Raw genomic sequence first — 121,896 nt, 5'->3', positions numbered from 1 at the left:
TTGTTATTGTGTTCTTTGTATTAGTCTGGCAGCCCTGCCAGATATTGCATATGGCTACAGTATAACAAATACAAATTGATATATAAAAGACACAAACCAGTTAAACTATTTAATTGTAAGTAGGTCCAGATTTATAGAAACGGCCTATAACTGCAATAGTGCAATAGCCAGGCCCATGTTTCATCATCTTTTTAAGATTACTGGTAGAAGGCAATAATTTCTTATTCTTATTTATTTAATACAGTTGATATAAGGAGATCATGGATGTTATTGGAAAACAGAAGAAGGATTAGTGGATGGTAAAAAAATATAGTTTAAGCATTAATTGTAAGAAGTGCATACTACCTGTCTGCAGCTTTTACTATCCATGCATACAGCAAAACAACATACGTTAACTATTTGCAATGTATTAAATTTCTTTCATACATGTCTGTAAAAGTTTAAAAAATTAATATGCCTGAAATAACTGTATGCTATGCAGGTACTTGTCTCATACCTGTTTGTTAAATTAACCATATAAAACTTGACACATACAAATACAGTGGTTGGATGTTTGGCATGAACGTAGTTCACAAACAAATTTGCATTGTAAAAAACACAGGTATACTTGTGAACTAGTTGTGATGCAGCCATGCAGTGAGTGTTTTACATGCTTCCAAATTTGTGTGGCCAGTTTGGTAGCCAGTATGTATATACGCCTTCAACTGAATTAAAGCACTTTGGGCCTGATTCATTAAGGAACTTAAATTAAGAACTTTCTTATTTAAGTCTCCTGGACAAATCCATGTTACAATGCAAGGGGGTGAAAATTAGTTTTCTGTTTTGCACATAAGTTAAATACTGACTGTTTTTTCATGTAGCACACAAATATCAACTTTAAATTTCAGTGTACAAATAAGCTATCAAGTTTTGGTGTGCTACATGAAAAACAGTCAGTATTTAACTTATGTGCAAAACAGAAAACTAATTTTCACCCCTTGCATTGTAACATGGTTTTGTCCAGGAGACTTAAATAAGAAACTTCTTCATTTAAGTTCCTTAATGAATCAGGCCCTTTGTGTGTTTTATGTTAAGTTTTATATGGCTTACCCAGCAATCCTAATTGTAAATAGAATATCTGACTCATATACTGGATTATAAAGTAAAGTGTTGAAATAATTATATAATTGTGATGATATAATTCTAAAATAACTCCATTTTGAACTTACCAGTTTCATCTATATCACTTTCTTTTATTCTGCCAGTTTATAGATGAACTAAACAATGCAGAGGGGTTGTGGAATTATGGAGGAGTACTTGAGTGGCAGATTGCCAAGAGCCAATAAAAAACTAAGGGATTATCGAATTTTGTAAATGCCCAAAAATGTAGCTTTCCACAAATTAAAAAATAAATCCAAAATGTATTTAGATAATGTATTAAAGTATTCTGTAAGCAAAAAACAAAATCAATTATGTAGATATCTACAATACATAGTTGCCAACATTTCAAAATAGTTTCCAGGGACACCTTGCTGCTGAGTTGGTTCACCTAAGCATACCACAATTAATACTGACTTGGTGGATCTTGGAGCAGTACAATCTCTTCGTGTTATGTTATGAGGGAGCATGGTGGCTAAGTGGTTAGCACTTCTGCCTTACAGCACTGGGGTCATGATTTCAATTCCCGACCATGGCCTAATGTGTGAGGAGTTTGTATGTTCTCCCGTGTTTGCGTGGATTTCCTCCGGGTGCTCCGGTTTCCTCCCACACTCCAAAAACATACTGGTAGGTTAATTGGCTGCTAACAAATTGACCTTAGTCTGTGTGTGTGTGTGTGTGTGTTAGGGAATTTAGACTGTAAACCCCAATGGGGCAGGGACTGACGTGAGTGAGTTCTCTGTACAGTGCTGCGGAATTAGTGGAGCTACATAAATAAATGATGATGATGATGATGATGATGATGTTTCCTTTATTTGAGTTTAGCATTACTTGTTGCATTCTTCAATAAATATTAACTTGTAAAGCATAGAAAATAGGAAAAGATGATAAACATTGCATCTAATAGGCAGACAACGAAGATATGTTTGTGCAGCCAGTCAATACTGGTGTATAATCTGGAAGGCGCAGAATAAGAAAAATTATTCTACAAGGAGGGTCTCACTTGCTGCGTAATACAAAACGGTACCTGGAAATGTGGGACACTTGGAATAAAAATTTGATGGACAAAAATGATTATGCGATAATGTATTTCAGAAAATAGCATGACACTGTTGAGATTTGTTTTTTGGGTATATGCAAATTTGTGGATCTTATTTATTTTGTAGGTACAAGTCTGTTATACGTTATGAAATTATTTTTATGTTAAAAACAATATAATTTCTATAATTTGTGGCTGCAGAACTGATTTTATGATACAACTTATTTATGGCAGTCTAGAAAACGAGTTACGTTACATTTACCAATGCGTTTGACAAACAGCACCTCCTAATGGGGTACAATAGCGTTTTATGGTTTAATTTACTAACACGAAAATATTTTGAAATTGGGCAGCTGATTATAAATATGTGTACATTACTTTTGTGTATGAACCAAAAATTCTGTCTTAATGTAAATATTATTTAATTGTTTCAGACATGAATCACTAACCTATTCAATGTGCATTTACATTATTTGTATTCATAGTAGGCATATAATAGATAGAAATAATAGAAAGCTTCACATTGATTTTCTCATTCCTAAAGAATATCATTGTCTATTTAACGTATAAGAGCATAGTATATGCAGACAGAAAATGAAAAAATCATATTGAACCAATGTGAATTGATAGCAGCTGCACCATTTTCATCTTCGAGTTGTTCAAGGTAGGTTTCATTCATATAATTAAACAATGACAACATGGAGGTCAAAGTTTCTTCACAAGTAGGTTGAATTTGATTAGGTGGTAGTTCAAATCCATATGAACCCTCATCTCTTAGCTCATAGGTGTAACTGAATTTAATATCAATATCAGCTGCCCAATCTGCTGAAGATCCAGAATTATAATCTGAAAGAAATGAAAAAAAAAAAAAAGCATATGTTATATCCAGCATCTGCTTTTGTCTCTGTTTGCAACATTGGAGCGGTCCTGCATCCGGGTAAATTAATCATAAAAGAAGAAGAAAGTTCTTATGTGCATGCTAACAACAGACAAATGAATCAAGGGAATAGCAATTGCGTTACTAAAACAAGCAAAACAAATAACAAATAAAAAAATCAAGAATCAACTATCTAAAGGTTGGTAATAGGGTACCCAAGGGACGTTAAGAGGATGGTTGAGGAATTTAATTAGCTAGCCTGCAGAGGTGGGTTTTCAGCGAACGCTTAAAGGTCAAAAGACTAGAGGAAAGTCTTAATGTGTGAGGGAGGGAATTCCACAAAGGGGGTGCAGTCCGAAAAAAATTCTGTGACTGTCAATGGGAGCAGGTAATGTGTGTGGATGAAAGACGCAAGTCTTGTGCAGAACAAAGATGCCGAGTTGGGAGATATTTTGAGACTAACGAAGAGATGTATTTTGGTGCAGTTTTGATGATGGCCCTGTATGTTAGTAGAAGTATTTTATATTGGATTAAGTGAAAAACAGGCAACTAATGTAGAGACTGACAGAGTGCATTAGCAGTGAATGAATGATTTGCAAGGAAAATCAATCTAGCTGCTGCGTGCAAAATAGATTGTAGGGGGGCAGAGTCTAATTTGAGGAAGACCAGTAAGGATGAAATTGCAATAGTCAAGAGATGATGACTGCGTGGTTAAAGTTTTCGCAGTGTCATATGTGAGATATGCACGTATTCTGGAAATGATGTTTAGATGTATGTAACATGATTTAGATATATGGCCTGATTTTTTAAGGAAAGTAAAGCAAAAATAATGAGTAACTTGGCAAAACCATGTTGCCATTAGAGGGGGAAGTAAATTTAAAATGTGATGGCAGATTTATAGTTGGGATAATGCATGTCCTAGATCAACTTTAAATTTCAGTGTAAGCATGCAGCTATTAAATATTTGTGTGCTACATGAAAAAAATAGTCAGTATTTAACTTATGTGCAAAATAATAAACTAATTTGCACCCCTTGCATTTTAACATGGTTTGTCCAGGAGAAAACGTACTGCTTTTTTTGCCTTACTTTCCATAATGAATCAGGCCCATAGCGTCGATGTGAGGAACAATAGAAATAGAAAAATCAGGTAGGCAACTTCTGTTGGCATGTGAATATAATATAAACTAACTGAAAGATTGAGTTTCAGTTGAGGAGAGGAGATCCAAGATCAAATGGCTGAAAGACAGTCAGTATTGTGGGACAGAGCAGATGGTGAGAGATCAGTTGAGGATAGTTAAATTTGTGTATCATCCGCATAAAGATACTGAAATCCAAAGGAGATTATTAGTTTTCCAAGAGAAGTGGTATAGATAGAGAAGCAGAAGACCTAGTACTGAACCTTGTAGTGCTCCAACTGATAAAGGAAGTGGTGTAGAGGTGTATCCAGAGAAACGAACACTGAAAAATCGATTAGATAGGTAGGATGACAACCTGGATAGGACAGTATATTGAAGGCCTAGGGATTGTAGCAATTATATGAGATGAGAGAGGTCAACAGTGTCAAATGCAGCAGAGAGATCCAGGAGAATTAGAAAAGAGTAATGACCTTTAGATTTAGCAGTAATCAAATAATTGACAACACAGTCTCTGTGGAGTGTTGGGAATGAAAGCCTGATGGAAGAGGATCCAATAGGTTATGTGAGGAAAGAAAGCATGTGAGGCGAGTGTAGGCAATTCTCTCGAGAAGCTTTGAGGGGCATGGGAACTTAGAAATGGGACGGTAATTTGAGAGAGAGTTTTTGGTGAGAATTTCAGTTCAGTTTAGTTAGGGGCGATATGAGCACAGGAGACAGTGATCTAATGATTTGTGAGGGTATAGGTTCAAGAGGATAGGTGGTAGAGTAGGAAGATAAGAAGAGAGTAGATACTTCATCTTTATATGTGAGTTCAAATGAAGAGAGGGTATCAGAGGCTGCTGGGAAGGAGTTGAGCTGGTTGTTTGTCGAGGATACCATTTCAGGTCGTATCTTATCAATCTTGTCCCTGAAGTAGGAAGCAAGATCTTGGGCATAGATAGTAGTTGGAGAGTTTGGGGTGGGAGGGCTGAGAAGAGATTAAAATGTGCTAAAAGGGTATTTGAAGTTTGAGGAATGAGCAGAGATGAGAGATTGGAAGTATGCTTGTTTAGCAGTGTTTAGTGCATTTCCATAGGTGTGGTAGATTGCAGTATATATGAGGCGATCATTAGAGGTCCGAGATTTCACCAGTGATGTTCTGCTTCACGACAAAGTCTTTCAAGATGTCATGTTACTTTAATGTGTCATGGCTGAAATAAAAGTTGGCATTGATCAAGGGCTGTTGTGTGAGCAAATGAGTATCTGGGTGGGTGATGAAATGGATGGGGAGGTTCATAAACTGTCTGGTGAGCGTTGAAAAAATGGCTGAGGGGGAGGTGAATTAGCTGGCGGTGGAGGTGATGAAGTAGCCTGTGGGGGGTATCATCTCTGTATTGTGTGTCGCTGACATGGATGCTCTCTGTGGTCTCAATGAACACTAGAATGCAAAATACAGACAGACGGACTGCTAGATGTTAGTAAATGATTATAAATCATTTTTTATATATTTTATTGTCTATATATGTCTATATATGTCTATATATGCCTGTACTAGAGGGTTGTTTTATTTGGTCATGATGGATTGTTGTGTTTGTATCATTCAGGGTTTTGTTAACATTTTGCACTATAATACAATTTTTGCACATTTTCAATACAGGACTTAAAGTTTCCAGATGCCAGCCAACTGACAACAATGCTCCAAGAACAAGCAATAGAGAACATCAGGCAGTCTACGCTCAAAGATCAGATAAGCGAGAACTGCACCATTTGTCTAACTTTGGATGCAGAATTATACTGTAATGACATTTTAATATATTTGCAGAATGAAGTGTGTTTTTTATATTAATATTTTACAAGTTTGTGTATATATTCAGTATATATATATATATATATATATATATATATATATATATACACATATATAGTACTGTTTCTTCTAGTGGTTCTTTGATAAGCATGCAAAGTGTCTCTGAACTGCAGCAGTGAAGGATTTGTGTTTATTTATATATATATATATATATATATATATATATATATAGTCACATTGCACATAGCTATATATCTAGAAAGATTGAGAAAATATAAACGCATGGCACGTATTTAAAAATCTGTAAAGAGACTTATGCCCAATCCGATATTACTGGGGCCCTCACGGTACGTATTACAATGTCTTAATCCGGTCCTGATCATTGGAGATATTGAAATCAACCATAATAATGGTGGGGAGGCTGTAGATAAGAAGTGAGGGAGCCATGCAGAGAAATGTTCAAGAAATTGCTGGTGTGGTCTAGGGGGGTGATCGATCACAGCAACAAGCATAGAGAATGGGTTAAAAATCCAAAAAGCCTGTACTTCAAAAGATGTGAACACAGGCACTGGCTGGCAAATTTCAGCCCAGGGGGCGCACAGGCAGCCGCATCACATGACACGCATTGTGGCCACGTCATTGATGATGCGGCCGCATCGCGTGTCATGTGATGCGGCCACCTGTGCGCTGATGCGGCCGCCGGTAATATTCAGGAAAATTGCATCCCGGCCCAGCCCGCCCCTGTGTGAACATGAGTGATGGAATATGTGTAAAAACTGTGAATGTGTAATGTGGGGAAAGAAGTAGTTTGCCTCCAGGCCTGGAGATGTGGGTGAAATGGAGCCACCATGTGAAGGTGAGGTGTCTCATTGTGTAAGACATGTTTCTGTTATTGCTAAAAGGCTGAGGTTGTTTGAGAGGTAAAGGTCATGTATGTACAAACAAAGCGTGCATTCCAAAGGGCAAATTTAAAGGATTTTGGAATAGATGGGAGACAGGTTTGCTGGATTTCAGTAGCGTTCTGATATACGTGTATAGGGGGTGCGTGTGGGACATTTAACTGATGCTCAATTGTTATTAAGGAGCCTAATGTGTGCCGTGAAAAATTCCCCCACACCATTACACCACCTCCAGCCTGTATTATTGACACGAGGTAGAATGTATCCATGGATTCATGTTGTTTATGCCAAATTCTGACCGTTCCATCTACATGTCTAAGCAGTAATTAAGATTCATCAGAGCAAGCAATGTTTTCCGATCTTCAGTTGTCTAATTTTGGTGAGCCTGAGCCAATGTAATCTCAGTTTCCTGTTCTTAGCTGACAGAAATGAAACATGGTGTGGTCTTTCTGCTGTTGTAGCCTATCAAGGTTCAATAAGTAGTGCATTCAGAGATGCTGTTTTCCATACCACTGTTGTAATACAAGCTTTTTTGAGATACTGTAGCTGTCATACGCCGGGTCCTCGGTATCTCTAGACTGAGACCCGGCTCACTCACCTGCCTGCCGTCCATGTCCGTGCCCCGCTGATGGCCGCCATCTTGGATTTCTCTATGAAGACTTCCCTACCTCTCTATTGGCTGCTGGCTTTCCCTCTCCTATTTAAAGCAGCCTCCTCCTCCCCTCTGAGCCTGTTCTTAGGTTCATTCTGTGAAGCCTATTCGTTGACGTCTCTCTTTACTACCTGTATTCACCTGCTATCCGCAGACCATCGCAGCTCCTCGCTGTTCACCTGCTATCTGCAGACCATTGCAGCTCCACGCTGTCCACCTGCTCTCCGCAGACCATCGCAGCTCCACGCTGTTCACCTGCTAACCGCAAATCTTCCACTCCGCTATCCCAGCGGTAATTCCTGCAGTCCGCAAACCTCCAATTCGCTGAACTCCGTGGGACTTGCCCCACCCCCAGAGGGCTGCGACCTGCGTAGTGGCAGCTGTGAAGTCCATATTACCTTGCGGGGGTTCTTGGTGAAGACCAGCCACCGCGTTAGTCTCCGCTCCTCCGGTGAGTGTTAGTATTAGCAGGCCAGGGGTCTTGTATCCTAGTTTACCGTGACAGTAGCCTTCCTGTAGCTTGAACCAGTCTGGCCATTCTCCACTAACCTCTATCATTAACAAGGTGTTTTTGCGCACAAAACTCCTGCTCACTGAATGATTTTTGTTTCACGCACAAATTCTCTGTAAGCTTTAGAGACTCTTGTGTGTGAAAGTTCTAGGATATCATCAGTTTCTGGACTACTTATTCACACCATCTGGCACCCGCAAATATGCCACAGACAAAGAAACTTAGACTATATTTCTTCACTATTCTGGTGTTTGGTTTGAACTACAACTGAACCTCTTGACCATGTGTAATGCTTTTATGCATTGAGTTGCTGCCGTTTGTTTGGCTAGATATTAGATATTTGCATTAATGAGTAGTTGTGTAAGTGTACCTTATAAGTGGTCACTCAATATATTTATGTATTATGGTATGGTATAGTATACTGTAGTATACAGTATATATATGAGAATATGAACATATTCAACCACTTCTGTGGAAAACTGTTATTGTTAGGTCACATTTTACTTACATAACACGACAGATGAAGATCCCACTGTGTATTCAATATCATGCTTCTCTTTCATTATGGCGGCAGCCTTCTCTGCAACTTTTGTCTATAAAATAAAAATGTACTCTTAAGTGAAATTGAACAGAATAAGAATATTGCTCAGAAAGTTTATACATGTTTAGTTTTTGGGGAAGATTAATTCTAGCCACTTCCAGGGGTGCAGAGAGGGGGGTGGGATGGGTACAAATACTGGGATCCAGGCCTGTCTATCATGGGCGGGCCCAGTCCATGGACTTAATCATTTGCATTGGTTGTAATCTTGAACTGTGCGCTGCCTTTTTCCATGGAGTTGCAGCACATGGCCATTTAGTTAACACATACACAGTGTTTTGATGTGCAAATGTGTAAGTACCACCTCCACCTCTTCTTTCTTCTATTGGCCACAGGGTAAGCACATGAGAGCTTCTTCTCCACCTCCTCCTCTTCCTCCTACTTCCTCTATTGACTGGCCTATTACTGTACAACGCAAAGTCCAAGTTGAAGTAATTGCATGTGGTTTCTCCTGCATTGCAATGGGACCACGTGGTATACAGTAATAGGCCTGGTCTAGCAGGAAGTGTTTAGAGGCCCCCTTCTCTATGGGTCGCTGATGTGCAAGATACAGTTCACCCCTGACACCTTCCTCCCCTCAAAGTTTGTAGGGCTTACACTCTGTTTGGGTCTATACCTCTGCACTTTGTTTCCTTAACTAGGTTGTGAGATGCTCTGTACCAACAGTAAATAAAGAATATTATTTATAAGTAAATGGTCAAATCAAATGTTCCATTGTCATCTAAAATATAAATACAGTATGCTGGACATTAATATATCAGTAAAAATTCTTTGTTTTTTAAACAGTGCAAATAGCTGCAATAGTATACTTTTTCACAAAAAAATAAATATGGCTATACATCTGATAAATATTAATATGTAAAGGACACTACAAATTCACCCATTCACTTTGAAATCTGCTACATTTTTATTTGCCTAGCTGCTTAAAATCTGCAAATCCCTGCAGTCAAATCCATGTTTATCTATCTTACCTTGTTTGTGTCTATTTCTTCCTATATGCGTGCCACTGCCCCCTTTCCCCCTTGTGTGTATGCATCTCTGCCTCCTTTGTATGTTTGTCTGTCACTCTGTCTCCAATTTTGTATGTGTACGGATGTCCCTCTGTCTGTCTCACTATGTGTGTTTCTCTCTCCATATTTGGCATGAACAGTAGTTAAACTTGAAAAAAACCCTTTATTAAGTATATACTTTTTTAGTTTATCAGCCCTTTTTTTGACCTGTGCTGACACCTTACTTCATCTAATGTCACCTAGTTACTTTCTGGTGATGACATGACATGACTTAGTCATAAAAAATAAAAACAGTCTGATATGAAGTTTTTATTGGACTACTGCATACCTAACAACTGTGCCAAATTAAGTGGGAGAGATTTTGTATGAAATATACACATATTTGCTCTTTGTGCTGGATGTTAGCAATGGATCAAAGATTAATCATCTCTGTAATGCCACCCCGACCGTGCTTGCTTTGCCCCTGTCAGGACTGTTGGAAGATATGCTGGGGTTTGGAGAGGTGTGTGCTGTGTGCAACAAACAATGTGGTCACACCTCATTGGCAGTATGATTGAGCTGTGTGGAGGTGCACAAACAAAATCTTCAGAGGGGACCACAAGAAGTTGCTGTACCGGTGCCCAAAATTCTTCTTGGTGGTCTTGGTACCTTCTCCCATTCTGGATAGCCACTTTTGCTCCAATAATTTAGGGGAGTGATTTATAGAGTGATTTAGGGTTCTCAACTCTTCAAGCACCCTGAAAAGTCATGAATTGGGGATGCACTGGGTGAAATAATTTATTGACTCTTCTGACAGAGGTACATCTTCCAAACATAACCTGTTGGGGACTCTTGTGGACTGGTGTTGAGAAATTCCTTGCTTTGTGGAAGGTTGCATGGCCATTTTCACAAAATACTTGAATTTTACAAGTTCAGAGCTGGCGGAGATGGGGGTCTTGTCTTATCCTTTTAATGCCCAAACAGTGGTCAAAGTAGTCAGGTATACATTGTTATGCCACTTCTCCTACTGCCTAAAATAGGTAAGATTAGCCTTATACACAATATGCCCTTCAGATTTGTATGCTCCCTGGAATTAAGGTCCTACATGATAACAGTCATTGCAGCAAAAGAAAGACTGCATATGTACTACTTACACAGCTGAATAAAACTGCACCATGGCAGTATCTTTGATAAAGAGCAAGGTGAACACCTATTAAGGGCCCCTGTATAAGAGACATGCTAATTTTATTGTTTGGTGCAAAATAAATGTGAAACATGAGATTTTCTTTAACATAGCAGTCTATAATTAAGTATACATCTCTACTTTAGGAATTAAATTAGTAATCCAATGGTACTTGCCATTTCATAATGGTTTACAGATGGATGATATTTGTATCCATATGGAAGAAGAATCAGTTGTCCATATGAATGAATGGTAAGGTACATAAGGATATTGGATTTCATTGTTTCCACAATACTGGCCACCCCTTGTGTTTCAAACTCAGAAGCAGGTGTTGGTCCACAGAAGAGTAGACTTTCACAGTCTGGAGAAGCACCTACACCTAAACAATAAATGAAGGTTAAATCATTAGGCAGAAGTAACACTTTATTAATATTGTAGATCAATTAAACAGGTGAATACTAGTGCATTTGATCTGAAGCTAGTCATGTCTACAATGTACTCACTTTTGAACTGCATATGTGCAGGGACTGTGATCTATCTTGAACAAAATTCTATTAAAGTCAGTGATGTCCTGGACAAATTTTCCTTTAAAATGCCAGACAGTTGATCACTGTGACATAAATCATCTGTTTCCTACTACAGTCATTGTATTATTTTTTCTTTAACGCAAATGTGTTTATTGAATAGATTTTACATGTTGAGAACACAAACAAACATACAACGTAAAACATATGCACAAAACAAAAACAAGAGCAATCTAAAAAAAACTGCAGTCAATGTATAGCTATGACAGTGACTTACAGGCTGGAGGCAATTAAATTGTACCTTACAAATTAATAATAATAATTATTATTATTATTAATAATAATAACTAGAAAGCTGCTCATGTGCATGCTAACATTTGTAGTGCCACAAGTCTGTACTTTTAATGGTTTCCCTATCATGAAATTTGAAATGTTGACATATCATAAAAATATACATATTGGCCCAATGCTGATGAAATAGCAAACCACAGTTATAAAAACAAAACAAATAAAAAACACTTACATTGATTCTATAATTACATTTCATAAATAAATTGTCCCCAGCAAGAAAATTCATAATCATTTTTGTCCCTCTACAACAAAAAAAGATGGTTTATTTAAACTTCCATTATGCCTCCTGTTATATTAACATTGCCCCGCAATGTAACAGTGGTGTATTCTCCAATCTCGCCTATAGAAAGCAGCGTGTTGTAACTGGCGATCTTGAATTCAAACTCGTGCGAGCTTGATTTTAATCTCCCGGGAGTTTGACTTTATCATGGGAGACATAGGGGTTTTAAAATCGACACAAATAGCCAGAGATTGGATTTAGGAAAGTCAAAATTGCTGTTTAACACATATGACGATTTTGAACTTCAAATCGATGGTTATCTCCTGCGATTTGCGGCAATTTTATATTGCCAAAAAAATTGCAGCTTGATACATTTACCCGCTAGACTCTGTGGTACCAGTGGTAGCTAGGAAAACAAAAGGGAAATGGGGAAAAGGTCCGAAAGATCAATTGTCCATTATATCCACATCAGTCTCAATACTGAAAAGTGCAGGGTGCCTTTTAAGGCACCAACGTGTGAAGGTGGCTAAGGAAAGGCCCAACAAAAGATGGAAAGAGGTACTACCTTTTGTATAATGTTCTATACTATTTTACCCTGTGTGGTCTAATGTCTGTTTTTTGTACGGCACTGTTGTGGAGCCCCATAAATAGAGGCTAATAATAATAATACTTCTCAAAAATCTCTGTGCAACAGTTTTGGGGTCCATATAACCTATTACCTATTAGCCAGCATACCCTGGGTTAGCCAACCTCAGCTGGCTACCATGCTTTTTGGAAACCCACAACATGGGGTGCTCCAAAACACAGCTAGCATCCACAAGGCTATTCAGAATTGACTGATTGTTTATAGTAGATGGGGGCCAAACAAAAAAGGGGTGTCCCTCAACTAGATACAACCACCCCTGCAGTTATCCTAACCACACTTGGCCTGTAATGGCTAGGGTATAATTTGGAAACCTCCAAAAGGGAACACTATGTCACCTCTCTAGAGTCCCTATGTCACTGACACATGGTCAAGAGAAACCCATGCCCATTACACAGCAACCCTTGCACAACCGGAGCTGGTTGAATAAAGTATTTTTATTGAGATTTTTTAGTTACAACATACAAATAACATATTTAACTTCTAATCTAACATCTATCTCTGCCTATTTCGCTATGAACATTATACAGTGATATCTAGTGAACTTTTAGGGTGATGATATCATCATAGCATTTTCACTACATTCCAGGTCAGATCAATTGAAGCTGCACAGGGCTGAGAGTTAACCATCCACCTGGCGACTCTCCAAACTCACCATATCATCCTAATGAGGGTGGATAACATAACTTGATTCATACCAGTGGTGCCATATCTTATGGTATTTATGTATGGCCTTTCTACATTCATACATGAACCTCTCATGCCTCCATACTTCAGTAACTAGATTAATCCAGTGAGGTACACTAGGTGGTTCAGTCACCATCCATCCCCTAGCTATAATAGCCTTAGCCAGGGAGGTTAAGATAAATATATATTTGAAGTGTGGTTTACTTAAATTTTCTTCTAATGTAGAGCCAAATAGACAGATCTTAGGGCATAACAAAAGGGTCACAGGTAGTGTGGAGGAGATGCAGTCCCATATTTGCCCCAGAAGGACTGCACAGCTCGACATGACCATAAAAGATGCCAAAAAGTGCCCTCTGTGATACCGTACCTGGGGCACTCCAAAGAGACGCGGAGTCCCATCGCGTGCATCTTGGTTGGTGTTAAGTATATTCTGTGTACAATGTAAAAATGTAGCTGCTGAAACCTAAGACAAGATGTGGCATGTCTAGAACTTACCACCAGCATATTCCATTCCTCATCAGAAAGAACCCCTAGATCTGTTTCCCATTTTATTCTAGCAGATCTAATAATGGTAACAATCAGAGCTGGTTAACATGATTTGGGAGAAGTCCACAACATGGTTTCCCTATTCTAAACAAAGTGGGCAGTGCTCGGGTTACTCAATGTAGGGTTGCTTACTTTTAGCAGAAAGGTGTCTGAGCATAGGTATGCATCCCCCTTTCTAATTAAAGTGCCCGTAAAAGGTATTCTCTTCCTTGGACTTTTTCACATTTTGCTGTGTTACAACATGGAATTGTGGTGGATTTATTTACTATATCCATACTATAATTCATCTGAATAACCCACTTTCATTACGAGTCACATTACTAGTTTATTAGATTCCATCTGTATGGAGTTAATGTGTGTCAAATGATTACAGCATAATGTACCTGTCTATGTGACCTCCATGAGGCAGTTAGTGCATTTCAAAGCAAATGCTATAAATTGAAGAAAAAAGAATATTCCAAGTAGAAATGAGACAAGGTCATTGAGAAGTACCAAACAGGAAAAGGGTAAAAAGAATATTTCCAAGGCACTGAATATACCTCGAAGCCTAGTTAAGATCATCATACAAAAATAGAGAAGATATCAAACAACTGTGAATCTGCCTAGAGCAGGCGATCCTCCAAGAGGCCAATGTCAACTCTAAAGGAGCTAAACTCTTTCATGACAGAGATGGTAATAAATGTGCATGGGACAACAATAGTATGCACAATTCATAAATCTGGGTTTTATGTGAGGGAGGCAAGAAAAAATCCCTTGGTGAAACATACTGATATGAAAGTCCAGCTACAGTTTGCCCAAAGACATGTAGAAAACAACCATGTGGAGGAAGATTCTATGGTCTTTAGAGACCAAAATTGAACTTTTCAACCTCAATGCTAAGGGCTATACTTGGAGTCAACCTAACACTGCACATCACATTGAAAACACTATCCCTATAGGGAAGCATGGTGGTGGCAGCATAGTGTTATGGGGTTGTTTCTTTGCAGCAGGGACTGGAAAGCTCATAAAAATACAGGGAGAAAATGGTCAGAGCAAAGTACAGAGAAATCCTGGCGGAATACCTAAAAGAATGTTTGGGCTTGCAAGTAGATTTATCTTCCAACAAGACAATGACCCAAAGCATACAGTAAGAGCCACAGTGGAGTGGCTTACCACCAAAAGTTTAATGTCCCGAAGTGGCCTAGTCAAAGATCAGATCTCAATTTACCTGTGCACCTATGGCACCATTTAAAAATTGCTGTTTGGGGGGCATGGCTTGGCAATTGAGCCGAATGGATGCAGCAAGATAGACCTCCTGCTCCTTCACATGCAATCAGGATACATTGCTGAACATTGAACCCCTCTTCTTGGGCACAGCCTCACCCTTCAGATCCCCACAACATTGTGGATCCCCTGGATGTGAAATTTGGGGATCTCAGAAAAGCACGCACTCTACAAAATGCACTGCTCACTTACCCCTATTTGTGACTGCCACAAATGGGGGTCCTCCAAATGTTCAAAACCCTATCGATTAAACAGGAATTGCCATCAACAAAGGACTTTGAGACACTAGAGGCAAAACTTCAGGAAGTGGTGAGACAAGAAGTTGGCACTCTAGAAACAGATTTTGCACACCTGGGCCAAGAACCACGCTGCAGAAGTAACCTATGTATAAGAGGAATCCCATAGTATATTCCAACCCAAGGCCTCATAGAAGTATTGACAATGCTGTTTAACAAAATCTTAGAGGTAGATTCCAATAATCTTGCTACTTTTGCCAAGGCACATTGAGCCATCCACCCTAGACGAGTGCCTTTGGAGCGTCCCAGAGATATTATCTGCAGATTACACTACTTCACGCAGAAAGAGGAGATCCTGCAGAAAATGGGATTCCTCAAAGGTCTTGAATTTGACGGCCATTAGATCCAACTTTGCCAAGATCTTTCTTGGCACACTCTTCTATAGAACCTTAGATAAAGACCCCACTATTTCTTATATAAAAGAATTTGAGATTCTGTTGAGTCAAGGATTATCGGAAGGTGTTATTACTAAGGATGTTCATAACTTTCTTTTTATGCATCACCCCATTACACCGGTGTTTTATTATTTACCCAAGATTCACAAATCCCTCACTACACCCCCCGGGCGTCCCATTATCTCTGGTATTGGTTCCCTCGCATCGAATTTGTCTTATTACGTGGATCACTATCTTCAGGATTGCGTTGTCTCGCAGAGATCTTACCTACGAGATACCATGCACTTTTTGAATTTGATTCAGAATATAATCTGGCGTCCAGGTTGGGGGTTCCTGACACTGGACGTTCAATCATTGTATACACACATTCCCCATCAGAGTGGGGCACAGACAGTTAAGGAAGCTTTGACTAAGAAAGGTGAGATCTCTGGGAGACATCTTGATTTCATTATTGATGCGATTTTATTCATTCTTACGCACAATTATTTTTTGTTTGAATCGGTGTATTACTTACAAATACTTGGGACGGCCATGGGCACCAGGTTTGCCCCTAGCTTCGCCAACATTTATATGGGGGCGTTGGAGGACGACCTCATTTGGGGTGGCCCTTATGGGGCGAACCTGGTGCTCTATGGCCGTTACATAGACGATTTATTTATTATTTGGGATGGAGGTGCTCAATTGGCCTCAGAATTTGTTTCTTTTCTTAACACTAACACTTATAATTTATTTTTCACTCATCAGTTTAGTTGTTCCACTGCAAACTTCCTGGATATTACCCTTACGATAGAGGAAACTAGTAATAGAATTATTTCCAATAATTATAATAAGCCTGTGGATTCTAATACGTATCTACATTTCAAAAGCGGCCATTATAAACCGTGGATCAGAAATATCCCCAAGGGACAATTATGTAGGATTAAAAGGAATTGTACTCTTGAGAATGACTATGAAACACAGGCCAATAAAATGCAATTGGAATTTTCTGAAAGAGGATATCCGTCAGATCTGTTAGAAGAAGCCAAAGAGCATGCTTCTAAATTAAAACGAAGTGATTTATTAGTTTCAAAGAATAAAACTCAATCTGATAACTCTACTAAATCAAAAGGTTTTGATAATTCTCTCATTTACATTTCAAAATATAACAATAAATCTCATCTGATCAAACGGATTATAACTAACAACTATAAAATCCTGCATCAGGATAATATTTTGAGCAATGTTCTGGATGAAACTCCAATAGTAGTGTACAAGAAAAATAATAACCTAAAAAACTTACTAGCACCAAGTGTTTTGAGATCTAATAGAAATAATAAAAATGATCAAATAGAAAATGGAAAGAAGAACGCCCAATCCTGGTTACCATCTAAAAAACCAGGATGTTATGGTTGTAATAAGAATGTTTGTTTAACATGTGACTTTATTCAGAAAGCAGTCACTAATATTAGGTCTACAGTGAATAAATTGGTTTTTCCTATCTCACAATACATTAACTGTGAGACAACTTTTGTCATCTACGTGCTGGAGTGCCCTTGTGGACTCCAGTACGTGGGCCGCACCACTCGCTCTCTGAAAAGTCGTTTCAGAGAGCATAGGCAAAATGTTATGAAGGGCTACATGAAACACAGTGTTTCTAGGCATTTCTCGGAAGCTCATGGTAATAATCCGAAGGGTTTGAAGATAACTGGAATAGAAAGATTTTGTCCTACAGATAGGGGGGGGGGGGATCGTTATAGGAAATTGTGTAAAAGCGAGGTATCATGGATTTTTAAATTATAAACACTACACCCAGAAGGTTTGAATGAAACCTTGGAATTTAACGATTGGGATATTTAGATTTTAATTTATGTATTTATTTTTATATATTTTTTAATTTAATTTAGTTTACCTATTATATTCTTTTTGGTGTTATTATTATGATTTATATTTTGTTCGTTTTTGATTATCCTTATGTATGGATTCATATATATGTACTAAAGATCAGATAGTGTTATGCACTTTCTAAGTGCATTAATGGACATTTGTACCTTTAAGACCTAAAGATCTGAACAGATGAATGTAATTAAATGAAGGAATACTCCCTTTAAAAAGGGCAACTATCCAGATGGAATAATACTGCTTGAAAAAGTCTGTTCATCAGACGAAACGCGTCGCCTTGTTTTATGTTGCCTACCACTATCTGAGTGCCTGAGTAATTTGATTGCTATTACCAAGCCTGAAACGCTATTATTATTGGGACCTATCATCCACACGTCATTTGTGTGTCTGGATCCGGATTTGGTGCGCACCGAAGGAACTGCTGTATGTTTTTTATCCTGACCCGCTTTCTGGTAAGGTGGTCAATCTTTGCCATAGCTGACAGACACTCATCATCAGCCGATTTGGATCCCCAGAGGTATGTGGTCTTTTGATTATATAGAGCCACTGAAGCGGAAAGAAGCTGCACCTCTGTTGGACGCTTAACATACATAGTATGGTTCGATATACGGAATTGTTATTGAATTTCAGTCGCGGTTGCGACAGATCTTACTTTACTGATGATTTATAATATTCAAATTCTCTTCATCTGTCTATTTACCGGATATTATTCATATTAGATCCACAATAACGGAACTGTTTTTATTCTTGGAGACATGTGGTATTTGATTGCCAATAGCCGCTGAAGCACTAATAAGCGGTGCCTCTATTTGATGTTTCACACACAAAGTGTGGTTCTCTCTATATATAGGATCATATTTGTTTTATAACAGTGACTGTGACAAGAGATTCCACTTTCTGGATAATTAACAGCATTTTCATTATTCCCTTGCACTGTTTGATGACTGGATAACATCTATATTTGATCCTTATAAGGACAGTTTTCTGAAGATCTAAACTCCATTAAGAAACATCATTTGCATGTACATGTAATAGTTCAATTTCAACTGTATTTATATATTTGAAGAGCTAAAAGGGAAAAACAATTTCTCTGCCTTCCTTATATCCTGCAGGATCCAATTAAATCTGGATATCCCAATTATATTTACCAGCTGGTGATAAATAGGTGTATTGGGTTGCATCTCAATATATGCATGTATATACATGATTATGAGGTCATGTGATCTGTTTTTTATTGAGATCTATTTTTATCTTTACATTTTTATTCTATTTGTTTCTTAGAAAAGCTAGTGTATACATAGTATACGTTCCACCGTAACTTTGTGGTTGTCAGTATGTGATACATGTATTTTACACAGCTGTTTGATATTTTTTTTTTTTTTAATTAAAAACCTATTAGGTACTTCTGCGCAACTCTCCTTTTTCCCTTTTGTACACTCTTCAATTGAGGAGAATGTTGAAGCCCCTCACAGATGAGTTACATAAGAGCATCATTAAAAATAGTTGGGGATTTCCCTTCCAATCACAGGTATCTCACAATGGTAATGTCACTCACCGGACTGTGAGTGCTATTTCTCGTGTATTCAGGAACCGTGGCCGTCCACCATCCTGAGGGTCTGCGCATGTGCAGCCCTTTCAAGCCTTCAGTATCTGTTCCTTTTAGTTAATTGGCTGATCAAGCAACACTCCCTATTTAAAGCACCTGTGGTCAATACCTCGTTGCCTGATCTTGGAGTCTCATTCCCCATGAGCCTCTGAAGGTGTTCCTGTGTTTCCTCGTGTATTCAGCTCCTGCTGATTTCTGTTATTCATTTGTGGTTTCCAGACCACTTCATCCCTCCCGTGTTCATCGTGTCTGCAGCAGCTGATTCCTATCCGCTGCCTCCGTGCTTCTACAGAGTTCCTGCTCACTTCAACTCTCCCGTGTTCATCGTGTCTGCAGCAGCTGATTCCTATCCGCTGCCTCCGTGCTTCTACAGAGTTCCTGCTCACTTCAACTCTCCTGTGTTCATCGTCTCTGCAGCCAGCTGATTCCTATCCGCTGCCTCCGTGCTTCTACAGAGTCCTGCTCACTTCAACTCTCCTGGGTTCATCGTGTCTGCAGCCAGCTGATTCCTATCCGCTGTCTCTGTGCTTCTACAGAGTTCCTGCTCACTTCAACTCTCCTGTGTTCATCGGGTCAGCGCTCCGCTGCTTTCATCTCTGCTACTGGATATCAGACCGTCTCAACTCTCCCGTGTTCTTCACGTTCCAGTTCTTCTTACTACTGCTTCCAGAGTATTGCCTCGTTCATGCTGGTTTACCTGCCGTGCGCTGCACCAACCTGATTACCGCTTCCACCCTCCAGTGGTCTCTCCTCCTGCCGGCCTTCAGCCGTTCAGGTATCTCTGCACGTCTCTCTGACAGCCTGCTCTCCTGAACCGCGGTATGCATACTTCTCATTGACTTTGCTTGTGTATTGCATATCTAGCTGGACTGAGTTGTGTTCTCCTCCGGAGTCTCCTATCCACTGAGACTATCGCTACCATTGACTTTGTTCACTATTGTCTGGATAGTTATTGTGACTTTGTATATGTAGCAGTGCTGCTCAGTTATCATTGTATTGTGGATATCATCGTGGGATCAAGCTCTGTGTGCCCGTGTATACTCTGCATTGCATTCATCTCCTCGTGCCCCTCCTCACATATATATTGCAGTGGTACAACTTGCTATATGCAGACCACTGACTTCTGTTCCCTGTGACACCAGTTTCAAGTATCCTCTCACATAAGCAGTGGTACAACTTGCTAACGCAGACCACTGACTTCCCTGTTACCTAACTTCATCTGGATTCCATTCCTTCACCTAGACAGCGGTACAACTTGCTATACGCAGACCGCTGACTCTCACCACCTCCTCGCTACTCCTGGACATTCCTCCTCACTATAGCAGTGTTACAACTTGCTATACGCAGACCACTGACTACCCTCACGTTTCATTGTCCATCCAGCTCCTCGTGTACAGTTATCTACCCATTACCAGTGCTGCTAGTCATAGACTTTCCTCGAGCATTCTCTCACCATCTGCTGTTCCTCCTGTTCCATTGTCACCCTGCTACCAGAGTACCATACTACCAACTATACTACTCTGGTAAGTCCATCATCTGGTGATATCTGGGTAAAGACTCCTAGTGCCCGTGACAGTAAGATCAGGCCATGACAGACCCAGATGCGGAACCTACAGCTAAAGAGATGCTGCAGCATCTGGTTACCCGTATGGAGCAACAGGATGCTCGCCAACAACTGTTGCTGCAATGTTACCAGGCGTAAGCCTCCCAAGGAACGTCTGTGCAAAATAGCACAGCTACTGTTGATGCTCCTGTGCTTTCCTCCGTTTCCCCAGTGCCATCCCAGGTGTCTACGGCTTCCACGCTTCACCTGCCTACTCCGTCAAAGTACGATGGAGACCCCAAAACATGCAGGGGTTTTCTAAATCAATGCTCAGTTCATTTTGAGCTCCAACCTCAAAATTTCTCTACTCATCGTTCCAGAGTGGCCTATCTCATTTCCTTGTTTTCCGGACAAGCTCTCGCATGGGCTTCCACTCTGTGGGAAAGAAATTATCCATTATTACAGGATAGTGCCAAATTTATTTCCACGTTCCGAAGTGTATTTGATGAACCAGGTCGTGTTATTTCCGCTGCATCCAGCATCCTCCGTCTACGTCAGGGTTCTCGTACAGTAGGCCAGTACGTCATTCAATTTAGGATATTAGCCTCTGAACTTCAGTGGAACACTGAAGCGTTAATTGCCGCCTTCTGGCAGGGGCTTTCTGATAAAATTAAAGATGCACTGACTACTCAAGAATTACCTACTTCTTTAGAAGATTTGATTTCTCTTTGCCACCGTGTAGACATGAGATTTCGTGAAAGAGAGTCTGAAAAAACAACTTCAGTTAAAGCACCTCTTCGCTCAAGTCCTCAACCTCGCCCAGCTTCATCTCCGGTGATACCCATGGAGATAGGTCGCTCCAAATTAACTTCAAAGGAGAGGGACCGAAGAGTAAAGAATAGACTTTGTATCTATTGTGCTGACTCCACGCATATGCTCATTTCATGCCCTAAAAAATCGGGAAATGCCAGGCCCTAACCAGTTCTGGAGAGGTGAAGTTAGGGTCCCTGGAGTCCTCTCCATGTTCTACGAAATTAAAAGTCTGTGCTTTTGATGTTACAGTTTCCTTTGCTACCAAATCCTTTAAGTCCCAAGCACTTATTGACTCTGGAGCTGCGGGAAACTTTATTTCTAAATCACTCGTGAATCAATGGTCCCTACCAGTGATTACTTTGAAGACACCTATTACTGGGACTGCTATCGATGGATCACGCATTATCAATGGTCTCATCACCCAGAGTACGTCTCCAGTAACCCTTCAAATTGGTGTATTACACCAAGAAGAAATTTCATTTTTAATTCTTCCTGTTACTACAAGTCCGATTGTATTAGGCCTTCCATGGCTTCAACGTCACTCTCCCCAGATTGACTGGCGCACTCCTTAAGTTACGTCTTGGGGAACTGAATGTCATCATCGTTGTCTCTCTCAAGCCGTTCCTCTTAAAATACAGCAATCCTCCATTTCACCTTCCTCACCGGGACTTCCTCCTCAGTATGCTTCGTTTGCCGATGTATTTGATAAAACTCAGTCTGAACGTCTTCCTCCTCATCGTTCATGGGACTGTCCGATTGATCTTCTACCTGGCAAGACTCCTCCCAGGGGTCGTGTGTATCCACTTTCGTTACCTGAAACTCAAGCTACATCTGAATACATCCAAGAGAATCTCCAGCAAGGATTTATTCGACCTTCTATCTCTCCCGCTGGAGCCGGGTTTTTCTTTGTAAAAAAGAAGGATGGATCATTACGCCCCTGCATAGATTTCCGTGGACTTAATGCCATAACTATCAAAAATCGGTATCCCATTCCACTTATTACTGAGTTATTTGATCGTATTAAGGGAGCTCGGATCTTTACCAAGTTGGATCTTCGTGGTGCCTACAATTTAATTAGAATCAGGTCCGGTGACGAATGGAAGACAGCTTTCAACACCAGGGATGGGCATTATGAATACTTAGTAATGCCCTTCGGGTTATGTAATGCCCCCGCTGTTTTCCAGGGTTTCATTAATGAGATCTTCCGGGACTTGTTATATGTTTGTGTCGTCGTCTATCTGGACGACATATTGATCTTTTCACAGGACCTGCCTTCTCATCATCAACATGTGGCAGAAGTCCTTTCCAGACTCCGGAAAATTTCATTATTCTGCAAGTTAGAAAAATGTTCATTCGAGTTGCCCCAGATTCCATTTCTGGGATATATTGTCTCCGGAGTTGGTCTTCAGATGGATCCAGAAAAGGTGAATGCTGTGTTACATTGGCCTCAGCCAACTACTCTTCGTGCAATTCAGCGTTTTTTAGGTTTTGCCAATTACTATAGACGCTTCATTCAAGACTTCTCCTCGATTGCATCTCCTATTGTGGCCCTAACTCGTAAAGGGGCCAATACTAAGCAATGGTCCTCTGAGGCTCTTCAAGTCCTCCAGTTTCTTAAAGAGTCCTTCTCCTCTGCTCCTATTCTTCGACAGCCTGATGTGACGCTTCCCTTCTTCCTAGAAGTATATGCCTCTAATGTTGGTTTAGGAGCCATTCTCTCCCAAAGTTCGGAGCAACAAAAATTCCATCCTTGTGCCTTTTACTCTCGGGGTCTTCTGCCTGCGGAGAAGAATTACACCATTGGGGACAAGGAGTTGCTGGCTATTAAAGTAGCATTAGAGGAGTGGAGATACTTGTTGGAGGGAGCTCGTCATCCTGTGACAATTTTTACTGATCATAAGAATTTGTCATATCTACAGTCTGCTCAATGTTTGAATCCTCGTCAAGCAAGATGGTCTCTTTTCTTTTCTCGTTTTGAATTAATCATAACCTTCAAACCAGCTGCAAAGAATAAAAAAGCAGACGCTCTATCTCGAGCCTTTGTGACGTCCTCAGACGTTGAAGATGGCCCCAACCACTCTATATTAGACCCCAAATGTGTTTCTCTGGCTGCTTCTTCCACTAAGGTGCTACCATTTGGGAAAACCCTTGTGCCTCCTGCTCTTAGGAAGAAAATCCTTTCGTGGTTTCACTCTTCTCGTTTTTCTGGACACACTGGTGAACGCAAGACCTTTGAAATTCTTTCTCGAAGTTACTGGTGGCCTTCTATGAGGAGAGATGTCAAAGATTTTGTGTCTGCATGTGAATTGTGTTCCCAGTTCAAGACTCCCCACAGAAATCCAGCGGGTTTGCTTCAACCACTACCCATTCCGTCCAAACCATGGACCCATATTAGTATGGACTTTGTTACTGATCTTCCTCCTAGTAAAAACTGCAATACTATTTTGGTAGTGGTGGACAGATTTTCGAAGATGGCGCATTTCGTTCCCTTGACTGGTTTGCCTTCTTCTTCTACTCTGGCTGAGTATTTCGTCAAAGAGATCTTCCGTATTCATGGATGTCCGTCCGAGATTGTTTCAGATAGAGGTGTGCAATTCGTTTCCAGATTCTGGCGGGCCCTCTGTAAGACCTTGGGCATACGATTATCACTCTCATCCTCCTACCATCCTCAATCAAACGGACAAACTGAAAGGGTCAATCAAGATCTTGAGACTTTTATAAGGATGTTCTCTTCAGCCAACCAAGACAACTGGGTAGAATTGCTTCCATGGGCTGAATTCGCTCATAACAACATGTACCATGAGTCATCTTCTAAAACTCCATTCTTTGTGGTTTACGGTCACCATCCGTCTTTTCCGGAATTTCCTGCCCTCCCTCTCACCCAAGTTCCTGCTGTAGAGACTGTTTGCCAAACCTTCAAAAATATTTGGTCTCAGGTCAAAACCTGTTTAAAGAAGACATCTGCCAGATATAAGTATTTTGCAGATAAAAAGAGACGGGCTATTCCACCACTGAAAATCGGAGATCGTGTTTGGTTATCAACCAAAAATATTCGTCTGAAGGTCCCATCTATGAAGTTCGCTCCTCGTTTTATTGGTCCGTATAGGATCATTCAAGTTATAAATCCAGTTTGTTTCAAACTTCTACTTCCTAAGAACCTTCGTATTTCCAATGCCTTCCATGTGTCTTTGCTCAAACCTCTTATCATCAACCGTTTCTCGGTCCCTCCTTCAGCACTTCGGCCAGTTCAAATTCATCAAGAGGAGGACTTTGAGATTACTCACATATTGGATGCAAAAATTTCGCGAGGAGTTCTTCGTTTCCTCGTTCATTGGAAGGGCTTTGGTCCTGAGGAGCGTTCATGGATCAAAGCAGAAGATCTCAACGCTCCAGCTCTTCTTAAGAAGTTTTATTCCAAGTTTCCGGACAAACCCGGTTCCAGGTGTTCTGTGCCCATCTTTAAAAGGGGGGGGTACTGTCACTCACCGGACTGTGAGTGCTACTTCTCGTGTATTCAGGAACCGTGGCCGTCCACCATCCTGAGGGTCTGCGCATGTGCAGCCCTTTCAAGCCTTCAGTATCTGTTCCTTTTAGTTAATTGGCTGATCAGGCAACACTTCCTATTTAAAGCACCTGTGGTCAATACCTCGTTGCCTGATCTTGGAGTCTCATTCCCCATGAGCCTCTGAAGGTGTTCCTGTGTTTCCTCGTGTATTCAGCTCCTGCTGATTCCTGTTATTCATTTGTGGTTTCCAGACCACTTCAACTCTCCCGTGTTCATCGTGTCTGCAGCAGCTGATTCCTATCTGCTGCCTCCGTGCTTCTACAGAGTCCTGCTCACTTCAACTCTCCTGGGTTCATCGTGTCTGCAGCCGCTGGTTCCTATCCGCTGCCTCCGTGCTTCTACAGAGTTCCTGCTCACTTCAACTCTCCCGTGTTCATCGTGTCTGCAGCCAGCTGATTCCTATCCGCTGCCTCCGTGCTTCTACAGAGTCCTGCTCACTTCAACTCTCCTGTGTTCATCTTCTCTGCAGCCAGCTGATTCCTATCCGCTGCCTCCGTGCTTCTACAGAGTCCTGCTCACTTCAACTCTCCTGGGTTCATCGTGTCTGCAGCCAGCTGATTCCTATCCGCTGTCTCCGTGCTTCTACAGAGTTCCTGCTCACTTCAACTCTCCTGTGTTCATCGGGTCAGCGCTCCGCTGCTTTCATCTCTGCTACTGGATATCAGACCGTCTCAACTCTCCCGTGTTCTTCACGTTCCAGTTCTTCTTACTACTGCTTCCAGAGTATTGCCTCGTTCATGCTGGTTTACCTGCCGTGCGCTGCACCAACCTGATTACCGCTTCCACCCTCCAGTGGTCTCTCCTCCTGCCGGCCTTCAGCCGTTCAGGTATCTCTGCACGTCTCTCTGACAGCCTGCTCTCCTGAACCACGGTATGCATACTTCTCATTGACTTTGCTTGTGTATTGCATATCTAGCTGGACTGAGTTGTGTTCTCCTCCGGAGTCTCCTATCCACTTAGACTATTGCTACCATTGACTTTGTTCACTATTGTCTGGATAGTTATTGTGACTTTGTATATGTAGCAGTGCTGCTCAGTTATCATTGTATTGTGGATATCATCGTGGGATCAAGTTCTGTGTGCCCGTGTATACTCTGCATTGCATTCATCTCCTCGTGCCCCTCCTCACACATATATTGCAGTGGTACAATTTGCTATATGCAGACCACTGACTTCTGTTCCCTGTGACACCAGTTTCAAGTATCCTCTCACATAAGCAGTGGTACAACTTGCTAACGCAGACCACTGACTTCCCTGTTACCTAACTTCATCTGGATTCCATTCCTTCACCTAGACAGCGGTACAACTTGCTATACGCAGACCGCTGACTCTCACCACCTCCTCGCTACTCCTGGACATTCCTCCTCACTATAGCAGTGTTACAACTTGCTATACGCAGACCACTGACTACCCTCACGTTTCATTGTCCATCCAGCTCCTCGTGTACAGTTATCTACCCATTACCAGTGCTGCTAGTCATAGACTTTCCTCGAGCATTCTCTCACCATCTGCTGTTCCTCCTGTTCCATTGTCACCCTGCTACCAGAGTACCATACTACCAACTATACTACTCTGGTAAGTCCATCATCTGGTGATATCTGGGTAAAGACTCCTAGTGCCCGTGACAGGTAAATCTTTCGTTCTCTGTGACCCATCGGACCTTTCAGTCTTTTACTCAACCTTAGAGATTCAAAAGACACAACTACCGGATTGGCAAGAGTCTTACTCACATCTCTTTCCGCTAGCCGCTCCCCCTGGATAAAAAAGACACCAGCAGTCTGGAAGGCCTCAGAGAAACCCAAAAAAGAGACAAAATACTGCCCACACTTAGGACAATTGAAGAAACCGATTCTGTCATTTTCCGTTTCTTTACTAAATGACGGACCTTTTCAATAGTTTTATGTATTTTTTCAATCATTTACAGTTGTTGTGCTCATTATTACGCAATTGTCAGTTTTTCTGTATTTCCCTTTTCCTTTTAGGCACATATGTTCTGTAGCCTGAAGCTCGCTCTCCTCGCCTTTACAAGCCATCGCCGCTTTAAATTTTAGCTGCAAAGTCGCTGATTTCCGGCGACTTGCAGAAATTGGACTTTCATACATTTACCCCCTGATGTGTTTGTTCAATGCCTTGCAAGGTGAGTCATGTATTTGTCCTAGCACAATTAATTTCATACGTCTACATTTTGTTGTTTTAGAAGAAAGCATGAGTTGAAATTCTGTGACTCACCCTCTAGTTGTCACCTGACTTCCGTTCCATAGCCTATTTGAGGCTCACTGCACTATTCTTTTGTACACTCCCATCTATGCAATAATTCAATTATAGTTATTCATGATCGTTCACATTCTGTGGTTGTTTCTGTCACCAACCTCCAGTGACCCCCAAACCACACAGGTTAACGCCTAACCATGATCAAGTTACTACTTGAAATGAACCACAGGAGCGGTTCACATTTAGTGTATGGAGTTTTTTGTTATTTGAATCCATTTCTGGTATTGCCTGTTTGTTTTTGCTCCCTTTACATCATTCCTTCCCTGTCATCCTTTAATCCTGCCACACCTCTTAAATCAAATCTGGGTCATTACAGACTTATCCTAAATGTTATCATGGGCAACCTGTCACCCTCATCCCTTTAGGGATACACTCAAGATTGTCACACTTAACACTAAGGGATTGAACATTCCAGAAAAGACATACAGGCTGCTGAGGAACTTCCTAACAGATAAGATAGGCATTGCTTTCTTGCAAGAAATGCATTTTAAACAAGGTTCAGCTTTACCCCTATGAAGTTGTGATTATTCCTATACATACTTTAGCAATGACAGAGATGGCAAAAAGGTGGGTGTAGCTATAATTTTCTCCAAAAATTTACCACTACAAGACATTGTCAAGTATAGACTCAGAGGGTAGGGGCCTGCTATTAAAATGTAAAATATTTGGCCAATCATGTACTTTTGTAAATGTTTATGCACTTAATAAAGGTCAACCTATTTTCCTAGAGAATCTCCTAGATCAAGTAGACTCCTTGAGAGAAGGGATCCTGGTAGTTGGAGGTGACACTTCATGCCGACATCGATGCATCTTCTGTGGCAGCTAAATACTCAGGGAGGATTTATTGCAATGTGAGGTGTATCCTGCATGAACACCAGCTGCATAACACATGGAGACTAAAACACCCCATAGAACGTGACTTTACCTTTTTTTCCCACCCACATGGGATGTACTCCAGACTCGCCTACCTACTCATATCACACAGACATTTACAAATGATTAGTGATGTCACTATAGGCCAGGCCACTTGGTCAGAACGTGCCCCAGAATTTATGTCTCTTAAACTAGCCCCGACATGTCTCAAACCCTTTACTTAGAGACTTAATGATCTTCTCCTCCAAGATTCTTACTGTAAAATTCAGTTGGAAGCAGCATTGGATTAATACATATCATTCAAAGATGTTCCTACTATCTCCAAGGTCTGTGAGGCACATTAGTGTGTTTAAAGTAGAGATGGGTGGGCTCGAGAACCGAACCCGCCCGAACTTCAGGTATCAGAGTACCGAGCTGAGTCGGCTCGGTACTCTCCCGGCGATTCGGAATTCAAATTGAGGCAAAATGTCATGGTGACGTCGTCGGATCTCGGAGCTCGGTTCTTGCGATGTTTCAAATGCATAGATAGCCACCTCCACAGCCATCCAGCGCCATTTGTGAGAGGGAGAGAGAAGGGTTAGGTCGCAGGATTAGAGCAGGGAGAGAGCAGTTATTAGAGCAGTTATTAGAGCAGTTATTAGAGTAGGAAGAGAGCAGTAATTAGAGCAGGAAGAGAGGAGGATAGAGGAGGCATTTTTCCAAACATTACAAACTGTTTGGGGTGTCAAATTCTCTCCTAAAGAAACTATTTTCTGCCTGCAGAAATTGTAATATACCAGCACAATTTCTTTCTGAATTTGCACTACAAGTGTTGGGTGTCACATATTCCCGTATAGTAAAAAGCTATGTTCTGCCTGCAGAAATTGTAATATACCAGCACAATTTATTTCTGAATTTACACTTCAAGTGTTTGGTGTCACATATTCCCGTGTAGTAAAAAGCTATTTTCTGGTGCTGAAATTGTATTATACCAGCACTAGATATTTCTGAATTTGCACTGCAAGTGTTTGTGGTGTCAGATATTCCCCTGTTCTAAAAAAGCTATTTTCTGGTGTTGAAATAATTATATACCAGCACTATATATTTCTGAATTTGCACTACAAGTGCTTGGGGTGTGACATATTCCCCTTTTCCAAAAAAATCTATTTTCTGGTGTTAAATAATTATATACCAGCACTATATCCTTCTAAATTTGCACTACAAGTTTTGGGGCGTGACATATTCCCCTGTTCAAAAAAATCTTTTTTTCTGGTGTTGAAATTATTATATACCAGCACCATATATTTCTGAATTTGCACTACAAGTGTTTTGGGTCTCATTAAAATGGATTCACAGCAGTCCACATATGAGCAGGATCGGCAAGCAGCTGTTGGCACCAGTCCTGATGGTAGTCTTCCCTGTACGTCATCTGGTAAAGCCTATGTAAAAGTACATAGTCTTTTTAAGTCAGGGAAAAAAACACACAGAAAAAAACCTTTTACCGTGTTGAAGGGAAAAAGAGCTGTAACTGATTAAAAGTTAACTGCCGAGAAAAAAAAAATTGCCAACATGCCATTTTACACACGCAGTGGCAAACTTCGCCTTTCTCTATTAGTGCGAGATCTAAAAATGTTACTGAGCCTTCTTCTTGTAAGGTCACTCGTGACCAAGCAAGACCAAGTAATTTGGAGTCCAAAAGTGCTGCACAACTACTGTTACATTTGAAAGCCGAGCTGCAAGAAAACAGTAAGGCATTAGTGGAAAATGTATGCTCAGAATCAGAAATGACACCAATCCCTGAGGAGATTCCATCCACGAGTGGGATGTGTAATCGTGACCATTCTGATAGTGTATCCATAAAGAAGGGCCCTTTCAGCATTTCTGCTGATGTGTGCCTGAACAGCCCGAGTGTAGCCGGTGATACACCAATTGAGGATGCCACTTTGGAATTAGAAGAGGATGAGGGGGGAGATTTGTGTAGCTGACGAGGGCGCTAATGAGGATGTTGATGAGGTTGTTTGTGTAAGTCCTGCACTGGTGACAGCAGTTCTGGCACGTGACAAGAAGAAGCCCATTGTCATGCCTGGGCATAAGACTAAAAAAGCCACTTCTTATGTGTGGAATTATTTCTACCCAAATCCTGACAACAGTTGTATAGCCATTTGTAGTGTATGTCAAGCCACAGTCAGTCGAGGGAGGGACCTTAACCATCTTGGAACCTCGTCTATGTTACGCCATCTGACGAGAGTTCATGGCAAGGTGTTGGGAAAAGCTGAAAGTTATGGCAAAAAAATAACAAGCACTCCATCATCACCTACATCCTGACGGCTGCAATCTACACCCACAACACCGTCCTCATCAATATCCTCAGTAGCGATCGGAGTTAGCCCTGCATCGCACTTGGTAAGACTCAATGACTCCTACACTATAATTGATTCCTCTGAAGAAGGTTTGAGCGTTAGTTCCACTGCTGCTGCTGTTGCTGCTGCTGGGGGTGAATCTTCTTCCCATAAGAAGCCCAAGAAGAAGAGCACTACTACTTTACATCAATTAACTGTGAAACAATTTTTTGCTAGAGGAAGCAAATATGACAGCAGTAACCCAGTTGCAAAGCGAATAACAGACGCCATGGCGACTTTGCTAGTGTTAGATCTGCGTCCAATATCCACAAAAAAACGCAGCTGGTTTTTCACAGTTAATTGATGTTGTGTCCCCGTTACAAAATTCTATCGCGACACCATTTTTCACGTAAAGCTATTCCGCAACTGTACAGAAACGTTCATAAAAATGTAGCAATTGGGCTCAAAAATGCCATTCTACCCACTGTACATTTAACCACAGATATGTGGACAAGTGGAAGTGGGCAAACCAAAGATTATATGACTGTGACAGCCCACTGGGTTGGTCATTCGCCTTCACAAGCAGGAACAGCAGCAGTATGTACACCACTATGTAACATTTGTCACAGGCAGGCTACTCTTTGTATCACCGGCTTCACTAACAGGCATACAGCTGATAATTTGTTAGGAAAACTAAGGGATGTCATTGATACATGACTTGTACCACTTGGACTCTCCCCAGGATATGTTATTTCTGATAACGCCAACAATATTGTACAAGCATTACAGCTGGGTGAACTCCATCACATTCCCTGTTTTGCTCACACAATAAACTTGGTGGTGCAGAGCTTCTTGAGAAATAACCGTCAGGTGCAGGAGGTGCTTTCGGTGGCCTGTAAAATTTCGGGACATTTCCGGCATTCTGCCACAGCATGTAGGAGATTGCAGCAGCTCTAAGAACCATTTAACTTGCCCTGCCACCAACTTAGGCAAGAGGTGTTAACAAGGTGGAATTCCACCCTGTACATGCTTCAGAGGATGGAGGAACAGCACAAAGCCATACAAGTGTATTGCATAAGCCATGACATTGGGAAAGGCGGGGGTATGTATTTCACTCTTGCACAGTGGGGAATCTTTTCTGTGCTGTGCAAGGTGCTGAAACCATTCAAAGTTGTGACGTGTGAAGTGAGTTCAGACTCTGCTAGCTTGAGCCAAGTCATTCCCTTAATTCGACTATTTGAAAAGAAGCTTGACAAACTGCGGTATTGCTTTCTTTCATCTCCTCCTTCAAAGTATGTTGGCCTTGTAGATCAAGTACTTATTTCGCTTCGCAATGATCCAAGAGTTATTAAAATTTGAACTCGGATCACTACGTTTTGGCGACTGTGCTTGATCCTAGGTTTAAGACTTACATTGATTCTTTGCTTCAAAATGACCGAGATGTGAACATTTGCAAGGAGCTATTGGTCAGAAAGTTGTCCGCTGAACTGGGCCTTGGCTTGACGACACCTCCTCCTTCAGTTTCTCAGGCAGTTGCTGCTCAGAAAAAATTGCACTTTCCAAAGGGAAGCAGGGATGACGCAGGGGGCAGACCACAACAGTTTGACATCTGGGCTGGTTTGACAGATTTTACCCAAAAATGTGTGACCTTGCCCATAACTCCATCCAATCCTACTATTAACATGCAAAGGATGGTGGAGGATTCTTTTCAAGAGTTAATTGATATGGAAATGTCAGACAGTCCCTTTCCATACTGGGAAGAAAAACAAGCCATTTGGAAACTCATGTACAAACTTGCTTTGCAATACCTAAGCTGCCCACCCTCCAGCGTGTACTCAGAAAGAGTATTCAACACAGCCGGGAAACTTGTCAGTGATCGACGTAGGAGGATACTTCCGAAAAATGTGGAAAAGATGATGTTCATCAAAATGAACTACATCTTCCACGAAGAAGGCCTTTACCGGCAAATACATCCAAGTACTGACACTTCTCTAATAACGGATTCCAGCGGAGATTAATTAATAGTCTGTGATGATGTTGTACACACTAATGAGGGTGAGGATGATGCTGAAGATGATGACGACAGTATCTTTTTAAAATTTTCAATATAAGTGTAGGGTGTAATCTACCCCCAAAGAGAAAAGGGACTTGGGGCATTTCTATTTAACGTACAGTCTTTGCAGGCTGCTGTTTTGTAAATTCCACTATAAATGTAGGGTGTAATCTAGACCCAAACAGAAAAGCTCCTTTGGGCATTTCTATTTATGTTACAGTGCACTGTTGCACTCTGCTTCTTTCTCTATTTAACTATAAATGTAGGGTGTAAAATACAGACAGACACCCAACTGCCTTTTTTGCTATGAATGTCAATAGCTCTTTTAGAACGTTGCCTGCCGCTCTGGATTGGTGTGTGTAGCTGTAGAATTAAGGAGGGCCTAGCAGGGATTAAACTATATTATTCATAATTTGCACTAAAAAGGTTTGCCAATAATATACACCCAAACAGAAAATCTGCTTTGGGCATTTCTAGTGATCGTACAGTCTTTGCAGGCTGCTTCTTTTCCTATTTCAATTTTAATATATGGTAATAATCTAGACCCAAACAGAAAAGCTGCTTTGGGTATTTCTATTGATTGTGTACAGTCTTTGCAGGATGTTTTTTTTATATTTAACTATAAGTGCAGGGTGTAATATACAGATAGACACCCAACTGCCTTTTTTGCTATGAATTTCGATCACTCTTTTTAGTGCGTTGTCTGGCACCCTGGGTTGGTGTGTGTCTGATAAAAGCACATATCCCGGGGGGGAGCAGTACTCATTGACATTTATTAGCTGTAGAATTACCTCACTTATTCAAGAAACAGGTGGAGCGGTCGTAAAAAATGTTTCCGAGATGTGGTAGGAACTGTCGTGTGTTTGAGTCATTGCTCTGTCGCTTACCATCCAGCCAGATCGCTGCAGTATTTGGCTGAAAGTGTATGAAAAGCATATTGTGACCTGTGAGATGGTCAAAATTGAATGGAAATGACTGAAAATTAGTGTTAGTGAGGTTAATAATAATGTAGGTACAAAATAATACCTAATTTATGTTATTGTAGCCCCAAAAATTTAATTTTTTAACAAATTGCAAAACAAAACCAAAACACGCAAGGGCGGTTTTGCCAAAACCAAAACCAAAACCAAAACACAAAGGTAATCCAGATCCAAAACCAAAACACGGGGGTCAGTGAGCAGCTCTAGTTTACAGTATTTTATTAGAGGTAAATATATACTTGCAACTTTCATGAAAAAACAAAAAGAAGCCCACAAAGAGACTCTCCTCCAGAAAATTAATACCCTACTAACTAGCCATAAGGCTTCCCTTGATGTAGGAATTCCTAAGGACCTGACTGAGGCAAGGGCGGCATTAAACAAATTACTATCGGATAGAATAAAACATGACCTTTGTAAATGCTGCAATAGCTTCTACCAGTGGGACACCAAACTAGGCAAGCTCTTAGTCAAAGCGCTCAGATCCCAAAGGGCTCAGAAGTATATCCATTGCATTAGAAATGCTACGGGGAAGCATTGTCACTCATTGGCTGAAATAGCAGGCAGTTCACATGTACTACTCCAAACTTTACAATCTATCTCATCAACATTTCATAATCATTTATTTATATAGGGCCAGCAATTTTCCTAGCGCATTACAATTTGGGATAAACACAGTAATAAACAATACTGGGTAAAATAAACAAAGATGTAAGAGGGCCATGCTCGCAAGCTTACAATCTAATGGTCAATGGGAGTCGGATACATGAGGTTAAATCTTCATACGGTATATTGGCTCAGCCAGATTGCAAAGGTAAAAAGAGATTCATATGCTATGTGAGCCAGTCACACAGCAATGTTGATCTGGGGTCAGAGGGTTGTTGTCTTGTGTGAATTGTGTAAAGGGTGGTAATAGGGTAACCTAGTGAGGTTATCTCAAGATCCATTAAAATATCCAATATCTCCTCTTATCTAAAAGAGATAAATTTCCCTACTCTTTCTGAAGATGCCAGGCAGTCAATGAAAAAACATTCTCATCTGGGGAATTAGAGAAAGCCATCAAAACAACTCCATATGGGAAAAGTCACGGCCCAGATGGTCTCACCATATAATACGTTTAGGGAGAAATTGGCCCCTCAACGCCATTTCAGACCAAACACAAAATTCCAAACAATCTTTGGCAGCTCACATAACAGTCTTACCTAAGCAGGGAAAGGATCCATCTCAGTGACTCAGCTATAGTCTTATTTCCATGGTTAGTGTAGATATCAAATTGTTTCCGAAAAGGCATTTGATAGGGTTGACTGGCACTTTATGCTGGGAATGCTGGGTCACTAGGGACTGGGCCCTGTGGGTCTCCAGAGGATTCGTACTTTATATACCAACTCACTGCTAAGATCAAGATCAAAGGGGATTTGTTGGACCCAGTAGATATAACTAACGGTATGAGACAGGGTTGCCCACGCTCGCCAATGATACTCGTACTATTTATGGAGGTGTTGGCAAGATCTATTAGGGCTAACCCTGACATTTCTAGCTTATGGATATGTGAGAGAGAATTTGAGCTTGCTATTTTTGCCAGTGATCTACTGTCTATCATTACGAATCTCATTTGTTGTTTGAGTTCCAGAGATTCGGAAATCTCTCTAACTTTAAAATTAATTATACACAGTCAGTTGTATGTAACATCTTGGCTCCTTCAGGAGTGATTGAGGGCCTGAAGTATTCATTCAAATTTACTTGCCACACTGTCCAGATGCTTGGGGTACATCATTAATAAAGATGTGTCTCGGATCTTTGCCGACAACTTTCTACTTATTACTAATAAAATACACAAGGAACCGAGAGACTGACACCCTAGGGGCTTCCCTGGATAGGGAAAGTCAATATTGTTAAAATAAATGTTAAAATAAATCTTCTGCCAAAAATTCTTTACCTTCTACACACACTTCCTATACACATTCCCAAAAATTAGTTTAATGACCTACATCCTAGCTGGGAAATCTGGAGATATCTACAGTTAAAGCATTTCTTATTGACACAGGAGATGCGCAGGATGGCAGGGAGGTAGCTTACCTCATTTGAAACATTATGTACGACTGCACAGCACTCTAAACATACTCTCTTATTAATAAACAAAACTCTAATCGAATAGACCTTTAGCTCACTGCCAATATTGGGAGTGGGACCTGGGGAATATTGTTTCAGATCAAAATCAGTCTAACATTTTCAGAAAAACAGACTTGTCCTTTACTATATTAAATTATTATTTTGTACACTGTACATAGAGACTGTATTACTACAGGAGGCAAGCAAAATGTGCTTCTTCTCCGAACAGGTTCAATTAAATTATTATATGTTTTGTTTTTTTAAAACTTTAAACAGCACTGGCATGTGAAATCAGGACTGGCACTGACGACAGGAGATGCTTCAATTAATTTTCTTTCATTTTCAAATTTGAGCAAAATTTGCCAAGATTCAAATGTGATACATAGTTGATTGACTCCCAGCAAATATAATTTCTGGGTCTTCATATAGTCTTACCTGTAAGAACTTTTTTATTAGGGTTTTTGTTGATTTGCTCCATCTGTGGCTTGTGATTTTCCAGTGAAATTTTAGCAATTCCACAATCACCACGTCAAAAGTTTAATTTTCTGTTTTTTAATTGCAAAACTTGCCTTTAAAGCCATTGCCACACTTTAATACATTTACCATCTGGTCAGGGTTAAAAGAAATGCCCAAATATATTGATACCTCTATGATGTCTCAATCTGATACACCTTATATTAGTAGATTGGAGAAACTAGCTATGGTGTACTTAAGCTATCCACCCTCCAGTGTGTACCCAGAAAAAGTGTTTAGCACAGCTGGGAACACTGTGACTGGTCATTATAGAAGGCTACTTCCGGTAAATGTTGAAAAACTGATGTTCATCAAATTAAACTACAAATGGTATGAGGAATACTGTTGTTGCCACCAATTACACACAGAGGGCCTGATTGTTTAAGGCACTCAAAGCGTACTTATTGTCCATATTCAACAAGGAGCGAATGTAAACATTCAACTGTTGAAAAATACGTGTCTAGGTCCGCTCTGCTCTAACTGACAATACACTGCAGGATATGTCCAATACCTATGTGGAATTTAAAGTTACAAAAGAACGCTCAGAAATAAAAAAAACTACTCAAATAATGTCACCTGATTCATTAAGCAAAAAATTGAGTATGTTTTCTTACTTAAGTTTTGTGGACAAAACCATGTTGCAAATTAGTTTATTATTTTGCACATAAGGAAAATACTGTTTGTTTTTTTGATGCAGCACACAAATACTTAGTAGCTTATTTGTACACTGAAATTTAAAGTTGATGTAGGACATGCCCTACCCCAAATATAAATCGGTCATCACCTTTTAAATTTATCTCCCCTCCAATGCAACATGGATTTGTCTTACTAACTTGCTTTTGCTTAACTTTCCTTAGTGAATCAAGCACATAGTCATTAATGACAAAACATATTTTTTTTTAATTTAAATTCTTTTTCCGTTTCCCTCCCATAATGTACTTTTATTGGGATTTTGCTAATGTACACACAAATGCATGTTTACAGTTGCAATTACATTATCTAGCATGCATACACAGCTGTCATGACTAGTAATCAGCGTTTACACCCGAACTGTAGCTGGTGCAAGTGATGCGACAGAGAAAAAACGCACCTTTGAGATGCCCAAAGCTTGAATCAAAAGTGAATGCGTGCGTTTTAGCTTGGCGCGTCCTTACTGTATATTAAATACATGCATATGCCCATTCCCCTCCCCGTTCTGCCTCTGACATCATAGGCTGTAGTAGGGGTCCTTTGCACTTGAAGATGAAGTGAACTTTGCTGCATTCTCTGGCATATGCTTTGTTTCTAGGCATGAACAGCAAATTTTGCGCAAATTAATAAGGCCCAGAATCTGTATGGATTCCAGTTTGGATGGACAAATATTGTGTCCTAGGATATTGCCTAAGTCTATCGTCTAGAATGTGTATTGATGCTGCTTCTATCTTTCTGCTTTTATTCTATTTCTACAATGTGTCACACATGCTCTCATGTGTCATCTAGGTCTATCTTCTTTTTTAAGATGTCTATTGATGCCTCTGTTATTCCATCTAATAGGCTTTTTTTTACTGCCTTTCTGCAATGTGTCACACGTGCTGTGTAACTTTTAAAATATTGTGTCTGCTCTTTTTCCTACTACTGCCCTTCTGGGTGCAGGCTAACTAAGTCTATATTTTTTTCTAAAATGTCTATTGATGGGCTGTTATTACTGCCTGTCTACATTGTGTTACACATGCTGTCTAACGTTCTATAATAATAATAATAATAATAATTAATATTGTGTTCGTCGTCTTTCTCCCACCATTCCACTTCAGTGTTAGACCCACCTTAGTCTATTTTCTTTTTTAAAATTACCATCTTATCAGCCAGTGCTCCAGTATTATGTTTCATAGGCATTATATATTTTATTAAACTGCCATGTATTTGTGCCACTTCTCTTCACTATTGTTAGCCAGCCAGCTCGCTGCAGTCTTGGTTAATATTGGTGAAAATACTGACAGTTGTGTGGTAGTCATTATTAAGTAGAGTGTGAATGAACGTTAATAATATAAATAATAATGTAGGGACAAAAAATGCTTAAAATTACATGATTTTATCTGTTTCTCACAATGTTTAATAAAATCTAGATCCATAACCAAAGCCAAAACATCTAAGGATTTCTGGGTAAAATCAAAACCAAAACATAAAGATGGTTTTAATATCAAAACCAAAACAGGGGGGTCTGCGCCTGTTTTTAATATATACTCAGGAGGATTTGTTTGATATAGTTATGTGGATGGAAACATTTGAATGATTTAAAGTGTTCACAATATTGTGGCTCAGTGAAATATTATTAATGGTTTTCCACTTACTTATAAGCACCAGACATATTATTTGATATACATTTCTATATATTATTATGATTATTATTATTAGCATTTATTATATAGCGCCAGCAATACAATTGGTAACAAACACAGTAATTAAACAAGTTATGTTAGAATGGTAATCTGAAAGGATTAAAGATTAAAGCAATAGAGCAAATATGTATTACCAAAAGAGAGGGGAGATCAATTCAACCTCCTCTGCAAAAGAAAAGCTTATTGGATTTTTAGACTTAAGACCCTTATACCTCATTGTCTTAATGATACATTAGAATTGAACAATATCTGATGGTTTTTGAAGGTTTTTTCAACTAGACACAAGCATATTTTCTAAGAAACAGATGGGGGCGCCAAAAGAGTAAATAATCAATTACAAATTGAATAATCTTACCAACAGTTAAATATTACAGAATCAGTATTATAAATGTGTAATCAAACCAACATTTAATACAATATATTAGCTACTTAAAAATACATTTTGCAGCAACCAAATAAATGACAGTTGTGTAGAAAGTATTATCTAAGTATTAAAACCGGATCTGCTAGACCAGCCGCATGACCAGGAACAATGAGATGTAATTCGCTATTAGGCGAGCTAGTCAACTATTTAACAGTGCCCAAGTATATACAATTTGTTTGCCTCTGATGAAGCTGTCAGTTCCATAATTGTGGGCGGAGAATCACGTTAGTGGATGCCAACGTTCTGACACTAAGGGGTATATTTGCTAAACTGCTGGTTTGAAAAAGTGGAGATGTTGCCCATAGCAACTAGATTCTTGTTATCGTTTATTTAGTACATGCATCAAAATGACAGCTAGAATATGATTGGTTGCTATAGACAACATCTCCACTTTTTCAAACCTGCAGTTTAGTAAATATACCCCTAAAACTATTGCCCGGGCATACAGTGAGTTAACAGCTGACTTATTATTGGATCACTGCTGAGCTCTACATGGCTTTCCGGACAGCGAAGAAACATTCTGAAGGTTATGTACTTTGTCTGCAACTTATATGTGCAGCCTTGCGGTTAGATGTGCTGTGGCTTTTTCCCCTATTATGGAGGATTCTTCTCCAAAAAACCTTCTGGGATTGTCTTTATTTACATTGGAGAGTTTACAAACTACGTATTGATTTGATTATTAATCAGCTACTGTTACACTGTTTAGTTTTTGATCTTGAATAGGTGTGGTCTGTTTTTCAAATCCATTGGGACTCTATAGTGTTTGATTTCCAGCTGTTCTATATGAATAGTCTCTATATAGGTGCCTTAATATCAGGGGCTAGCTGGGCTGGGGGACAGGAGGGAATCTACTTCTCAGACCGGTCCTATAGTCCTTTATTGTGATTTTACGGTCCTATAGTGAGCTACCTTGGGCTGAATCACTGGGCCACCTGTATTTTTCTTTTAAATGTTCCTAATAGGCTGCTGACTTGCGTCTTGCACCCCGGGGTAAAATTTGTCAGCCCTTCCACGCTTAATATTTATATATGCAATTCACTGTGGCTTTATGAATTATGTGGTACGTTTCATTGAATAATTGGGCTTCTAATTTTATGTCAGATATGTCCAGCATCATTATTGATTTAAATTTATTTTATTAATAAATTTATCTGTTTACAGCTCTCTCTTTTTTTCTATTATTATTAAAAGAAGACTGGGTATTATAGATAGAGAGGTAAGAGGGCCTGATCCCAAGCTTACAATCTAAAATGATTCATAGGGGCATATTCAATTCTCTGGAAGTCCAGCCGCGTAAAAACTACTACCATTATTACGGTAGTAGTTAGCTGGATTTCAGCTCGCGGCTCAGGGAGCTGCGAGCTGAAATCCAGCGAGAAAATTACCATATTAATGGTTTTTCCGCGCACTATTACCGCAATAACGGTAATAGTGCGCGGACCGCTGGATTTTCGGCGTTTCAGCTGACAATTGAATACGCCCCATAGACAGTGCTTTCACAGGACTAACCATTTAGATTTCTCAACTTGTTACAGAATATCCATCAAGCATTTGTTTTTATCAGTTTTTATTGAGATTTATCCTCAGGTGGGACATTTAATCTATTCTCAATTTTTTTTACGTGGTTGATACTATATATAAGGGGCCTGATGCAGAATGAATTTATGCCAGTTTGCGTAAATTATCAATTTTGCATTGAGCATGCCCACAGTGAGAACAGACACATATGCAGACTTGTGCATAACTGAAGCTTATCTTTTAGTTGCTAGAGTGCAGATTCAAATGCATGCAAATGATGATGACTCATAACTATAAATCAGGTGCATGTAATGCAGATGGAAGTTGGATACATCTCGATATGTGTATAGCGCAGCATATGAACGTAAATAACCTATTTTTCATATGCTTTTTTAAGAATAGATTTCACCCCTTTTGCAAATCAACTCTACATCCGCCCCACAGTGTTTTACTTAGAGTTTTTTTAGTATAGAAACTATAAGTACATCCCAATTAAAGAAATACTATAAAATCATACCTCAGTTTAAAACAGGGGATGGCAATCTGTTTGATTTTAATTATCCTTTAATTTACCAAATCCAAAAGATTTGGTAAAATGAATTTATTTTTTTACTGATTTTTAGAATATGTTTTGTTTGTAATTCCATAACCTATGATTTGATGTTTAGTAAATATTTTTTTTACAGCAAATAGTGCAAAATAAAGATGTTCGAGTAGCACTTACTGCACCAATGTGAATCAAAGTTCCGGTTAAGGTCCACTCCATAACAGGTGCCATTGTTGTGTGGTGAGCGATTCTTTCTCCAAAGACGCTCCTGAAATTGAAGATGATATAAATATTAGAAACGAATGATTCGTATTCAGAGAAATCTGACATATCCGAGTTTTGGGTTTCCTCATAACTCGGTTTCGTGCGACAATTTCAATCTCAAACGAGGCAAAACGTCATTGCCTGGATAATTTGGATATAAAACGCGAAGAGCTTTGCATTGATATTATATATATTCAAGTATAATATAATCCAAAGCTCTTCGTATTGATATATATAAAACCCTCCCTCGTTTTCTCAAGTGCCATTTTAGACTAGACAGCGGTTAGCAGAGAGAGGTTAACTGCAGTGCTCTGCTCTGAAAATAGCATTCAGGGTGATAGAGGGACGTAGAAAGCAATAGAATTGTGTGATTAATTTAAACAGTCATCTAGAATAGTTTGCTGATCAATTGGTTTAATTATAATCTTTCAGAAAGTTTAGGTTGACTATTGGCTACTGGTTGTTATTAATCTATACATAATAGTATTAGTATATAGACATTTAGACATCATTCTGAACGAAGTAGTATATTTAGTGGAGAAAAACAGTGTGCTTTTGCTATAAGAAGTTTAGCAACAAATTAAAAAAAACAAATAGATTTATTTATTTTAAAATCATAATTTTTTCTAGTGAAAGTAATCTTGTGTGAGGCAGTGACATCTGAATTAGTTTTGAAAAAAACTGTGTGTTTGAGTGTGAGTGTCAATGCATCTGCACACCCCCTCCAAAAATTATTTATTCTAAAAAAATTATATTTTTCAAATTTAAAAGGATCATTCAGTGACATCTATTTAAAACTGGGTGATTGTGTGTGAAGGTGTTTTTGCAGTGGCTGCAAAAAAAAATTAATTTGCCATACCACCAACTGAAGCAAGCTCATTAGAGAAATTAAACAACAAAACAAGAAGTCTCCACTTGAGATGAAACGCGAGGTGGATCAGAAAGGTGACCCAACGCGTTTCATCTTAAGTGGAGACTTGAAGAAGTCTCCACTTGAGGTGAAACGCGTTGGTACACCTTTCTGATCCACCTCGGCATCCATACACAGGAAGTGCAGAGTTCTGCATTACACTGTGGAACGCATTGCATCCGCGGATCTCTACACACACGAACCTGGACGCTGCGGCCATTCTGCTCGTTTTGGCCCGCACTCTGAAGGAGGATATCGGACTTTTGGTTCTTCTCCTTTCTATAACATCCTCATGCCGTTACCATCTTTATTAGCGTGAGTTCGTGTTTGTTTACATCTTGGACATCATTTTTTAGATCCGAGTGCTTTTCAGATCCGAGTACTTTTTCATGCACAATGTGTTTTTTATTTATTTATTTATTTATTGTATTTGGTCTGTGTGGCCAATTTAGAAATTGATTCAATTTGACTATTTTATCCACGTTTCTTTTTTAGTTATATGTGTCACTAAGCTTGTCCACAATGTATTGCACCTAACTCCGTGATTTAGCTTTCAGTTTTTATTCATGGTCCCACATCCACTAATTGCTACTCTCTCTCCCTCTACCCTTTCCCTCTCTTTTTTCTTTCCCTTGAGGTTTTCTCCAAGCATTTGTGGACACATTAACCCTTTGGACTGATCTCTATTTACTTTTACATTATTGGCATTGGACTCAAGCTCCATCAGTGATTCTCAGAGACTTGCTTATATATATACAGTTCACCAGTTCATATGATACCTTGACATATACTTTCATTCTGTTTGTGGTTTGGTTAACTTACATATTATCGGTCATACATTGATACACCACCTGAGGGCATTACGGATATTCGTTGGTTATTATTTATTATTTGTTATTATCATTTTGTTGGTTCAATATTCTAGATATCTGTACTCTGTATTTCAGTCTCTCACCCTGTGAGCGCTGTTGGAACTTTTTTATTTCTATTAATGTGTACAAGGAGGGATTCCTTGGTTGCACCGCTGCTGCAGGTGTATCACGCAGTCTGTTATTGAGCGCATGTGTATATCTGTTAGTAACAATCAGATGTCATTAGATGGATAGAGGTATCAGTAGATATTTAGACAAGTAGATACCCAATTGTAAAGCATTACGTAATTTGCTGTATATAAATAAATGATTATGCTGATAAATGAAGACGGCCTGCATCTATGCCAAAAACTTCAAAGACTAGTATTATGCATTCATAGGTAACCAAGAGCAGAGCTTTCATAATCTTGCTGCTATATAGATAAATTATGATGCTAATAGATGAAGGTAGACTTCACACATACTACAAAACTTCAAAGACTACACCCACAATACATTTTGAATGTTACAGGGCATGCATCATAGACAGTGAAGCTACAGTAACAGGCAGAGTTCATTGGATGGACAATGGTATGAATGAATAGAGTTTGACATTTATAAAAGTAAATAGATGAAGGTTGCCTGCACCCATACTTCAAAAACTACGCACACAATACATTCTGAATGTTACAGGGCATGCATCATAGACAGTGAAGCTACAGTAACAGGCAGAGTCCACTGGAAAATAGTATTAATGAATAGAGTTAGACATTTATAAAAGTAAATAGATGAAGGTAGCTTGCACACATACCAAAAAATTCAAAGACTAGTACTATGCACTTATCTAAGGGCAGAGAAAGCATTCATTGGTATCCAAGAGCTTTCATAACCTTGCCGCTAAATATAAATAAAGAAGGATGATGATAGATGAAGGTGGCATGCACCCATACTACAAAACTTCAAAGATTATGCACACAATTCATTTTGAATGTTACAGGACATCCATCATACACAGTGAAGCTACAGTAACAGGCAGAGGTCATTGGATAGACAGTGGAATGAATGAATAGATATAGACATTTACACAAGTAAATAGTCGAAGGTGGCCTGCACCCATACCAAAAACTTCAAAGACTAGTACTATGCACTTGTAACAATTCTGACCGGGTTTTGTTACTTTCCCTGTCTGCTCTGTTTTCCTGTGGATCACATGACTCAACTTCAGGGTGGGTCACTCTAACCTGCTCTATTTAAACTCAGCACTGACACCTTCTCAGTGTCAGTGCAACTTGTTGCTAGCCTGACTCCTTGGACTCTTGTGTATCCTGACTCTGTGTCTTCCTTGTGTAAGAGTTCGATTTCTCTACCAAATGATGGAGCACTTCTCCTGGGACACAGCCTGCTGCAAGTATCTTCATGTGCATATTACAAGACTTGTTTTCTCTCAAGTGTGCCTCTACTGTTATACACCTGCATGATATCTTCTGTGCTGTGAATAAACTGCTATTGTGTTTATCCTTGCCACGCTCCGTCGCGGCTAATTGACACCTGCATGATATCTTCTGTGCTGTGAATAGACTGCTATTGTGTTTATCATCTTGCCATGCTCCGTTGCGGCTAATTCCCATCTGTATTATACATCCGCAGTTTATACTTTCCTGTCATCTGTGCATATTTATATATATGTTTATTATCAACTTATTGAAGTATTGAAGAAGTACATCTGTGTCTTGCCTCCTTATTCTTAACCTAGTTAGACTCAGCATCAGGTCGTGTACAGGCCTGCTCTGACTATCAGACCTGTAACTACCAGCTCCGTAACAGCACTTCTCGATGGGCAGAGAAAGCACTCATTGGTATCCAAGAGCAGAGCTTTCATTGTTTTACTTATGTGCTCTGTGCCTTAATGCTACCCATCTGAATCAAACCATGGGACTTGTATATATTTATGGGGAGGACTGAAGGATCAGTCCCCCGGGGGAAGCTTTGTCCAATCCCAATGTAAAGGGGACTGCCTGAGACTTGCTGCGGAGGTGATGCCAAGACCCATGAATATAAATATGAAATGTATATAAATAATATTTATATGTTCTATTAGTGTAGGCTAAGAAATGTAAAACAGACATTTCAGACAGGCGAGTAGTTGCTTTTCCTATGCATGTAAGGATGTATAATACTAACATTTGTTAGTAAAACAAAACATGTCAAAACATGTCTTAACAATGCAATTGAAAGTTTATATTCTGAGAAATTAAGGGGACAGATTTTGGCCCTGGCAAAGAATATATGTAGAGACGATTTACACTAAGTGATGGAGTTAGTGAACAGTTTAGACTGATTAATTTTTTTTGGAATGGAATGGGAGAAAGAAAATGCAACAATGGAAAAATTACCAAATTCATCAGTAAGACAGCTCGCTACACACTTTAGCTAAAATTGATGAAAATTGGGAAACTTGTGAAGGGATCATTATAAAATAGACTGGAAATGATTGGAAAAGAATGTTTATGCTATAAATAGTAATAAAGGAGAAAAAAATAGCTCAAAATGACATTATTTTACCTATTTTTCACAATTTTTAATTCAATCAAGATCCAAAACCAAAACCTTTTGCAATTTTTTGAAGCTGTCACAAAACCAAAACACAAACACGTTTTAGAACCAAAACAACATCCAAAACCAAAACAAAGGGGTCAGCGCAGATCTCTACTACATATATATTTATCACTGCAAGTTGTTTTCCACTTTAAATGTGAATTTTACTAAACACCTCCATTTCCAATAATAGTTTGTCGATGAGCGTTTCTGCCATTTGCTGTATTTAGAAGGTTTAGCATTTACATATAGCCAGAACTTCTGCAGACCACCTTCAGGGCAGTTTGGATCTTTCTGTAGCCACTGTATCAGATATCCCCTGCTAAATAAAATTCATATTTAAAGTGTTAAACCCTTTTGAAATTTGGTACATTAAAATCTTAAACTTTAGATATTAGATACCTCAAATGCCAAGGTCTGCTAATTTACAGAAAATAAAAAAATAAGGTGCAAAATATACCACTGAATGCTTCCAGTTAATAATAATGCGGGCCAGTGCCGCAAAGATTAGAGATTTAATCCCAGTATGGAAGAATTTTAGCATATACAGCTGTGACTTCTATTATCTGTAATGCTCCGGATAAAGGGTTTTCCGGTAATTTGGAGCACCATGCCTAAATTGTAGTAATGAACATTGAAAAATTACCTTCTCTTTTCCTTTGGCCTTCTCTTTCTCAATAAATCATTAAGCAGAGCACACATAACACGTAACCATAGGAAGAAACACTTGGTGATCATGTCTAACAGTATTGAAAAAAAAAAAATCACAGAGTTGTGACTTGACGCAGCACGTTAATGGCACTCTGTTAGAACTATCATGCTGATTTATTACTGTAGGGAAGCTATTAATTTAAAATACCTTAAAACACAAGGGGAAGCACAAATGGCTCTGCCAAAGTGTTGTCAGGATGGCCTGCACAAATAAACACATTATGCAAGCAAAACAGGGCATTAATATGCAGGAGCTATCATAGCTCATACTAACCCACTTTTAAAGCTTCCCCTCTGGGAGGTCCTGGAGAGGAGGTCAGGTAAATACTGCAGGAGGGGGCACTGCCCCCTGCTACGAAATGCTGAAATTCATGGCATTGCATAGTGGGAGAGGGGAGGGGGAGGGTAAAGTCTTGATGACAAGAACAGAATACAGCTCCTAAATCATTGTTCTGTTTTGGACAGCAGTTATACAGTGATTAAGTCCCAATGTCTCATAATGTTGATGTGTACACGTGTTTTTTTGGGAGAATGCCTACTCTTCCAGGAGTCTGGAAGGACTCCCCGAAATTTCGCAAGTATGCCCAGAGCCTGCTATAAATTCCTCTGCGAAAGCAGCTAGTCCATCCACTCTGCCACACCTGGTAGAGTTGCAATTAGCAATTAACATTGCAAGGTGGTCCTCATTCGCAAAATGGATGGGCTAATGAAGGAATGTGCCATTATGAAAGATGATCTTTCTAGAGAATGGATACACAGTACTATCTATTGTAATACATCTCTGGAACAAGGTTTCCTTCGAGAAATGAACATAATAGAATGTCTCCTTTTATGTGACCAGGAAAATACCTAGACATGCTCTTGATAACCCCCTCTTACTGTCCACAAAAGCGGTTATGGCATTTGAAGAAATATCACTACAGACCCTAATTTCTTTCTATATCTCCCCCTGTTGGGAATCCAGGTTTTCAAGATGGGATGGTAGCCTTTCCCTTCATCATGTGGGGTAATGCAAAAGTCAAAGCAACTGGGCAATTCTTAAACAAGACTACCAAAAAACTACTGATGTTTGCTGAAGCATGTGAACAATATGACATAATTATACAATTTAATCTAGCCTTTATACAAGCAAAACATTATAGTAGTTTAGTAGTGAAGATACTCTTGCAGCATGATTGGCAAATTCTCTTGCCATGCTACAATCTAGTCGTATGCCTAGCTTTATGCACAAAGCAATTTCCATTCATTAATCTCTCCTGAGGGAACAATTTGACTATGAAACAAATAAAAAAATGGGAATGGTACAGTAGTTGGAACACTTCCCAGTGCTGTCAACTGATTATTAACTCTGTTCTCTAGCAGAATCAGTTACAATTACCCAGTGGGAATGTTCTTCATTAGTAACCATTATCTGTGTTCTTATCATCGCTATAAAATAAATCTAACAGATGCCCACTTATGCCCAAAATGCCGTTTTCCTAGGGCGGAAATGACTGATTTCCTATGGGAATGTCAACCGATTAAATGATTCTGTATGCATTTCGGGAGATTCACTTATGGCTATTTAGTAAATGATCTTCCCCTTACACCAGAATGGGCCATACTGGAAATTTTACTCTTAGATCTAAAAACATCAAGAGGGAGCAAAAAACGTCCTCTTGGTGGTCTCAGTAGCAGCTAGGAAAAGTGTTCTCCAGAATGAGTGGGGTACGAAATACCGGCAGTGGAAATTCCGGCAGTTGGCCTGCCAACATGAACATGTTGGCATGCTAAATGCCGACACTTCCATTGTACTGACATGTTCCCAATGTCCCTATCATAATGCCAACATTAAAAGAGTAGTGGAGGTTGGTCTGGGGTTTAGAAACCGGACCTGCCTCCATTACGCTTGTAATGTCGACATTGTGATTAGCGACATTGTCAATATCGAAAATCACACTAGCGACATTGGGAACCTATCAGTTCAATGGAAGTGCCGACATTTCCTCTGCCGGAATTCTGACTGCCACCGTCCAGAATACTCTAGCTCTCCTGTCATTAATTAGGAAGATATTATTTTATATATTCAATATGGATTGCATAGGAACTTCATTGCAGAAAGAAAAGTATACAGAGGGTTTTTGAGACATGGGAAAGTTTTATTGAGATTCTTTCAGTATGCAGCTCTGGAGGTGTTTATGGCATGTGACCCACTTATGTGCACAGGACCTGCCAATTCATCTTTGACTGTGTATACTCCTGGGACCTTTGGGGTAGCCCCCACATGTCCCATCAACTGTGATACCCAATTACCTGTTCTCCACCAAATATTGGATTTCACACATTTATCTGTAGTTATTCTTAATATAATCTTACTACTGTAAAATATTTACGGTCAGTGATATGTCTTTCAAGCACTGATTTTTCCATTTGATATGACTATTATTATTATTATTATTATTATTATTATTATAATATATAGATTTGTAAGGTGCCACAGTGCTCTGCAGCGCCGTACAGTGGGGGAAACAGGACATACATAAAACTAGGACAAACAAGACAGACAAAATAAATGTAGACATGAAAACAAAAGGTATAGAGGACACTGCTCATTAAAGAGCTTACAATCTAAGTGGAAGATGGCACAGCTGAAACAAAAGGAGCTAGTGTGGGTTAGAGTGGAGATTGGAAAAGCTGTGAGGGTGTATTAGTGTGAATAGTATTATCAAGAAAGAGGTGGGCTTTAAAAAGATGGTTTTTAGAGAATGTCTAAAGAGTATTGAAGGCTTTGGGAAAGCATGATTAGACGTGATAGGAAATTTCATAAGTGGGGAGCAGCATGGGAGAAGTCTTGTAGGCGCAAGTGAGAGGTGGCTTCCAGAGTCGAGACAAGGCACAGGTCAGAGTTAGAAAGTGAGAGGGAGAGTATTATGATATGAGATTTGAGATGTATGAAGGGGTGGTGTTGTTGAGCTCTTTGTAGGTAAGGGTGAATAATTTGAATGGGATTCTGGAGGACACAGGTAGCCAGTTTAGAGATTTGCAAAGTGGTGCAGCAAATGTGGAGCTGAAAGAGAGGAAGTTCAGTCTTGCAGCAGCATTTTAGATGGATTGAAGTATGGATATATGGAATGTCAGACAGCAGGAGGTTGCGGTAGTCAAGACATGAGATGATGTGAGAATGGTTAAGAGTTTTTAAAGCATGTTGAGTAAGAAAAGGGAGTATTCTGACAATGTTTATGTCACTCACCGGACTGTGAGTGCCATTTCCCGTGTGTTCAGGAACCGCGGCCGTCCGCCATCCTGAGGGTCTGCGCATGTGCAGCCCTTATCTAGCCTTCAGTACCTGTTGCTTTTTATTGATTGGATGATCAGGCAACCCTCCCTATTTAAACCACCTGTGATCATCACCTGGTTGCCTGATCTTGGAGTCTCATTCCCCATGAGCCTCTGAAGGTGTTCCTGTGTTCCTCGTGTATTCAGCTCCTGCTGATTCCTGTTTGCTGCTATTGTGGTTTCCAGACCACTTCAACTCTCCTGTGTTCATCGTGCCTGCATGCAGCTGATTCCTATCCGCTGCCTCCGTGACTTCTACAGAGTCTTGTTCACTTTAACTCTCCTGTGTTCATCGTGCCTGCATTCAGCTGATTCCTATCCGCTGCCTCCGTGACTTCTACAGAGTTCCTGTTCACTTCAACTCTCCTGTATTCATCGTGCCTGCACTCAGCTGATTCCTATCCGCTGCCTCCGTGACTATTGCAGAGTTCCTGATCGTCTCATCTCTCCAGGGTTTATCGTGTCAGCTCTCCGCTGCCTCCACCTCTACTACTGGATACCAGACAACCTCAACTCTCCCGTGTTCTTCATATTGCCAGTTCCACTTACTACTGCTTCCTGAGTATTGCTTCGTTGATTCTGGATTACCTGCCGTGCACTGCACCAACCTGATTACCGCTTCCACTCTCCAGTGGTCTCTCCTCCTGCCGGCCTTCAGCCGTTCAGGTATTCCTGCACGTCTCTCTGACAGCCTGCTCTCCTGAACCGCGGTATGCATACCTTCCATTGACTTTGCTTATGTATTGCATATCCATCTGGACTGAGTTGTGTTCTCCTCAGGAGCCTTCTATCCATTGAAGCTATTGTTACCATTGACTTTGTTTACTATTGCCTGGATAGCTATTGTGACTTTGTATATTTCAAGCAGTGCTTGTCAGTTATCATTGTATTGTGGATATCATCGTGGGATCAAGTTCTGTGTGCCCGTGTATACTCTGCTTTACATTCATCTCCTCGTGCACCTCCTCACATATATATAGCAGTGGTACAACTTGCTGACGCAGACCACTGACTCCTGTTCCCTGTGACACCAGCTTTAAGTATCCTCTCACATAAGCAGTGGTACAACTTGCTATACGCAGACCACTGACTTCCCTGTTACCTACCTTCACCTGGATTCCATTCCTTCACTATAGACAGCGGTACAACTTGCTATACGCAGACCGCTGACTCTCACTACCTCCTCGCTACTCCTGGACATTCCTCCTCACTATAGCAGTGGTACAACTTGCTATACGCAGACCACTGACTTTCCTCACGTTTCCTTGTCCATCTGGTTCCTCGTGTACATTCATCTACTCATTACCAGTTGCTGCTAGTCATAGACTTTCCTCGAGCATTCTCTCACCATCTGCTGTTTCTCCTGTTCCGTTGTCACCCTGCTACCAGAGAACCATAGTACCAACTATATCACTCTGGTAAGTCCATCATCTGGTGATAACCTGGGCAAAGACTCCTAGTGCCCGTGACAGTTTATAAGGTGGAGTCAACAGCACTGGGAAAGAGTCTGGATGTGAGTAATAAAGCTGAGTGTGGAGTCAAGTGTGACACCAAGGCTTGGGAAACTGAGGAAATTGTGGTGTTATTGACAGTGAGGGAGATTTAAGGGCAGGAGGTGACTCTGGCAGGAGGGAAGATAATAAGCTCTGTTTTGGATATGTTGAGGTTTAGGTAGCATTGGGACATCCATGTGAAGATAGCTGAACGACAGTTGGTTTCGCAAGATAGTACAGAAGGGGAGAGGTCAGTGGAAGAGATATTGATTTGTGTGTCATCAGCGTAAAGGTGGTACTGGAGGCTGAACGAGCAAATTTGTGCCCCTAGAGAAGAAGTGTACAATTAAAAAAGTAAAGGGCCAAGAACAAAGCCTTATGGGACCCCAACAGAAAGTAGGAGTAGAGGGGAGGCTGTGCCAGAGGTAGAAACACTAAAGGAGCGGTTCGATAGATAAGAAGTGAACCAAGAAAGGACTGTGTCATGCAGGCCAATGGAGTGAATGTTGTGATGTTGTGTAGGAGGAGAAGAGGAAAAGCAACAGTGTCAAAAGCAGCAGAGAGGTCCAGGAGAATGAGTATGGAGAAATGACCCTTAGACTTTGCAGTAAGTAGCTCATCAAACAATTTTGTGAGAGTAACTTCAGTGGAATGTTGGGGACGAAAGCCTGATTGCAGAGAGTCGATGTCATGAATTGGGGTCATAGCCCTGTTTACGCCACTTGGCGGTATCATATCACCGTGCATCTCCCTCCTGTCAGAATGCAGCATTCTAAATCCTGGGACAAAGCATGACTTCTGTCTGCCGTACAGGAAACTGCCATTTTGTGTGAGACATTTTTCTACATCCTGCTTTTTCTGATTACCTGACTTCATCGCCAATTAGCTCCCTCTGTAGACTATAAAAGTCACCTCATACACTCAGCTAATGGCGAGTGCAACACTTTCCTAGTTCCTAGTTTCAGTTTACCACTGTTGCTGTTTGTTTGCTGCTCATTCTGCCTGCTGCTGTATTCAGCCATTAACCCTTCTTGTGAACATTCTGCATGCTGTAATACAGACTTTGGCTAATAACCCTTCGTGTGGATTCAGCTTACTTTTATCTGCTACTGTACAGATTCCAGCTGTCAACCCCCTTGTGAATCCAGCTGTCTTCAGATTATTCTTGTCTCACCTACTGGCTATTTGGGGTAGTAGGTTACTGCTCTGAGTCTTCCAACTTCTGGAGCCATCTATGTGTCTCTAGGTACTGGCTTCCAGTTCCAGGCTTGTCTCAGGTTCTGAGTTGTCCTGGGCCAATTCCAGGCTTATACAGATCAGGAGGTAGCCACCCCTGATATCCGCTGCCTGAGTTCTGAGCCTTCCCAGTCCCAGTTTTGGTACTATATTCTTCTGAGTTTCTGGATCCTTGATCCTCTTCAATAAAATATTATTGAAGAGGAGATAGCAGATGCCATCATTCCTAATAGGAAGTCATATAATTCTATAAAATGTACAAAAATATCTGCTATTATTAAATATGTTTCTAGAAGCATATTCAATTTGAATCTCAAAATGAGTCTTTCATAGTGGCAATTCCAAAAAACGATAAGGATTCCTTTTCACTTTCAAATGCTGATGTTAACATTCTAGCCAACATTTTATCAAACTGAATTAAATTAGTCCTTGCCATGGGGCTATATCCAGTCAAATCAGGATATGTTACCAAGCACACTACATCCACCAATCTTGTCTATTAAATAACTTACAAGTGTCTCATGACAATGAAGGCACTAAGATTATGACATCCTATTATGGTGCTTAGATATTCAACACTTTGGGAAGCAATTTGTAGGTTTCATTTTGGCCCATTCTTCATTATCTGGATCAATTAATGTATTTTAAACTTCAGGCAAGAGTCCAAAGTGGCTTTATCATATTTCCACTATTAAGGATGGGTAGAGAAACCCCTTCAGATTTGCTCCTTATAATCAGGCATATTTTGCACTGGCAATTGTGATACTTGCAGCATTGATGAGTATTAGGCATGAGGGAAGGTAAGTACATTGAAAAAAATAGGATTATATGCTGATGGTATCTTGCTTTTCCTGGTGGACCTAAGTGATTCTTTGGTCAGGCTATTAGCAGTTATTAGAGCATTTGAACATTTCAACACCCTGGTTCCTACAGATGTGACTGATCAGACACAACAGTCTTTCTCCAGTAGAATTGTATGGGTGGATTCATTTAAGTATCTAGGCATTATAATTACTGGTCATTATAGAGAATTTATTTCTGAAAACATTGTTTCGGTGCTGGAGACTCTTCAGGAAAAAGGCTTAATTATGGTCCAAGTTGCTAATTTCCAACTGCTTTATATTTTTTCAAAATCCTCTTGTGTATATCCTGTATACATTTTTTATACTTGCAAAATAATATTCTCTGAATCTAATATAGGAAGGGGAGATAGAGCTAGGATTCACATTTTAAACTCATTTATTGTGCTTCCCTTGTTTTTCCTTGCCACTCAATTACAATGTACCTATTGGTGGTAGCTAGGTCTTAGATAAAATCTATTGATTAGGTGAAAACTGCTTTACAAAGAAATAACTCCTATAATGAGACTAATTGTTTTTGGTGGTATAGTCACAATTTACTATACAAAGGGAGAATATACCTTTTCACCCCATTATGGAATAACCATATGGAATAAACTTGAATTAAAAGAAATGTGAAAAAATTCCTAATAGTATATCTGGGACCACAGAAATGTTATGACTTTTGGAGATGAATACATGGATGGCTCAATAGCTCCTTTTGAGCACTGATCTATTGAGACCTTTCTACTGATTCACTCTAAATATTACTACATTAAAATGAAACATGCTATACTTGCATAATTATGAAATCTCACAGTAAGAGTGATGAAATCAGTTTTGGAGAACTTTTGTAAGTCTCTCAAAGCAGGATAATATAATAGCATACACACACATGTCAAATTCGATTTTCCAGAAAGGTATTTCCACTGGATAATTAGCATTGGGAGTAATCAAGTTTGCCTTCATTAATTCCAGAAATAACAACAACTTTACTACTTACACAGAGTCTATTGCATGCCCTGGAGACTGTTTAAGGTGGGGGTTAGGGACTTCATGTGAAAAAGTGGGTTGTTGAGGGTTTCATAAGATCTGGAAATGGCAGGCACTGATGTTTATGATTAAATATTCACTATATAGTGCAGCATAATAAATGGGCATGATAAATAAAAGGTTAATATTAATTAAGTATGGTGTAGATATATATGCACATATACTGTATGTATATATATATATATATATATATATATATATATATATATATATCTATAATATAAATGCTTAGTGGCGTGTGTTAGTCTGTCTGTGTGTGTGTGGAAAAAATAAAACCAAGCTGCAGCGCCACCTGCTGGGCGGAGTTATACACTGACCTACTAAATTCTTAGTGTGTGTGGGAAAAAAAATTCAGAAAGGGCTGAAATTTGGTATACTAAGATGTTTTTAATTTGTTAATTTAATTTGTTAATTGTTAAAAGTGTTTATAAAGATTTAAAAAAATATATATATATTTCTTGAAAGAGAAGTGACAGTTGGGAGTGGTTGGTGGTTGCCAGGGGTGACAGTGGGGAGTGGTTGGTGGTTGCCGGGGGTGACAGAGTGAGAGGAGTGTGATACTCAGGACCGCTGAGAGAGATCCCTGTGTCTGGATAGACATCTGGATAGATGTGGCGATGAAAATGAAGGATGAGGTGATGGAGAAGAATGATGAGGTGGTGACATGTGGACAAAACCACGTTAAAAAAGGGCGCTTACGTCGGGAAGTAACGCTCTTCCCCTGAGGAGGCCTGGGCTTTGGCCCAAATGCATGACAAGAACCTTTTTAACACCTTAAGTAGCTTGATTTGACTAGAATGCAAGAGTATCATGCACGGGTTAACTTGTGTATATATATATATATATATATATATATATATATATATATATTGATGCAAACAACAGATACCACATAAGAGGGGGCGCGTAACCCTATTCTGTATATAGTCACTTGGCAGGATTAATACACCCAAAGTAGTTCCAAAACAGAAGGTAAGTCTGGAAAATCTATAGAGGAATAAAGGAAACACGGCGCCACATAGTGTATTACCACAATATTAATACGTAATATAGTGAGAGAAGATAATGTGTGATAAGTCAGATGCACACTCAAGACTTGTTACAACTCTCCAATATGAAGGATGGAACCGAAAAGGTGATTAGAGATACACACACGTGACAGCACACTGTATCCAATGCCACAAATAAAATCACCAATAACCATATATCTGCGTACCAGATGGTAGAACTAGAAGGTGTAAGTATCAGTTGAAATGGTGTCTCCAAAGCTGTACAGATGTTACCAGTAACGTCACTCATCCAAATGAATAATCTCGTTAGGACTGGAACCTCAGCATCATAGGAGCAATAAAAAACTCATATAGTGTAATATTGTAAAAATCAGATTTTACTAATAAGCAGTAAGTATCACACTTACATAAAAACACAAGGTAAAAAGCATATAATGGTATCTTTTGGTACTCATCTGGGATGCATTCAGAGATATATAGATAGATATCAATCAATTATAGATGAATCTCCACAGCGCTCCCGCCATGCTAGTACCACGATGTCCAAACGATAATAAAAAAGTCCTCAGACACTCCTCAACGCGTTTTGTCTGTTTAAATGTTCAGACTTCATCAGGTGGTGAAAATTTTCACCTGGTACGCAGATATATGGTTATTGGTGATTTTATTTGTGGCATTGGATACAGTGTGCTGTCACGTGTGTGTATCTCTAATCACCCTTTCGGTTCCATCCTTCATATTGGAGAGTTGTAACAAGTCTTGAGTGTGCATCTGATTTATCACACCTTATCTTCTCTCACTATATTACGTATTAATATTGTGGTAATACACTATGTGGTGCCGTGTTTCCTTTATTCCTCTATATATATATATATATATATATATATATATATATATATATATATATGATAAAGGCTGACAAATGGGTGTACAGCTGTTTGTGTTATAAGTATATGTTTTTGTTCTATCCAATATCTCCCTATGCAATGCCATCTCTTTTTTATATGTACACTGTTTTATATTTCAGCCTTACTCAAAAATATATTATAAATGACTAAATAAATCAAGGAACAAAAGCAATATGCTTTTCACATTTCTGATTTTGGAACATTTTGGACAATGAGTTTCTGGATAACCGTTGCCAATCCTGAATTATTATTACTAATTTGATATGGGCTGGTGTTGAATGTGGCTTTTATTAATCTATTATTTCATTGTAAATGTATTTTAATTAATTATTAATTAATTAATTTTAATTGCAATAATACTCCATGGAATGATTATATGTACGGTTATTCAGGTGCTGAAGTGATAAAATCACTACATCCTAGAAGCGTATAATAACCTATATAATTCTTCATGCCAGGTATGCAGTTCTAGTACCCTAAACCTACTGTTAACTCACACATTGTAATATTGGCCAGCTGAAAGGTAGTATCCTAAAACATATTACTCAGGTTGTCATACAGCAAAACCCTATAGCATATAATAGTGCTGTATTCTATATTTCTAGTGACAGCTTTATTTATTTATTTATTTATATTGATTGATTGCTATGCCATACAGATTGAACGATTATAGCCAATATAGAAAAAAACGATAAAAATAAATAGGTGCTAGTGGACTATTTAAAGGTGCCTATATTATCTGCAGCTCCACTAATAAACAGATACTGTTTTGTTTGTCAAAAAGAGAAAAAAGGAAAAAAATATTTAGAGGAGAGCTGATAAAAATAAACAATTTATTTAAAATAATAAAACTATTACAATTATTAGTGCATAATAAATGGCATCCATTAACAATGCTCAGCATGGCAGAATACTTTTATAAATATAAATGCCATATAGATATCCAACCTATAAATGTCCCTTAGAGAACACAGTCACTTGAATATATAGGACATAGGTTACTCTATTTTACTGATAGAATAAGGATATTTGTTCCTGTAATATGCCCTAAAGCAGTCCTATTGAGACTGAAGAACGTGATGGTTCTTCGCATATATTGTTGGCTCATAAAAAATCCATAATTGATCTTTTTATGCAGATTAAAGAAAACAGAGTCTCTGGTCTGAAGAGGCTTGCAATTCTTATCCCCCACAACACAAATATATATTGACTGTACCTTACAATGTAAGTTCAGATGTCTCATCACATTGCTGCTAAGGCGACAGCAAAGCATAAAAAAGGGTTAACTTTGCACCTGGGCAAAACCATGTTGCATTGGAGGGGGAGATAAATTTAAAATGTGGGGAGAGATGTATAGTTGGGGTAGGGCATGTCCTAGATCTCCTATAAATTTCAGTGTAAAAATAAAGCTATCAAGTATTTGTGTGCTACATGAAAAAACAGCCAGCATTTAACTTATGTGCAAAATAATAAACTACTTTGCACCCCTTGCATTGTAACATGATTTGTCCCGGAGACCATTTACTCTTTTTTTTGCCTTACTTTCTTTGATGACTCAGGCCCAAAGTGTTCCCAAGGATAATGCTGGACAGATGGATTGCTGTTGTTTGTCTGCACACACTGGCGTGATGCTTTCTCTGCCTTCAAGTGGGCGGTTTCATCAGAAGAAAGCATTGTTATTGGATGGAATTTATTATGCACTTATAATTGCAATAGTTGTATTATTTTAAATAGCTTGTTTATTTTTTATCAGTGCTCCTCTATATTTTTTTCTTTTTTGCTCTTTTTGATTATAGTCAATAGTTTATGTTATTTGAAATATGTTCATTAATTTATTATTCCGTAGAATGCTATGTAGATAATGTTAAAAGTTTTTAATTACTGAATCTGCAGTTCATAACTGTTTTAGGACAGGTAAGAATGTTGTTCGTTATAACAGTAAACTGTTTTACTTATGTGATTCTAATATGGATATCCCATAGTTGCCAAATTTCTATTGTTGCCCTCCAGGACGTGGGAGCGCGGAAGGGTGCAGGGTGTTGTGAATTATGTAATTTTGCATTCGCCCCTCAACGGGGCAGGCCCAAATGACACAACTCTCCGTGTCAGGTTGTGGGAGAATTGCCCGAACACTCGGATCTCCCGGAGGGCATTAATACAAAGTTTGCAATTATGCACTAAAGTCTTACAAAGGAATATTAAAGTCTTACAAAGGGACTCTGGAAATTACCATCTTCTAAGCAATTGTGATTTTCACACTGTTTGTTCTGCATCTATAAGATCCAGGACATTTATCTTCATGTGGTATTCAATTCATATCTCTTCATAGGAACTATTAGCTGAGATCAGTGTATATTATGGTTTTATATGTATGTTTAATATATTTGAAATGTCTGCATATCAGCTCTTCCATTTGTGCATTAATGACAGCTTTACCTGTTGTTAGAACGAAATAATATTTGTGCTATTTTCTATATTTGCATATATCTTTGCAGATCAACACCACTCCTACATCACTATACAAGTAATTAACATTAGATTAAAGTAAGTAGTATATTTCTATAATTACTTATTCATTCACATAAAATATCAAGCTGCACTTTTCAGAATCTTACTGTTGTCCAGGAATAAATGTATCCATCAATGTTTAACACAGGTACAACATAGAAATCAACTTGCTTGAGGATATTTCTTAGCAAAGGATCATTCTTGTGTCTTGCAATAATCTGAAAAATAAAAATAAAATGCATGAGGTTATGTTTAAAACATGTTGGGAGGTCAATAACATTTCAGTTGTTAGTTATCAATATTTAGTTTTTATAGTGGGCATCAATTAGTTGCAAGTTAATCATTCTGGGAGATGTAATTAAACATCTAAATTGCTACATTACTTATGTCCTTTGAAATGACTATGGTATGGTATCAAAGCACTGTTGAATGTGGTGTAAATAAAATCAAAGTCCTAGCTTAATATTGATAGATAACATTGTTGCTTGATTCAATGTTTAGATTTTAGGTAGCAACATTCTAGTAAAACTTTCAAAAAACAGTGCAAAAACTTTAAGAAAACAAACCCAAAAAAGTTAATGTTACAGAAGGTGAAAAAAAAATGTGCGCTGAACTACACAACACTTTAACCTAAAGCACAGAATGGACTATCAATACAAGATTTTCTAAATTACTTAGAACTTAGGGAATCAGTAAAGACAACTGTTGAATGTTACAATGTGTTACTGTAACAGATCTGATAAAATTATAAGTAATGCTAGTGTCCCGTACGGGTTGCCCATGCGCATTTGAAAGTAACACTGGTGACAGTAAACTACATCTTCCAGCACAATTAGAAGTGTGTGCTGGTGCCCAGAGGCACACAGGAGTGGTGCAGAGGGGAAAAGTGAGCAAGGAATGCCGGGAAGAAGAAAGGTGGAGTTTGCAACCAGAGGTAGAGAGACAAGACTTGCCAGAATCGAAGAGCAGAGTTGGTGATAGAGGCACCAGAGAGTGAGAGAAAAAGATTGGAGGAGGAAGTGAGGAGAGAGAAGAAGAGGCCATTTGGTGAGGAGTGGATGTATCAGCCAGACTTTATGCCTAAGAGAAGCCATGCTACCAATGTAAGCTAAAGATCAGTGAGATAAATAGAAACCAATTTCTATTTGGTATTCTTGAAAGGACTGAGACTTTTTCTGTTGTTAGTTAGACAGGGAACTGGTGGGGAGGCCTGTAAATGTATGGGTAAAACTCCTTTGCAGGACTGTGCTTTAGTTTCAAGGGTGTCTTACAGGGAGAGATAGATAGGAACTTTGGGACTGAGACAATAAAGAGAAAGAGTGATAAAATCACTAGGAGCAAATCCATTCCAGTGGAAACCTTACAAGTGTGAATTGTGATACAAGTTAAAGTGGAGGAGACAGTGAGGTGCAGAGTCACAGTAAACAAGAGGGACGAGTCTGCATTTATTACATGTGCTTTTGCATCCATATTGGATATTATTTTTGTGACAGAGAAAGAGTATTGTTCATGGAATCTTCAGAAGAGATGTATTGTTATATCAGGAAAAACTAGCCAAAAGTGCTATAACTAGAAATCCTGTGTGTTTTGTCAAGTAAATTGACTAAGAAATAATGTTCTATTTATTCATTCCTCTATCTTGAACCTGTGCATATTTAATCTGGGAGCAAGTAATAAGAAACAACATATTTGCCTCTCTCTGACAACATGGATTTTAATACTTATAAATGCCTCTCTATTATATTGCATTATATATGTTCTTCTATTTGAATCAAAGTTGAGTGTGATAATAGTGCATTAACATAAGAATTGTTTATGTGATTAGAGCTTTGTGTATGCTCTTAGCTAACTTGTAGATAAGTGGGCCAGAGTACCTCTTAGTGTGATAGAGGATAAGAAGTGTGAAAAGTATAAATTGTGTATAAGTATTGGTATACGTTTTACTGCTATCTTAGAGTATTGCCCTGTTAATTCTTGTCCGAGGTTTAAAGTGTTTCGTTGTTATATATGTAACGCTAGAATAATCTTCTTCTATAGCAAAATATATATTTGCTATAGAAAAAACAAAACTTTGGTAGTCCACGCCTCAGCAAATAAACGTAAATTTTTAGGGAACTCTACAGTGCTTTTTGATGTCTAGGGCTCTGCGCTGGGGAAGAACCTAGAGTGTGGAGATGATCAAAACTGAATTGGTTACAGCAGACTTTTTGCCCCGCAGAAACTATTTGAGGTCCTATGTCTGTGTTTTATGTTATTTACAAATCAGCTTCAGTAAAACATTCAACAGTTGATTCCCTATACCAATTTATAACAACTGAACTCACAATTTCCTGTGTTATAGCAACATTTTAGTATTTGGCAACTTTCACTTCCAAGTAGCAATAATGAAGGACTATTTACTGTTCTTAGTAAAAATAGTAATGTATTAAAAATATATATCCACAGAATGTACCTCTTTCACAAACCACTGGCAGTAAGCTACAGCAATCCATTCTCGAGCATGAATTCCACAGTCCATAAATATAATTTTCTTTGTCTTGTCTGATGGCCACCCAATCTGAAAATAATAAAAATGTATAAGTTGTAAAGGTGGAAATGCAGATTATAGTTTAACCATTAATTAAAAAGAAAAAAACAAACAAATCCTGCATATAAATATAGTATGAATTTTAAAACAAATAGGTAGATTGTAGGAGGAGGCTCAGGGTGATTAACAATCACTATACTCTTCTTCTTTACATTAGCATATGTGATAGTGGTAGCTAACTTTTTTTTTTAATAAAAGACTACTTTAAAATAGTTGTTGTAAGGACATGTATTGAAGCAAAAATTAGAATTTTTAAAGAAAACTAAATGCAAAAATTTTGCAAATTCAAAAAGGCCCTGCAAGCACACGCTAAAGGGAAAATGCCTCCCAAAAAAGGCACAGTTTCTATACCTTGAAGTTCATTAGAATATCTCTTCCCGCTAATGCCCTTATGCTCACAAGTCATGCTGGGAATTTCAAAATCCATGGCATCGGTATATGACACTGTGGTGAGGGTTTAATATATGTAGATAGAAGAATTTTTGAAACCCAGGTACTTTTATATACATTGTGCTTGAGAGTGTAGCTAAAGGAACCTTTTAGGGGAGAAATACAGTCATAGGCAAAAGTTTTGATAATGGCACAAATATTGGTTTTCACAAAGTTTGCTGCTTCAGTGTTTTTAGATCTTTTTGTCAGATGTTGCTGCTGATATACTGAAGTAAAATTACAAGCATTTCATAAATGGTACCAAAACATCCTTCAAGAGCAATTTCTCCCAACCATCCAAGAACAGTTTGGTGATGAACAATGCCTTTTCCAGCTTGATGGAGCACCTTGCCATAAGGCAAAAGTGATAACTAAGTGGCTCGGGAATCAAAACATCAATATTTTGGGTCCATGGCCAGGATACTCCCCAGAACTTAATCCCATTGAGAAGTTGTGGTCAATCCTCAAGAGACGGGTAGAGAAACAAAAACCCACAAATTCTGACAAACTCCAAGCATTGATTAGGCAAGAATGGGCAGCCATCAGTCAGTATGTGGCCCAGGGTGAACTGCAGAGGTCTTCAAGCAGAAGAGTCAACACTGCAAATATTGACTCTTTGCATAAACTTAATGTAATTGTCAATAAAAGCCTATGACACTTATGAAATGTTTGTAATTTTACTTCAGTATACCACAGCAACACCTGACAAAAAGATCTAAAAACACTGAAGCAGCAAACTTTGTGAAAACCAATATTTGTGTCATTCTCAAAACTTTTGGCCATGACTGTACAAAAAGGTCCAGTTATTCTATGCATAATAGCAGGTACTGCAACTATTATTTTTAATATTTATATAGTACCAGCATATTCTGCAGATCTTTACAATTAGGAAAAAACACAGTAATAAACATAATAAGAAGTACCTGCTAGTAAGCTTACAATTTATTGCCAAATCTGAGTTTGTTACAGGAGGTTAAACACCACAGATTGCAGGAAGACATAGTTGTGAACCACTTGAGCAAGAGTTATTGTTAGGGTGTAAATAAGATGTGGACTGTCAGATCAGGGCAGGAGCATGTAGAAATTGATGGGGGAGGTTATTTGAAAAGAGGTGCAACTTTGTTAAAAGTTAATGGAACTGAGACTTCTGAGATTTCTGAGGTTCTGAGGAGACTTGGTTGAGTCACAGTGCAAAGATGTTTGATGAAGTAATGAAGGAGATATTGTAGGTGATATGGTGATGGTCTAGAAGGAAAGTGTTCATCATCATCATCACCATTTATTTATATGGTGCCAAAGATTCCGCAGCGCTGTACAGAGAACTCATTCACACACTAATCTAAATTCCCTAACACACAAACACAGACAGACAGGGAGAGACAGACTAGGGTCAATTTTGATAGCAGCCAATTAATCTACTAGTATGTTTTTGGAGTGTGGGAAGAAACTGGAGCACCCGGAGGAAACCCACGCAAACACGGGGAGAACATTCAAACTCCACACAGATAAGGCCATAGTCAGGAATTGAACTCATGACCCCAGCGCTGTGAGGCAGAGGTACTAACCACTGAGCCACCGTGCTGCCCTAAAGCTCAGAAATGGAACAAAGTCAGCAGAAAGCTAAACATTATGTAGTGGTGCAATAAATTGCTTATTATAAGACTTTAACAAAATCCTCTCTGTTCACATATGAAAGAGCAAGCAATCATGATTAAAATAAGGTGAATACATTCATGGTCCTGAAATTTTCATTCTGTCAGAAAGTTTGCAATGATTTTATCAAAAAAGTTTCTAAGAGTTACTTTACAAAGTTATGCACTCATAATATGGCACCTGTATGAGTGTATGACTTACTTTGAAATAGTAGATTGGCCGCTCCTCATATGTATGTCCCAGAAGATGCTGTGTCAACAAATCACTATGTTTATCTTTAATCAGTTCCATCCATTCATAAATCTGTTAAGAATGTAGATGACATTAGCAGTTGCCTACATTGTCTCTTACATAAAAACCTATAAATATTATATATTTCTTCTTTCTATCTATCTAATATATCCCCCTTTCAGAGCAAGGCATCAAAGTATATAATTCAGGAAGCCCTCCGGCTGAATGCAATGAAAATATGAATGTCTCCTTTTGCACACCTTACGTATCACGTACTGCAAGCAAGCAGTCGATATCGAAAATCTACACACCCCTATAGAAACTGCAAGTGTCAAGATACATTATGTCATAGCTTTTCCAACTTTTATGTGATGTTGCAAGTGCAAGCAAGAGATTTTTAGTGAACAACACATATACATTATTTTAGAAAAAAGGAGTGAAAATAAAAAAGCCCACAATACCCTGGTGGAAATAAAATTCCAGGTTTATGCATTCTTCTTATCTGACATTATAGTTCTCATGTTTGATTAAAACCTTTACCTGCACTATGCCAGTGCACGACATGACCATATCCAGTTATCACTATTATAATAATAATAGACCTGATCTTCCTATTAGCCTTACCTATCTTAGCAGAGCCTGACACAACACAGAAAAACAATTTGCGATAACCAGTTACAATAATGTCACAAATGTGCAGATGCATTTTTGCTCTTCTCCCAGACATTGTACTTGAACCCAGTTTATCTACTCATTACAATTAATATGAATGAAAATATGATACCTATCAATTAAAGCTAACAGTGTTTTAGGAACATACAGCATCATCAGAAGTAAAAGTCTGGGTCTGAATTTGGGATGTGCACCGGCGACTTTTGAGGTCTCGTGTTTTGTGTTTTGGATCCGGATTTTCTCGATGTTTTGGGTTCGGATTTGTTTCGCAAAACACCTGCCGAAAGGTTTTGGTTCGGATTTAAGGTTTTGGATTCGGATTTTTTTTGAAAAAAGCATAAAAAGTTAAAAAATCAAGTTTTTGGGCTTATTTTCACTCCTACGCTATTATTGACCTCAATAACATTCAATAACAAGCATTTCCACTAATTTACCATGTATTCTGAACACCTCACAATATAGTTATTAGTCCAAAATGTTGCAACGAGGTATCTTTCTGGACTGCGTAGTGGAGTGGTCCCCACAATATAATAAGAAAACCATCAACTGGTCTTAATCGCACCAAAACATGTACCTGGACTGCGTAGAGGAGTGGGTCACCACAATATATATAATAAGAAAACCATCAACTGGTATGAAACGCACCGAATAATGTACCTGGACTGCATAGAGGAGTGGGTCACCACAATATAAATTAAAAACCCTGAACTTGTATGATTCACACCAATAATGTACCTGGACTGCGTAGAGGAGTGGGTCACCACAATATAAATTAAAAACCCTGAACTTGTATGATTCGCACCAATAATGTACCTGGACTGCGTAGAGGAGTGGGTCACCACAATATAAATTAAATACCCTGAACTTGTATGATTCGCACCAATAATGTACCTGGACTGCGCAGAGGAGTGGGTCACCACAATATTATTAAAAAACCCTACACGGGTCTGAATTCCACCCAAAAAGTTTATGGACTGCGTAGTGTAGTGTTCCCCACAATATTATTTAAAAATTTTGCAGCAACAGTCAACGTTGTTTAATATCTGATACACCTCAATCTGGACTGCATAGTGGAGTGACCCCGGTACCCAATTTGGTACACAATATCTCCTCCAACCATGGTACAGACCATTCGTCATTGAGATCCCATCAAGTATGTTAAAGACAGACAGGGTCGAAGTGTTATTGGTTGACTTTGTAAACCAAAAAACTGTCCCTGTTGCACATAGTCATGCAATGAAGACTGACTTTTTCATTTAAAGGCACCATCTTTCAAGTGTAGTGTTTGTAAGTCATATTATACTTTTGGTAAAATTTGTTTATTTTGTTCCTCTTTATGGTAACTACTAATAGAATTAAAGTATTAAATAGAAGCGGCAGTTCCTCTTTATGGCAATTAGTAATAGAATTAAAGTATTAAATAGAATTAAAGTATTAAATAGAGTGGTATAGAGTGGTAGTGTGGTATAGAGTGGTCCCCACAATAATAAAACCCTCAACTGGTCTGAATTCCACCAAACAAGTATCTGGACTGCGTAGTGGGGTGGCCCCGGTACCCAATTTGATACCGGGGCCACAATAAAATAAATATACCCTTAACTGGTCTGAATTCCACCAAACAAGTATCTGGACTGCGTAGTGGGGTGGCCCCGGTACCCAATTTGATACCGGGGCCACAATAAAATAAATACATCCTCAACTGGTCTGAATTCCACCAAACAAGTATCTGGACTGTGTAGTGGGGTGGCCCCGATACCCAATTTGATACCGGGGCCACAATAAAATAAATACACCCTCAACTGGTCTGAATTCCACCAAACAAGTATCTGGACTGCGTAGTGGGGTGGCCCCGGTACCCAATTTGATACCGGGGCCACAATAAAATAAATACACCCTCAACCGGTCTGAATTCCACCAAACAAGTATCTGGACTGCATAGTGGGGTGGCCCCGGTACCCAATTTGATACCGGGGCCACAATACCTCCTCCAAGTTCCAAGTGTAGTGTTTATAACATCTTAACACTCCACTAATTCTAGCACGTCAAAACCTCTTGTTTTAAATAATGACAGGGCATTTAACTTTTGATTTAATTTATTGAATTTGTTGGCATTTTATTTTACTTTTTGAACATGGCAAACGACTGCTGAATGGTCACATAATGCCAAAAAAATAGTTGCAAGATGGAATTGTCCTTGGGACCTCCCACCCACCCTTATGTTGTTGAAATAGGCCATGCACACTTTAACAAACCAATCATTTCAGCGACAGGGCCTACCAAACAACTGTGGCTGAAATGATTGGTTTGTTTGGGCCCCCACACCAATAAAACAATTCATCTCTCCCTGTACAAACTAAACAGGCTCTACTGAGGAAAGATGTCGTCCTCATCCTCAACCTCTGATTCCTCTCCCCCTACAGTGTGTACTTCCTCCTTCTCACACATTATCAATTCGTCCCCGCTGGACTCCACAACCACAGGTCCCTCTGTACTGTCTGGAGGGCAGTGCTGTACTTCATTGAGGAATTGATTATTAATTTTTATAAACATCATTTTTTCAACGTTGTGAGGAAGCAACCTCCTTCTCCGCTCACTGACCAGGTTCCCCGCTGCACTAAAAACTCTTTCCGAGTACACACTGGAGGGGGGACAAGTCAGTTAAAACATAGAGCCAGTTTGTACAGGGGCTTCCAAACTACCTTTTGGAGTTCTACAACGTCACTACCTCTAGTTAATTTAAATTGCAAGGCTTGTAAATATAAATACTTTGAAGATAAAAAAAGCAGGCTGCACAGACTGTGGAGCTAGAAAGTGAAATTAAATGGACGACGTTACTTTGGTGGCTATCTATGCCCCCCCCGCCCTACAATTGTAGTTGAATATAAATAAAGCAGCCTGCATAGACTGTAGAACTAGAAATTCAAATATACAAAGAAATGGACAAAGGCAGTTTGGTATCTGTCTGCATCAGATCCCCTCTCCACTAGGAGTAAAACAGAAAACTTTTCAGCCGTTATATAATCTAGAATATAAATAGAAATTGAGAAAGGCAATTTGGTATCTGTCTGCATCGTCATCAACATCCTCCTCAGCGCCAGCTACATCAATATCCTCCTCCCGGTGTACAACATTCACACCTTCATTAGCCAAATCTGTAACTGGACTGTGGGTGATCCTTCCAGCATATGCAGAGGGCGTGCTGCAAATGCTGGATGGAGTCACCTCTTCCCGTACAGTGATGGGAAGGTCAGGGTTCACAACCAACAACACCCTTGGACTCGCCTTGGGGATTTGTGATGTCATCTGTTTAGAAGGCAGAGTTCTTTGCTGTTTTGTTGTTGTTGCTGACAGCATAACTCTCTTAAATTTTTTGTAGGGGGGGGGAGGAGGAGGGCTTAGATCCTTGGGTGAAGCTGGACCACTAGTCATGAACACGGGCCAGGGCCTAAGCCGTTCCTTGCCACTATGTGTCGTAAATGGCATATTGCCAACTTTACGTTTCTCCTCAGATGATTTTAAGTTTCTCTTTTTTGCTATTTTTGGAGAACTTGGGCTTTTTGGATTTTACATGCCCTGTACTAGGAGATTGGGCATCGGGCTTGCCAGACGACGTTGATGGCATTTCATCGTCTATGTCATGACTAGTGGCAGCAGCTTCAGCATTAGGAGGAAGTGGGTCTTGATCTTTCCCTACTTTATCCTCCAAATTTTGGTTTTCCATTATATGTAGCACAAGAGAGCGTACCCCTAAGCCACACAAACTCGGCAAAGCCTTTAAAAATTATATGTGGCACAGGAGAGTAGCACTGGACTTATACTGCTGAATCAGTGAACTTTGTAATAGCAGTACCACTAGACTTATACTGCTGAATCAGTGAACTTTGTAATAGCAGTACCACTGGACTTATACACTGCTGAATCAGTGAACTTTGTAATAGCAGTACCACTGGACTTATACTGCTGAATCAGTGAACTTTGTAATAGCAGTACCACTGGACGTGTACACTGCTGAATCAGTGAACTTTGTAATAGCAGTACCACTGGACTTATACACTGCTGAATCAGTGAACTTTGTAATAGCAGTACCACTGGACTTTTACTGCTGAATGTGTGAACTTGGTAATATTGCAGTACCAATGGGCTTATATACTGCTGGATTGGTTTTGCAAATTTGGTTATAATTTTTTTTTTTTTTAATTTTTTATTTTAATTTTTTTTTTAACTTTTTTTTTATTTTTTAAAAACTTGGGAATAATGGGGAAATAACTATGCCCTTAGAAGCACAGAGCACAGGACACAGCACCACTGGACTGAACAGGACACAGCACAGGACCCAGCAGCACCACTGACCTCAGAAGGACAGAGCACAGGACACAGCACCACTGGACTGAGCAAAGCACAGCACAACACAGCACAGCACAGAACTTAACTGAACAGCATGAGATATAGCAGGACAGAGGACCACCTAACACACCCTCCCTCTACCCTGATCAATGCCCGAGTGAAGATGGCGGCGACTAGCGGGGAATTTATAGGATCCGAGTATCGCGAGATCCGACAACGGGATTATGAGTCAGAGCCTCAGTTTCAGATTTGAATTTGGCGCCAATACCCGGATCTGTCTCGGATCCGACTCAGATCGGCAACGTTCGGGTGGGCTCGGATTTCATAAATCCGAGTGCGCTCATCTCTAGTCTGAATGATTCAGGTACACTGTCATGACTTTAGTGAATATTTCCTTGTATGTTGTTTGCATTCATTTAAGTTTTTGGCACCCTCTGCTGGTTTGTCATCATAAACCAACATTGTACAACGTTTTCATTTAGCAGTTTCGTTACCTTTGTTGGTTGTACCTTCTTGATGTTATTAAAGGTGTCAGCGGTGTTAATGTGGATGCTAAGTTACAATGCTTTTGAACTTAAACAAGTTGCTGTTTATTGAACTTGAATAACAGTAGATATATGCAGGTACTCACAGCTGGTAGTACAGCAGGCAATAACAGTTGAATGCAGTTTTGCATACAGTACACACTTGTATATATAGCAGGTATATTCTTATATGTATATGCTTATGCACTTTTGTACATGGTGGTACAGATACATGCAGGTTCACTAATGTTTGTGCAGGTATTAACTAATGTGGTGCAGGCACTCCTCTTATCTATAGGGATACTCCGGTCACTGTTTCAGGCACTTTTGGGACTTGTATATTTCTCACGGAGCGCAGCTGTACAGACTGCAGTATGCAGGCTCTAATGGAAGTAACAGCGCAAGGTTTGCCGTAAGTTCGGCAGTAGCGCATCGTGGATATTCTCCCCCTGCCCCACTTCCTCCTAGACCACCGGGGATTCGGGCTGCAGTTTAAGGAGGCAGAGCAAAGCGCTTCAGGCAGGTACTAACATATGAATTAACTAGGACATTACACACGGCTCTGATCAGTTGTGGCATGGAGGTAAGTTGAAATTTAGAAGTGGCAGTATGGAAAATGTAAATGAATGGAATTTGATACTTTTCACAATCGATGCAGTAGTAGAACTAATACATACTTGCCAACTCTCCCGGATTGTCCGGGAGACTCCCGCATTTTGCGAGAGTCTCCCGGACGAGTGTGGCAATCTCCCTGATAGGAAGTGGGAAAAATTCAGTTTAAACGCCGCGATTCACCCGGAATCGCGGCGTTTAGCCCCGCCCCCGCTGTAAAATGACGCGATTTGCGTCATTCCGTCACGGGGGCGGGGCCAAAATGACGCGATTTTGCCGCCCCGCCCCCTGCACGCCCACGTCCCAGCCGGCATCTCCCGGAAAAAGAAAAAGAAATGTTGGCAAGTATGAACTAATATTATGGCATACCACTGTATACACCCCAACTACGACCACTGGCTCAGATGCTAAATTGCTTTTCTACCAAGTAAGATCTATCTGTCAGTTTATCTATGTGTTTGCCTTATGGCAGCACAGCATTTCTGGCATGTACAACTGATTATGATGTTTACTTGTTTATAAGGGATTGATGCTTTTGGTATTATTATTAATGACCAAGTTCCCAAAGCCTGGAACTAGCACAGTACCCATGGTCACCTAATGCATGTAGCCAGAAACAAGCATTGTACCTGCGATTAACAACATTCTGGAGCATAAGCAGCACTGTACTTCTGATCATCAACAGCCTGATGTTAGGAAATAGTCCACCAACTGCCTGGAGCCAAGAATTAGCACGGTGGCTGTATGCATGAGCATGTATCCCCTCCAAAAATTACACTTGTTACCACTACCCTACATGTAAAGTGTTTCCCTCACCTATTAGATTGTAAGCTTGTATATGCAGGGCACCTTTATCTTCTGTTTTTATCTTATTGTATGTTATTTGTATAACTATACCCTCAATGTACAGCGCTGAGTAATATGTTGGCGGTTTATAGATAAAATATAATTCTAACAATAATTATGCTGTTACATGTGAGATATTTAGACATGGCTTCATATTTATGCAGCCTCAATATAATCACTTCTATAACCTCTATAAATATTTTATTCAAGTTATCTATACATATATACAGCATTCATATTATACTCTAAGGGCCTGATTCAAATTGGAATGTTAATTGGGGGTAATTTCCTTGTTTAAAGGAGTATGCAACTTTTAGACAGTTCTGCCCATATTCAAATCCAAACGTTTCTTTAAATATGATATGATTTGAATAGAGGTGAAAATTTGCTCTGTTTAACATCCTGATAAATGTATTGCATAGGGGAATTTTTTTTTTCTTTTAATGATTTTTCATTAATGACTACATTATTAATAGGTGCTGATAATTAAATACTTTTTTTGCTGTGTGTTCTGCTGTGACTTTATATTCCACCTATGTATGTTTGCTGCAGTGTAATGTGTCTGTCAGAGGAGAGCATACCTAGACCCATATTCAACAACAGTTGTTTCTTCAGTTCCGCTTGTAGTTGAATACATATACCAGAATTACATGCGTTTAAAAAAATAAACACACTGTACATTTGTTTTCCATGCCTTGCTGAATCAGGCCCTCAATGCGCACTGAAATTAAATCTTCAATGTATACAATTGTTATTCTAGATACTGAGAAGCAAGCTTGAAAGAGAGTAAATCCAATGCCATGTCGGTTATCACTATCATCCAGTATTTATACCTGTGCTGTAGCAGGTGCAACAGATCTGCATGAAAACAAGCATCGATGTTGATAACAAGTTGATAATCCAACATCATAAACACAGGATTTGATTTAGCCAAATCTACGTGAACACGCCCTTACTGTACATGGCCTACGCTAGTCCGCCTCTTCCCTCCCCTGTTCCACCTATCAAGTCATAACGGGTGGATAGTGTCAGACATGTGCAGATATGAATACCGTGTAAGTGTGTAAGTTTAGTTTCTGGGCACGCGCAGTGTGAAGTCGCACAAGATATGCTACACAAACATGTATGTCTGGTCATGAATCGGGCCATAAGTATTTAACTATTAATATATGTGCATAATACTATTTCTTGTTCCAGTTTCACCCCTGTAACTCATCAATATAGCTGAAACTAGGTTGTCCCACAGTCTCAATGTTTGGTATAAAAAGGGAGTTTAGCTGCCTGTCAATCAATATTCAGCAAATCACATGTAGAAAGGGCAGAACATATATTACATTATCAATGTAAGATTACCTGCAGTGCCCAGGAGCCTGTAAGTGAAGCTTAAGTGGAGAAGCAACAGTTTTAGCAGAGACAATAGCTATAGAAAGAACAAACAGATCATAGTCCAAGTTCAAGTAAAGGTGTGGAAATATATAAAGTATTGGTGGTTAATTTTTTGAATTTATGGGTTGCACTTTCCTTAACCACTATTACTGTTTATCACAGTTCCGTGCTTACCTCATCCATTGGATGATATTCTGTATATGTGTATGTTTCCAATGATATTGCCCGCGCTTTGTTATCCCTCACAGGTGTGCTATCTATTAGCTTTTGTACATCTTCAATCATGATCCTAGAGAGGAAGAAAACCGTAAAAAAGTGTGACATGGAAATGTATTTCAGCCTCTGTTCTCCTGCTTTACAAACTTTTTATTTCATTTCATTTATTCAAGTGGCTAAAGAACAGATAAAATATCAGATAATATGAAATAAAAATGAAAACATTAATTAAATCACAATACTCTAATGATGTGTCATTTTCCAAAACACCAATGTTTTTTTTCAATGGTTTAAAAATAATTAAAAGAGTCTACCACAATTATGAGAGGTTGTCTTAACAAAATATATAATTTGAGGATAAACTGTGGGGAAAATGTTGAAAGAACTTCTTCACTCACAAGAATAATATATTTAGGAACTCGTTAATAGCTAGGGTCAAAACTAGGTAAATGGTGCAAATTTGTACCTGGAAAAACTATATGGCGATGCAAGGGGTGCAAATATTTTTTTGCTCAATGCAGGGAAATACTGTCTGTTTTTAGCATGTAGAATCCATATTCTGTGTAAGCTTTATTTTAAGAAATTTGACCCCCCTAAAGCTCAACATTATTTTATTGTTTTGCTTAGGTGAAAAATTTCACTTTCTGGATGAACTACTGACTCTAAATGAGGCCCTTTGGGTACATGCCATTATAGATATGCTCTTTACTATGTCCTATGGAAGTTTAGAATAACTAGCAAAATGGCATGTACATATAAAGTACATTAATTTGACTAAAGTTAAATATATAAATATTATAGATATATATCAATCAATTATAGATGCTTAGTAAATTGAATAGAAGTGTTTACTTATATGAAAAAGAGGTGTTGTGGTAACTGATAATGTTATTTATGATATCAGGCAATATTTTGCCTTCCCGTGTGATTTTCATAATAAATAGACAAGTATTACAATGGAAAGTGTATACAGCCTTCTGAAATGTCTTTGCATTCAAACGGAACTGGATTTAAAATGCATTTTCATATGGGGGGCATACATCATAGTATTGCCCATAGATACCAATGAGACACTTGCTTTATATTTCTGATTTAATTTCTTTCTAACTTATATTTTAGATTTTAAAGTATACCTACCTAAAAGAGCAGTCCCCATGCCAAGAACTGACATTTGCAGTTACATGATTTAATAAAATGCAATCATTTAAATTAAATAATATTCATATAAGTGGAGATTTTTGATATTAATAGATTAATATAATCTATTTAAAAGATAACTAGTATATGTAATTGAGAACTAGTTTTGTTGTATAACAAACATACTTATATGGAATGTTTTGTTGAACAAGCTTTTCTTTCATCTGCTGTAAATAGGAAAATTGGACCCGGACATGAACTTCTCTTCCAGGGTATATTTCCTCTATAATATCTGGCTTCCACAAGTCAAGCTGGAAGAAAATAACAAATATGTTATAATAAATCAAAACATCACTTTGTAGATATATTGTTTAAACATAAACCTGTCAGTAGTTTTAGAGAATCACAGTTTATCATGCTTACTAAATATGAAATGTAATATGATGACATGTTTTTCCTATTGGACACTGAGTAACTAAATTAAAGAATCCAAAACATAGCTTGGCAGGGTTGCCCATCCAGCCCAGGGAGAATCATGGTACATGATTTCAGAAGGAAGGATTTCTGTAGTAATGTGTCTCTTTACCCTCCCCGAGTAGGTAGGTGGCAGGGGCACACACAGGATTTTTAAGGGGGGGTTTCCTCCCCCCCAAAAAAAAATAAAGAAAGGGGGAGCTGCTGCTCTCCCTCACTGCAGCGGCAGTGCTGTATTGTCGTACAATACAGCACCGCCGCGGACGCTTCTGTGACAGCGCCGCGGCTGCTGTACAGTACAGGGCAATGTTTAGTGCCCGTTCGTTCGCGGAGGGGGGGGGGGGGGGTTTCTGTAGAACCAGAAACCCCCCCTGCGTGCGCCCCTGGGTGGAACACATATTTGTACAAAGCAATTATGCATTGCAAACGTTTAATTTTGAAACTGGTATTAATATTTAGAACTTATTATTCTCAATATTGTTATCTCAGTTTCAGTTCTTACATTATTCTTATGTGATCTAGGTCTTTGGTTGCTATTAAATGTGAAGGTATAGATTTGCCACTGGTTTGGATTATGTCCATTTGGGATCAATAGACTCATTTGCAAACCAGCATATAGAAAAAAATAATTACATGGTTGCAGTACTCATTAGCAGTTGTTTGTTAACTGTTTTTTGTTTTCACCAGTAGGTATGATTTGGATTAATACAATGTAGTTCATTGGCACCTGATATTGAGTTCTGCAACATCACAGTTTTAGTTGGCTTCCAGCATCTCATTACCCTTTGCTTGTACTTTTTCTGTGGAGATTTGGTAATCCCCAATGGCCTAGAAATGGAATCTGATAAACTCTCCACAGACTTAGATTGTCCCCAACCTTTGTGGAGTACCGAAACTTCTTTTATTTGCTAATTAGAATTCACAGTCATTATAGCTCTTAAGACCTGAACTTCCTCTGCTAATGTAGCATCATGTAATTTTAAAGCCATATTCAGTTCCAGCCCAGTTACATGTCAACCAGCTGCTGACTTAACATCTTATGGCAAAGCTCAACCTTGTGTATGTTTTCCAAAGAATTGTTTTGCTGCAGAACATAACGGTGATGTATGTAATGGTGGTCTAAGCGTAATGGAGGTATTTATGGTAATGTACAATATTCCATATCATAATCTTTACTGATGAAAGAACTTACATTAAATTCAGAAATTGAAACTACTTAGTGGACAAAGAGACAGTTATTTTTTCCAGGTTTGAATTGTTTTCTTTCTATTTTTTATTTGGTGGTAGTGTGAGGTCCAGGATGGCCCCTGACTATAAGCAGTTCCTCACACTGTTCCCTGCTGAGGTGAGGGAATGGGTTGTGGATCGTGACCCTAAGACAGCGCAAGTGGCTGCTAGCCTGGCCGACAAGTACACAGTTACCAGGGCTCCTGTAAAAAAAAAAAAAGTTGGGGAGCGAAAAATATGTAATGAAATTCCATGTGCTGCTAAGAATACTCATGCAGATTTGCAGGTACCTGTGATGCAGAGGGAGGGCTAATGTGTCAATGTGTTTGATTACAAGGCTCTTGTTGGAGAGACTGACACTTTAAATCCCCTAGGTTGTGAATCTGATCAGGGCAAAATGTGTGAGATTGTGCCTTAATGTGATACCATGTCTGCTAATGTTTTCGACGGTGACCCAAAGTGTGAAAATGTATCAAATGTATTAGCAGTAGTGACCATGAGAGCAGCACAGAGGAGCTGTGCATTAACCCCTGAAAGTGTTGAGGGAAGTTCACTAGAAGCTAATCCTCCTCCACCCCCTCCCTCACTGTAGAAGCTGCAGATTCAGGCAGTAATTTTGAACGACTTCATGGTGTGGCCAACACTGAGAAGCTCGGAAGTGACACTTTTAAAACAGAATAAAACACTGATCCCATTTTATCGACAGTGGAGGAGAGGGTCAGTCAAGCCTGTTTGGAAATTAAGGAAGATAGAATTTGTTGGGAAAATGGCCTTTTGTACCAAGAGAAAAATGTCACTGAGTGTGGAGAACCTGAAATGCTCTGTGATCATTCTGCATCCTGTAATGTGTTAGAGATATGTGAGTGTGAGAAGCAGATAGGTGCCACTGTTAACCCTTGTAATTATGTGGATTTATGCGAAGATCCAAATGGAACTGGGGATAATTTGGAAACCCCAAATAATAGTGAGATGTGTAATGGTGTGAATGTCACATATGGTACTGTGGTAGAATCTAAACCTATTTTTTCACTGACCTCTTCTCATGAGGTAGGGACAGGTGACAATGTTACTGCAACTGTATTAGAATCGACTGAGAATACCCCTGTTTGTACCCAGGTACCAGGATATGACAGGCAAAATGTAGGTACCATTGTACTTGGAATGTGTAAGCAAGGATGTGACAGGAAAAATGTAGGTCTTAGTATACCTGAAATGTGTAAACTGTCTGAAGTGTCAGTGTTCACATGCCAGCAAGCAATGCAGGCCAAGTCCTCAAAATTAACCCCTGAGGGGGAGGGAAGGGGGATGCCAGAAGGTAACACTGACCCTGAACAGTCTATCTAACCCCCTTTCTCCAGCTCCTGCAATGATAGAGGTATCTGATGACAATATGATAAATTGTGTTGTTATGCAATCGAACCCCTCATTACAGACCCCCTGTCCTGAGATAAGGGAAGCTTGTGAATTAGCTGTGTGTAGCCTGCATGAAAGCGATCAGGAACGTGACCCCTTTGTGTATTTAGCAGCCGTTGCTAAATAGGAAGGTTCCCTAGCAGACGGCCACTGCAGTGAAGAGATCTCTGACTCTCAGCTAGAGAAGCTGGCTGACATGCTACCACCCTATAAGTCCCATTTTACAGGGAAACCTGGAAAAACACACTTGGTCACACATGATGTAAATACAGGCAACCCGACCCCCCTCAGACAGCCAGAATATCGTACTTCCCTAGAAGTGTTAGAAGCAATGAAAATGTAAATAGACGAGATGTTGCAACTGGGGGTAATTCAAAAGTCTCACAGTTCTTGGGTTTCCCCAGTGGTACTGGTCCCAAAGAAATGTGGGGGCACCCAGTTCTGTATAGACTATAGGAGGTTGAATGACGCCACAGTGTTTGATGCTTATCTTATTCCTTGGATAGATCCACTACTGGATCGGCTTGCCCATGCACGATACATCACTATCATGGATCTCAGTAGAGGGTACTGGCAGATCCCATTGTCTCCCGAGGCACGTGAACACTCCGCATTTATCACCCCATTTGGGCTGTTTCAGTTTTTGGTCATGCTCTTTGTAATGAAAAATGCCCCAGCATCCTTCCAGCACCTGGTCAATGACCTGCTAGAGGACCAGGAGGGACATGCAGTTGCCTACCTGGATGACATTGCGATGTTTAGCCAGACCTCCGAGGAGCACCTGATCCATCTGAATAGTGTGTTAGGCTGAATTACTGAGGCCGGTCTGACTATAAAATCAGAAAAGTGCCAGCTTGGCATTCGTGAAGTGCAGTACTTGGGGCACCGTGAAACGGGAGGTACCCTCCTCCCAGAGCCAGGCAAGGTAGAGGCTATCATGGCATGGCCGACCCATACCATGAAAAAGCAGGTCATGTCTTTCTTAGGTATAGCTGGGTATTATCGAATGTTCGTGCCCCATTATAGCACCTTAGCCAAATCTCTTACTGACTTAACAAAAAAGAAACTACCACAGATGGTTCATTGGACAGAGGATTGTGAAAATGCATTTATAGCTCTGCTACCATTGAACGAAAGTGCCTAGCCATCGTATGGGCACTGCAAAAGCTACAGCCCTACCTGTATGGATGGAATTGTGACATTATTACAGACCATAATCCCTTTAATCCCTTTAAGATGGCCGAATAGAGTTTTTGGGGATAATGGAAAGCTTTTAAGATGGAGTTTAATTTTGCAGCAATATAACTTCACCATTCAGCACCGGAAGGGCACGGAACATGGAGACGTAGATGGCCTCTCGCGCCAAGGCTCAGAAGTGGTGAATGGGCAGGAGAGACAGTAACAGGTCACAGATCTCCGTGCCCTAGGTTTAGGGGGAGGTGTGACGATTATGTACTATATCTAATGGCTGATTGTTATTTTCTGTTGAATTCATGTATGACGATTTATATTGTATGTAACCTTGTAATGTAATATCAACGTGTGCTTTGCTAGGTGACATGAGTTTGAATTTTTGCAAGTGTCAATATTCTGTTGAAAGTAAACAGACCAGGGAGAGATAGGATCTTGGAGGAGTTTGAAGCCCCAAATTTCTAAACCATCTAGTCACTAAAGCAGAGCAGAGAGGAGAATTCAAGGTCCTGTGAACATTCCCAAACTCAGGACATCCCTAGCTCGCTTTGAAAGCCCTGTGACATTTGGGAGATCAATCTGTCCTTATAACAGTTGAACTCCAAAGATGGGGGGTGTCAGTTATGTAGAAAATGGTTTAAAATCTTCTGACTTAGACAATAATGTGTGCATTTTCATGAGGGGGTCTATCAAGACTGAAATGTCCCAACTTTCTCATTCGTGTTCCCTCGAACACCTGATTGTATTTGCTATTTTCTTTTCTGAAACTTATTTGTGCAAATATATTGTATGTCTTGTTATTAATTTTTATAACTAAGCTTTGGAACCATTTTTCGGATGTTCTCCGTGATTCTTTGTGAACTCACGAAGCCCAGGAAGACTCATGCTACATGTGTATATGATTTAAGTGTGAAACATTAATAAGTGATTCTAGTAAATGTAAGGACACCATAATAAATCCTTTGTGGTGGCAGAAAAGGTGTATTCATTGCTAAGTGACTAAGGTGACGCCAGTCACGGCCAGCTGTTCAGATTGCCGTATTTGGGACAGGCTGGGCATTCGTGACAATTTGCAATGATATACAGAGGTACCTGCACCACTAACTGAAATAAAGTCAGTCACTCCAATGATATTAGATAAGTGACACACTTTTGCAAAGAATACTTGAAATTTTCATCTGTGTCTTCTATGTGACTGAATCCAAGTACTGGTCTGGTGCCCGCCCAATAGCAGGGGCGAATCACAGTATCTTTAGGAGCCAATTTAGTGAGAGTACAAAAACTAATTTCAATCTTAGTCACACTGTGTAAGATTGAAACTATCAAGGAAATAATTGTGCCTCAAACAGCAATGTGACAACATACACAGATTAATATAAACACTTGTCAGGTTTTTACAAATCAATGTTTCTAGTGCTTTTCTTTACACTCCAGCAATTTTGTAGGAACCTGAATTTTCTCCTTCAATAGTACTACTGATCTACTAATAAGTTTGTCTTATTCTTCCTACAAATTTGAATATTCCCAGCACATTCCATTTCTCTGCTCTCAAGACAGTCTGCAAAAGGTATTTTCATGTTTCAAGATCTTCACCTATGTCTCCTGCTTTCATTGATGGAAAGACAAGGATGGAAACACTGCAATATCATGCAGTTACTCTTTAATAGTTGTATGCACTTACAGATTTCCATATAATTGCTTAAATTAATGCAAATTTGCATGTTATTCTATTGGCACTTGCTTGCAAACAGTTGCATGCAGACACAGGCATTATGATACCTGAATTAATGTGTCCCTAACTATATTCCTTGACCCATTATAGTATTTGCTATTAGGTTGCTCTTTACTTTTTTATTGGTATTCTAGCTTTCTTTTGCAGGCTTCTGCAAAAGAGAACAAAGAGAACAAAGTAATAGACAGTAATTGGCAGTAATAGAAGAGATGAAGAAAATTAAATTCAGCTGTGGGACCCACAGAGTTCAACTGTTATTTCTGTTTCAACATCTGTTCAGCTGCCCAGTGCTCAATTGTGATTGCTGTTGCCATCTATTTTTGACTGGTAGACCCTCTGCACCCAAGTGTCAATATCCTCCTGGACCTTGTAGTGTCAGAACAACAGAAACTGACTACTCCATTAACCCCAGCCACCACTTCACCTCTTCGATTACCCTGCACAAAAAGGGCAACAATAGTAATAAAAGGGCAATGTTGTTTTTCCTAGCAAACCATTTTCTTACAATAGCACTCCTGTCTCTCCCAAGTAATTTACATGACCCAACCTCTGTATGCAGTCGACTATACAAGACCCTGTTTTCCACCAGAAAAGATGGCATTGATATGACTGCAGCATCAGCTATTATACATTTCACTAAATCACATATTGTGTCCTGTGGCCTCAGTTTGGTGACCTTCTTGAGAATAAGTGTCACAAAACTGGGGTCTGATCCACTCCTTCCCCATAACAGCCTACTGGGAATATACCTGGAGTTAACAGATACCTGTCAATGAGTTGACTGGCACTAAACAGATCTCCTTGGATTCACTGACATTTTGGTAGTGTTTTATGTTTTTTTTTTCACACTTTGGCAAATATTTCTTAATTAAGAATATGGCATTTATTTCAAACACCCAAATCATGAGAACGGCTGTAACACTTACACAATACACTGTACGCAACAATATGATATAAAAGAGGGTTACAACACTTAATCTAAATGAGCAATATTCACAAGGCAATAAGGCGTCCTTTTTCTGGGACAATTCCCAGGGATACACTACTTTCCCAACTACCAGACAGGACAGTGGTCTTTCCAAAATTTTATCCCGCTTTTGTTGGGCACACAAAAGTCATCAGACACCTTTGGGGAGGTATGTTTCTGAATGTCTTTACAGTCTTTTCCTGTTCTTGTATTGAGATTAAGTCCACGCAATCCAACAGAAGCCATAACCTGCCAATGAAGAGAACCTCGATCTGTGAATTCACCCTTCTTCCCTACCGATATTGGAAGGCACTCACTATATTTCTTGGAGTGTCAGCCCATCCTTCACGTAGCCAAGTAATCCCAGCTGCTTTGGCTCTATAGAGTCTGTGGTTGTGTATGATTGAAAAATAGAGATGTCCCTTGACACACAATAGTGTTTAATCCTAGAAGATGACATTGAGTCCTAGGCCGCTCCTGTAGTTCCTTGTTTCATTGCCTTTCCCCCAAAATATGGCTGAGACTTGCCCACGTCTTCTGGTTTCAAGCAGACAACTGTTAATGCTCAAAGTCCTGTAGTCTATGCTGTTAGTTGTTGGCATCTTGGGAGGGTTATTTTAGCATTCATTAAGTGTGACCCTAAGTGACTATACCGGCTGACAACATAAAATTGCAATAATGTAAACATTTACTTACCACAGGGTAAAATTTAAGAACCTATAGGGGAAGTGCCACTTGCATTCTTCCCAACAAGAGAGGGTCTTCAGTGGGCTTAACCTTTATTGTCCATGCTGGGTTTCCTGCTTATATCACAATGAGAATTGTGTAGAGTATGCATATAGGTATATACTCCACCATGTTACCCACTTTTTCCTCATTACCTTGTCGGTCTAGGGGACATGTTTAACCATTTAAATTATAGGCAGTACCAGGCTAAGCCAAGCTACAGAGTGTCTGTGTTCTTGGCAATTGTTACCAGATAAGTAATTGTTTTGACCAATTTATTAAATGTAGGTTTTTTTACAGCTGAATTTAGATGTTCATATGTAATATATATATTTGTCTAAAAAGAGGTGTAGCAACGGATATATAAATGTAGGCATATGTGTATATATGAATATTCACATACATACAAAACATGCATACACACACACACACACACACACTGACTTGCAAAAGTATTCAACCCCTAAAAAATCAACAAAGTATCACTAGGCTCTTTATAGGCTCTATGCTCTAAATTTTCAAACTCATAATTCATTATTTGCCTGCAGATTTATTTCTTTTTTAAAAAAAAAAATGCTGCTTGCATACTTATTCAACCCATGCAGACTAGTACTTGGTAGAATCACTTTTTGCTACAATAACAGCTTTAAGTCTTTTGGGGTAAATTTCTACCAGGTTTGCACAGAGGGAGTGATTTTTGCCCATTCTTCCTTGCAGATCTGCTTTAGGTTGTTCAGGCTGGTTGGATGATGCTTGTGGACTGCAATTTTCACACAGATTCTCAATTGGATTGAGATCTGGGGATAAATTTATCAAGCTGCAGGTTATTCCATTATTAAGCTCAAACAATCACGTCCGTTTTTGTATTTATTAAAACAGGACAAATTCACTGTCATAGTTAATGTTATGTTGAAGTAAATATCTATATTGACATACTACTCTTCAAACTTTCTTCACTCAATTAAAAATAATATAATTTTAATTGAAATATACCACTCATCAGCCGGAAATGGTGGAACACTGTTTGTGTTTCACAACCACTTCCAGTTTGTGTGTCATGCCTCTTTATAAACTTCTTTTTATGTTTAAGGTATTTGTGGGGTATTTCATCTGAAACCAGAAGTGCGCAAATCTTACATGCACTCCACTACCAGTTCAGAAGAGCGTGTCAGCCCTCACTATAGATTAGGGATCCAGGTTTGATTCTCTTCCATTGGGCTTTTGCTGTGGCATGACCTGAAAAATGGTTCACAACAGACATCCCAAGAGTATTTCATGAACTGAAAGATTTCTGTAAGGAGGAATGGTTCAAAATTCCTCCTGACCGCTGTGCAGGTCTGTTCCACAGCTACAGGAAATGTTTGGTTGAGGTTATTGCTGTCAAAGGAGGGTCAACCAAGGGTTTACATACTTATTCCACCCTGCACTTTGAATATTTACACGGTGGGTTCATGAAACACATCAAACCATCAAATGTTTGTGCATTATTAGTTTAAGCAGACTGTTTTTGTCTATTCTTGTGATGTAGATGAAGATCAAATCACTTTTTATGTCCAATTTATGCAGAAATCCAGGAAATTCCAAAGGGTTCACATACTTTTTATTCCCACTCTACACAAGCGGTGTACAAAAAAATTGAAACATCAATATACAGTCAATTAATATGGTGTTGGCCCACTACATGCGACCAGTATGGCTGCAGTATGTGCTCTGGCATTGAGTCTTCCATTGTCTTGGAATGTGCAGGAGGAATGCAACACTATTCTTCCACAAGAAAGCCACTTAACTGATGCCTTTAGAGGTAAAAATGTAGTATGAAGCATTATTCCAGAATATCCCATACATGCTCAGTTGGACACAAATCTGGTAAATAAGAGGCCATGACAAACTCTCTTCAAACACTTGAGAGATCACAAGTGCTTTATTGATAGAGGCATTGATAGAGGCATTGGATACACCACTCCTATAAGGAAAGGTATGCTGTAACATGGGGTGAAGTTTACCACTCAGTTCCATTAGTTAGTGATTAGCATTGTGTAGTGAAAATGGAGGAATTACAGTTATAAGGACTAACCCATAACATGACTGTGGTGAATAAAGCATAAACATAAGGGACTGCATTGTAAATACTGTATATGAAATGAATCCATTTAGTAAGCTAGGGCGTAATGCAAATCACTTCAAAGCAAAGCAGTTCTCACAGAGTTAATGACCTAACTCAATGTGGTCTGCAGACCCAAGAACTACAAGATAACATTGTCACCTTTAGGTGGACCTGAACAGCTTCAAAGACCTCATGGGGTGAGTTATATCCTGGTATAGGAGTGATTTTTGGCATCTAAAGAAACTTTAGGGAACCGTCCCAGCAGCTGGTCTTACACAAACAGACATGGGCTCTGTGACCATGGCTTGCTATATTTTATATAGGCAAATATAATTCCATTTCCAAAATACACTTACAATCAATATAATTAGTAATCACCAACGTATTTATAAAATCTATGGTGAAGGCATTGTACTTTTATTGTATATTATTTAATAAGTACTGTCCTTATTGCTCTAAACAAATTCACTGCCTGTTCAGAAGAGGTTGATTGCTTGGCTGTGTTAACCCTTTACACACCAGTGTGGTTATTAGGGTTATTATGGGGCGTCAAAGGCGTTCTACGGTCCTCATATGTAGATGGTGACAGATGAGTAGGGCCGGAGTGTGTGCCTGTGTTGGCGAAGGGACCAGTTAAATCTGTAACCTATGGGATAGGTGAGTGCAAGACTTAGGCTGGAATCCTGTGTGTCTCCTTACAGTGAATTTCCAAGTCATGAGGGTGTAGAGTGCGGTTTGTGACAGGTAAAGGTAGTCAGGAGCGGTTTCCTGACAAAACAGAGATGATATATTGTTTGACTGTTTGATTATTTCATACGTTATTAGATCTGATACATTGCATTAGCTTTCACCCAAACCATGCCAGGAAAATGCATCCCACAACATTACAAAACAACAAGAAGCCTTCACTGTTAGAAACAAACACTCAGGACTGTAGAGTTCTATAGACTGGTGCCACACTTGCACTTGTCCATTTCTCAAAAATAAAGTGAATGATGATTCATATGTCCATATCGCGTTCCTCAACTGCTTGTGCTCTTTTCACCACTGTCTTAGCAAAAATGTTTTGCCAGGTGTGTTGAGCAGTGTATGCACCGCAGCCTGACTATGATATCCTGCTCTGTGGAATTCTCATTGGACTGCTTTTGATGACACTAGCTGCTTGCTCCACTGGTTGAAAATTACAGTCCATTGACCTGCAGTTGTTTGTCTGTTTTGCATACTACAATATAGTAGTATGCACTTTTGCTCACTGTTGGTGTTCTTTTTTTCCCCTTGATGTTCCATGCTATCATCACCTTAGACACTGTTGTTCCTGAACTCCTGCTAAACACTTCCTCCAGGTAATGCATGCTTTATAAGATGGAGGTTCAGGGATGTGACACCATCAATATAAATTTGTATCACTAGCTTAGTGACTCACTTACAGGAGATGCCTTGACGATGACAGCTGAGCTTAATCCCAATATAGCTATATAGTGCACAGAATTCTCCTTTATGTATATGCTGACACATAGTATATATTGTTTGTTTGTGAGCGCCGGACAGCAACTTTTTCTTTTGTTTTCACATGCACATTGGTCTCATTTGTCCTTGGCTGCCGACTCAAATGATCTTATTCACTTGTACACATTTCATTAATTTAAAAAAGGGCGCTTTTTTCTCTTTCACTAACTTCTGCAAAACATGTCATTCAATCATCCCTCTGTCAGTGCAACAGAGGAAGGTAGAGGAGGGGTTAGAATACAATTTACTGGTATTTTGTCTAGCTTTCCTTTACCCATGCACACAGTTTGTGTAATACAGACTAGACAGCAACATAGCAACTGTGGCTAAAAGATGAAACAGTGATCACTTAATAAAATAATATACAGTGTATATAGAACTGGACTCCATGCACTGTGCCCACTGCAAAAGAAATATGCTACTGTCCTTTGGCAACAAACACCTAAATACAAAAGATATTTCTGTGATTACATTTTCACGTAAGGAAATAAAATAAGAACTAGTCCAGAATCACCACTACAAGAAAAGTTCCATGGGCTCTACAGCAAGTTTTCTAAAATCTTAATTATATTAACTTCATATAAGGTATGAGGTCATTATCTCTTTAAAAAATGTTTTCCCAATATTACTGTTTATGTACAACACAATATGATTTCCATTTTTCTTTGAGGCATCGTGGCAGCATATTTGCTCTCCAAAAAGCTCCTTTGCAAACTCAGATAAGCTTCCACTTTATCATTTGGTACAAGGTCAATTAGCTACCACTGCATGTTATGATTTATTGCATTTATTTAATTCACCATTGGGTCCATCTTACTTCTTTTGTTCACAGATTTATTTCACCAAAGAAACAAGAGGACACCCTTTTGTGATAGTATGGGAGTGATTTTTTTTTATTTATATTATTTATCTATCACTAAATTTTTTATTATCTATAATCACTGAAACTTATACTAATTTTTGTGAATATAACTTTCAATACAATAAAACTGTCACTAATTACTATCTATATTAAATCTTCACCACATAACACTGTTTAAAAATATAGCTATCAAGTAATCGTGTGCTACATTAAAAAGCAGCCAGTAATTTTCTTGCGTGCAAAAAAAGAAATCAATTTGTACCCCTTGCATTGTAACATGGTTTGACCAGGTGCAAATCTGCTCCTTGTTTTTGCTTTGCTCCTAACTCAGCATCCGGCCCAAGGAGTTTAACTAACCATGTACCTCACAGAGCATTTTGCTTTGCCTTCTCTGTAGATCAAAACAATTAGAATTTAAAAATGATTGCACTTCACATCACTAAATACTATATGAAAATAAAAAAAATTCTTGTATAATGATGGCAAACAACACACGTTCTAAGATAATATTAAAATATTTAAAGACATTTTTCTTCAAGTTAATGTAAATATAATATTTTCTTACCCGCCATTGCTTTGTCAATTCTTGTAGATATTGAACCTGTTCAGGTGATTGTGGGGTGACTTTTAGGACTTGATCTCTGCAGTAAGAAGAAAAAGTAATTACATTGCTTCCTAATGCAACGGTGGTAACAAAAATACTTAATACTGCAGTGGATTAAAACAATTTTGCTTAAATCCATCCATTTAATTCTGAAGGTATATTTGCAGTGGTGCACTAGTCGCCACAGTTTAATCTATGGCCATTGCACATTAAAAGTACTTGAAAAATACAGTTGGCTTAGGTATCATTGATTCCCATGGCAGCTAACATTACCTGTTTCAGAGCTGGGCACACATTAATATAAATATGGTCTGAAAAACTGCATGGAACATTTGGAGCCTCATTTAGAGTCGGACACAAATTACACTGAAATCGTAAGTGTAAATTGCATTCTGTAATTTACACAGTATTTAGAATGGCACGAATCCTTAGAATACTGTGCAAATTCCACAAAAACGCCTCTTTTTTGTCTTATGGGCCGGTGTGCAAGTGTATCATGCACAGCGCCCTGTAAAGCTGATAATTAAATTTAAAAAAATGTGAAAAAAAATAAATAAAACAGCACATGGGTTGGATATGCTGTTTGAGAGGGGGTGTTTTTGTTTTTAATTCTTTTTTAGTTTGTTTTTTAATACATCAAGGTCTCTGGCACCAGCTAAAAGCACCCATAAAAGATCCATTTCCTAGAGACCTATTTGGGGTTGCTTTTAACTCAAAATAGCATGTAAAGAGCGTGAATATGCCTTTACATTGCTAGGCTTGCACACTACCTTCCCCATTCTACCTCTCTAAGCAAAGAGAGGTGCAACAGAGAGATCCGTCTCAGTCGGAGTGCAAACTGAGACGATCTTTGGCCAAAAGTGCTTTTTGCACTGGACAAAAGGACTTGCATTCGACTCTAAATGAGGCCCTTGATGAGCATGGGGAAGAGTAGTTAGGTCTGTAGACTTCAAAGGTATTATCTTTGTGGTGATTGTTCAGTTTGTTCTTCTTTCATTAATCAGGGCAAATTAACTCTCGATCAACACAAGTGGAAAACCAAGGAAGGCATTAATGCCCTTATTTTTCCTTGTCATACTAGCAATGAGTTAAAGAAGCACTCAGAAACACATCTGCACTATTATGTCCTTAAGTAAGGCTAGACTCAATAATTAGCCATTAAAGTATGTTTTGTTGCATTTGGAACATGCATTTATGGTTGCTTTTCCTGCCAATTAGCTATACTTACCTGCGGAAGTCTTCTGGAGCAGTTTTTCCAGACAGGAGTCTTAATTGTGTTCAGCTTCTTATATTTTGATTTTAACAGCCTTTTTTTGTTTGACTAGATATTTACTATCAAATATTTATTTGGGAATTTCAGTGGATGTGTATAGACAATGTCGAAGTCAAATAATGAGATGAAGTAAACCAAACTAATTAATATTGTTTTACTGTGCGATTTCAATTAATACGCCACATGTTATGATGCAATTGCACGGGTTCATTTAAATTTCATTTAATTTACATAAACACACACATTTACATTCGCACTTACATTTGTAAATAATACACATTTATTAAGGTTCCAATCCAAATTTATTTATTAGTAAAATGTATTAGATGTATTTATACATAGAAAACACTATAGTAAAGGTATTTATGGTTCAGGTGTTTTAAAAGGTAAAGAGTTTGATCTCATAATAAAGCTTATTTCACCAGCATTAACCTGGTGTGGACAGAGTAGCGATCGCATCTAGCGATCGCAAGATACAAGCAATATGAGATTAATACTCAAAAGTACTTTTTGTGTGGGTGAGTTTGATCTGGTTATTCAGAGTGAAAACACGTGTACAATAGTTAGGGGATGTTGCCACTCACCCTTTGAAAGTATCAAATGAACTGACCTATAACCAGCAGGGATCTGGAATATAATTAACCCTGGACCAATGAAGACCTGACTAAGTGTTACTGTATACTACATATAAGGAAAATGTAATGTATTCTGTGTTTTTATACTTTCCTGCTTTATTGTAACATCTTTAATGAGTAAAAATGGCTTGCTGTAAATCCTGCTACATTTTGCAATTAAATATTTTTGTCACAACTATATTGCGTACCTGCTATTGTTGGCGCAACTCAGAGCGATCCTCCCAAATAATTGATTTATTTATGTTTTTGATATACATACTTTGGTTATTATTATTTCTTGGAGTTGTTTCCCACTGTGTACATATAATAGTCCCTCACTCTCATAATTAATGTAAATTAAAAAGGGAATTGTTCTTTAGTGGCAGTGGGTTAAACTTTGATCTGTTTTTACACCAGGGACAATTTTTTTGCAAATATAATATTAAAAGCTTGTCAGAGTATTACAATAAACAAGAACACTAAAATACAAAAAAGCAGAACATTTTTAGATAAATCAGTACATTATGTAAAACAATCACGGTCAGAAAAAAAACAGGTGCCCATGATACCTTCTGAAGAACAATTTAGACACAGTTTTTTTATGGGAAAAAATGGTGGAAGGAGGAGTGGAAGGAAGGGACACATGGGGGAAAGTGTAAAGGTCCAGGAGAGGTCCTTTTCCACTGCAAACTAGTCATAGTAACAGATGTGTTAAAATAATTAACCAAATTAGCATAACCAGGGCTCCCACATAAAAATGATTTAGAAGATATTTTAATAATGAATTGTGATGCATTCCGTTCAATAAGCAAAACAAAGTCTATATGAAAACCACTTAAAGAGAGTGGACTGCTGCATAAAATGTTCGATAAAATGTTTTTGGAGGTTTGATGGAAGTGTCTGACCTGAACATACTGATAAAAATTCCTAAAATATCTGAAAAAGGAAGGAAGATAGGAGAGGAACCTATTTAATTACACACTCTGCCCCCCTTTCTGCACACACTCTGTCCCCCTCAAAGCACACTCGGTCCTCCTTTCTGCACGCTGTCCCCTCAGAACACACTCTGTCCCTCTTTCTGCACGCTGTTCCTCCAGAACACACTCTGTCCCCAGGGCCATCTTTTCCATTGGGCACGATGGGCAGGTGCCCAATGGAACCATTCCGTTGACCATTCCGGCTTTCTGGCTTTCGTGGCACACAGTCTATAAAGACTATTTATTTTACTAGTGAGAACTTTGACTCATTTGAAGTGTCCGGATGTCGGTATGAACTTGTATGTGGGAAATACAACTCCCTAATTAATCGTGAATCTGGACATTACATCTTATGACATTTATTTTATAAGTTGAATTGTGTGGATCTCACAAAAATTGGCATTCTGCTTGTTATTAATGGGTCAAGAGTGATCCTTAAGATTATTGTACAAAGCTGCACTTTAAATAGAACTGTGGAGCAGCGCACATACTTTTTTGATCAGATTACATTACTAGATTTTTTTTATTGTGGGACCTCTTATGCATAATCTTTAATGGATTAAACAAGTCAGCTGGCCACTGACCAATCAAGGTTCAAGTTGATACTATTCTATGTTTTTGTAATCACAAATAGTTAATGTTCTTAGTATTTTTGCATATTATGGTGATTTTTATATATTCTGATGTTTAAATGTAGAGTTCATGAGATTTTCTATATTTTCAATATATTGTATAGGATTTTTAATAAATGTTTAATAAATCTATATAATCAAATATCCACAAGTCTCGTTGAAATTTAATGGTACAGGGTGTACAGTTGTAATATTTGTTATTTTCTAGTAAATAAGTTGTGATTGACTTTGCACATCCTTCTTTATAACGTCATAAAGAAAAAAAATATTTTGACAATATGAAAGTAAAGTACTTGTAGTTAAGGACAGCCATAAAGACATCATCGGATTATTGTAGTACACTAAAATAAGCCCTGTCAGCAAACCTGTATTTTATTAGTCTTTAATAAGTTAAAAATTACACATCTGCCTAAAGTCCAGGCACTCCCTGAAATGTTGCGTATATTCTCAATAAATGAAATGTTTTGGCTATTAAAAGAATGTATTCTTTTTAAAAGCGGGATTTATTTTTACTCGTTGTTTATAAGTAATTTCTCTTTTCTTTGTATGCCAAATGCTTTAAAATAGTTATGGAGCTGTATGTGGATAAGAATGAATTAATATTAATAATATTAATAATAATAATAATAATAATGAATTATTATTATCATTATAGCTGAAGATACCACAGTGCTCCACATCACTGGACAGTGGAGAAAACAGTACAGACATAAAACAGGGACATAAAAGGGAGACAAAATAAATGCAGATATGAAAACAATGTGTAGGGAGGACCCTGCTAATGAGAGAACTTAAATTCTAATTGGAAGAAAGCACAGCTGAAATAAATGGAGCAATGGAGATAGGGAAGGTTGTTAGAGTGCATTAGTGTGAGCATTATATGTGAGATTAGGGTAACGCTAATAGATTGGTTTTCAGAGAGCATTTAAAGATTTGAAGGCTGTGGAAGAGTCTGAATGGACGTAGTAGGGAATTCCATAAGTTGGTAGTGGCATGTTAGAACTCTTGCTGATGGGAGTAAGAAGTGGTTACCAGAGTTGAGGGGAGACTCAGGACAGAGGTAAATCTAAGTGATTGATATTGAGATTTCAAATGTATGAAGGGGTGGTGTTGTTGAGTGATTTGTAGAAAAGGTTGAGCAGGAAATAAGCGCAGGGGTTTTCAAAGTGGTGTGACAGATCTGGTGCGACGAGAGAGGAAGATCAGTCTTGTGCATTTAAGATGGAATAAAGAGATGATAGATGGATGATGAGAATGCCATATAGGGGTGGGCTTCCAGTAGTCAAAGAGGGAGATGATTAAGCAGAGGCAGTTTAATAATTAATCCTGTATCCACCCCTCTCTAGTCCCGACTCCTATAAGCCTTGCCAGAAAATATTACTGTCCAATGTTGGATTTTTTTTTACATGTTTTTTTCTTTTTGCCACGTTGAAGAATAGCTCTATAAATACATTTCTCTAGCAGTGTGGAATTGTGTACCATTTTCTCTGTGTTCTATTAACTTCTATTGTAATGTTCATCCCACTGATGATGATCCTAACCTCCCTAGGTTACATTATTACCACCCTTTACACAGATCACACAAAACAACAACCCTTTGACCAACATTGCTGTGTCACTAAATCATATAGCCCACTAAGTAATTTTTACCTTTGTAATCTGGCTAGACCAATATGAAATACGTAGCACTTAACCTCTAGGTCATGAGTTCAATTCCCAACCATGGCCTTATCTGTGAGGAGTTTGTATGTTCTCCCCGGGTTTCCTCCGGGTGCTCCGGTTTCCTCCCACACTCCAAAAACATACTGGTAGGTTAATTGGCTGCTAACAAATTGACCCTAGTGTGTGTGAGTGTGTGTGTGTATGTTAGGGAATTTAGACTGTAAGCCCAATAGGGCAGGGACTGATGTGAGTGAGTTCTCTGTACAGCGCTGCGGAATCAGTGGCGCTATATAAATAAATGGTGATGATGATCATCACAATATAATATTTTTAAGCTCTCATACCTTGACATTGGAATTTTGACATTGCATTTACATTTACTGCTTCTCCCAATTAACCAGACCCAGATATCAACGGCGATTGCCTCTGGTGGCCCCTGTGTTACCTGTACCACTGCAATCCACTGATTGCAATTGCCATTTCAGAATGGCGATTGCAGCAGCCATGACTGAAAACTGCTTTATTTAATTAAATCTTTTTTCAATTTCAAAGTATTTTAAAATTCTTGATTCTTGTTTCCTATTCTTTATCTATGTCTAAAAAATGTATTTGAATATGCTGCAGGAAGGCCTCCAATGCAGAGTGCATGTGTGACTCCGCAACACTGGGTCTCACATGCAGACAAATGACCCCGGGCTGGCCAGCGAAATGGTAAGTCTCTGCTTGCCACTTCTAGCTAAGGGTGCCAGGGATCCCTTAGCTGCCACGGTGACCTTTCAATCATAAACAGCATTGATAGATTTTTTTTTATCACTGGGATATAGGGCGATAGAAAATTTCTTCTATCACAGCTTTTTGTTAAATAGGCCCCTTAATGTGCAGCTAAATTCAACATATTGTAATGTGTCCTTCTATGGAACTATAGTCAGGAAGCACACTGTATGCAGGAAAATATCTCAATCCACGATCACAATCTTATCTGCAAAATCTCCAGTTCTGATAAGCTTCTGGAACTTCTGTATGTATGCGTGTATATAAATATACTCTGTTGTTTGTCGTCCCCCACTCTTCATTTGTGGTGTCTCACTCCCCAGTCCCCACTCCGGTTGCTCCACCACCCTTGCGGTCTCTATTTTACTCCCTCCACCCACCCTCCACTGTTGACAGTGCATACAGTGTGTATTAATAATGTAGCAACTGGAATTAGGTGTTTCTGAGAAATAGCATCCTTTCTCCACATCTGTTGAACATCTAATCCCCGCAGCAAAAGTTAAACTAAATCGCCACATAGCTGCTATAGTATATACTAGTATACTGGTATATATATATATATATATATATATATATATATATATATATATATATGTATAGCTGCAGTGGTATTATGCTTATAACCTCAATCAGCGGCTGGGCTGGGTGCTCAGGGGATGTAAGTAGGTGACATAATTTCTCCACTGATTACCTGATCAAGCAGCTTGATTGAGTTTACATGCAGATGATACAGTGTTCTGCTCGCATCTTTGATATATGCAGAGAACGTCTTCTGAGCAAGCTATACAGCTGCAGATTGAAATTCAAGGTAGCGGCTGCATTAATAGCGGCATTTTATAGCCGCAAGATGCTTAATTCCCCTGCTTATGGTTATTCATAACCGGCTTCTTCCACAATTAAAATTGGGCTGCAAAATATGGTATTTGGGAATGTAACATCTGTAATTGGTTTAGCTATGTTTATTTAGTATATGAAAGTTAATTGCAAAAGCTATTATGTACAATGGTAGAGCAATTCACTGCCATAAACTCCACTAAATCTTTCTGTTTTTTTCTTTCATTGAAATGCTTTAAATATGTTGGCCTAGTGTGAACGTTATAGCAACATGCATTTTCTCAACAATGATTCATGGTAATTATTTGTAAAGAAAAAAGAAAAGAAAAGTACTTTCTAATATGACACAGTACTAAAGATTATTCCACCTTTTGAGTGAATTTTTTTCAAAAGTGACCCCTCACTACCTTGCTCTCCTTCTCTTGGATCCCTATGATTTTTAGGTTGGGGTCCCTGAAAAAAACAGTCCCAAACAAATAAAGACCTGATTTGAATTTGGCTGCAATATACGGTATTACCGTCCAGGTAAGGTGGAACAAGATAATGTCTTTGCTACTTTTTATGCATGTCCAATGAAAGGTGGGATTATCATTTAATAATATACATTTATTCAGGTCTTGTAGTTATCTATTATTACTATTCCTCAACTATAGCAACAATAACTACAGTAAGTAATTTACATAGACCCCGAAACAGACAAAACTTATATATCCTGATAAACGTGCTTTTTTCTTAATTGTGTCAGTTATGGATTGTGTTTTGTGACCAAAATTAATATTTGTTTCCGTCTAGTTTAAAGTAATATGCTTTCTATTACTAATAGATATATACCTACTAAAGATATTTTCTTGTTTCTGTATCTGATTTACTAAGAACTCTGTTAAGGGATGAAATATAACTACATCCTTTAGTAGTTCAATGTTTCTGCCTGTTTTCACTGCCTGGCTACAATGCTATACTGTCATCATATGTGGTTAAATTCTCACTTCACATGGATTTATGCAAGAGTTATGCACATAACATTTAGCTTCTTATATACATGAAAGATGTTTTTTGCGCTAATTTTGAAAACGGTTATTAAGTGGATAAAACAGAGTGAACAGTTAATAGTCACCTCCAATATTTCAGGTATGCTATTTTGTTGAATAATATAAATGTACATGGAATTTAATTTTACATCTTTTTACAATGAAGTGAGACCAGTAGGAGTAGGAGAAGACAGTTGTTGGTCTTACTTTGTTGCTAGAACTAATACACAGTTATTTATTTCTAATAGTATCTGACATATCGCCTATTGTTATAGTGAATTAACAGTGCTCTGTCACCAAAATGGGTCTTTCATGTGTTTAATGACCACCAGAATGGTCTTTTCTGTGTAAACTAGTCATCAGTAGGATATTTGTATACTAGACAATGAGAATGGGGCTCTTTTGTGAACTCTATGGGCTCTTATAAATGGGCTCTTTTATGTATAAATACTAGCCATCAGAATGATGCTGTGCTCTGTACATTACAAGCAAAAATGGGGCTCTGCTCTTTATACTAGCCACCAGCTTGGGACTCTTTTTTTAATCTATTCAATGAATCACTGGAAAGGGGGTCACACTACTGAACAAGGTTTATATATTTTGCATGTTATGGGTATGTGGCATTTCAGCCTTGTATTTCACTTTGTTCTGTTTTATATAAACTTGTCACTGTTAACTTTGTAAATCACATAGAAAAAAATGTGTTTGTACTTTAGAATAGTATTTTTAATGTTTCTGTTTAATTTTTTCTAATCGATGAGAGCAACATCACTCTACTAGACGATCTACAAATATATTTTTAATTGTATATCCAAATAAATATTGTATTTATACAGCTGCATAATGTGATAGTTAATACAATACATTCAATATGATAGATATTTTCATACTCACCCATTGTATTTCACCTTTACACAGAGACCTACATTTAGGAAAAATAGCAGCAGGCAGATGCTCCAGGCAAAACACTTCATCCTTTATCTCTAAGTGTTGTCTTACAGATATGATGGCTGATCACTCACTGAATTGTGAGTTATGTGCGTATTTATTCGGCTATAAACCAGTTACCTAATTGTCCTTTGCCATAAAGATAATGTTATCTATGATATATCTGTGCTATCTCTGTGCTATCTCTGTACCAACTAGTTTTACAAGAGCACCATAAACACATAGTGCTCCACCTAATAGGTTTTTATGATAAGAATCTTTCTTTCTATTTTTCCTCCACTTCCTTTTCTATTTATATAGATACAAAATATATTCATTCCACATAATAGGATTTTATGTAAAGTATCTTTCTCTTCACTTTCTATTAAATGTGTCATAAATAAATAATATCAATTGTTAGCTTGTAGATATAATTAGTCTTCCTAAACAATGTATATGAACTTAAGTAGTGCTAGTGCTAGTAGATTACACATCAGGTGAAACAATGTCTCATGTTTCTTATTAGAATTAGAAAACCCTTCTACTCTTTGATCGTTTGGATAATCATCATCCTAACTTTTATTTGTGCTATGAATATATTGCACTAAATAGTAGTGGGCAGATAGCTATGCATTTTATTTTTCTATTACAGCAACTGCAAAATAAAGATGTTTGACATTTTTTTATTGATGTTAAGGGGCATATTCAATTGTCCATGTTACTCGCAAAAGTAACGCAGCGTTAAGAGTATTACCGGTATTATGGTAATTCTAAGCCGGATTTCAGCTCACAGCTCCCTGAGCTGGGAGCTGAAAGCCGGCGTTAAAGGTACCGTAATAACGGTAATTATGCGCACTATTACCGTAATAACGGTATTTATGCGCAAGCCGCGTTACTTTTGTGAGTAATGCAGACAATTGAATATGCCCCAAAATGTCTATTTTTAACTTCCTGCAAAACTTCCATGCAACTTACAAGGAGTTTGTTATTTAGAATTGTATATGTTCCCTAATATGTTTGACAGTAATGTAACTAATATACTCTCAAGCACAGGATATATAAATTATAAGGTAAAATGTGCTGAAAGGTTGGCTACAGTTTGAAAACATGTTAATTGCTGTTCCAAATGAATGCTTAGTTCATTTCAGTGGTAATATAAAAACTGATACTTAGCATGTGTATATAATTGAGGTAACTGAGTTTATGAGGTGTGACTCATTGAAAGTAAGATAATTATTAATGTGTTTCAATTCCTCTTCAATGCTAACAGTTGTCCCAGCCTTTCAGCTAAATAGCAGTCCAAGGAGCAAGCAAGTGGAACATGAAAGACTTTCTGCCCTTAACTATATGCCCATGAGTAAGCATTACACTAGATGATCTTGAGTTTACTTATCACCATTTAAAACAAGGAAAAATGTGCTTTGAAAGGACTTTTGTTTTGTTTACCTCCACCGGTAACCTATTCTTTTCCCTTTTCCTACTCACTGTTTCTATACTATTTTACATGTCTACTAACTATATTTCATTCATCCAGCTCAGGCCAATCGCCTTTCAGGATATACATGGGCACCCTTATGCACTCCCTCACAAATATATTACTGGTTGCCAATTCCCTATACTCTTTTTTATTAATGCCACTTAAGTAAACTCTTACCCATTTCAAACTGTTTAGGAGGGTCATATGTTTATGCACCAAGGGTAAACTTTTTAAATAAAAGGTACTAGTTTACATCATTTATTACAGATTTTAATGTTACTTTTTTGAAACACCATTCTTCATCTCCTGCACATCTGTGTCCCCAGTTTTGTAGTTAGTGCAAATAAAATAATTGTAGCCTGTGAGATCACCAGAATGCTCTCTGCAACACAACATATTTTAATATGTTAATTGGTGATCTGCTGATGGACAATGAACTGTCTGATTGTGTGATTATGTTAGTGAGGGAGAGGCTGCATTTGACAAGGTCAGTGTCATCATGTGGGGAGGGGAATGAAGGCAAGGAGGAAGCCACAGACATCCAATATATAAAGTAGTGATGTGTGGCTGCTGTTATTCTGATGCAGGATGATTGTGGTGTCAAACATAAAGTACCTCTAACTATCTGTTGAAAATTATACATACAACCAGTGGTCCAAGAGGAAATTTAGAAGTCGTGGTATGGAAAATGTAAGTAAATGGAATTTGATAGTTTTACAACCAAAGCAGAAGGAGAAGTGCGGTCCACTTCGACCACTGCATCCGACTTATTTTTTCAGTTCATGTGAATAGTCGCAGGTGAATCCGCTGCTACTTCATATGTATCCTGTGTACAGGAGTGTACACATTGGAACTAGCAGCACAAATTCTAAAGTGGAAATCACCTGTTTTTACTGCTATGTGTAACTCTACATTTCTTTTAACTCTGGTGTCCCTGACCATTACCAAGATCTCCTGCTCACGTAACGTAAGGGTACAGTTAGTTGGTGACTAAATCCTATCATTATTTTGTATTTTTACAGAAGACCTACATCTTCAAGCCAAATATTTCTGTCTCCAGTACCATTCACCAAACAAAAAATAAATTGAACAAAATCAAACATTTATACTCACAGCTTCTTTGTTGATTCATGACTTTCATGTTTGACATATACAAATTTCTGTTCCAAATCTTTTTATCATTAAGGTTTGAAAATGGGATTAATGAGAGCCCAAGAACAGTCAATATATCAACATAGTTAATATGTTAATTTATGACTGATTCTTTCTTATAGTGAGTGGTCTAGTCCAGTGTTTCTTAAACCCTGGTCCTCAGGACCCCTAACAGTGCATGTTTTCTCCTTGTTGGTGAACACGTGTAGTCGTTACTGACTGATACATTGTAACAGATCCACAGGTGGTATAATTATTTCCCTTGTCACCTGGAAAATGTACCGCTAGTGGTCCTGAGGAATGGATCTAAGAAACACTGGTCTAGTCCAATATTGTTAATATCCAAACCAGATGGGTCACTGTGTTTTTGCAATGACTTTCATCACTCAACTAAGTGTCAAAATTTGACAGCTATCCCATGCCATGGGTAGAAAAATTAATTGACAGACTAGGACATGCCCAGTATTTAACAACTCTAGATATAACCAAGGGCTATTGGCAGGTTCCTCTTAAGGACAGAGCCAAGGAACAACTGCATTTTCTACTCCAGGGACCTAATTCAGTATACAGTATTACTGTTTGGGCTGCACTGGGCTCTTGCTACTTTTCAAAGGATGAGCAATGGGATAATTCAACCTCATTGCCAGTATGCTTCTGCCAAAATCTAGACGATTTTGTTATTTTAGTTGTGACAGGAATAGTCACTTCCAAAAGGTACAAGCAGTCCAAGACTCACTTTGAAAAGAAAGGTTAACAGTGAACCCAATGAATTGTGCTATAGGCTTTAATACATAGGTTATGTCATATGATGAGGGGGGATAAAACCTCAGGTAAAGATAGAGGCTACAGACGGTTGGCCGCAACCTAGGTCTAAGAAACAAGTAAGAGTGATTTAGATGTCAAGGCCAATATGGCATGTGATCATCAACTACTATAACCACTTTATGAGATTTTCACCTTTTTGCAGCCCCCTTTCTGAGGAACTAGATACGTTACACAGTACTCAGTTGCACCAGGCATTAAGATCAGGTAGTAGTAGTTGACTCACTATTACCTAGTGGAATGGACAAAACATGGTAGGAGTTAGTGAGCAACCTAGATGGTAATAGCAGAGTAAACTGAGAATCAGACTGACAAGGGTTAATGCAGAGTAATAGACAAGCCAATGTCAGAAGCAGGAGAGGACAGCAGCTCCTTTAACAAGCCAGGGATAAGGGCAGGTAGAGATTATAGAAGTGGAAAATAATTGATTGTTCGATCTAGTTCCTTAAAGGGAAAATCAATACATTTATTTTAATAAAACATTCATTTAAGATTGAATTATGCAGCACATGTTAGCTTGGAGTTTCATTACTGAACTCTCTCGCCATAGCAGCAACAGCATAGTTTTTATACTTTCTGAACAATACGAACAGTTCACAAATATACATAAATTATCACAATGTTATGTAATGTTCCAAAAAAGAAGTTAATTATAATATGCAATAAGATCTGTCTCTCTGGGCAGATGAAATGTCGTCTTTGTTTCCAGTCCCTCAGGCAGTGTTGACATATGGTCAGTTTAAACAGGTATATCTTAAATAGAAATTGTCAGGATTCCAAATAGGAAGAACACAGGGTGTAATGTGAATGAAACAAATTGGTTTAATTTTAAACACAGGTCGCACCGGAAAAAATGGGATGCAGTAAATTGTAAGGCAGTTAACACAAGTCCATAGAAATAATTGAAACAGGATTCCAGGATTACCAGGTTAGCTAAGGAACATGAGTACTGGATACCTGGCATAGCAGGTTAACTACAGGTACAGGTTTGTCAGAGTAAGCAGGTTTAGCTAGGAAACTGAAGATGCTGGAGACCAGGCACAACAGAGTGACTGCAGGATCAGATAGTCAGGATAGTCAGGTTTGGCTGGGAAGCTGAAGAACTAGCACAACAGGATAACTGTGTGTGCATGTTTTCAGGATACCCAGGTTTAGCTGGGAAGCTAAAGACCTGGTACAAAAGGATGACTGCAGGTACAGTTTGTCAGGATAGCATATTTAGCTAAGGAGCTGGAAATACCGATGTCCAGGTATAACAGATGAAATGCAGACACAAGGAGACTGGATTTCCAGGTTTAGCCACTGGTGCATGATATACTGGTGTCCAGGTAAAACAGATAAAGTGCAGGCACAAGGAGGTTGGAGGCACCAGACAAACCACAGGAAAGTCAGGCTAGTGGAGGGTCAGAAGACAGGAGAGCCACAATAATACCAGGGAGTAAGTAGCAGCAAGATAAAATGAAGCTGGGCTCTGAGTTACAAGAGGAGATGCCAAGAAGGAACAAGTTGGAATAAAATACCAGGGAACAAGTCAATAACAGACCACAGGAGTTTTCACAGACCAGCAGCAGTGACAATTGATGAACAGACCCGGTTTGTAGGGAAATGCAGTCTTATGAAGGCCAGACACATCTGATCATGATCCAGATCCAATGATGAGTATAGATAAAGGTACAGCAGCATCTAGGGAGGAGATGCTGGATTGTAGATGGCACAAATCATGACAGAAATATTACAATTAGTGAAGTTATATTTAGTCTTAAATTAATAAGGATTTAACAACATGTATGATACTGACATTTTCTTGGACTCTTAACCTTTTACATAATACTTATCTTATTATTAAGATATTGAACATAGATTCCAGTCTTTCTGAGAATGTTAATCAGGACCTCCCATAATCATTGTAAACAATGCATTTTATTTTACTGCTCACTTCTGGGTGTTAACGGATACGCAAATTGTATTCAGTATTGGATTTTTGTCTTTTTGTGTTTATACTAACTATATCTGCAAATCTGGGTTCAACATATAGACACTTTATTAACATTCAAAGTAGCTAGCTTTGACGCAGAGACAGGTTGTATGAATGAAAGATATTTTTAAATCAACACAGGAATTTTGTTTTTATCTTATTCATTATGGGCAAATGTAGCGTCATAGTAAAATTACAATGAACTGACGATTAAAGTTACAATCATATCGATTTATTAAAAATTCAACTTTAACAAGATATACTGTATATGCAGATCCGTTTAACAAACCAAGGTCAGGAGCAGGAGAAGACACCAGTTCCTTTAAACAAGGCTGGTGTCAAGGCAGTTAGAGATATATACGCAGATCCATTTAACAAGTCACGGTCAGGGGCAGTAGAATACAGAGAATTCTTTAAACAATTTTTATTTACATAGTAACCAGCTGAATCAATGAGGCGCCGGCTGCATGAGAGGAGTGGATGCTACTCTTATTGTTAGGCAACTAGTCCAGGGCGTAGTGTTAGACATCCTGCACATACACATGACTTTAGTAAAATTCACTGACGCTTAATAAGGAGATATGCTAGCAACAGGTCAGACATGTGGCAGGTGACCACCACATAACTAAACATATGAGAGTGTAATTCCCTGTCACCTGACAGGGAGAGGACACTGGTAACAGATCTGGTATGCAGTCATGATCACCATACACTTGGTATATCAGGGTGCAGTCAGCTGTTGCCTGACAGCAGCTACTGTTCTGACGTGCTGCATCATATTTCTTAACACTAGGTATTTTGGGCTTTTATCAAAGGTTCATACCAAACTTTGCCACAAACACTGTACCTTGTCTTTCCTGACTAAGGGGAGTAAATCGGATCTAATTAATTGGAGTCCAAGTGCAAAAAATGCATTAAGAGAGATGAAATTAGTCTTGTGTGAGCAGCATGTATTAATCACCTTGGTTTTAAAATAGAGTTTATTGTCCAGACAGAAGCCTCATATGTGAGACAAGTTGCTGTTCTGCTGCAAGAAATAAAGGCAGAAGAATATTGTGTAGTATATCTTAGTAGGAAACTGACACCCTGTGAGAAATACTACAGCATAGTTAAGCAGGAGTACCTAGCTATTAAATGGGCAGTTAAGTCACTAAAGTAGTACCTGATAGGATACCATTTAGGCTAATCACGGATCACTCCCCTCTTACATCGATGAGTCAAGACAAAGAAAGGCATGCCAGAGTCACCAGGTGGTTCCTTTGTTTCTTCTTCTGTGCGCTCTTTTGGGACTGTTTATTCCACATATGTGTTGGACGTATCCTGCAGTGTATTGTGTGTTAGAACAGAGTGGACCTACACCCGTATTCATCAACAGATGTATCTTTACATTCGCTCCTTGTTGAATTCGGATATGCGTATACCTGATTTATGTGCGTTTTTTTAAAAAAATGCACAATACTTTCGTTTTGCATCCCTTGATTAATCGGGCAGAGTATTTACATCTAGCAATTGCACAAACTGAATGAAAAGTACAAATAAAAAAAATATTTTTTTTCAAATATGAAACCATCCATAAGCATTGATATGCATTAGGCCAGTTTCAAGATGCAAGACAAATAGCAGTACAATGAACCGCTTGTACTAGCTGAGAAGCTTGACAAATGGGAGTAAGGCTGGGCACACTACAGAATGACAATTGGGAGTAAGGCTGGGCACACTACAGAATTTTCCCGACCTTTATGTTACCTACAATGATTGTAGCAACGACTGAGAAAAAAATAGTGACAATCAGCATGCCTATTCATGCGTACAAACTACATGTTGTAAAAGATTTACGCTGAGATCTGTGCTCTTCAACTGTCATAACCGTCAGCTGAAAAGATGATGACTCTGTAATCTCTAAGGAGATCCTAATGGTGGGTGCAGGATTGGAAGGACGTTGTTCCATAACTGAACAAGATTTATAGTTCTGCTGAGCAATCAAATCAAAGGATGATCTGTGCTTTGGAATCCTCCTTCGTCGCTGGGGCGTTAACACTAATGCAACATCGGTCCGAACGGTATTTTATTTTATTGATTGACCCAATACTCGGCTGAAAACACTGTAGTGTGTACCCAGTTTGAAGAGCTTGGTCTCAGAACAAAAGAGCAAAACAAAAAACTGAAGCAATCCCTAGAGTGAAGCCAATATCTGAATAGCAATTAAACAAGCTACTGTAAACAGCTACACAGATAAGATATGTAGATTAGTTTGCAGCACTGCTACAGAAACAGTCAAGTGAAAATACATTGCAGAAAAATGAATCCATAAAAATACCATTCTCCCCCAAAATGTTTTGTGTTACTTATATTCAAGAAAACAAGCCATTAAGTCAATGCTTTACCTACTGAGTATACAAAGCATGTATTTGCCTGATATATAAAGTATTTATATTTACTGAATTCTCCTATAATATAGTTGCTTATTTGCGTATTGTTACTTATGAGTACTTCAAAAATGTATCTCTTGTAAAATGTAAAAAATGTAACTCTTCTCATTAGTTTAGTGAGTCTGTTACATTTTAATTACAATAATAATTTGTGAAATTAAATCTGACTTTGCTCTCAAATTGTATAAAAATGTACAACTTAGTGATTTGAATTTTATTTTATTTAAGGAAAGTTAATAATAAAAAAAATCACAATAAAATGCAAAGTTAGACTTACTTGTGTTGTGGAAACACAGAAGGTTCCTTAATGGCTCCTTGGGTCCAAGACTGCTCTTCTCTCCGTTTCCATGGTGAACCTTTATAGACACTGGTTGGTGTTTTCTAATCCTCTCCTCTGGCCGACAGACATCAACCACACATTTGGGGTGTTATTTAGAATTTGTTGGAAATATAGTTATAGGGTACACATTTGCATCTGTGCTTGCTACACTGAAACTGAATCCTATTTTTTTATGCCAAAGCTCCATTTGCTCCATTTCTCTTGCTCCCCCAACCATTTCCTCTTCTAGCAAATCAGTGATCGCTGTAACAAATTAGTGTTTAATTTAGGGCACTGTAATCACAGTTCCCTTATTTTCATTTTCTTTTTACAGTTTTAAAAGTTTGCTTCTCTCTACAAAGGTCACTACATTTCCTTTCTGGGATCCTGCTTGTCTCCTTACCAAGTCTGTGCCTTTGGATGTACATCCTGCACAATGAAAAGGGTAGAAAAACAGAAAGATGTGTTCTGAGACTTCAATTCTTAAATCTCACGAGTTTGCTCACAAACAACCAAGTTCCTAAAAATGTTCAAGGGCTCAAATTGCTTACATATCTAAGCAGACTGATTAATCTGGATTCTAGAAACAGAATTAATTTATTGGTATCCTGTATTGAATTATTGGTGGATGTCATTTCGATTCTAGAGATTAAAGAATCCATTCGGCAGCTATAGAAACAGATGAGCTCACAAGTTTTTAATCTAAGTACACTATACTATATTCTGCCAGTGTCTGTTAATGTGTGAAACATTACATTTATTTTTTCTATTGAAATTGATTCATTGCAATGTCGTATGAACAAATTGGTGGTTAAGATTGCTTCTTTACACAAGAAAAATACCGCCTGCTTTTGCATGAAGCACAGAAATACTGTTCAGCTATAATTTTACACTGCCATGGCACAGTGATTAGCATTGCTCCCTCACAGCTCTGGGGTCATGGATTTGATTCAACCAAGTGCATCCAGTAAATTTTAAAAACACACATTTTTGTTTATTGTCATGCATATTTTTTCTTTTATATTTCACAGTTTTTTTAATTATTTCAATTTTAATATAACTGAATAAAGGTTAAATGTTAATATCAATAAGACATTTCATATTAAAAATATTCACAATAGTGAACATAAGGGAATTCTCTGTTGAATAAATTTCTGGCTTCTTTTCTCCTATTAGAATAACAAATAGGCAAGATAAATAAAAGTGAGGGAATGTGCTGCAGTTCATGGGATCTTTTGATTTTTCATGAAATGTTAGAAAAATTAGCAAACATGTAGCACATACTTAAGATGTCTATTCACACAGAGATGGCAAATATGAGTATTTAGTTGGTTTAGGCACAATTGGCAATCAATCTTTATGTAGGCCCAAAATCCCTTCCGATCCTGTTCATTATTGATCAGATGTTAATTAGGGCTCGTGGAAAATGGATGATGACCAGGATTGCCCCATTTGATTTGTTTTATTTACTCAAGTGCTGAAAAAAGGGCAAAATAAAGTCACATACAGGTCAACATCTGTTTGTAATAAATGTGAAAAAAATACATTAGGCAATTTTTAACGTGGGTATTTCATATTGGGAATTTAATTTTTTCACTAAAAATAAAATCAGTTTTTGGGGCTCTCTTTCAAGATATGATTCTGATTTCACAGATTTGAAAGGTATTTTCGAGGCTTGTAGATTGACCACTAAGCTTACCACTAAGGAACAATGCTTTGGTGTGTGTGTGTGTTTTTTTAAAGAAACAGCAATAGTGAGTTAATTTTAATTGTTGTTTCTAACTTACAAGAATTACTGTGTTTTTATGTTGTAAATAATTAACCCTTTTCAAAACCAATTAAATACACCCCATTGTTAATGTTGTAAAATTGTATTACATCATTGGTTAATTATCTGTGACAATATATATACTCACTTTGTGCCTGAAGAAGGGGGCACATCCCCTGATATGTAGCACTTCATACCTTCTTGAGTAAACACATTCCTATTGGAGTGCAGGGTTGGACTAGCCCACCACCGGTACTAAGGAAATTCCCAGTGGGCCCCACTGCCGAATAACTGCCACCCCTTTCCCTAGAGATCATTCACAAGTGGCTGCTGTCTGATAATGGACTTCCTGGGCAGGCACATAAGTGGATCTTTACTCTTCTTCCTTTTGTCAGTATTGAGTGAGAGGGGCTACACGGTGCATGCACAGAAGCTGTTCCTGGTGGCTGGCCCCTCCACTGGGACCTACCAACTGATTGTAGGTGCATCCCATTGTCACGGAGCCTGAGTATCACGCATCTCACTGGTTTAGTTCCATTCTGTTCCTTGTATACATGGGTTTCCTGTGGTTACTCCCATCTGTTGTACAGCCTAGCGTTCCTCTATCCTAGGTTGCCATCTTACCAAGTATTCTGCAAATGCGCAACCCTGGGAGCCTTTGAAGCCTCTGCTCCACGGTGATAGGACGATCACCAGCCAGTTCCCTTTATAAGGGTACTCCTCATTTCTATGGATGTCAGATCATCAGGTATCCCTACCTTATAGGAAGCATCTCCTCTGACTCCCGTCCATGCTCATACTTACCTCTGTTCCTGTCTTCCCGAGTTAGGCCGTTCGTTCATCGGCCGCAGCTTCACTCATCATCGGTCCTGCTCCAGATATTATAAAGCCCTATGTGGACCTCGGTGCTTCTGCTCTCCGCAGTTCATCGCTTCACAGCATTACCTGTTCAACTTATTCCACAGTCAAGACCTGTGGCTTCACTGTAGAGTATCGCTCATCATCAGTCCTGTTCCAGAGTTATAACACCTGTGTGGATCTCAGTACTTCTGCTCCCTGCAGCTCATCGCTTCACATTACTAACTGCTCAGCCTATCCTTCTATCAAGATTTGGGGCTAGACTGCTGATCATCGCACTAGAGGACTGCGACCTGCGGTTGATGGCAGCTAAGACCATATTGCGGGAATCCCTGGTGAATACCTCTCCTCCGTTAGACTCCTCACCTCTCTGGGGGTAAGCTGTTACTCAAGCAGAAATCCAGACTATTTCAACTATCTGGCTTTCGTGACACTGAGTTTGGAGTAGACCTCAAAGCCCCTAGATAGATTTACCCCAGAATGGTGGGGAGTCTAACGGTAGAGAGATATTCACCAGGGATCCCCGCAAGGGAATATGGACTTAGCTGTCCTGAATGGGTGGCCTATAAATTGATTTGAGCAGCTTCCACTTCTGTATCTGAATGGGTGAATGGCAGGTGAACCGCAGTGAACCGAAGCGCTGAGGTCTTTAGAAAGCTAATAACTAAGGACTGATTATGAGGCACGAGCTTCCTGCAACAATACCACAGGTCTTGATTGTGGAACAGGTGACACCGGATACCAACTGAGAGGTGGTGAACTGCAGAGAACTGATGCACTGAGATCCCTGGAAATCAAATAGCTTGAGGACAGGACTGATGATGAGGCATGAGGTTCTTGCAATAATACCACAGGTCTTGATCGTGGAACAGGTAACACAGGATACCAACTGAGAGGTGGTGAACTGCAGAAAACTGATGCACTGAGATTCCTGTAAAGCATATAGCTTGAGGGCGGGACCGATGATGAGGCACGAGGTTCTTGCAATAATATCATAGGTCTTAATCGTGGAACAGATACCACAGGATTCCGATGTGCAGATGGGAGCCAGAGAGAACATCGTCCTAACAGGTAAGGAGACCTGAAGATCTGGCAACTTAGTAGAGAAGCAGGTGCTTTAAATAGACAGAGCTGACAGACAATTAGCCAAACAAAACAATTCAGGAAGTTTTGAAAAGACCAGGGGGTATATTTACTAAACTGCGGGTTTGAAAAAGTGGAGATTGTAGCTATCATTTATTTAGTACATTCTACAAAATGAAAGCTAGAATCCGATTGGTTACTATAGGCAACATCTCCAATTTTTCAAACCCCCAGTTTAGTAAATCTAGCCCCAGGTGTGTGCACGCTCAGTTCAGACCAGCAAGTGAATGCAGGGAGTGAAAACCAAGGGAAACAGGTAAGAACAGTGACGAGAGTGAAAGATAGCTGGTGCAATGTGTGACAGTAACCTCCTTTTTAAGGGTGTACACCGCACATCTAAGGCCTAGCTTTGTTGGGATACTAGGGATGAAATTTCTTAACCAAAGATTGAGAGCAAACATCAGAAGCATCCACCTAGGTCCGTTCCTCAGGCCCATATCCTTTCCAATCCACTAAATACTTGCTTTTACCCCTAAAGGTTTTGGAAACCTGGATCTGGGAAATCTCGAATTATTCAGATTGCTGAACATCCGGAGGAGGAGATGTATTCTTATCGAAAGAAAACCGGTTAATGATTAGAAGCTTGAGGAGAGAAACATGAAAAGAATTTGAGATGCGTATTGAGCTAGGAAGCTTGAGTTTGAAGGATACTATGTTCATGCCCCAAAGAATTCTGAAGGGCCCAATGAATCGCAAAGCAAACTTCATGGAAGGGACTCGTAGGCGGATATTTTTTGTGGACAGCCACACCTTGTCCCCAACTTTGAGAGGAGGAACCGCCTGACGTCTCCTATCATCAAACCGTTTATAACGGGAAGAAGTCTTCTTGAGACACTCAATCGTCTGGTTCCATATAGCAAGGAAATCACAATGGAGGTCATTACCAGCTTTAACCTGGTTGGGAGGGAGGGCTGAGAACTTGTGAAAATTAGGATGAACGCCATAAACAATGGAGAATGGAATGGAAAAGGTGGATTTATGATACAGGTTGTTATGGGCAAATTCTGACTGTGTTAAAAGATCCACCCAATTATCCTGGGAAGCCGAGGAATATATATGAATAAAAGTCTCCAAATCTTGGTTCACTCTTTCAGTTTGACCATTGGATTGTGAATGATTAGAAGACGAGAAGTTCAGCTGAATATCCAGGAGTTTACAGAGAGCTCTCCAAAATTTTGATGTCAATTGGACTCCCTGGGTGGAGAAAATCTCAAGAGGACATCCATATAAGCGGAATATTTCCTTGAAAAAAATATTTGCTAAACAGGACGCTGATGGGAGGCCAACAAAAGGAATAAAATGCACCATCTTTGAGAAACGTCTACGACCACCCAGATTGTGTTAAACTTCCTGCAGGGAGTGAGATCAGTTACAAAATCTATATATATATATGACCATGGTTTGGATGGAATAGGAAGCGGCATGATAGGACCAGCAGGAGACTGGCGTGAGGTCTTATGTTGTGCAGAAAGATGACAAGCCGCCATAAACTGTTTAACATCTGACCTAAGGGTTGGCTACCAATAACTCAGAGAGATGAGTTCAATGATTTAAGGGGAACCGGCATGACCGGAAAATTGAGAACAGTAAAACCAACGCAAAAACTTTTTTGGAAGATTCCGAGGCACAAAACTTCTCCCAGGAGGCGGTACTGGGTCAGGAGACAGACGTGGCCTGAAGAAATTTCGGTTCCAAAATAGGCCGATTCACAACATCTGGAGATTCAGGTTCACAAGGGAACACCCTTGATAGGGCATCAGGTTTTTTATTTATTGAGCCCGGCCAAAAAGTGACATGTAAATAAAAATGAGAAAAGAAGAGAGACCACTGGGCCTGGTGGGGGTTAAGACATTGCACTGACTGGAGATAAAGCAGGTTTTTGTGGTCGGTAAAATTGATCATTGGAAAACGTGCCCCTTCCAGGAGATACCTCCATTCAGAAAGTACCAACTTCATAGCTAGGAGTTCTCTGTCAACGATGAAATAGCTTTTTTCAGTTGGTAGGAATTTGCATGAAAAGAATGTGCAAGGATGAAGGTGTTTTCCAACAGAGTGTTAGAAAACTTACCTTCCGTTATGATCGCAGCCGATGCGCTGTGCTTCCGGGTGGTGCACAGATGCGGTCATGTGATTTGGGAGGCGGGGAATTAAAATCTCTCCCCTATTTCTGCCTGCTTTGACACACTGCGTGTGTCAGAGCAACGAGTTTACTTGGCGTCTGGCTTCCTCTCCTAGTTCCTGTGCTTTCTACAAATCTCTCTGTGTATGATCTGGCTTCTGTTCCACTGGCTATTCTCTTGCTCATTCCCTGGCACATCCGAACCGGTTGATTACAGTGTACCGACCCAGCTATACCTTCGGACCATTTTCTTAATTCCTCCAGTACCTCCGATCCGGAGTCTCACTGAGACACGTCAGGATTTCATATTTAGTGCAGTTATCCTCTGCTAATTAATCCTGCTTGACTTACCCCCTCTGAGCCTGTTCACTGGATCCATCTCATAGGTTCCTGCTATTACATCGATGGGCTAACCTAGGGGCCGCGCCCTGCGGTTCTCCGGCAGCTAAAACCATCCCGTCTTGTGGCGGTTCTTGGAGAAGCCCGAGAGGTCCAGTAGACTCCACGACCTGGGATGGCCGGTGCTAATACTGACTAATAGGCATCTCCAGTGAGACGTAACACAGAGGAGTATTGGGAAAGAACTGCACCAACTCCCACTGCTGAAGAGTCCACTTCAACAAAAAATTGTTGAGAGTGATCAGGTTGTTTGCGAACTGGAGTTGTGGAGAACACCTTCTTTAGGGTGCAAAAAGCAGACAGAGCCAGCTGGGACCAATTCTTAGTGTCAGCGCCTTTTTTGGTCAAAGCAATAATGGGAGCCACAATAGAAGAATAACTTCGAATAAACTGTCTATAATAGTTGGTGAACGGTAAGAAACGTTGAATGACCTTCAGGCCTAAAGGATTAGGCCACTCAATGATGGTTTGCACTTTTTCAGGGTCCATACGTAAGTTTTCTCCGGGAACAATGTAGCCTAAAAACGAAGTTGTGACTTCAAAGGCACATTTTCGAGCTTGCAATAGAGGTGATTGGCCCCGAGTCTTGAGAGAACCTCAGCAACATGTTGTCTGTGAGAAGGCAGATCCGGGGAGAAAATTAAAAAAAGCGTCCAAATAGTCTACTACTGAAGAGTAAAGAAGATCTCTGAAGATCCTGTTCAAAAAGCTTTGAAGCACCGCAGGAGTTCTACTAAGCCCAAAGGGCTTAATGTCCGTCTTTCGTGTTAAAAGCGGTTTTCCACTCATCTCCTTTTCTAATTCTGATTAAATTGTATGCACCCCTCAGGTTTAACTTGGTAAAGATTTGAGCCCCTTTTATCAGGTCAAACAGTTCAGTTATCAAAGGAATTGAATAACGATTTTTCAGAGTGATGTTATTAAGACCCCTATAGTCGATGCATGGACGTAATAAGCCGTCCTTCTTTTTTACAAAAAAAAAGCCAGCACCAGCTGCTGAGGAGGAAGAACGAATGAACCCCTGCTGAAGGTTTTCTTTGATGTAATCTGCCATGGCCTCTGTCTTGGGAACCGACAGCGGATAGACACGGCCCCTGGGTGGCATCTTGCCAGGAAGTAGATCAATGGGGAAGTCCCACATATGATGTGGGACTTCATCATATGTGGGACAAACGAGGAATATTGGGAAGGTAGAACCGCTGTGGTGGATTCTTAAATTATAGTAACAGAACGTAAGGGCTTATCATGCGGGCTCAAGCATCTCAGGATGAACCCCAAGACAGAACTTGAGCGGACGGCCAATCAATATAAGCAGAATGCAGACAGAACCAAGGTAAAGCAAAGATAACCGGACTGGAGGTGTGCGACAACACATAGAAAGATATTTTTTCAAAATGCAGAGCCCCAACTTGGAGAGACAATGGTTCCCTTTGTGTCAGAATTCTCCCATTAGGAATCTGACTCACATCAATGGCTGTGAGCACCAATGGGGTAGGTAGTAAAGTGGTAGGGGGTGACAAGGATTCCACTAGATCGGAAGAAATAAAAATCTCGGCTGCCCCAGAATCTAGAAGAGTAGGCAGTTGTTTAGATTCCCTGGGACCATGAAGGGTAATGGGAATTAAACAAGCAGACACATTATTAAAATCTGGAGAGGACTTGAAACTCCCCAATCTAATTTCTCGATCACAGATTAGGATTAGGCATTTCTCTAGCGTTTAGAGCATGAGACCAAGCGATGCCCGGGTTCAACACAATAGAGACAAAGTTCACTAGAAATTCTTCTCCTTCTCTCTTCAGGACAGAGCCTAGAGCGCCCTATCTGCATAGACTCCTCTGTGGCACTAGAGGGTAGGCTCTGGGTGACCCCAAGAAGGTTCTTTCCCTGAAGTCCTCTCTCGACATCAGATGTCAACTCGGTGGTATAATGAGATCAGAGCGCCTAGGGTAGTAGGCAGTTCCTGCAAAGCTAAAACATCTTTAATTATGTCAGCCAGCTTGCCAGAATGTTGCTTCAAAAGCTTTTTTATTCCATTGCAGCTCGGATGAAAGTGTAAGGAAATGGATAACGTACTGAGTAAGGGTATGGGAACCCTGTCGTAGTGTGCGTAAACTTAAACTTACGCCCTGGCTCATTGAAATTTGTTTGGAAGGTTGCAGTAAGCACAGCACAGTCCTGCAATAAAGATTCGTTCCTCTTCCACAGAGGGGAAGCAGCAGAGTCGGGAACCTTGTCAGTGATCGACGTAGGAGGTTATTTCCTAACAATGTGGAAAAGATGATGTTCATCAAAATGAACTACATCTTCCACAAGGAAGGCCTTTACCGGCAAATACATCTAAGTATTGACACTTCTGTAATGGCGGATACCAGCGGAGATGAATTAATAGTCTGTGATGATGATGTACACACTGATGAGGGTGGAGATGATGCTGAATCTGGTGACGACAACATGTTTTTAAAACTTTCACTATAAGTGTAGGGTGTAATCTATCCCCAAAGAGAGAAGGGACTTGGGGCATTTCTATTTAACGTACAGTCTTTGCAGGCTGCTGTTTTGTCAATTTCACTATAAGTGTAGGTTGTAATCTAGACCCAAACAGAACAGCTGGTTTGTGCATTTCTATTTATGGTACAGTCCCTGCAGGCTGCTTATTTTTCTATTTAACTATAAGTGTAGGGTGTAAAATACAGTTAGACACCCAACTGCCTTTTTTGCTATAAATTTCAATAACTCTTTTCGTTGCCTGCCACCCTGGATTGTTGTGTGTAGCTGTTAAAGGATTTTTACCTACTTTTATGAGTTTTAATCTCCTTAATATTCTGGCAAATGTATGTATGACGATTTAATACCGTTATATATATATATATGACTATTACCGTCAACCAACTCCTCGCAAAGGTACTTCTAAATTAACCTAAGAAACATCATTTCTATATTCCCTTAAATCCACAGGCTTCAAGAATAACCACAGCAAGATATAATTTCATTTAAAGTGTGTTGTATTACGTTATAGAAAAATAAACAGCGTAACAATATTTTACACAAAATATAGATTTTGGTGTCATATATCATTAATTTCCTGTTCTATAAATATATAAGTAATTGTGTGTGTGTATGTTTTAAGCTATACCTATTTTGCTAGGCTGAATGCATCATGTATGTGAAGGAGGAGGGGGGAATCCACACAGACACGCATGCACACACCTCACTCAAAGTCCAACGGCCATTTTTAACACATGGTATTTCAACCACATACTCAGAGATTCAGATCCACAAACTATCCTTTAAACCAACTGTCCAACAAAACATTATATTTATCACTTTCTATGCATTTACATTAAACTGCATAAAGCACACTATTTCCATTCGAAAACTCCCTTACAGCATTAAACCAACACAGAATCACAGAACTATGTATAACACCGATGCTTCCATGACTCCGTTACAGCATTAAACCAATACAGAATCACAGAACTATGTATAACACCAATGCTTCCATGACTCCGTTACAGCATTAAACCAACACAGAATCACACAGGACTATGTATAACACCAATGCTTCCATGACCAAAACTTAACCAACACAGAACCATGTATAACACAAACGCCTCCATTTATATCAACAATCTATCCCAAACACAACAGGAATTCCAAGAATTGTACAGAACTTCAGGCAATTCCAATCACATTTACCAGCTGTATAAATGATCTTTCATTCTCATATACTCTATACATATGCGTCTTCCATTCAACAACACATTACAACACACTCACACTCACCTTTCCATTCAAACTCCATCATTAACACTAGTCAGGACCTTTGTATGCCATGCGGTTACTCACTTCCATGCATGTTCACCAGGAGCAATGGCTGCATGCCCCCTTAGTCTGGGCACCAAGCATGAAGAGACAGAACTATTTTTGAATCATGTGTAAAACCCTTCTTGTGGGAGGATACTACCTTTCACAGGAACCACTCACAGCATTCATATGTCAATTTGACCAACTGTTCCAAACCTGTTTATCTGGTATCATGTTTCCCAGTGGGGGAAGAATTTTTATGTGTACAGTCACTTATCTAATTCCATTGTGGCTGAATCTGTTCATATATTATAATATGAAACATAAATAATAGATTATTTATGTACGCTTCATCAGTAGCTGTAGAATTAAGGAGGGCCTAGCAGGGATTAAACAGTTTTTTTCTTAATTTGCACTAATAAGGTTTAGGAATAATCTAGACCCAGACAGAAAATCTGCTTTGGGCATTTCTATTGATCGTACAGTCTTTGTAGGCTGCTTCTTTTTGTATTTCAATTTTAATATATGAGAACAATCTAGACCCAAGCAGAAAATCTGCTTTGGGCATTTCTATTTATGGTACAGTCTTTGCAGGCTGCTTCTTTTTCTATTTCAATTTTAATGTATGGGAATAATCTAGACCAAACACAAAAGCTGCTTTAAGCATTTCGATTTATGGTACAGTCTTTGCAGGGTGTTTTTTTTTCTATTTAACTATACGGTAGGGTGTAATATACAGATAGACACCCAACTGCCTTTTTTGCTATGAATTTTGATTGCTCTTTTTAGTGCGTTGTCTGGCACCCTGGATTGGTGTGTGTCTGATAAAAACACACATCCCGGGGGGTTCAGCGCTCGTTGACATTTATTAGCTGTAGAATTGCCTCACTTATCCAAGAAAGAGGTGGAGTGGTCGTAAAAAATGTTTCCGAGATGTGGTAGGAACTGTCGTGTGTTTGAGTCATTGCTCTGTCACTTACCATCCAGCCAGATCACTGCAGTATTTGGCTGAAAGTGTATGAAAAGCATATTGTGACCTGTGAGATGGTCAAAATTGAATGGAAATGACTGCAAATTAGTGTTAGTGAGGTTAATAATAATGTAGGTACAAAGTAATACCTAAATTATGCCCCAAAAAATGAATTTTTTTAACAAATTGCAAAACAAAACCAAACAAAACTAAAACCAAAACCAGAACCCGCAAGGGCGGTTTTGCCAAAGCCAAAACCAAAACTAAAACACGGGGGTCAGTGAGCATCTCTAGTTTTGACAAGCCTGCATGATACGTGTAGTTTTTAATACAAAGACTATGCCATGCCAGTTATCACTATTAGTCAGCACTTTCGGCTGCCCTGTAGTTGGTGCAAGTGTTATTGCTGAAAACAGGCATATTTACGAGAAACCCAGGAGTTTGCTAGGCAGCATTTTCGTTGGAATGCTCTTGCACGCCCTTACTGTATATTGTCAATGTTAATCCACCCCTTCACTCACCCGTTCCGCCAGTCTAAAAAGCTTATACACTGCTACATTTATCTGGTGCAGAAGCAGCTGACATATCTGATACATTTGTTTATGAGGATGGGAAAGATAGGGATGATTCCCACATTTTCTTCCAAAATTTGGAAAAAAAAATGTCCTTGAGTAAAAAATGTCATAATGGACAGGCATGCTTTCAACACCACCAACCAAAGGCATGATGAAACAATACAATTTTATGTTTCAACGCTTAAGCTGCTAACAAAAGAATGCAACTATGGCGCCATTACCATTGAACTGATGAGAGATAGAATTGTCTGTGGTATCTCTAATGACAGAGCCCGGAAGCAGTTACTGCAAGAGAACGAGTTAACCCATGAGACTGCAATTAACTAAATGAACAATCAGAGATTAGTACAAGACAGTTAAGGAAAGAGGCAGAAGTGTGCAATTTCCAGTACACCCCTATACAAATAGTTTATGAACTGCGCTGGGCACCACCACCCTGGCCAACAAAAACATCCAGGCTTTATCAAAAGATGCAATGCATGCAACATATGAACTACTTTGCCAAATGTTGCAGGTACACATGCAGGTAGCTAGGCTGCCACGTAAAATATAGAGAAAGAACTCCACACAAAGTCAATTTCGTGGAGACAGAGTCAGAACAAGAACCTATTAGCATGTTATATTTTGAGAGTATTTGCCTTAAAATTGAGCAAAGTGAAATCTACACCAGTCTCAAAGTTAAACATAATAATAGTAGCATAAAAATAAAAATTGACACCGGTGCTAAATGCAATGTTATATCACAAACCTGCAATTCAAAATTAATCCTCAGGTCCACATTGACCATAAAAGTTCAGTTTACGTTGTAGCGTATGGAGGTCAGATAATCAAGACCTTTGGCACGGCCATGCTTGAATTCACATGTAATTGGGGTGTACTGCGCTCAAATACTCAGAATCCATGGTTTAGTAGAGCAACAAGTAATCTGCAAGGTATCCCTCCTTGATTAATGTCTATATAGTCTCAGGAAACTTTCTCATACTAAACTCAAATTCTATGTTCATGAGTGATCATGCATTAATACTTCATGTGATAATAAGTAATCAGACCATATATCAAACAGACCTGGTGTTAATATTCCTTGGTAAAAACTCTAATATTCAAAGATTTCCAAAGGATAAAGAAAAGGTAAATATCAGCAATAATTAATCTAAAACACATATGTGAATTGAAAGTATTGAAACAAGATTTGTAAGCGGAACATGAGATCCAGTGATGGTAAGCTCAGGACACTTGTTTTATATAAGCAGGTCTTTTAGTCTTTTGGCCTGTATGTAGAAATCATGGCTCAGAGCTGGTTGTGATGATCAACAGGACTGTTTCAATAATAAATTCTAAAGTGTCTACTGCAATCTAGTATAGGGAATTCCGAGTGTTTTTATCTTCAAGTAAAGTATATTACATTGTGTTTCTGCTGCAAGTTTTATTTCTGTCTTCTACAGATGAACCTTGACAGAACAGTCTTTATTGATCCACTTCTAGGATATCTTATTAATAAACTGTAGGTTCCTTTCCTCAAAAAGTACCTCAAACCTACATGATAGTAATAGTTTAATACACCTTGGACCAAAAGTGCATGAGGTTCAACGAGAAAACAAAGAATTTAAGGAATTCTGTGATGTGTTTAATAATAGCAACATTGATAGACTACTAATGACACAACATGTGACTAGATGAATCCATGTCAAGATACTATGGTGTCAGGGCAGACACCCACTAAGTAAACCTGGCACTTTAAGGGCTTTGGACTGCACAGGCAAAGAGAGAGGGAAGATGCAAAGATGTCTTTAATACAGAAGGGTTAAAGAACTGTAAATAATAGCAAGCCAAATAACCATAAACAGTTAAAACAACACCACAAGTGGTGTCACCAAACTTCAAAGATAAACCCAAAAGCATCCCAGTGTTCAATAACCCTTAAATGTTATAAAATAAATGGATATATTCCTTAGTCAGGCCAACTTCTAAAAGAGAGTACTCAGGCCAAGCTATATTTTTCTAGTGGTCCTGATGCATTTGCCAGGACAAACGCAAGGAAGGTACACCAGTAGGTTGAGAGTAACTTGGTTCCCAGCCAAGCTCTTATTTCAAAACAATATATTATAAGGACAGACTATACCCGACTGCTGTTAATATATATAGGAATGTTCATCCTGCCAAGTTGTTGAAATTCTACTACAGGTCAAGCTGTTAGTCCAAGAGTGGCGCTGATGTCGTTTTTATGCTGTAAACACAAGTTCATCCAACTACACTGTATTATAAGTGAAGACAAAGCAATGACCATCATCATTTCTCGCAGTTATCATGAAACAACTATCAGACTACTTTGAAATCATACATAATGCTTACATACTACACCTATAGATACAGAATAGTTCAACAGATACATACTCCCGTTATTAAACGTCCATCTGCCAAAACATTATGAAAACCAAAATTCAAAATCATAATCTAGATTCGCTGTAATCAATTATATATCTTCCAGGACACAGATGAAATAATGTTACTTGTCAAAACTGTTTTCTAGAAAAGGCATACGGTAATATCACACAAATATAACCTCCTTCGTGTATCTATGCTATTCATCCACGCCCTTCTACCGAAAAAAGGTTTACAATATAACAGTAATTTCACCACTATATCTTCAAGAAAATTACAATTAAAACAGTCGGGGTAAGGCTTGCCAATGGTAAAGGATTTTTACCTCCCTTTATGGGTTTTAATCTGCTTAATATTCTGGAAAATGTATGTATGACCATTTAATACCGTTATATATATATATATATATATAAATATATATATATGACTATTACCGTCAACCAACTCCTCGCAAAGGTACTTCTAAATTAACCTGAGAAACATCATTCTTATATTCCCTTAAATCCACAGGCTTCAAGAATAACCACAGCAAGATATAACTTCATTTAAAGTGTGTTGTAATACCTTATAGAAAAATAAACAGCGTAACAATATTTTACACAAAATATAGTTTTTGGTGTCATATATCATTAATTTCCTGTTCTATAAATATATAAGTAATTGTGTGTGTGTGTGTGTGTGTATGTTTTAAGCTATACCTATTTTGCTAGGCTGAATGCATCATGTATGTGAAGGGGGAGGGGGGGAATCACAAAGACACGCATGCACACATCTCACTCAAAGTTCAATGGCCATTTTTAACACATGGTATTTCAACCACATACTCAGAGATTCAGATCCACAAACTACCCTTTAAACCAACTGTCCAACAAAACACTATATTTATCACTTTCTATGCATTTACATTAAACTGCATAAAGCACACTATTTCCATTTGAAAACTCCATTACAGCATTAAACCAACACAGAATCACAGAACTATGTATAACCCCGATGCTTCCATGACTCCGTTAAAGCATAAAAAAAACACAGAATCACAGAACTATGTATAACACCAATGCTTCCATGACTCCGTTACAGCATTAAATCAACACAGAATCACACAGGACTATGTATAACACCAATGCTTCCATGATCAAAACTTAACCAACACAGAACCATGTATAACACAAACGCCTCCATTTATATCAACAATCTATCCCAAACACAACAGGAATTCCAAGAATTGTACAGAACTTCAGGCAATTCCAATCACATTTACCAGCTGTATAAATGATCTTTCATTCTCATATACTCTACACATATGCGTCTTCCATTCAACAACACATTACAACACACTCACACTCACCTTTCATTCCATTCAAACTCCATTCACACTAGTCAGGGCCTTTGTATGCCATGCGGTTACTCACTTCCATGCATGTTCACCAGGAGCAATGGCTGCATGTTCCCTCAGTCTGGGCACCAAGCATGAAGAGACAGAACTATTTTTGAATCATGTGTAAAACCCTTCATGTGGGAGGATACTACCTTTCACAGGAACCACTCACAGCATTCATATGTCAATTTGACCAACTGTTCCAAACCTGTTTATCTGGTATCATGTTTCCCAGTGGGGGAAGGATTTTTATGTGTACAGTCACTTATCTAATTCCATTGTGGCTGAATCTGTTCATATATTATAAAATGAAACATAAATAATAGATTATTTATGTACGCTTCATCAGTAGCTGTAGAATTAAGGAGGGCCTAGCAGGGATTAAACAGTTTTTTTCTTAATTTGCACTTATAAGGTTTGGGAATAATCTAGACCCAGACAAAAAAATCTGCTTTGGGCATTTCTATTGATCGTACAGTCTTTGTAGGCTGCTTCTTTTTGTATTTCAATTTTAATATATGAGAATAATCTAGACCCAAACAGAAAATCTGCTTTGGGCATTTCTATTTATGGTACGGTCTTTGCAGGCTGCTTCTTTTTCTATTTCAAGTTTAATGTATGGGAATATTCTAGACCAAACACAAAAGCTGCTTTGAGCATTTCGATTTATGGTACAGTCTTTGCAGGGTGTTTTTTCTATTTAACTATAAGGGTAGGGTGTAATATACAGATAGACACCCAACTGCCTTTTTTGCTATGAATTTTGATTGCTCTTTTTAGTGTGTTGTCTGGCGCCCTGGATTGGTGTGTGTCTGATAAAAACACACATCCCGGGGGGGTCAGCGCTCGTTGACATTTATTAGCTGTAGAATTGCCTCACTTATCCAAGAAACAGGTGAAGTGGTCGTAAAAAATGTTTCCGAGATGTGGTAGGAACTGTCGTGTGTTTGAGTCATTGCTCTGTCACTTACCATCCAGCCAGATCGCTGCAGTATTTGGCTGAAAGTGTATGAAAAGCATATTGTGACCTGTGAGATGGTCAAAATTGAATGGAAATGACTGCAAATTAGTGTTAGTGAGGTTAATAATAATGTAGGTACAAAGTAATACCTAAATTATGCCCCAAAAAATGAATTTTTTTAACAAATTGCAAAACAAAACCAAACAAAACTAAAACCAAAACCAGAACCCGCAAGGGCGGTTTTGCCAAAGCCAAAACCAAAACTAAAACACGGGGGTCAGTGAGCATCTCTAGTTTTGACAAGCCTGCATGATACGTGTAGTTTTTAATACAAAGACTATGCCATGCCAGTTATCACTATTAGTCAGCACTTTCGGCTGCCCTGTAGTTGGTGCAAGTGTTATTGCTGAAAACAGGCATATTTACGAGAAACCCAGGAGTTTGCTAGGCAGCATTTTTCGTTGGAATGCTCTTGCATGCCCTTACTGTATAATGTCAATGTTAATCCACCCCTTCACTCACCCGTTCTGCTAGTCTAAAAAGCTTATACACTGCTACATTTATCTGGTGCAGAAGCATCTGACATATCTGATACATTTGTTTATGAGGATGGGAAAGATAGGGATGATTCCCACATTTTCTTCCAAAATTTGGAAAAAAAATGTCCTTGGGTAAAAAATGTCATAATGGACAGGCATGCTTTCAACACCACCAACCAAAGGCATGATGAAACAATACAATTTTATGTTTCAACGCTTAAGCTGCTAACAAAAGAATGCGACTATGGCGCCATTACCATTGAACTGATGAGAGATAGAATTGTCTGTGGTATCTCTAATGACAAAGTCCGGAAGCAGTTACTGCAAGAGAACGAGTTAACCCATGAGACTGCAATTAACTAAATGAACAATCAGAGATTAGTACAAGACAGTTAAGGAAAGAGGCAGAAGTGTGCAATTTCCAGTACACCCCTATACAAATAGTTTATGAACTGCGCTGGGCACCACCACCCTGGCCAACAAAAACCTCCAGGCTTTATCAAAAGATGCAATGCATGCAACATATGAACTACTTTGCCAAATGTTGCAGGTACACATGCAGGTAGCTAGGCTGCCACGTAAAATATAGAGAAAGAACTCCACACAAAGTCAATTTCGTGGAGACAGAGTCAGAACAAGAACCTATTAGCATGTTATATTTTGAGAGTATTTGCCTTAAAATTGAGCAAAGTGAAATCTACACCACTCTCAAAGTTAAACATAATAATAGTAGCATAAAAATAAAAATTGACACCGGTGCTAAATGCAATGTTATATCACAAACCTGCAATTCAAAATTAATCCTCAGGTCCACATTGACCATAAAAGTTCAGTTTACGTTGTAGCGTATGGAGGTCAGATAATCAAGACCTTTGGCACGGCCATGCTTGAATTCACATGTAATTGGGGTGTACTGCGCTCAAATACTCAGAATACACGGTTTAGTACAGCAGCGAGTAATCTACAAGGTATCCCTCCTTGATTAATGTCTATATAGTCTCAGGAAACTTTCTCATACTAAACTCAAATTCTTTGTTCATGAGTGATCATGCATTAATACTTCATGTGATAATAAGTAATCAGACCATATATCAAACAGACCTGGGGTTAATATTCATTGGTAAAAACTCTAATATTCAAAGATTTCCAAAGGATAAAGAAAAGGTAAATATCAGCAATAATTAATCTAAAACACATATGTGAATTGAAAGTATTGAAACAAGATTTGTAAGCGGAACATGAGATCCAGTGATGGTAAGCTCAGGACACTTGTTTTATATAAGCAGGTCTTTTAGTCCTTTGGCCTGTATGTAGAAATCATGGCTCAGAGCTGGTTGTGATGATCAACAGGACTGTTTCAATAATAAATTCTGATGTGTCTACTGCAATCTAGTATAGGGAATTCCGAGTGTTTTTATCTTCAAGTAAAGTATATTACATTGTGTTTCTGCTGCAAGTTTTATTTCTGTCTTCTACAGATGAACCTTGACATAACAGTCTTTATTGATCCACTTCTAGGATATCTTATTAATAAACTGTAGGTTCCTTTCCTCAAAAAGTACCTCAAACCTACATGATAGTAATAGTTTAATACACCTTGGACCAAAAGTGCATGAGGTTCAACGAGAAAACCCAGAATTTAAGGAATTCTGTGATGTGTTTAATAATAGCAACATTGATAGACTACTAATGACACAACATGTGACTAGATGAATCCATGTCAAGATACTATGGTGTCAGGGCAGACACCCACTAAGTAAACCTGGCACTTTAAGGGCTTTGGACTGCACAGGCAAAGAGAGAGGGAAGATGCAAAGATGTCTTTAATACAGAAGGGTTAAAGAACTGTAAATAATAG

At 38.9% G+C, this 121,896-nt stretch overlaps 1 protein-coding gene across 1 annotated transcript; it reads right to left on the bottom strand.

Annotated features, from left to right (window-relative positions):
• Positions 1-2,735: 2,735 nt before the first annotated feature.
• LOC142098542 (carboxypeptidase O-like) lies at positions 2,736-73,751 on the bottom strand. The gene is made up of 9 exons (XM_075181378.1): positions 73,633-73,751; positions 72,268-72,382; positions 63,680-63,781; positions 61,262-61,366; positions 58,917-59,027; positions 41,294-41,384; positions 10,985-11,187; positions 8,547-8,631; positions 2,736-3,022 (listed from the first exon to the last, which is right to left on the bottom strand). Exons 1-9 carry the CDS (start codon positions 73,668-73,670, stop codon positions 2,736-2,738), a joined length of 1,137 nt encoding a protein of 378 aa, XP_075037479.1. The 5' UTR covers positions 73,671-73,751.
• Between the last annotated feature and the right edge of the window lie 48,145 nt (positions 73,752-121,896).

This window comes from Mixophyes fleayi, chromosome 7 (genome assembly GCF_038048845.1).
Source record: "Mixophyes fleayi isolate aMixFle1 chromosome 7, aMixFle1.hap1, whole genome shotgun sequence".
In the NCBI taxonomy this organism is placed as follows: Eukaryota; Metazoa; Chordata; class Amphibia; order Anura; family Limnodynastidae; genus Mixophyes; species Mixophyes fleayi.
This window is presented reverse-complemented; position numbering and strand designations above follow the sequence as displayed.

Coding starts and splice junctions, on each gene's coding strand:
- LOC142098542 (XM_075181378.1), bottom strand. CDS start 73,670: ATGAAAGAAAAGCTTGTTCAACAAAACATTCCATATAA. Junction 63,782..72,267: donor AATATCATCCAATGGATGAG/GTAAGCACGGAA, acceptor CATTCTTAACAG/ATTTATGAATGGATGGAACT. Junction 41,385..58,916: donor ACATTTATTCCTGGACAACA/GTAAGATTCTGA, acceptor CTTCAATTTCAG/GAGCGTCTTTGGAGAAAGAA.